The 138501-nt window shown below is 40.3% G+C and overlaps 3 protein-coding genes across 9 annotated transcripts; 1 reads left to right on the forward strand and 2 right to left on the reverse strand.

Moving 5' to 3' along the window:
* Positions 1-16951: 16951 nt before the first annotated feature.
* Positions 16952-38746, forward strand: RNF146 (ring finger protein 146). 4 transcript variants are annotated; one of them, XM_070417644.1, is made up of 4 exons: positions 17472-18082; positions 18329-19217; positions 33327-33432; positions 36765-38746. In XM_070417644.1, coding segments are annotated over exons 3-4 (1083 nt in total). In that variant the 5' UTR covers positions 17472-18082; positions 18329-19217; positions 33327-33430; the 3' UTR covers positions 37846-38746. The 4 variants fall into 4 exon arrangements, with proteins under 4 accessions (XP_070273746.1, XP_070273748.1, XP_070273745.1 ...); XM_070417645.1 differs by lacking the exons at positions 17472-18082; positions 18329-19217 and adding an exon at positions 16952-17035; XM_070417647.1 differs by lacking the exons at positions 17472-18082; positions 18329-19217 and adding an exon at positions 16952-17035 and having other exon boundaries at positions 33332-33432.
* A 612-nt stretch (positions 38747-39358) lies between these two features.
* ECHDC1 (ethylmalonyl-CoA decarboxylase 1) lies at positions 39359-54966 on the reverse strand. 4 transcript variants are annotated; one of them, XM_070417639.1, is made up of 7 exons: positions 54916-54966; positions 53879-53968; positions 50634-50855; positions 49625-49767; positions 48304-48356; positions 44774-44854; positions 39359-40718 (listed from the first exon to the last, which is right to left on the reverse strand). In XM_070417639.1, exons 2-7 carry the CDS (start codon positions 53892-53894, stop codon positions 40310-40312), a joined length of 924 nt encoding a protein of 307 aa, XP_070273740.1. In that variant the 5' UTR covers positions 53895-53968; positions 54916-54966; the 3' UTR covers positions 39359-40309. The 4 variants fall into 4 exon arrangements, with proteins under 4 accessions (XP_070273740.1, XP_070273742.1, XP_070273741.1 ...); XM_070417641.1 differs by lacking the exon at positions 54916-54966 and adding an exon at positions 54496-54889; XM_070417640.1 differs by lacking the exon at positions 53879-53968 and having other exon boundaries at positions 54916-54955.
* A 50839-nt stretch (positions 54967-105805) lies between these two features.
* KIAA0408 (KIAA0408 ortholog) lies at positions 105806-121695 on the reverse strand. Its single transcript, XM_070417649.1, has 5 exons — positions 121561-121695; positions 117751-118113; positions 117585-117664; positions 113998-115333; positions 105806-109201 (listed from the first exon to the last, which is right to left on the reverse strand). Exons 1-5 carry the CDS (start codon positions 121693-121695, stop codon positions 109028-109030), a joined length of 2088 nt encoding a protein of 695 aa, XP_070273750.1. The 3' UTR covers positions 105806-109027.
* Positions 121696-138501: the final 16806 nt, after the last annotated feature.

The following is a 138501-nucleotide window of genomic DNA, read 5'->3' on the forward strand; positions in this document are numbered from 1 at the left end:
TACTATTCTAAAAAAAAAACTGAGTTAGATATAAATTGTGTTGTCACGACACAAGGGACATAGCAACCAGATGTGGAAAGGGAAGAAGGGAAGATAATTAAATATGCAAAAACTGTACCACACCTAAAGGTAAAGGACTGGCAGAAAGGTATCAACAGAAATGCAGAAACATCCCACAGAAGTAATGGAAAACTGACACAGTCTCATATTGTAACACAATTACAGAAAGAGATCCATACACCAAGAAAACATGCAAACTGTATAAAGACAGACCAATGCACAAACCAAGGCAGGAAGGATGGACATATACGTAAGTAGGACTCAAGAGGCATGGAGGGTGCAAGGGGTCAGGTCTTTAAATGTTGCAGGAGTAGTTTTGGTGGTGTGATTTGAAGGGACCTATCCACCTTCAGGAATAGAGAGACAAGGGAAACTGACAAGAACTATCCTTTAAGAAAAAATCAAGTCCAAGATTCAGAATATCTGTTTTCTATTATTCACTGCTGTGTAAGAATGACTCCAAAACAAAAAGACTTAAAACAGTGACCATTTTTTTATATGTCAACATTTTGAGAGTCTTCTAGAAAATTGGACATAGGCAGCTGGGCTAGTGTTTTGTTCCACAGGGTACTGACTCGCTGATTTTTGCCTGGTGTGTGGGCTGGGCTGAAAGATCTAAGATGCCTTCACTCTTGTGAATGACACTTCGCCGCAGTCGACTGGAAGTCTGGGCTCAGCTGGACCCCTCTGTCTCTCCTCCAGGTAGCCTCAGGCCTTTCCACGTGGTCTCTCCAGCAGTGTAGTCTGACTTCTTACTTTGTGGCTTGCAGCTTCGGAAGACCAAAGCAGAAGATGTTAATCTCATAAAAACAAGGTCTAGAAGCGCCAGAGTCTCTTTCATGACGTCCTATTACTCAAAACAGCCTTGTGCCAGCCCAGATTCAAAAAGAGGGCACATAGACCACACCTCCTGCGAGGAGGAGTGTCAACGCATTTGTAACTGTCATTTATCTGCCAAACCATTCAAGCCAAACAGCAACTGCACTCACTCCAGGATGCAGCAACTCTGTCATGATGAAGCCCTTCCTCCCGGTATGGATTCAGGAAGAGCGACATCTAGTTCTTGTTCCTGACCTCCTTGGGCGTTCATTTGTTCTTTCGTCATCAAGTATTATGTTGGCTGTACGTTTTTATAGATTTCCTTTTTCAGGTGGAGGGAGTACTCTTGTGTTCTTTCTTTCCTGAGCATTTTCATCAGAAATAGATGTCGGATTTTGTCATGCGCTTTTTCTGTGTTTATTTAGATAAGTTTTCAATATGACTTTTTCTATTTTAGCTCGTAATATACTGAACACATGGATTTATTTTCTGTAAACCAGCCATATATTCTTAGGATAAAACCCCACTTGGTTATGAGATTTTACCCATTGCACATATTTGGGGGCTCAATTTGCTGAAGTTATTTTGGAATGTTTGTATAAATACTTAGGAGGACTGTTGATCAGTAGTTGTTCTTATTTGGGTTTTTTGTTATTGTTGTTGTTTTTGGAATGTCTTTACCTGAAATCAATTTTAAAAAATTTAAAAAAAAAATGAAACAACTTGACACATCAGATTTTATAAATGAGTTACCAGATATTTAAAGCAGTAGTTCTTAAAGTCTGGCAAGCTGAACAAAAACATCTAGGAGCCCACCCAGAGTTACCTCATTCGAATAAAATACATTGCTACAACCCAGACACTTCCAAGTGATTTAGAAACTCTGTGTCAGAAACAGGCATGAAGCACCATCTATGAGAATACAAAATGCCCCTGGTGTTCTTATCATTTAGAAAATCATAAGGATTTTAGAAAGTTTTGCCTTATATCTGTGTGATTAAAGAAGTATTTGCTCTAGCTGCTTTGGCTTAGTGGATAGAGCTTTGGCCTGTGGACTGAAGGGTTCCAGGTTCAATTCCCAGGTTGCAGACTTGATCTCCCAGTAGGGGGCGTGCAGAAGGCAGCCCATAAATAATTCTCTCTCATCATTGATGTTTCTAGCTTTCTCCCTCTCTCTTCCTCTCTGAAATCAATAAAAATATATATTTTAAAAAGAGGCATTTTAAAGAAGTCTAACACAAAACAAGGGAGTATCTTCTCCAAAGATAAATTTTTGACCCCAGAACTCAGAAACCTCAGTCCTGATTATGTCTGCATCCACCTATTTGTTCCTACCAGGTGGCAATAGAAGCGGAAAGGAGAACCCCCACATCACTTTCACTCATGTGCTTCTCTTTGCCTCAGAGACTCAGAGTGCTTTGATTTGAGGCAATAAAAAGCAAAGACGAAAGCCAGGACAGTCACTTGACCTCAATAACCACATCCCAGGTGTGATCTGATCATAGCCCCACCTTGTGGATAGATCCAGCCTCTTAAGAGAAAAGTAGACCAAAAGGATTAATGCTGTTGGTAAAATCAATTTAGGATTCTAGCCCGGTAGATAGATGCACCAGGTAACAGGAAATTTGGAGAAAAAGCATATTTACATAAAGATGCAGTCATGAGTAGGACTTGTATGACTTAGGGTTCTTTAGGTGCAAGAAACAAAACTCAGCCCAGTCTAACAAGCACAGAGGAATATATTGGAGGATTGAAGAATCTGAGACAAAGTCAGTCTTGGAAAAGTATCCAAAGTATCTATGGGGAAAATGGAAACAAATGGATAGTCACAGCCAGATGGGATGGACCGGCTCCAACTGCTTTTTCCACCTTTCTCCGCATTCCACATGAGCTTCAAATTCCAAGGAGAGGGAAACATCTGATTGGGATAGCTCGGGTCACATGCCTGTTCCTTGGCCGGGGGAAATGGAGACATCTTGATTGATAGTTGCATGGTTGTGAAGGAGTCGTTTTCCCCATATAAGTTCAGGGCTCCATTTCAAAAGGAAAGGAAATGGCTTTTTGGCAGGCATAAACAACAGATGTCCGCTGCACGACTGAATAGCCCAGGTTTTGGGAAATGTACCAGTGAAGAACAACATTGTGACTGCCAGTTCAACCTTGGTGCAAGACCATGATTTCTTTTTAATATGTAAAAGAAAGGATATCTCAAGATTTAACATTCTAGGAAGTGGTTGGTGCCACAGCAGGAAACGAGGTGGGCCTCTGTCTGGGAGAGGAAGGGTCTTCTGCAGTCTCTGGGGATGGAGGCATTATGCTGTCACCAAGACATTCTTCTGGAAGTGCGCCTGCCTGTGGTAGCTGTCGTGAATCTCTGTTTGTTCTGTGTGCCGCAACAGCAACAATAATGAAGAAAGATAAGCTATTTTCAGGGGCCTCCAGTATCCATGACAGTGGTGGTGAAATCCTCCCTTGTCAAGAAAGATACCTCCGAGTGAGTGGTGGCTAACAAGCGCATGGCAAACACGGAAGACAAAACAAACAAAACCACCCTGCCCTCTTCAACCACAAAACAAAATTCCCAGTCGTTTGGACTGCAGGAGAGTTTTCTTTGCCTAAGATCAGGATGGGGTTTCCTCAATGGTGACCAATAGAGGGTGTGTGACCAGCAGAGTAACACTCAAGGGAGTGAGCTGCAACAGCATGGGACAGAAGCAAGATGAAGATGTTGGAATGAGAGAAACTGCTTAATCCAAAGCAAGCATATGTACCCTACACCTTTGGTGAAAATCCATGTAGCCATTATTGCATAATAAGGTAACATGAAAGAAGACAAAGAGGAAAACAGAAACACACACATATACAACATATAAATGTGAACATTTATGTGTTTGTGTACATATATAATAAACATGGTATATATTTTGCTTGAGAAAAATAGTCGCTACTAATACTTTCAACAGTTTTTCATTCCCCTTTTAATTTAAGGTACTTTTGTTGTATAGAAGCTTGCTATTTTTGTGGCATCAAACATTGTGCCTTTCCTCTGTGATTCCTTCTATTTCTTTTATGCTTAGAAAGTACTTCCCTGAAAATGACCAGTAGTATGGTGTCTCTAATTCACTTTAAAGGACTTTGGCATAGACAGTGTGCTATTATATATATATGCTATTTGGCTTAAGCAGTGCATGCTATGTGATCGTTTGTCCTAATGAGGATTTCCCAACCAAAGGGCAGCAGTTAGCATCAATCAGAAAGGCCATACTCCAAAGACTAGGAGCGCATCAGCTAATTAATCTCTGATCACCACCAAGACTTTTGCTAATTAAAATATGAATAGTAGAAAGAGTCTTTGTTGGTGAGATGGGTTCTTATTGGTAAAATTAATGGCATTTGAGTTATGTGCATCAAATAAAAAAATCAAAACCTTTATACCCTTTCTTGAACAATACATGAATTTTTTAAATATATTTTTATTGATTCCAGAGAGAAAGGGAGAGGGAGAGAGAGAGAAAGAAATCAATGATGAGAAAGAATCATTGATTGGCTGCCTCATGCATGAGTCCACAACCTGGGCATGTGCCCTGACCGGGAATCTAACTGTGACCTCTTGGTTCATAAGTTGATGTTCAACCACTGAGCCATGCCAGCTGTGCAGTATATAAGAATTTAAGGAGCCTGTTATCTTGTTTGCTTAAGGATGGCACCAAGACTTGATCCTTAATGGTGTATTTTTCCTACTTTGCAATGAAAACTTGATAAATGGCTGCATGTGTATAAGAATTTGGTCTGACTATTGCTTTCTTTATAACCTGATGGAGAGGTTGTGAGAAGTAGTTAATATTCACCCACCTCTAGCTATTAGAAGCTATTATTGATTAATAAAAATAACTTAAGACGTGCTCAAGGTCAATTGCCTTAGGCCAATTCATAAGAACCAGTTAAGTATCCAACCATGTTCTCTTCTCATTTATTTCATGGTTTTATCTTTTCTATCTAACTCATGATCCATCTGGAGTTTTTAATCTCAAATGACTACAGGAGTGGAGCTGTTCACATAAATGCGTGAGGCAAGCTGGCACAAAGCAAGAGGTAGAAAGAACTGTGCCAAACTGCAGAGCACCAGGGGGCCACCACTCCTCTGCTCATGCCAAACACTGCCATCTGGGAGTGTGGGTCCAGTGTTGTTCTATCTTCTGAGTTACTTTTTCCCTCATGCTTTTTTTTTAACATTTATATTTTGATTAAAAAAATATTCTGATTTTTAAAATACCAGTATATATTTGTGGCCCAATTATGGTACAGGGTGGCCAGTTTGCAATCTTTGCTTTATAGTATAAGAAGCACATGAAATATATTCTTTTCTCCAGGTAAGAATATATTTTCCCCAAAATTCTTTGTTGAAAATATAACCTTTCTTGTTAAGAGCGTATTCTTTCTTCATCAAACATTGTATTATTGTTTGCTAGCAGCTGTCTATTATTTCCTGCATATTTGGGTACATTTAAGAATAACTTGTCCATCTCCAACAACATCCTTTCAGAATTTTATTTGATATTTGAATTTCAAATTAAGTTGTTATTAACTCAAATTTTTTAAAAATATTAAGCAAATAAATAATATTTTAAATAGTTAATAAAAATAATATTTCATTTTTGTACTTTATTTTGTATCTAAATACTTGACTTAAGTTTTTTCTAGTTCTGAGAATTTTAAAATTTATTCTTGTGGGGCTTCTAAATGTATAATTAAATAACTGGGCGTCATTTTCTGGACTACGAAACATAATATATAACATGGAGAGTTTGTATTTATTGAAAGCTTAAAAGGGCTCCACAGTAAAACAATTGAGCCTTGGGACTATTTTTTAAAATCAATTCCATGATTACCGGAAATCTGTTTTGTGATTCTAGTCATTTTTATTTTTCTAAAAAGTTATTTTATTTAAGACTTTTATTGCTACCAGCTATGTGATTATATAGTATGAGCATTAGGCAATAAAGACATACAAGGCCCCTCTTCTGAATCAACTCACATTCTCACGAGCAAAGACAAATAATAAACCAGGAAATAAAAATTTTAAATATCAAGAAAAGAAAAATGCTCTGGTGAAATTAAGAGTGTGATATGATAGGGCATAGCAAAGCTGAGGGATGGTGGGGAATCACAAGTAGCCAGAAAAATACCTCTTCCAGGAAATGACATTTAAGCTGAGAAAGAACCACCAAAGATCCAGGGAAAGAGCTTTGTCTTAGTCCATTTGGGCTGCTATAACAATATACCACAGACCGGGTAGCTTATAATCAACAGAGGTCTGTCCTCACGGTTCTGGAGGCCGGAAGCCAGTGGTCAAGGTGAGCATAGTTGGGAAAGACCCCTTTTCCAGGTGGCAGAATTTTCTGCTTTCATGTCCTAATCTCCCCCGCAAAGGCCCACCTACTAATACCATCACCTTTGAATTCAGGATTTCAGCATGAATTGGTGGTGTTGGGGAAAACAAACATTCAGAACATAGCAAGACTCCTTGTAGAAGGCACAGTGAGACCAATGAATAGGAAAAATTTCTTTGTGTACGAAGAAGATTGGTATGTTCCAAGTTACTCATGTGACTGGAATTTTCAAATTTATTAATAAAGCTTTTCCTAGTAATGTTAACTTCTTCCATATCTATGGCTGTTTTTCTTTCTCATTCTTAATAATGCTTATTTGTATTTTACATCTCTTCATAATAAAATTTGCCCAAGATTTATCTGTTTTACTGTGCACTTATTTTTTAAATCAAGCAAAACTTTTGGCTCATCAATTCTACTTTGATTTTTCTATTTAGGATTTTATTCCTGTATTCCTTTGTCCTATTTTAAATTTTTTTAAAAATCTTTATTGTTGAAAGTATTACATAAGTCCTCTTTTTCCCCCATTCTTTATTTTTAGTAATAAAGTATAAGACTATGAAATGTTCTCTGATGTAAGTTTTACATTAAAAAAATCCTAATACATTGTATTCTTTTTTTAAGGTTGTCTCAAATTATAATATTGATTTTCTTGTTGGTACAGGATGTAGATCCTTTTGAACTTTAAAAGGTAGGCAATTTTTTCCCATTTAATACTTTGTTTTAATATCCATTTTAATTACATTGTTATAAAAAAAATGACCCAGGAACTCATGATTTGAGAAATTTATTGAAATATACTTTGTAGTCTAAGTACACAAGTTTCTTCTTTTTCCTCTTTGTCTATTTGGCAATTATTACATGGGCACCTGAAAAAAAAGTATATTCTTCTCCTATAGATATAAAATTCATTGTATATCTATTAATTCAACCTTAAAATATCATGCAATTTCTTCTTGTCATTGCCTTTTTCATCTATGTACTTGAACAAAGGTTGAGAGGTGTTTCAGTTGTGCAAAGCAGGGTGTGTGTGATTTTTTTTATATTTTGTCTTATATTTCTGACAGTTTAGTAGGACAAGTGTGAGTGCCAGAAATATGGAAGTTTGTAGCTAGAGTTTAGGGCTGTTGGGTGCTAGTATGTTTGTTGCCAGTAGGATCTGTATCATGTATCATGGTTTTTCTTGTTGCAAATACTACAGGAAAAGTTAACTCAAACTGACTTAAACGATAAGGGACTATATAAGCTCATAAAATTGAGAAATTCAGGGAAAAGGCAGTCATTGAGTGTGCTTCAGCAGGCCTCTGCCTATCTCTCAGTCCCACTGTCCTCCATCAGTATTTTTCCACGTGGTAACAATGTGGTGGAGGCAACTCAATGTGTGACACTTCCACTTGATGTCATTCAAAGGACAAGAGGGACTGTATCCCACACTCTGCAGCAGTCTCAGGATGTCACATGATAGCAGTCTCTTAGGTCAAATGTCACCTTAGAGTCATTGTCCCGGAGTTGGTATGTGCTCATTGACTTAGCCAGGCAGCTGAAGCTAACAGGAGGCTTGTTTGCTCCAGTGATGGAGGAAGCCAAGGTTCCCCACCTGCTGCTGCCGGTCTCTGAGCTGCACTCTAAGAAACAATGTTGCAATTATAGAAGCTAAACAAACCCCAGAAACCTGCTTTCAGCCAGTGAGGCCTCAGAGCTGGAGCTGCAACATTGTTTCAATTATAGAAGCCAAATAAACCCCAGATACCTGCTTTCAGCAGCCGAGGCCTCAAGCTGGAGCCGGCCTCAGAGCTAAAGCCGGCTCTCAGCTCCAGTGACAGCCATAGAAGGTAAATAAATCCCAGAATTAAAAAAAAAAGAAAAAAAAGAGAGGTTGGGAGCTTCAGTCACCCACCAGCCTGAAAATGGCCCTCAGCCCCTCACCCAGACTGGCCAGGCACCCCGGTGGGGACCCCCACCTGAAGGGGGTGTGACCAGCTGCAAACAGCCATCATCCCCTCACCCAGGCTGGCCAGGCACCCAAGCAGGACCCCCACCCTGATCCGGGACACCCTTCAGGGCAAACCAGCCTGCCCCCACCCATGCCCCAGGCCTCTATCCTATATAGTAAAAGGGTAATATGCAAACTGACCCTAACAGCAGAACGACTGGGAATGACTGGTCACTATGACACACACTGACCACCAGGGGGCAGAAGCTCAATGCAGGAGCTGCCCTCTGGTGGTCAGGGCACTCTCACATGGGGAGCTCTGCTCAGCCACAAGCCAGGCTGATGGCTGCCAGTACAGCGGTGGTGGTGGCAGCCTCTCCTGCCTCCTCAGCAGCGCTAAGGATGTCCAACTGCAGTTTAGGCCTGCTCCCCGCTGGCAAATGGACATTCCCCGAGGGCTGCCGGGCTGCCAGAGGGATGTCTGATTGCCATCTTAGGCCCAATCCCCCGGGGAGCAGGCCTAAACCAGCAGGTGGTCATCCCCTGAGAGGTCCCAGACTGCGAGAGGGCACAGGCCGGGCTGAGGGACCCCCCGGCCCCGAGTGCACAAATTTTTGTGCACCAAGCCTCTAGTCTATATTATAAAAGGCCAGTGGCCATAATGCCGTAATGCTGTAACGACCAAACGACCGGTCACCATGAAGTGCATGGAGCACCTCTTGGTCCCTCCCCCATGGCCCACAGGCTCCGATCGCAACAAGGCTAGCAGCCCGCGAGCGGTGAAGCAGTGGGTGTGTTGGCGAGGCGAGGCCCACCTGGGTGGGCAGGGCCGTGTGATTTTGCAGGCTGGGCAGCTAGTAAACAAATAAAAAGTGAGAAGGAGGAGGTGATTCTTTTTTTGTTCCTAGCTCTGGCAGTGACAGGGGTAGGTGACTGCTGGTGGCCATGAGGTCCTGGATTCCTGTGGCCTCTGTGAGCAAATGGTCTCCTGACTTCCTCTTATGGTAGTTCAAACAGAAGTGCTTCAGCCGCCTGTGAGTCGGCTTCTGGGAAACCCAGTAAACCCCTGGTTCCTCCAGCCTTAGGAGAGCTAGTGATTCTGCACTTACTGATATCAGGGTATCCTTATTGTCCCTTTTTGGGCTCCTCCAGTGTATAATACTTTTGCAACCAAATCACTGCTTTACGTTCCCTTTGTTTGAAATACTTAAGGTGGTTTCTGTCTTCTAAACATGTCACTGACTGATACACTGCTGTGAAAAATATTTCAAGTTTCTAGGTTATAATGGTATTAAACTGGGATAATTAATATGCACATAATTCCATAAATAAATATTTGCAAGTCCAAATACGTGTGATTATAAAACCACTTAACATTGATTTGCTAAATCCTAATCATTTTGAGGAAAATGTAATATCGAAAACTTATTTGCTGCCTGTATGACTTTAAACTTTTTCCTTTATGTATAGGGTGCACTGTTTAAGTGTTATTTTTATTAAAGTAATAAAAATAACAAACAAATCATTGTTATAAAGTAGAGCATTTATTCTTATCTTTCAATATTATGCTCAATAAGAGCTCATATAATGAAACAAGCATGGACTTTGAAGATAATATAGTAGATACTATGATCAATATACGACATCTGAAAATCAGACATAAAACCGGGGTTAGGAAATGCATGCTTGACTCTACTGTAAAATTTGACTCAGTGACCGTATTGTGTTGGGCTATTTCCCCAGACATACTAGTACAATTCTCATAATTCAACTGTAACTTCTGGGGCCACCATAGGAATACTGAGAGCTAGCCAAAGATCGAGCATTAATTAACACAATAGGTAAAGGAAAAAACACTAGGAAAATTGTCTACTATACTGTTGTTTACAAAGGAATTCTACCAGAAAAGTATATATTATTTGATTACTGTAAGTGGAACAGTATCAAATGGTAGGATAGAGACCAAGCTATGTATCAGCTCTTTAGAGCAGAATCTTCAACTGAAATGGAAAAGTTTGCTTTCCAAATCTCCCCTTGGCTTTATTTCCATTCATCTGCTAGCTATAATGATGGGTACATTCCTCAAGCTGGTTTGTTCTGTTTCCAGACATATGAGAAAGTTGTGTCCACAGTTATCAGATGATTGTTGGCATGTGGGAAGAAATCTAGCTTAGGGTTGGTACACAAGATAGCCTCAGACCAATGTTTTTAAACTTTTTGGTCTTGGGACTCCTTTAAACTCTTAAAAATTATAGAAGAGTCCAAAGAACTGTTGTTTATATGTGTTAATCTATCAATATTTACCAAATTAGAGACAAAAACAGAAAACTGTTTAAAATATTTATTCATTTAAAAATATGAAGCCCATTAAGTGTTAACGTAAGTATTTTCTGAAAAATAACTATATTTTCCAGAACAAAGTTAACTTGGTGAGAAGGGTGGCATTATTTTGTGTTTTGTAAAACTCTTTAATGCCTGGCTTAAGTGATAGAGGCACATTCTAATATCTGCATCTATATTCAATCTGTTGCTACATCATACATCACATAATAGTAGCCTCTGGAAAACTCGACTGTACACTAGAGAGAGACGGTGAGTGAGTGAGTGAGCGAGTGAGTGAGTGAGTGAGTGAACAAAGCAGCAAGAGTCGTGGTATTATTATTAAATAATCTTTTAAATGTTTTTTTATGAATTTCAGAGAGAAAAGGAGAGGGAGAGAGAGACAGAAACATCAATGATAAGAGAGAATCATTGATCTGTTGCCTCCTGCAGGCCCCACACCAGGGATCAAGCCTGCAACCTGCCCTGACCAGGAATCGAACCATGACCTCCTGGTTCATAGGTCGATGCTCAACCACTGAGCCACGTGGGCCAGGCTTGAAATAATTCTTACCTCTGAGTCCCTCTGACAGGATCTCAAGAACCCCAGGGAACAGCAGAAAGCAATTTGAAAACCTCTGCCCTAGACTAATTACACCAGTGGTTTTCAATACAGTTTCCACTATAGAACATATAGTTTTCTCATGTGTGTTTTCATAGATGTCTTTAGATATTAGGGAAACAAAAAGAATATATTTATCATTACGTTACGTGAGGTCCGGGCTGCCTGTCACTACTTGAACCAATTAAGCAGAGACAGGGTTGAATCATATATGAGTGTTTATTCCAATACTGCCGGCATATGGGAGAGCAGCAGGTCACCCACAAAAATCTGCTCTGCCTCTCCCCATAAGCCAGCCACTTATATTGGGTAGAAAGACAAAGATTACATGGGAAGGTAGGAATCACAGGCATGGGAAAGTAGGCATGGCGTCATCATTACAGGTCACAAGTAATGGGCTGGGGAGTGGGGGCGCAGAGTGCGGGTGCCTCCGGGCATCCCTGGGACCAGATTACAGGCACGAGGACTGGGGGTTGTAAAGAGCATGTGCCTCCAGGACTAGATTGTTTCAGCCACGAGGCTGTAAATCGTTCCATGCTGATAGGCAGTTCTCGGAAAAGGAGGATGGACTGCATTCCTATGTTAGCTCCCACGTCCCAGGGTGTACAACTCCCAGCCAGGTTATAATGTGCTTTCTCTAATCAGAACAGGACCATCATGGTTAACAGAGCACGATTAATATTTCTTATAATTGTAGTTGGTCCCCAATATTCTATTTCTGCCCCTAACAATTAAGCAAAATAAATAACAACAAACATTTTGGGGTGTTGAGAGTTATTAAGAGGTATACAGGGCGTCTGGAGGAGATGTGTGGTATTCAAGACAGCATTTTATATGCTTGTGGGAAACAGACATTGGTTTAGGAATAATGAGCAGTTCCTAGCAGTTTGTTGCAACTCCTTTATCTTTGATTCAGTGAAGCAAAATAAAATGTCAGTGACTGTAACATTATTACAGAGGTACCTTAAATCTGTTAGGATTGACTCATTTCTTTAAGTGAATCATTTGGAAGTTTGGGCATTTTAACAATTGTTGGAAATTAATTTCTTTTTAAAAACTTCTGACAATGTTGAGAGTGCTGTCCTGTAATATTCACAGATAGAAACTCATCACTATCTTTCAGAGAAAAAGTAAAGCAAGGGGATAAGAAATATAGGTGATGGGAAATACGATTTAAAATAGGGTGGCAAGCAGAAGACTGACTGAAAAAAAAAAATGGCAGTTGAGCACAGAAGGAGGGAGGAAGCCATTCTGGGAAAGAGGGTTCGAAGCAGAGAGAAAAGCAGCACTAGAGACTGTGGGTGAGAGCTTGTGTAGCGCCTTCTTGGAACACGAAGCTGAGAGTGCAGTTTGCGGGGTCAGAGAGGTAAGGAGGGGAGTCTTAGAGTCAACCGGGGCTTTGGCTTTCCCTTTGTTTTGGGAAACCATGGGACACTTTGAGCAGAGGGGTGGTATGATCTGACTTCCTTTTTAAGAAGTTTACTTTGCTGTCTGTGTTGGGAATAGACTCAAAGAAAAGCAAGGACAGAAGCAAGAAAATCTGTCCCTGGGCTAAGGCAATAATCCAAAAGAGATGCTGTAGGTTGTAGCAGGGGTGGTAAGCAGTTAGATTCTGGGCATGTTTTGATTATTGGAAAAAATGGATGTGGGACATAAAAGGGAGGAAGTAAAGATGGGTTAGGACAAGGAAGGATGGAGCTAATTCATTGAAATGACTAAGATTATGGGTGTGGCTGAGAGAGGATTAGAAACCTGGATGGTGCTTTATTGGGATTCCTGTTGATTAATTAATTCCTTGCTTGCAGGTGGATAGACAGAGAAATAGACAGGATATAAGTTATAATACAGGAATGGGCAAAAGTAGGTTTACAATTATGTATATATGAAATATGTTTGTTCTAGGGTTGTTTTTTATATAATTACTAGAGGCCCAGTGCACAAAAATTTGTGCACTCAGGGGGCGGGGGAGGGGGTCCCCCAGCCCGGCCTGTGCCCTCTCACAGTCTGGGACTCCTCGGGAGATAACGACCTGCTGGCTTAGGCCTGCTCCCGGGTGGCAGAGGGCAGGCCCAATCCCTAAGTGCAGCCCTGGTCAGGCTCAGAGCAGGGCCGACTGGGGAGTTGGGGCGCCGCCCCCTGTCATGCACAGAGCAGGGCGGATAGGGAGGTTGCGATGCCACCCTCACTCATGCTCAGGGTAGGGCCGATTGGGGGGTTGGGCACCGCCCCCTGTCACACTCAAGGCAGGGTCGATGGGGAGGTTGCGGCGCTGCCCCCTGTCACTCACAGAGCAGGGCCGCTGCCCCCTGTCACTCACAGAGCAGGGCCCATCAGGGGGGTTGGGGCTCCGTACCCTGTCACACACAGAGCAGGGTCAATCAGGGGGTTGGGGAGCTCCCCCCTGTCACGCACAGAGCAGGGCCGATCAGGGGGTTGAGGAGCTCCCCCCTGTCACTCACAGAGTAGGGCTGATAGGGGAGTTGGGGCACCACCCTCTATCACCCACAGAGCAGGGCCGATCAGGGGGTTGGGGCGCCACCACTGTCACACTCAGGGCAGGGCCGATGGAGAGGTTATGGCTCTACCCTGTCACACACAGAGCAGGGCCCGTGGGGGGTGGGGGGGGTTGGGGCGCCGCACCCTGTCACACACAGAGCAGGGCCGATCAGGGGATTAGGGAGCTCCCCCCTGTCAAACACAGAGCAGGGCTGATCAGGGAGTTGGGGTGCCTCCCCCTGTCACGAACAGAGCAGGGCGGATAGGGAGGTTGTGGCCCCACCCCCTGTCACACACAGAGCTGCAGGGCGATCAGGGGTTTTGGGCGCTGCCCCCTGTCACGCTGATCCCGGTGCCAGGAGCCTCGCTGCTCCGCTGATCCTGGTGCCGGGAGGCATATTACCCTTTTACTATATAGAATAGAGGCCTGGTGCACGGGTGGGGGCTGGCTGGTTTGCCCTGAAGGGTGTCCTGGATCAGGGTGGGGGTCCCCACTGGGGTGCCTGGCCAGTCTGGGTGAGGGGCTGAGGGCTGTTTTCCGGCTGGGGAGTGACTAAAGCTTCCAACCGCTCCTTGTTTTCTTTTCTTTTTTTTTTTTTATTCTGGGCCAGCTTTAGCTCTGAGGCCTCACTGCTGAAAACATCGATACAATGTTTCGGTCCGCCTGGCTTTCAGTCCGGCTGGTTTCTGGAGTTTTGTTTAGCTTCTTATTTGCAACATAGTACATAGTTGCTTAGAGTTGCAGCTGAGAGGCCGGCAAGTGAGGCAGGGAGTCCGCAGCAAGCAAGCCTCATGCTCATTTCAGTGCCTGGCTGCCGGCCGCCATCTTGGCTGACAGTTAATTTGCATATACTCACTGATTAGCCAATGAAAAGGGTAGCGGTCGTTCGCTAATTACCATGTTTCTCTTTTATTAGTGTAGATTGTACTATTTATTTGTATTACAACTATAAACCTACTTTTTCCCACCCTGTTCCTAGAGGAATTGAAGAACTTTGGATATCTTTTCCTAAATTAAAAGTGTTTATGAATCAGGAAACATACTTGCATTCTGATTCTGGTTCTGTTAGGGCCACCGAAGAAGGAACACATGAGGCCAAAAAGGGTAAAGAATTATTAATTTATGAGGTCATCTGGAAAACCAAATGGGCTGAGCCCCAAAATGGCACCAGCACCCAGTGACAGGGAGTCGGAGATTTTAAAGGACTCGAGGAGGGCTTTTTCTGGACAGAGAATTCTCTGGGCGGGTCCTGCGGGAAAAGATAATGGTCTTAACAAATGGAATATGGTCTTAACAAGTGGAATGTGATTTAAGAGAAAGGGAATGTCAGTTATGAAGTGGTCTAAAGGTCAGTTCCGGGGGGGGGGGGGGGGGGGGGTATCGATTCAATTATTTGATCAGACCTAACAGGTTCTATCTTCAACAAAAAAGTCTTTAAGCAAGTCATTTAACTGTTATATCTATTTCTTAATCACAAAATGAAGAAATGGATTAGGTCAGTGGTTCTCAACCTGTGGGTTGCGACCCCTTTGGGGGTCGAACGACCCTTTCACAGGGGTCACCTAAGACCATCCGAAAACACATATATTATTACATATTGTTTTTGTGATTAATCACTATGCTTTAATTATGTTCAATTTGTAACAATGAAATTGGGGGTCACCATAACATGAATCGCGGCATTAGGAAGGTTGAGAACCACGGGACTAGGTGAACTCTGAGTTGCTGTATGGATTCAAAATGTAGCCGTGCCTGTAAAATGGGAATAACAATAATCCCTCCATCAGAGTTTATTATGAGCTAACTAGAGGCCCAGTGTACAAAATCCATGCACTCAGAGCAGGGGGACGGGGTGGGGGTGGGGGGCGTGCGTTCAGCCCAGCCTGCGCCCAGCCCAGCCTGCGCCCTCTTGCAGTCCAGGAGCCCTCGGGGGATGTCTGACTGATGGCTTAGGCCCACTCCCTCTCAGTTGGAAATCCTAAGCGCTGCCTCGGAGGCAGGAGAGGCTCCTGCCACTGCTGCTGTGCTCACCAGCCATGAGCCTGGCTTCTGGCTGAGCGGTGCTCCCCCTGTGGGAGTGTACTGACCACCAGGGGGCAGCTCCTGCATTGAGCATCTGCCCCCTGGTGGTCAGTGCATGTCATAGCGACTAGTTGTTCTGCCACTCAGTCGATTTGCATATTAGCCTTTTGTTATATAGGATATATGTAAAGGGCTTAGAACAAAGTCTTGCACATTGTTATTTAAGAGTAGTATTATCTTTTCAAGATGGAATCAAATTTTTGCTATTATGTGTTCCTGGGATATGTAGAGCAGAGGGCATAAAACTGGATGGTTAAGGAGATACAACTCAATATTGCTACATTTAAAGAAGTTATAAAAATATTGCGTTTTCTTACAAGAGTAAGCAAAATGGTACTACTCTTCAAGAATTGGTTATATATTGATATATAAGAACCTTGAGTACATTAATTGCAGAGGAATAGAAAAAAATGTACACATGTGTGTATATATAAGGACACTGAAAATTTCTAACCCTGAATAAACAGTTAATGAGATCTCACATGCAACAGCATTGCAAGTAAGAAGATACTGGCATGGAATGCTTGTCTTCTAAAAGACAAAAAGCATGCTCTCCCACCCTCTTCATTTTACTCCGCATTAAGACAGTACCATCAGTTCCATAAAAGATAAAGGGAGATGCTAAAATGGAATGAGGCTATTGTCAAAATGTTGTTTAAAACCACAAGCAGGCAACAAAATAAACCATTTGCTTAGTTTTAGAGTCTTATGCTAAGTAATCTCTTCCTCCAGCTTCCCCTGCCCTAGTCTAAGAAAAATGGGTCCAAAAAGAAAGATCCATTTTCCCCCGATTAAATTGCTCAACCTTTCCAAAAATGAATAAATTGGAACGGACCTAGAGGACCTTTTTTTTTTTTGAGCCGAGAACAAGCAGTATTGTGGCAAGGGCTCTTCTCCCCCGCATCCGAGGGCTTCTTCTGGGTCTGGAAGCAGGGCTTCTAGGCAGCACCACCTGCTGGTCCTGTGCGTGTCCTACTGCCTCGTCCCCAAAGATCCCTCCGCGGGACCTGCACTCCTCCCGAGCCTTCTGCATCCAACTGCAAAGAAAGCAAAATAAAAAGGCAGCGAGAAGGCCCCAGGACGTGAAATCGCAGCCCCGCCAAGGCAGGAGAAGGCAGACAGCCAGCCGCGCGCTTGCAGGGACCCGGGACCTAGGGCGGGAGGGGCGCGCGGCGCTGCTTCCGGCGCGCAAGCCCCGCCCCCCGCGACGCGACGGGCGGTCACATGACTGCCGCGCGCGTTCCCGGCCGCTGCGGGCTCCGCTCGGGCCGAAGAGAAAAGACGGCGAGGTGGCCGCGGCCGTGGCCGGAGAGGTGGGAATCGGGGCCAAGTCCTCGCGGGGGGCGGGAGGGGAGCCGGCCACCGCGGGGTCCTCGCCTGGGAGAGGGGGGCCGGGCTGCGGCGTCCCCTCCGGCCGCGACACGCTCGGGGCCGGCCCTGCGCTGCGGGCCTGGGAGGGCCGGCGGCGGGGTCAGGGGCCGGTGCGTAGCGGGGGACGCCCTTGGGCCGCGGCGGCCGCCCTGTCCACCGCGAGGCGGGGTCGCTGGGCCGATCTGCCCCGGGGCCGCCCCCGCCGCGGCTGCTGTCGCAGGCGAGCAGACTGTGACGGGCGCTGCGTGGCCGGCCCCGCCGCAGCCCCTGTCCCGGCGACGGCCCGCAGCCGGCCGCGGTCGGGGTGCGAGAGGTGGAGCCGCGGCCATTACTGCGCAGCCTCTTCCGCCGGGGTCCCCGTCGCTGCCTTCGGCGGCCGCCAGGTCCCTCTCCCCTCCCCTCGGCGGGGGTGGCAGGCCCCCACCACCCGGGGTCCTTCCGACCTCGGGACTTCGGGGCGGCGGTGGCTTGGGGGTAGCCCGCTCCCCGGTTTCCCGTGCGGAGGCCTCTACCCGGGGCTGGGGTCAGATCGCACCCGGGGTGTCCGGCCCCTGCATTCTGTCCTTTGCTAGGGTGTCTCTGGCCGCTGCTTTCTCTCCCTTCCCTGCCCGGGATCCCCCTCCCCGCTCGGTGTCTGGGTCCTGCCTACCGCGGAGAGGAGTCCCCCCGCCCGATCCCATGTAAACCAAGCGCTGCATCTGCCAAGCGGTTTTGATGATGATCGCAGCACCGGAACCAGGAGGACATCTCTCAGCACCGGTGGAGCCTCCGCAAACCCTCAGTGCATCGTAGAAGCGGAGGCTGTCGCTTTGTTCTCCCGGGTGCCGGGTGCGGAGCGCCCCCCGCCCCCCATCCCGCATCCCGCCTGGAAGAGTGCGGGCCCCCCATTGTCGCTGTTTATCTTCCAGAGGTGCCTGCGGACGGGCTGCACCATTGCTTTGAGTTTGCACACACATTCTGGCCACGGGATCCTCTTCCCTCCCCCCTCGGTATCCGTTTCCGTAGATGTTTTTATTTCTTTTCCCTAGCTGGCATTTTAGTGAGCATTATTGAGCAAGTTTTCAGAAGCCCGTACGTTTTGTTTACGTAATGTTTTTGTAATACTGACCCCGGAATGGAGGGGAGAAGAAAGCCAAGAAGTGTTAGAAAACTGTGTGTCTCTTTGCGTGATGGACATTTCAGTTGCTCCCCCCCCCCCCCCCCCCCCAATCCCGATGTGTTTACTTTTTAAAGAGGATGCGAAAGTATAAACTGGCATTGAAAAGTAGAATATCATTACAGAATTTGGAAGACTTAAGACTCTTTTTAGAAGTGAGTCTATATTTAGATTTTTTTTTAGAGACGTGGTATGTAAGGCACATGAAGAAAACGACCCGCACAAATAGGGTTCATGATGCTGGTTTTGGTGTTTTTATGACCAGCAAATGTTTGTGATGAGTACCTGGGTGTTCTTAAAACACATGGAAATAGGTCAAGTAAATCTCATTCTAAAGAGAGAGCGTGAACGTCACTCTAGATAGAAACAGGTTTGGGATGTGTTTGTTTTAGCCTTGTCTCTCTGAAATTTGAGCATTTTGTTAAGCCCAATCTTTGATTTAGAATTTATGTTTCAAAGGGACCACTAAATTGTGGCCAAAATGAAAACAATGGTAAACCGTTGCAGGTTTTGTTACTTACTGATTGTTAAAATCTTGGTAGTAGTATAACCATCAGGAAAATTATATTTCTAAAGAGCTGGTCATTAGACGAGAAGAAGGAATAAAGAAATGGAGACATGTTTCAACTGGTAAAATATTTTGTCAGTGTCCACCAACTTGAATTGTCAGAAGAATGGCGCAGGTATTTTTTAATGATTCAAAAATGATTTCCTAACTCGTTAGAAAAAAAATGATAGTATTAAATCTTTTCTTTTCATGATAGTGACCTGTTTAGATAATATTATGTATTAGCCATTTACTAGCATGAAGCACCTGACATGCTGTCAGTTGGATATTTCAGTGCTTTCTTTCCTCCCGTGTAGTAACAAAGGTCCTGAACCTTTTCCATTCTCTTGCCTGGCTTCTGATTGTGCCTAAGGAACCTGAATTTGCGAAACAACAGGCTGAATTAAGAACAATCTCTTGGGTATGAAAACCATCTTGTTAACATTCTGCTGCAACCACGTGTGCTTATTTATGGACTATTTAGTTCCTGGCTTATTACCTTTTCGGTTAATTAAAACAAAACCTGCTGTTAAGTGAATGTTAACTAAAGTGTTTAGAATTACAGAAGTATAGAGTAGGGTGAAATAACCAAGACATGGGAGTTATGACATGACTAAGGTCGCACAGATCATTAGTGGCAGAGCCTTTCTTATTTAAAAAATAATTGTAGGCTATGAAGTTCCTGTTTGATATGATTAAAAGACAATATTTGTTCACATTTACATTTCATGTTTTGTTAAAATGCAGAGCCAACCGCATTTTGGAGTGGAAATGTAAAGGTTTAATGCTTGAGTATGACGATTGTGAAGGCTATAGGTAGCCATCCAGTCATGTTTTTTAAAGGAAGTGCTATACAATAAGGGAAATAATTCTTTAAAATAAAGTATTAGACCCCCATGTAGTGGAAAAGAGTTTTCAAGTTTCTCGGTATGACCTGTGCTTTCTGTAAGTTGAGTTTTAATGGGGGGTGAGAGAGAAAGCTAAAAATGGAAACATTAGGGCATTTGGTGACATCTCAGTTTGGGACTCTTAAGAAATCCAAAGATGTATATGGTAAATTACAGCCCATTTCTAGTCCTCCTTTTACTGGTCCTTGCTTTTTTTTTTTAGTTTGTATAACAAAAATTGGAAGGTTTGAAGTATTTTTCTTTTCTGTCTTTGATAGATTTTATATAAAATATTTTCCTGTTTTATATATTTTGAATAAACAAAGAGTAAAAACTATTAAACATTAGAAAATGTTTAATTAGAAAATACAGGAATTCTTCAAGTCTATAATTTGATATTTTAACTGTTACTAGTGTATGCTTATCTTTTTCTTTGGTTCTTTAAAAAGGTATTCATTTGAATCTACTATCTGAAAAATAAACTTGTTTTTTTTTTGTTTTCACCTTATGACTCACTTGAAAAGTGGAATTATAATACTAGGTATTTTCAGAAAAAATAACAATATATGTAAATAATAGGAGTGTGAATTTGTTGAGTGGCCATAAGATATAAATAACATAATATTACTTCTTTTTTCAGTTATACTTATTTAATTAGTTGAGTGGGTGAATTATGTCAAGTCACTGATGATTTCTAAACTCCTTCATATATATTTTCAATATAGTTTCTCACTTTTCTTTTCCCCTCCAGAATTGTTAAGGGAGGGAAATATCTTAATTTAGTTTTAAGTCTTTTCTCTTATGCTTTTTATGTTATCTTTCTAGAGAAGGAATATTAATGTATTAACTAATTGATAATTGCATGTTAAGATTTTGTGTAAAGTTTACTATAGTGACTCACAAACTGTATTGAGTTTGGTGTATAATTTACAAATCACCCATTGCAGCAGGACTTACTAGTATGTATGTTTGAATTACTTATGCTTGCCAAATTATTTCAGGCCTGTAGTTAGAATTACACTACACTATTTTTGGATTTTGGGTTGAAAGTAAAAGCCTCTCCCTCTCCCCATTTAAGAAAAAAAATCTTTGATTTCAAATGTAGATGATTTGAAATTTGAGTTCAAATTTAGATGATTTCTAAATGTTAACATTCCATGCCCTATTTTGTACCCGTTTGCAGAGGTTAGAGTTAATGGGTCAGTTTGGCAGAATTGGGACCACCTAAATCTCTCAATTTTTTATCTCAATAGAATATGCAAATTTTCTTTTTATCTGTGCCAGCATGAATGAGCAAAAAGTAACATGGAGTTCATTTTCTGTATTTAGAGAGTCTTGTAGTAAATAGCCAGTTGTGTGTTAAAAAATAATTGTTAACGTACAAAACATTCTAAACCTGAACTGTCCAGTATGGTAGCCACTAGCCACATGGAACTATTGAGCACTTGATCTGTGGCTGGCTAGTCTGAATGGAGTTGTGCTATGTAAGTTTAAAAAACACACTGGATTTGAAAGAGTATATACACACACATATATGAATGTAAAATTCCACTTTAATAATTTCTTTATACTGAATATATGTGGAAATGGTAATGTTTTGAATATTTTAGGCTAAATAAAATATACTTTTAAATTAATTTTTCTATTTTTTTAATCCTTAATATGGCTAATAGAAAAATTTGAATTTTTAGGCCTTTTCTCTGAAATACAGTACATTGAAGAAAAAATTTTTTTTAAGATACTTGAGTTTGAATCCCATCACCCAGTATTGATTATCAAATCCTTGTGAAATTGGGTTTCATCATTTCTAATTGGGTATAGTCATATCTCCCAGGGTTGTTTTGAGCATCCAATGATGTGGGTCTAATAGTGCTTCCAAACTTTAATATGCATATGAATCACCTGGATCCATACTTTTCATTTGTAAGGTACCCAGGTAATACTGATACTGGTTGGGGATCACAGTTTGCATAGCTAATATCTGGATTACTATATGGGTTTTTGTTCATTTTCCTTCCCCCAGTTGTTACTGTCCATTTAGAGTCTACTGTGAAAATTATCCATAGGATATAAAAATTGGAAAAGTTACTGTAGCTTGCAAGATTTATTAAAATTGGTTTTATTCATGGATTTTTATCTGCATTCTGGAGAATTCATTGTCAGTATCTTTTGATAAGCACAAAACTGGCTATTTTGAGGGGTGATACTGAAGCAAGATAATCAGGCTGTACAGTAAACTAGATGAGATGATACATACCTAGACTAGGGAATTAGCTATGGCAAGAGAGTAGAGATAGATTACAAAGGAGTTAGGTGTAAAAGTTGACCAAATTTGGTGTGGTTGGTTGGAGTGTGGGTGAGAAAAAGAATTTTTCGTTTTCTCCATTAGCACTCATTGGTTAAGGCATGGAAGCTGAGATGTCACATTGTTAAGATTTACACAGGGATAGGAGTTTGTGGCATATGTATAGATGGGAGACAGATAGGAGGAAACCAAGGGTACTGTTAAGTTAAAATGCTTGGGCTCCAGATTCGACAGGAAAGAAAATGAGAATGGGAATTGGATAAAGGAAAGGTGATGGTTAAGAGACTGGAAGTCCCTGTGAAAGTAATGAGCAGGTGTGGGAATGAGTAAGTGAGCAGGAAGGACCAGAGTTTGTGGTCTGAGAATGAGGCAGCAGTTTTAGGTGGCATCTGATTCCAAATGTGGCCATCATATTTTGTTTCTGGAGGAAGGGGGTGAAGTCCTTTGAATTTAGGATTTTAGGAACTAAAAACTGAGGACACTGTTTCTCATTGTGTTTGAAGCATTACTTGCATCAGTAGCAACTTGAAGTGAGATTCTGGGGTTTCATCCATGTCTATTGGCCTAGAATCTCGAGGATTAGGGCCAGAGAATGCATATTTTTAACAAGCAGCCTCAGTGTGGCAAGTTTAAAAACCTCTGAGTTAGGTGTCGGATGATTCATTCTCAGGGATATTTAAATAGATTCACAGTGATGTGTCAGGAGTTAAGCTTGAAGAGGATAACCAATAGTAATGCTGTTTGAATAGTAGAATGTTTCCTCCTGTCTTGTGTGTGAAAATGGGCAGTTTCTCTTTTGAGTAGGCTGCAGGAGGGACGTGAATGGAGTCTTCTGTGTGCCCTTGAAGTGTAGGCAACTTGAAGCTGTAGATGGTAAAGAAAAAGGATGGGGTGGAGGGAGAATCAGGACTGTAGTCATATCATGTAAAGACTAAGTTCTAAAGTCAAAGTAAAACAGAAATGTTATTTAGAAACCCTTTTTAGTCAGTTACTTTAGAAAATTCTCTAGTTTTGAAACATTGTTTTGTTAAATTGGTGGGATAAGCTGACTTGTATTTTAAGGACATTTATCATGTTTAAAACATTTGTCTTTTAAACACTAAAATACCAGATTTTGAAGTGAGATAGTTCTATGTCATGATGCTTGGTGAAGTGGAAGGAGGAAATATTAAATGTGAAGAAAGGGACTGATGACTGAGGTGATGTTTGGTTAGTGCTTCTGGATTGTCTGGACAAGAGGCACCTTGAGAAGGTTGGCTTAATGGTTGTAAACCTGGACATGCATATAAATAGCAGGAGGTGTTACTGTGATGAGCTTGTTTTTGCATACACTACTTCCTTGAAGAAGGTAATGGCTATAGAATACATTTTCTTTTTTTTTTTTTTTTTTTTTTTTTGTGGTTTGACGATACTTATTTCTTTTCTTTTTTTTTTTTTTTTTTTTTTTTTTTTTTTTTTTTTTTTATTTTCCTCTTAAAGTATTACAAAGGGTATTACATAAGTATCCTTTTTCCCCCCCCCCCGCCCTTGACAAACCACTACCCTCCCTTACCCCCCAGTGTCTTATGTCCATTAGTTATGCTTATATGCATGCATACAAGTCCTTCGGTTGATCTCTTACTCCCCTCCCTCCTGCCCCCCAACTCTCTCTGGCCTTCCCACTGCAGTTTGACAATCAGTTTGAGGCAGCTCTGCCTCTGTATCTATTATTGTTCAAAAGTTTGTAATGGTCTTTATTATCCATGAATGAGTGAGATCATGTGGTATTTTTCCTTCATTGACTGGCTTGTTTCACTTAGCATAATGCTCTCCAGTTCCATCCATGATGTTGCAAATGGTAGGAGTTCCTTCTTTTTAACAGCAGCATAGTATTCCATCGTGTAGATGTACCACAGTTTTCTAATCCATTCATCTACTGATGGGCACTTAGGCTGTTTCCAGATCTTAGCTATGGTGAATTGTGCTGCTATGAACATCTGGGTGCATATATCCTTTCTGATAGGTGTTTCTGGTTTCTTGGGATATATTCCTAGTAGTGGGATCACAGGGTCAAATGGGAGTTCCATTTCCAATTTTTTGAGGAACCTCCATACTGCCTTCCATAGTGGCTGCACCAGTCTGCATTCCCACCAGCAGTGCACAAGTGTTCCTTTTTCTCCACATCCTCTCCAGCACTTGTCGTTTGTTGATTTGTTGATGATGGCCATTCTGACAGGTGTGAGATGGTACCTCATTGTTGTTTTGATTTGCATCTCTCGGATGATTAGTGACTTTGAGCATGTTTTCATATGTCTCTTGGCTTTCTGAATGTCCTCTTTTGAAAGGTGTCTATTTAGATCCTTTGCCCATTTTTTGATTGGATTGTTTATCTTCTTTTTGTTAAGTTGTATGAGTTCCCTATAAATTTTGGAGATTAAGCCCTTATCCGATATGACGTTGGCAAATATGTTTTCCCACGAGGTGGGTTTTCTTGTTGTTTTGTTGATGGTTTCTTTTGCTGTGCAGAAGCTTTTTATTTTGATGTAGTCCCATTTGTTCAGTTTCTCTTTAGTTTCAACTGCCCTAGGAGCTGTATCAGTGAAGAAATTGTTTTGGCATATGTCTGAGATTTTGTTGCCTTTGTATTCTTCTAGAATTTTTATGGTTTCCTGTCGTACATTTAAGTCCTTTATCCATTTTGAGTTTATTCTTGTGTATGGTGTAAGTTGGTGGTCTAGTTTCATTTTCTTGCATATGTCTGTCCAATTTTCCCAACACCATTTATTGAAGAGACTATCTTGGCTCCATTGTATGTTCATGCCTCCTTTGTCAAAAATTAATTGAGCATATTGGTTCGGGCTAATTTCTGGACTCTCTATTCTATTCCACTGATCTATATGTCTGTTCTTGTGCCAGTACCAGGCAGTTTTGAGAACAGTGGCTTTGTAATACAGCTTGATATCTGGCATTGAGATCCCACCTACTTTGTTCTTTCTCAGGATCGTTGCAGCTATTCGGGGTCTTTTTTTATTCCAGATGAATTTTTGGAGAGTTCGTTCTAGATCTTTGAAGAAGGCCATTGGTATTTTAATGGGAAGTGCGTTGAATGTATAGATTGCTTTGGGTAGTATGGACATTTTAATGATGTTGATTCTACCAATCCAAGAACATGGTATGTTCTTCCATCTGTTTATGTCTTCCTCTATCTCTTTTTTCAACGTCCTGTAGTTTTCTGAGTAGAGGTCTTTAACCTCTTTAGTTAAGTTTATTCCTAGGTATCTTAATTTTTTTGGTGCGATGGTAAATGGGATTGTTTTTCTGATCTCCCTTTCTGAAAGTTCACTGTTGGTGTATAGAAATGCCTCAGATTTCTTGGGGTTAATTTTGTATCCTGCTACATTGCCAAATTCATGTATTAAGTCTAGTAGCTTTTTGATGGAGTCTCTAGGGTTTTGTATGTATAATATCATGTCATCTGCAAATAAGGACAGTTTTACTTCCTCTTTTCCAATTTGGATGCCTTTTATTCCTTCTTCTTGCCTAATTGCAATGGCTAATACTTCCAGTACTATGTTGAACAGGAGTGGTGAGAGTGGGCATCCCTGTCTTGTTCCTGTTCTTAGGGGAAATGGTTTTAGTTTTTGTCCATTGAGTATGATGTTGGCAGTGGGCCTGTCATATATGGCTTTTATTATGTTGAGGTATGATCCTTCTATTCCCACCTTTCTGAGAGTTTTTATCAAAAATGGGTGTTGGATTTTGTCGAATGCTTTTTCTGCATCAATTGATATGACCATGTGGTTTTTTTCTTTCAATTTGTTTATGTGATGTATCACATTTATTGATTTACGGATGTTGTACCATCCTTGCATCTCTGGGATGAATCCTACTTGGTCATGGTGTATGATCCTTCTGATGTACTGCTGGATCCGATTTGCTAAGATTTTGTTGAGGATTTTGGCATCTATGTTCATGAGGGATATTGGCCTGTAATTCTCTTTCATTGTGATGTCTTTACCTGGTTTGGGTATTAGGGTGATGCTGGCTTCATAGAATGAGCTTGGAAGCGTTCCTTCCTCTTGAATTTTTTGTAGTAGTCTGAGGAGGGTAGGTTTTAGTTCTTCCTTGAATGTTTGGTAGAACTCCCCTGTGAAGCCGTCTGGCCCTGGGCTTTTGTTTGCTGGAAGCTTTCTGATGACTGCTTCAATTTCTTCCATAGTTATTGGCCTATTGAGGTTTTTAGATTCTTCCTGATTGAGTTTTGGAATGTTGTATTTTTCTAGGAATTTGTCCATTTCCTCCAGGTTGTCCAGTTTGTTGGAGTAGAGTTGCTCGTAGTATTGTTTAACAATCATTTGTATTTCTGTGGGGTCTGTTGTTATTTCGCCTCTATCATTTCTGATTTGGTTTATTTGGGACCTCTCTCTTTGCTTCTTGGTGAGCCTGGCTAGGGGTTTGTCAATCTTGTTTATCCTTTCAAAGAACCAGCTCTTGGTTTCATTGATTTTCTGTATTGTTTTTTTGGTCTCTATTTCATTGATTTCTGCTCTAATCTTTATTATCTCCTTCCTTCTGCTCACTCTGGGGTTTTCTTGTTGCTCTCTTTCTAATTCTTTGAGTTGTAGAGTTAGATGATTGACTACCATTTTTTCTTGTTTTTTGAGATAGGCCTGTAGAGCTATAAACTTCCCTCTCAGGACTGCTTTCATTGTGTCCCAGAGGTTTTGGATTGTTGTGTTTTCATTGTCATTAGTGTCCAGGATGTTTTTAATTTCTTCTTTGATGTCATCGGTAACCCAATCAATATTTAATAACATGCTATTCAGCTTCCAAGTGTTTGAGTATTTTGGGTTGTTTTTATTGTAGTTTATTTCTAACATTATGCCATCGTGGTCTGCGAAGAAGCTTTTTATGATTTCAATCTTCTTGAATTTGTGGAGACTTTGCTTGTGACCCAATATGTGGTCTATTTTTGAATATGTCCCATGAGCACCTGAGAGGAATGTATATTCCGCAGCTGTGGGGTGAAGTGTTCTGAAGATGTCAATTAAGTCCATCTGATCTAGTGAGTCATTTAGGATTGCTGTTTCTTTGCTGAGTTTTTGTCTAGCGGATTTATCCAGTGATGTCAGTGGTGTATTAAAGTCCCCTACTATGATTGTATTGTTGTCGATCTCTCCCCTGATATCTTCCAGAAGTTTTCTTATGTATGTGGGTGCTCCTGCATTGGGTGCATATATGTTTACCAGGGTTATATCTTCTTGTTGTATTGATCCCTTTAGTATTATGAAGTGGCCTTCCTTATCTCTGGTTATGGCCTTCACTTTGAGATGTACTTTGTCAGATATAAGTATTGCTACCCCAGCTTTCTTTTCCTTTCCATTTGCGTGAAAGATATTTTTCCATCCCTTCACTTTCAGTCTGTGTGAGTCCCTTCTAATGAGGTGGGTCTCTTGTAGACAGCAGATGTATGGGTCATGTTTTTTTATCCATTCAGCCACTCGATGTCTTTTGGTTGGAGCATTTAGTCCATTTACATTTAAAGTTATTATTGAAAGGTATTTGTTTGTAGCCATTTCTTTTTGTGTGTGTGTGTGTGGCTGTTTTCTTTCTGAGCTTGATATTTCTTCTTTTTACACCAGTCCCTTTAGCATTTCTTGCATGGCTGGCTTGGTGGTGATAAACTCCCTTAGCCCTTTTTTGTCTGTGAAGCTTCTTATTTCCCCTTCAATTTTGAATGATAGCCTTGCTGGATAGAGTATTCTTGGATTCAGTCCTTTGCTTTGCATCACTTTGTAGATTTCCGTCCATTCTTTTCTGGCCTGATGTGTTTCTGTTGAGAAATCATTTGATAATCTAATGGGAGATCCCTTGTATGTTACTTTCCGTCTCTCTCTTGCAGCCTGTAAGATTCTCTCTTTATCCTGAACATTTGCCATGGTAATTATGATGTGTCTTGGTGTGGGTCTTTTCGGGTTCACCTTGTTTGGGACTCTCTGGGCTTGTGTGACTTTTTTCTTCCCCACCTCAGGGAAGTTTTCTGATATTATTTCTTCGAATAGGTTTTCTAATCCATGTTCATCTTTCTGTTGTTCTGGCACCCCTATTATTCGTATGTTGTTTCGTTTCATGTTGTCCCAAAGCTCCCTTAGGCTCTCCTCCTGTCTTTTAATTTTTTTCTCCATTTGCCGTACAGTTTGAGTGTGTTTTGCTTCCTTGTCTTCTAATTCACTAATTCGGTCCTCCGCTTCTCCCAGTCTACTGTTGATACTTTCAATGGAGTTTTTTATTGAAGCTATGTCACTCTTCATTTCTTCTTGGGACTTACTTAAGTTGTTGATTTTTTCATCTGTTTCTTCTAGCTTCTTGCATAAGTAGTTGAGTTTTTCATCTGTTTCTTCTTGCTTCTTGAACATGTGGTGCATGTACTCTAGGAACCTTATTCTGAATTCTTTTTCCGTCATGTTGCATATCTCTGTCTCACTTAGCTGCTTTTCTGGCGAGTCCTCCTTTTCTTTCCTTTGGGGGTTTCTTTGCCTACCCATGTTTGATCTCGCTGACATATGTAGATGTTGAGGTGTTCAGTGGCTGCTCCCTGGGTGGCAGGGGCTCCTTGGGTTGTGGTTGCTGCTCAGACGGTTGCGGTAGCAGCTGCTTTCCAGTTGGCAGCAGCTCCTCTGGTGGGTGTTGTTCACAGCTGTGTTGGCTCTTCTGGCTGGTGGGGGGAGGCTTCACGTACAGTTGCTGTTCCACAGACAGAGGGTGTGGTGATCAGGAGGCTGTGGTGATCAGGAGGCTGCGGTGATCAGGGGGCTGCTGTTGCTTGGATCTGCTGCGTTGATTTAAAGGCACAAAATACAACAGAGCAAGGCACAACGTACCAGGCACTGAACACAAGTATATTCACAATATTAATAACTCCAAATAAAGGTGACCAACCGAATTAAGAGAATTAGGGGATAAGGGAGAAAGAAGAGAAGAAGATAAAAGAGAGAACAGAAAAGAAAAATAAGAAAAAAACAAACAAAAAAGGAGTGCAAAAATAGAATTGGGAAAAAAGAGGGGGGAAAAAAGAGAGCGAAAAAAGAGAATGAAGTAGAAGTGGGGAAGAGACTCCCCGTATGAGGAGCAAACTCCAATAGAACTGCCACTAATCTCAACAAATTCCAGCAACAGATCCCTGGAGATGAATGCAAACTACAAACCACCAATAATATCCAGAGGGGTAAGGGAAAACAGAAGCACAAAAATAGCTGGGGTGGGGTGGGGGAGGGAAGGGAAAAACCAGCAGAAAAAAAAAAGAAAAAGAAAAAGAAAAAGAAAAACAACCTCACAACCAGTCCTAAAAAAGAAGAAAAAACACAAAACAAAACAAACAAACAAATTTAAAAAAAAAAAAAAAAGCCCAATATATTCAACAATCAAGAAAACAATAGAAAGATAAGAGAGAAAAAAAAATGGTTGGAAAGTGAAGAAGGATAAAGAATAGGTGTATAAGGATTTAGAGCAGTAGATTGGAAATAGGATATATAAGTAGGGTGGAATTAGACAGGGGGTAAAAAGAGGGAATTGGGAAGGTCTGGAGCAGGAATAGGGTAAGAGAAACAGGACACCAAAAGGGGAAAAGTAAGGAAGAGGGTTTTAGCAAAGAGGTGGAATTGAGATAGGGAAAATTAATGCTAAAGGAACGATGAAAATAGAATGGAGAACACTAATCCCAAAAGAAAATAAAGAGAAAATAAAATGGCACTTTAAAAAATGGTAAAATGGTAGGAGTAATAATACTGGTTAAAAATAAAAATGTGGTAATTGAAAGGGTAAAATCAGGTGATGGAAAAAGAAGAAAAAGAGAAAAAAAAATTGGTTTCTTAGTAAAAAGGTGAAAAAATTAAAAAGAAAAAGAAAAAGAAAAAATTTGCAGTAGTGATGGTCTTTCGGTTCTTCTACTCTTCAGCCTGGTTCGCCTTGGTCCTGCCAGGTATTTAGGAGAGTGTTGCCTGCATTACACTGTTCCTCCGTGTTGTAAATCACAGTCCTGATTTTAAAGCAGGCCGTATTTGTGATCCAGTCTGCCTTAATTTGTATTCCCCTAAGAGTCAGTTTGTGGCTCAACCTCTGGGTGGCAGTGTTTTTGGGTTGGCCTCTGAGGCTATACAGCTTCTCTATCCTTTTTTAATCCTTACCCTGCTCTGTGTTGTTGGTGGGACTGAAAATCCCTCTATAGGCCAGACCCTGGTAACTCCCAGGGACTAATCAGCTTGTTTTAGTCCTTTATCTCATACAGGGTGGAATCTGGGTGTGGCTGTGCTCCTTGCCTGGGGGGTTGGGGGGAGGAATTCCACCCTCTGGAGGAATGGCTGCCCCAGTCCTGGGCCCAGGGGGGTCTCAGCACTCAATTCGCTGCCACCTCCTCCGGCTCCCCCTCTTTCCTCAGCCTCTCCCCAGATTCCCCTCGTCTGCACCTTCACCCTCTCTTCAGCACAGGTGAGTGTCTGTATCCGAACTGTCCTATGAGCAGGGTTCAGTGAAAACAAAGAAACAGACAAACGCCGGCCGGCCGCGGAAACGCTCCTCTTACCGGTCTGGGAAACGCTCCTCTTACCAGCACTGCATGGTCTGGGAAACGCTCCTCTCTTATGGGCACTGCACGGTCTGATCAGTTCCTCAGGATGCCCCCTTTAGTCTCAGTTCTCCGCAATCACAAAATCCAAATCTCAAATCTCCTGGCGCCAGCAAACCCGCGGAACTCCTTACCCTGGTCAGGGTCTGTGTCTGTCCCAAGAGACGCGGCTGTCTGCCATGCGGTCTCCCTCCGACCCTCTGGGCTCAGGTCTGGCAAACTTTCCTGCCCAGATCCCTGGTTTTTAACCTTTCCAGGGGAGGTCTGCCCTTCCAGGCTGCAAGCCGTCTCACCAGCTGAGTAAATTTGCCAATTCGGGGTGGGTGTTATTAGTTTCAGCTGCTTACTCCGTTTGCTCCGGGACAAGACCTGGGACGCGTCTGCCTATATCGCCGCCATCTTCCACTTTCCTCTAGAATACATTTTCATCATCTTAAACAGAAACTCTACCCTTCTTTCTGGCCCCTGGTAATTGCTAATCTACTTTCTGTCTCTGAATTTGCCTATTTTTAATATTTCATATAAGTAGATCATACATTTGTCCTTTTGTGTCTGGCCTGTTTCACTTAGCATAATGTTTTCAAGGCTCATCAATGTTGTAGCATTGGTCAGAACCTTATTTCTTTCTATAGTTGAATAATACTCCATTGTATTGATATGCCATATTGTTTATCCATTCTTCTGTTATTGGGCACTTGTGTTGTGCCCACCATTTTGGTTTTTGGTGTTTTGTTTTGTTTTTTGTTTTTACTTTTGTGAATAGTTCTGCAGTGAACATTGATGTGCAAGTATCTGAGTCCCTGTTTTTAGTTCCTTTGGATATATACCTAGGAGTGGAATTGCATGGCAATCTTATGTTTAACTTTTTTGAGGAACCACCAAACTTTTCCACAGTGGCTGTATTATTTTTCATTCCCATCAACAGTGTACGAGGGTTCCAATTTCTCCATCCTCACCAATGCTTGTTACATATGTTTTTTTGTTTAAATTGTAGCCATCCAAGTAGATGTGGAATGGCATATAATTATGATTTTCATTTCTATTTCTAATGACTAATAATGTTGAGCACCTTTTCCTGTACTTATTGGCCATTTATAAATCTTTGAAAAGAGTCTTTCTTTTGCCTATTTTTAAATTATTGGGGGGTGGGGGGAGTCTTTTTGTTGTTAAGTTGTAGAAGTTCTTTGTATATTCTGGAGATTAAGCCCTTTTCAGAGAGGTGATTGATAAAAATTGTCTCCCATTCTCTAAATTGTCATTTTACTTGTTTGACAATGTCTTTTGATGCCCCAAAGTTTTAATTCTGATGAAGTCCAATTTATCTATTTTTAATTTTGTTACTCATGCTTTTGGTGTCGTAGAGAGGAATCCATTGCCAAATCCAAGATTATGGAGATTTACCCCGATGTTTTCTAAGAGTTGTGTAGTTTTACCTCTTATATTAGGGTTATTGATCCATTTTGAGTTAATTTTGTATATGGTGTGAAGTGGGGGTCTGATTTAATTTTTTTGCATGTGGAAATTCAGTTGTTGAAGAGACTATTTTTTTTTTTCCCCATTGAATGGACTTGGCACCCTTTTTGAAAATCAATTGGCCATAGATATATGGGTTTATTTCTGGACTCTTTTATTGCATTTGTCTATTGTTAGGCCAATACCCACATTGTCTTGATTACTGTAGCTTTGTAGTAAGTTTTGAAATCCAGAAATGTGAGTTCTCCAGCTTTGTTCTTCTTTTTCAAGATTGTTTTGGTAATTAGGGCCCTCATAATTCCATTTGAATTTAAGGATTGCCTTTTCCATTTCTGCAGAAAAGGTTGTTGAAATTTTTATAAGAATTATGTTGAATCTGTACATCATTTTGTGTAGAGTTGTCATCCAATTCATCTGTAGTGTGGTCTTCCAATTCATGAATACAGGTTGTCCATTTATTTAGCTTTTTAATTTCTCCCAGCAGTGTTTTATAGTTTTCTTTGTATAAGTCTTTCATCTCCTTGGTGAAGTGGATTCCTCAGTATTTCATTCTTTTAGATACTACTGTAAATAGAATTGCTTTCTTGAATTCCTTTTTGGATTGTTGATTGCTAGATATAGAAACAAAACTGGCTTTTTTGTGCTCTGAACTTGCAACCTGCTGCTGTATTTGTTTACTAGCTCTAGTAGCTTTCTTGTGTATTCTTTGAGATTTTCAATATAGAGAACAGAAATAGTTTTACTATCTCTGCAAATAAGGGAAATTAACTTCTTTATTAGCAATTTGTATGCCTTTTAATGTCTTTTCAATTCTAGTATAATGTTGAATAGCAGTGGTAAAAGCAGGCATCATTGTCTTGAAATTTTTCCACCTGTAAGATAAAATTTGCCACTGAAGTATGTTAAATGAAAGGATCATGCAAAATTTAATAAATTTGGTGATCTTGCTCTTCTAGCCGGTTTGGCTCAGTGGATAGAACGTCGGCCTGTGGACTGAAGGGTCCCAGGTTCGATTCCGGCCAAGGGCATGTACCTTGGTTGCGGGCACATCCCCAGTGGGGGATGTGCAGGAGGTAGCCGATTGATGATTCTCACTCATCACTGATGTTTCTATCTCTCTCTCTCTCTCTCTCTCTCTCTCTCTCTCTCTCTCCCTCCCTCTTCCTTCCTCTCTGAAATCAATAAAGAAATGTTTTTTTTTTTTTAAATTTTGGTGATCTTAATTAGTCTGTAGAGAACTTGATGTTTAAAATTTTTCTTTTGCAGCACAGGATGAACCAGCCTTGAAGAGAAAATATTACAAACTGGCTAATGGATGTGAAAATGATGTTTTATTTTTGTGACCAGCATCTGTGAGATCTGTAATAGAAATGTAAGTATGGCATCATTGTTTTTCCAAAGCTACAGTAAATTAAGTGTACTGGTGTAAAATGCAATGAATCAAATATCTATCATTTCCAGTTAATATAATAATGAGCGTTTTGTATTGATTTTTTAGATGTTTTATTGAGTTAGCAATCTTATTTACATTAAATTATTGCTAATGTAGATTTCCCAAAATCTCATAGAGGAAAGTCTTCCTAAAAAAGTGAAACTGAAGACAGAATTTGCTCTTAGAAGGCTAAAAAACTATAAAGAGCTACAGTTTCTTCTAGGTTCTTCTTTCTTTTTACATAGCAACTTGTTTACTTAAATAACCAAGTTAGGTACACAGTATCAGCTTTTATAAATAAGAGGGACTTACTGGGTTATAAAACACTAGTTATTAAAAACTTGTTTCACTGAACTGAATTTTTAATTATTGTGCATTATTGCATTTTAATTCAGAGAGAATTCACTGGAATCCCCAGTTTGTTATTTTCTATCATTTAGTCTTTTCCAATATGATGCCTTGATTATGTATACTCATTAAAAGTGTGACCATATCATTCTTAGTGTTGAGAATTTCATAAAAAGTGAAACCAACTCTAGCTGGTTTGGCTCAGTGGATAGAGCGTCTGGACTGAAGGGTTTTGGGTTCAATTCTGGTCAAGGACATGAGCCCAGGTTGTGGGCTTGATCCCCAGTTGGGGGCGTGCGGGAGGCAGCCGATCAATGACTCTCTCTCATCATTGATGTTTCTTTCTCTCCCTCTCCGTTCTCTAAAATCTCTCTCTATATATGTATATATTGAAACCAGTAAGCATTTTTCTTTACAATTAGGGCAAATATATATTTTATTTAATTCTATTCATTTATTTAATTCTATTCCACATTCATATATTATCTGTCTATATATTTTTAATCCTGTAGCTCAGATAGTCTAGGTCAGTGGTCGGTAAACTGCGGCTCATGAGCCACATGCGGCTCTTTGGCCCCTTGAGTGTGGCTCTTCCACAAAATACCACATGCGGGCACGCACGCACGTACAGTGCGATTGAAACTTCATGGCCCATATGCAGAAGTCGGTTTTCAGAAAGGAGATAGACGAAACAAATATACTAGACAAGTGTGGATGGGAGAGTTGGAAGGGGTCGACCTCAGTGAACGTACCTCAATCAGATTGAGGACGTTTTTAGCAAAGGCCAGCTTAGGAGTACCCTAATTAAGTTAATAACAATGTACCTACCTATATAGTTTAAGTTTAAAAAATTTGGCTCTCAAAAGAAATTTCAGTCGTTGTACTGTTGATATTTGGCTCTGTTGACTATTGAGTTTGCCGACCACTGGTCTAGGTGCCAGCTGTCAAGGAATTAGACTATGTCAAGGTTTCAAAGTCATCTGACCTACTTGTCATCTGAATTACTTTCAGCCATTTTTTTGTTTCTCTACTTCATATTGGCTAGTGTATCTAGAAGGCTGATCTAGGGGAACTTACATGTGAGATGAGGTGGGGGCCAGACCATAGAGGGCATAGAGATCCTTGTCTTTATTGTAAAATCAACAAGGGATATGGTTTCACAAATTAAAAGGCATATACAATAATTAAACAGTTTACTTGGTGGCTAGGGAAGTGTAGAGATGGATAGTAGATGATTCAGGAAATATTTAGGAGATAAAATTGATAAGACTTATGTTTTGGATGGGAGAAGGATAAGAGAAGGGCAGTTTCAGTTCTGGATTTCTAGCTTGAAAAAGCAGATGGTTAGCTGTGTCACGGGGGTGGAGGGGCTTTTAAGGAGTAAATAAGGAGGAAGCAGATCTTGAATAGTTTTTGTGCCTTCAAGGCATCCACGAAGAGATCTAAAATAGGCGATTAGGGCTAGGGCTGAAAAGAGATCTGGGCTGGTGATGTCAATTGTGAATCATTTGTATACAGGTAACAGTTGAAGCCCTGAGAATAGATGAGGTCATCTTGAAAGAGTACAGCAAGAAGAGCACATAGCTTAGAAAAAGGTCACAACAAAAAGCGGTTATTAAGAGTTGTTTCACAGAGAGGGAATGCAGTTTAACCAGTGTTTTCAGATTTACTGCAGGGATAAGGAACTTCTGGGATTTCAGTTTTAGTCTTAATTTCATATGGTATACTTGTCAAGTACCAAAAGTGTATTGTCATATGGTACTATTTGCAAAATTGACACTTAGTAACTAAAAGGTTACAACACCATCACTTTCTGTGATCATCATCTGAATTACTTTCAGCCATTTGGTTTCTCTACTTTCCAGACTGATTGTCAAAGTCAGTGTAGAGTGGACTGTGCATTTTAAAATCTCTGCACGTAGTTCTATCTTACAAGGTCTGTGACTGAATAGAAATGGTATATTTATTTAAAACCAATCTATACCTTACTTGTATTTTTTTACTTTTGACTTAACATTTGTATGCCTTATTCCCCCGCCCCACACACCCAAGTAAAAATCAATGAGATACAAATCAAAAAGGTTTTCTATACAAGTTAGAGTTTTTTCCTGTATTTTCACTCTTGTATCCCTATTCATTGTCTAGTATGTGGTTTACATATAATAGGTGTTTAACCCTTTGCGGTCGTATTAAATTTGGACATGGGTGTCATACTGGTCGGAATTAATTTCCATTGAAAGAGCAGTGATACTTAACATGCAAGATTATGAAGGATAAACAAGATTTATTCATTCTTTTTTGGAACTACGTCACTACTAGGAGAATCACTACAAACGTTACCACTTTCTACGTCAGAGTCAGTATTCAAGGTGCCAAAATAAACTCTTCATCGTTACTTTCAGATTCGCAGTACACTTCTTTTGGTAACTTTCTTTTTGCCATTTTGGAGTATTATTTTGAAATATCTTAACAAACGAGAATGCCTAATTACAGTTAAACGTAACTTGTAAAGCTTTATTTGAAATTCTGCGAAGTATCTCCGAAGCTTGTTGATTTCTTCACTCTCAAAAGGCGACTGACTCGCCATGGTGTTTTGCATGGCGAGTGTGGAACGACCGCGTTTGTTTATATTGAGTTTCGATATCTCTGATTTGTCGGGGCAGTGTTTTGGTTCGTGACAAGGTCGCTTAGACACTTAAGAGCTTTCAGAGAAATTGTGAACTGATACATGAATGAATAGAGTTAAGATTCGTACGGTTCCTTGCTGTGGTGGGCTGAGAGCAGACATACGACCGGAACAGTAAAAAAGCTTTGGTGGCTGAGAGTAGACAAACGACCGCAAAGGGTTAATAAGTTTTTTCTGAATTATTGATTTAAGAGTTAAAACCTGATTTTAATATATGTATTTTCTTTCGTTTTCTTAGGATGGCTGGCTGTGGTGAAATTGATCACTCAGTAAACATGCTTCCTACGAACAGGAAAGCGAATGAATCCTGTGCTAATACTGCACCTTCTCTAACTGTCCCTGAATGTGCCATTTGTCTGCAAACATGTGTTCACCCAGTCAGTCTGCCTTGTAAGCATGTTTTCTGCTATCTATGTGTAAAGGGAGCTTCATGGCTTGGAAAGCGATGTGCCCTCTGTCGACAAGAAATTCCCGAGGATTTCCTTGACAAGCCAACCTTATTGTCACCAGAAGAACTCAAGGCAGCAAGTAGAGGAAATGGTGAATACGCATGGTATTATGAAGGAAGAAACGGGTGGTGGCAGTATGATGAACGCACGAGTAGGGAGCTGGAAGATGCTTTTTCCAAAGGTAAAAAGAGCACTGAAATGTTAATTGCCGGGTTTCTGTATGTTGCTGATCTTGAAAATATGGTTCAATATAGGCGAAATGAACATGGACGTCGCAGGAAGATGAAGCGGGACATAATAGATATACCAAAGAAGGGAGTAGCCGGACTTAGGCTGGACTGTGATGCTAATACCGTAAACCTAGCAAGAGAGAGCTCTGCCGATGGAGCGGACAGTGTATCAGCACAGAGTGGAGCTTCAGTTCAGCCTCTAGTGTCTTCGTCTGTGAGGCCCCTGACGTCAGTAGATGGTCAGTTAACGAGCCCTGTGACACCATCCCCTGATGCAAGCACTTCTCTGGAAGACTCTTTTGCTCATTTACAACTCGGTGGAGACAGCCTGGCTGAAAGGAGTCATAGGGGGGAAGGAGAAGAAGATCGTGAATTACCATCCTCAGGCAGGGTACCGGCACCAGACACCTCCATTGAAGAAACTGAATCAGATGCCAGTAGTGATAGTGAGGATGTGTCAGCGCTTGTTGCACAACACTCCTTGACCCAACAGAGACTTTTGGTTCCTAATGCAAACCAGACAGTACCTGATCAATCAGATCGATCAATAACTGATGGATCACTAGCAGGGGGTGGAACAGTGAGTGCCAGTGTCAGATCTAGAAGGCCTGATGGACAGTGCACAGTAACTGAAGTTTAAATAAAAGTCTTCAGCTCCATGCTCAAGGTTAAAATGGTATCTGTAAATTTCTGCCCACATAACATTATACTCATCCCTAGTAGTACATTTTTGGGAGTTGGGGTGGGAAGGGGTATAGGAAGAATAGACCTATAATTAAAACGTCCAGTCTAACATGTCTCTGTTGAGAAATTTATTTAAGGAACTTGGGTGTTAATAGTTGAAAGCTGTTTAGTAATAACCCAGTTTTCTTGAAGTCTGTTTATTTTATAGTTTTAAAAAATTCCGTTCTTTTGGCCGGCGTGTATGTATTTGTGCATTAATGGTCCCATCTGACTTTTGCATTTTGTCTTACTTTCCTGCATGGATTGACATAAAGCCATTACTAAAATTTGGCACCTATGAGATGTCTGGTATCAGTTTTAACAGGAAGCTTAATTAATGTGAGAATACATGTGAATTTGGGGTTTTAAAATAGACAAAAACTATTTAATAGTAAAGTTACTGAAATGGAAATGTAAAGAAAACACCTAATTTATGTTTCATAATCTTGTCTGTAACATATTCACGGCGTTCCCATAGACTTTGCTGTCTAGTCCTTGTAGTTTGAAGTTTCTCTTGATCGTTTTCTTTTTGGTTACAAAATTTATAATTTAATAAATACTAGAATTTATCAAAAATCATTTGTCTCTTGCTTGAGTCTGGAAAGAGGATGTTAACATTTTGACATTTGTAACCAAAAGTCTATCAAAACGTGGTTTCAATTACTGGTATTCACTTAAAGGAGTCACCTGCTCAGAAAAGTCTGATTTTTTTTTTCATAGAGAGTATTTAAACAGAATCTGCAGGGAATGTGCATGGAATAAATACATATGGAAATAGACCTAAAGCCTGTGAGACAAATTTCTTCAATAACTGGTAGTAGAGACCATATGTATTTTAGATTTTTCTTGCCAGTCTTCATTAGTGGTCTGATACTCATCTGAATTAAATGGTAGGCTTACCAGTATTGGTAGACACAAACTACTTTTACACAAAATGTTGTAGAACCTGTGACTAGGTAGGAAATACTGGGTTCACTTGGTAATCCAGAGTTTGGTTCTGCAAAAAAGTAATGTAAGTTTATCTTACTACATTTTCCTCGCTCAAAACAGTAGGATCATGTTGATGAAGCATGTGTAAGTTATTTTAAATAATTTTAAAATGTGAATTGAATTTTACAAATAGCAAATAAAAACTGTCACTACTTTGAAATAATCTTTTACCTCTTACAATGTTAGAATTAGGACTACTTCAATTTAATATGTTTTTTAAAGTCTGCTAGTGAGATAATCATGACTTTTGAGTTGTGTACTTTTATTAAATTTAGTTATAAAAGAAGAAAGGCTACTTTGCCAGAAAAAAATAGAAATCTTATGTAAAACGCAAATGTAGGTTACAAAATGCTTCTGAGTCCTTTGAAGTCTTAGGCGGTTTTGATCTAAAGTTAGATTTATGACATAAACGAGTAAATTCCAGGGCACACAAATTTCATTAAGTATTTTATTTTTGTAAATTATTTCCAGGTAAGACAGAATAAAGACTTATGAAAAATAACACCATGAATAGGTTTTGTGTAGTTTTTCCTTTTAAAAACTGGTCGTTGTTTATAGGCTAAGAACCATTAAGGGAACTGGGAAATTGGTAATAATTTTTAAGCCGAAAGTATGCAGGTTTACTTGGTAAATACCCAAATACAGTAGTTTCCTCCCCCATCTGTGCTTTCACTTTCTGAGTTTTCAGCTATCCAGTTAACTGCAGTCTGAAAATATTAAATGGAAAATTCCAGAAATAAACCATATGTTTTAAATTGCACGCTGTTCTTGGTGCGATGAAGTCTCACACTGTCCTGATCATCCTGCCCAATTTGAATCCTTTTGTCCAGCATATCTGCACTGTATGCTCCACCTGCCTGTTGGTCTCTTAGTAGCCATCTCAGTTATCAGAATCACAGGATCCCAGTGCTGGTGTTCAAGAAAACCTTATTTTACTTAATAATGGCCCCAAAGTGCCAGAACAGTGATGCTGGCAATTTGGATATGCCAAAGAGAGGCAATGAAGTGCTTCGCATAGTGCAAAGGTGAGTATTGTACAATAAAATATTCTGAAAAAGAGACCACATTCACATAACTTTTATTATAGTATATTATTGTTATTTATTAGTTATTGTGCCTAATTTATAAATTAAATTTTATCACAGGTATGTAAGCATCACAGGATTCAGTACTATCCAGTGTCAGGCATCCACTGGGGGTCAAGGAACGTATTTCCTGCAGGTAAGGGGGGACTACAGTATACTGAAAGCCATGCCAATGAGTTTAGGTATTCCAAAAATGATTAAAAACAAACCCAAATACTAGTGATACCCTTCAAAGTAACTGACATGTTTGATATTTAACTTTTCTACACCTTAAATTGGAGTTGTAGTACACCTATTTAAAAGCAACTATTTACAAAATTTTCCTCTCCTAGCAATAGCCTCCAAATTTGCCGGTCCACCCCAAAGTGTTCCTACAAGATCTCTTTCGGTCTGTAACGCCTCCTGGAAACAAAGCTCTTTGCCTGAAGAAACAGTTTTTTTCAAAGCTCTGATTACTTCCGGTGGCCCTTTGATAAACTGATTCAGCCATTCTTGTGCCTCTTTTAGACACTCGGTTTCATCTGAAGACTGCAAGACCTCATCGACCATTCCCAGGTTTAAAGCTAGTTTTGAGTCCAGTTTGAGGGCCCCACTTAACACTTTGAGAGCTTGTTTACTGCCAATTATTTCAGCCAGTCGGGTAGCCCCGCCCCAGCTTGGTATTATACCCATCTCCTTGTGAACAAATCTGATCTCACTCTCTCTAGTCATTAATCTGCAAAAGAGAAAAAAAAACTTAATTGTAATTATGTATACTTTAATCATAAAGTACCGCCTATTCATGATCTGATCTGAAATCTCCATATCTCTTTATAGATGTATTAAAAACAATGTTCAAAACATCTGGCTAAGTATAGAATTCAATTTATACACAGTAGTTAACACTTCCCTTTGAAAACTGTCAACATTTTTGTTGTGCTTGCTTATCGTTTACTTTGCAAATAAGAATCTAATGTTTATGTTAAGTTCTAAAAGCCCAAAGTGTATCAGTAAAGTGGTAGCCTAATGAGAAAACCTAGGTTAAGTGAAAATATGGGAGTTGGAAATGTTAGGTGGATACCATGGGTAAAAAATGCATGGTTCGGGTCAATAGTCCTTAGGAAAAGAAAATTGTTTAACCCAGCATCTATCCAGTCTCCCAGCAAATATGTCCTAAGCACTACTAATGCCAGTTTACATTCCTGTTAGAGAAAGGCAATGAATGATATGTCAGCAGTGATAAGTGCTATGAAGGAAAATAAAATGGGCCTTGGCCGGTGTGGCTTGGTTGGAGCATCTTCTTGTACATCAAAAGGTGGCAGGTTCAATTCCCGGTCAGGGCACACACCCAGGTTGTGATTTCCATTGCTAGTCGGATGTGTACAGGAGGCAACCAATTGGTGGTTCTCACATCAATGTTTCTCTCGCTTCCTTTAAAATAAAATTTAAAAGGAAAACAATAAAATGGGGCAAGAGACTAGAGAATAAAGATATGTGTGTTGGGGATGTGCTAGTTTAGATGGAAAAGGCCTCTGAATATTTGAGCAGCTACACTAGTGAGTAAGCAATGAAAAAATCTGCAGGGCAAGTGTTCCAGGAAGAGGGCTTGCAAGTGCAAAGCCCTTGAAGTAGAACTTCGTATCTCTAGAATAGGCTGCTGTAGTTGGAATGGAGTAAACAGAGTAATGGGAGCAGAAATCGGAGAAGTAGGCTTAGAGGCCTTAGATGGGAATTGAGGTTTTTAAGTGTGAAGCTATTTAGAGGTTACTCAAGAGAGAAGAATCTGAGGGTTATCCTGGTTGCTGTGTTAAGACTTTATTTAGCAGACAATAGCACACTATTTGTCTCTGGAACTTTTTAAAAACTTTTTTTAAAACTATGTTTTTATTTATTTCAGAGAGGGAGACAGACACATCAGTGATGAGAAAAAATCATTGATGAGCTGCCCCCTGCATGCCCCCTACTGGGGTCGAGCCTACAACCCAGACATGTGCCCTGACTGAGAACTGAACTGTGACCTCCTGGTTCATGGGTTGACACTTAACCACTGAGCCACACCAGCCGGGCTGTCGATGGAATTTCATGTCAATAATCCTCAGGACAACCATATGTGGTATAGAAATATCCTCATCTTACACAGGGAAACTGAGGTAATGAAATAAATACCTCACTCAAGGTCTCCAGTGCAGCTAGATCACAGAATTGAAACCCAGGTAGGTTTAACTTCATGTGCTCTGAACCTCACACACAATAGTTAGTTAGACAGGAATGGAAGCAGGGATACCAGTAAGAAAGTTGACGGCAGCTTGGGTGAGACTGAGAGCAATGGCTTCCTGTAGCAGGAATTCATTTTCCCCAAATCTTGGGATTTTTATAAATAAGGTGATTAATAAGCAAAGTGGAACCATAAAGGAGAGTTAACACAAAGAAATTAGCATAGCAAAAGGCTTCATATTTGCCAATTAAATATTTGTGCATTATTAATAGACTTTTAGGGAATGGTGCCTATGAGTTTTATATGGAGGCTTCAATTAGAAGCTTTCACTATGTTAAAACCTTAATTTGGACCAAAGGTCACGTCTGAATTTTAATTTTTTAAAAAGTATTGTTTTAAATACTCATTACCAAAAAAGACTACAAGTTAGTTTTCTAAAATGTTCAATGCAGAGCTGCACCAACAATAGCAGACTCTTAGTCTTTGGTCCTTTAATCATAAGAAATATTCCAGTAGAGAATTCTCACAAAAGCCTATTTATTAAACCACTGGGAAAGAGAACTTACTCTTCAGAGCTGTGAATTCCTACAAGGGTAAATTTTCCTTAATTATGAACAATTGCTTTTAGAGGCAAATAGCCATGAAAATAGTTTTCAATACATAATTTTTAAATTGGAAGAAAGAACAAGTGTCCTAAGAATCTGAACCTAGCCCCAAATTTGAGAGAAGTACTGCAGAAAACAATGTCAAAAATGAAGAGAGCAGAATATAAATTACAGAAATAATGCTAAATAGTCTTAGAGACAGGAATATTGTTAACATTGAACACAATCCATAAAATAGCTTTTCACAGAAATAAACAATATATCACAGTTCTAAATTACAACTGGAATTGAAACAAATGTTGGCTCAGAGCTATTCCTACAATACAGAAAAGGATTATGTCAAGAATACATTTAGAACCAGCTAAACATAAAAGTTTGTTAAAGCCCTCGATGCTGGGATAATGAAGATGAACTTATGACAACAAAAGTTATCTAAACAACAACAAAAGTTATTTATATTTGGAATTCTTTGCTTCTAAAGAAGAATTTTTATCATCATCTTTATACCATGTGTTTTTTTTTCCCTTTGCCACATTTACAAGGTGATGTATGCCTTCCTGAACTATATTTTATAACTCTAACAAACCTTGCGGTAATCTTTGTAAAAATACCTGTTATGATTAAACTCTGACCTCCACTCATTACATATCATATACCTACAGTATGTTTCTATACTGATACACATTTAATACATGCTAGTTCATATGACCAAAAAATATATTAATGACAAGAGAACACAGATAGTTTAACAATGAGAGAAATATGTACCCTTTCACAAAACTCTTTAGTAATCTAAAAATTAATATAACCATACTTTATGAAGAAAATGTCCAATCAGTAAGATATATCCAAAGATAGAACTGCTTCCTGATAGACCTTACAGGATTACTAGAGTTTATGTTCAGTTACCTGATACCACCTGTAATGTCATTTATTTGCAAAGAATATTAATCTATATAGAAAACTGGAAGACCTAAATCTTGAAATTCTGAAGACTTACTGGAGACTCAATTTATAAAACCATATCAAACTCCCTTCTTTTGGCAAGTAAAAATATTATAAGTATCTTCTGTTTATTAATGTAATTATTATTGGCAATGTTTAAAATTTCCTGTGACACCTTGGAGGAGGGGAAATGAGGAAAGTAATCAAATGTGGATACACCCATCGTTACTGTATGGATCTTAGTCAAATAAATAAAAGTGGCAAACTGGGACTGAAACTAAGTTTCTGTCTCTAATGCTCCAGCTTTTTACTGCTTTTTCCATTTTATTTCCAAGTATGTTATATTTACACTACCGTTTGCACTCTATAGAGGCTCAAATGTATAAATCTGTACAGATCAAAGAACATTTGTACTGGTTCTCCTTGTAGCTAAGCTAATAGGTCTTAGGAATGGTAACTGAGAACACAGTTTTAGGCACATGTAAAGCATTAGGTTCTATGATGCCATCCCTATAAAGCATAGTTATCCAATACTAAGAAAAATTCTAGGGGTTGAAGAGTTATTGGTCCCAAATAACTTGATTCCCTAATCAACCCAGTCACTATAAATCACAGTAAAGATAAATGTATAGCTGTAGCTTTGAAGTACAGAAAACTTATTTTTATTGGTTAAGAGGATGACTACAGCAGTCTTTCTCCATTCCTTTTTTTTTTCTTTTCTTTGTATTACTCTTTTGAATCTTAAAGTTTCATATATTTCTTTGGCTTCCTTTCTCAGGGATTTTGCTGAAATGGATTTGATTTACTTAAAATCAACTTGTTTCATTAACTTTTTGAATGCATGGTAATAAAGTAATAGTAGAGCTCAACTGACTAAAATTATCTACTTTAATGATTAACAAAAATAAATATTCACTAATGGATTTTCCTATTTAAGAGTACATGAATATTTATATTCAGGCGAAAAATAAATGTGAGCATATGTTAATTATATCTGTGCAAGCAGGAATGCCATTTTCATCCTACCTGAAATCGCATGCCGTAGTAACCTCTGCTCCTCCACCCAATGCCCAACCTTGAACCAGTGCGACACTTATTAAAGGAAGTCTGTATATTGAAGGAAAAATGTATGTTAACATTTTAAATTTCAATATTAATCTACAAACATTATTGAAAACTTGAGATGCAATAGAAACAAAATTATTGAACTCTGTTTATAATAAATAATAAACAAATCTCAAAGGATACTCTGTGCATTATGAGGAGCAAATCAGTATAATACTGAAGATATTTATACAATTCATACAAAATGCCATATACGTTTATCAAAATACCTCTCTGAATCATTGTTTATTTTAAAACCAGAGTCAGATTCTAACTTTACTCCAAAAAAAATTGGATGATTTTGGACAATATACAGCTCCTGGCACTTCTCAACTACTTACTGGCAATCAGGAATAATTCCCTGTGATATTGCCGTATTTCGTTTTTATTGGTAACAGGTTATAGATGGAAAAGTTAGGACTGTAGCCAAAGGGAGGAAATGTGGTACAGAAGAATGAGCTCCAAAACTGTAGTTATAAAGGTTCCTGTCTTTTCACTACTCACTGAGATGATCCAGAGACAAGTCCTGTATAAAGAAATGGTTCTGTAGTACCAGTAAAAACAAATCTCTTCCTGTTTGCAAAGACTCACTTTGCAGTGCAAGACTGTATCAGCATAAAAGGTAAATCTAAAATGTTTTGAAAGTACGGATTTTTTTGTAGGTTCTAATTGAAATGCATAGCTGTAAAGTACAGTAACTGAAAATTTCTTAATACATTTCTCTCAATTAAAAATAATTATTGAAGCCCTAGCCAGTTTGTCTCAGTGGATAGAGCACTGGCCTGCATACTCGTTGAAGGGTCCCAGGTTCAATTCTGGTCCAGGGCACATGCAGACTCAATCCCCAGTAGTGGGCGTGCAGGAGGCAGCTGATCAATGATTCTCTCTCATTGATGTTTCTATCTCTCTCCTTTCTCCCTTCCTCTCTGAAATCAATACAGTAATATTATTTTTTTAAAAAAAACTTTAAGAAACAAAGCCAAATATAATAGAGGTGAACAGGAGCCAATACAATGGAAAAAGTATTTTAGAATAGTAATGTTATGATTCCAGTGTTCTTCTTAGACTCTCACATACAAAGAACAACAAAAGTACAGTGTTGTCCAATTCATTAATATACTAAATAAATGGGAATTTCCTTAGTTTTTATAGTTTTTAAGTTGTTTCCAGTTGGAATATAGAAGTAGAAAGCTCATCAGTCCAAAAATATCATTGTTTATAATCCCAAATGCAAAGTGAATCCATCTTCCTCACCAACCTGAGTTCTTTTTCTCCAGTCGGTAGCTCTTTTTCTCTCCTCAGGATATGGACCACTTCATTATATGTTCTACTAATTTTGTTTAGGTAATCTTTATGTGTCCTCTCCTGATCATGTCTTTACTCTGCTCTGATATCAGTATTTTAACTTTCCCATGTCTACACCTAAATATATACAGCTAGTAATATAATCTCTTTATGGGAAAGTACTATATTTTAAATTCTTTTTATCTCTCATGTCTCTTATTTTTTATATGTATATATATATATATATTTTTTTTATTATTGGTTAAGATATTACACGTGTCCTTATACCCACGTTACCCTCTACCCTTCCCCCACTCATGCCTTCACTCCCCCCACCCCCCTTGTCCGTGTCCATTGGTTAGACCTATATGCTTGCATGTAAGTCCTTTGGTTGACCTTTCCCCCTCACCCCCACCCTCCCCTACCTTCCCTCCAAGGCCCGACAGTCCAATCAATGCCTCTCCGTCTCTGGATCAGTCCCTGTTGATCAGTTTATGATGTTCATTATATTCCACAAATGAGTGAGATCATGTGGTATTTATCCTTCTCTGACTGGCTTATTTCACTTAGCATAATGCTCTCTAGTTCCATCCTTACTGTGGCAAATGGTAAGAGTTCCTTTTTCTTCTTCCTCTTCTTAAAGAATACCTTTCAGCATTTCATATAATGCTGGTTTGGTGGTGATGAACTCCTTTAGCTTTTTCTTATCTGTGAAGCTCTTTATCTGACCTTCAATTCTGAATGATAGCTTTGCTGGATAAAGTAATCTTGGTTGTAGGTTCTTGGTATTCATCACTTTGAATATTTCTTGTCACTCTCTTCTGGCCTGCAAAGTTTCTGTTGAGAAATCAGCTGACAGTCATATGGGTACTCCCTTATAGATAACTGACTTTTTTTCTCTTGCTGCTTTTAAGATTCTCTTTGTCTTTTGCTCTTGGCATTTTAATTATGATGTGTCTTGGTGTGGTCCTCTTTGGATACCTTTTGTTTGGGGTTCTCTGCGCTTCCTGGACTTGGAAGTCTATTTCTTTCACCAGGTAGGGGAAGTTTTCTGCCATTATTTCTTCAAATAGGTTTTCAGTATCTTGCTCTCTCTCTTCTTCTGGTACCCCTATAATACGGATATTGGTACGCTTGAAGTTGTCCCAGAGGCCCCTTACACTATCTTCGTATTTTTGGATTCTTTTTTCATTTTGCTTTTCTGGTTGGGTGTTTTTTGCTTCTTCGTATTTCAAATCTTTGACTTGATTCTTGCAATCCTCTGGTATGCTGTTGGGAGTCTGTATAATATTCTTTATTTCAGTCAGTGTATGCTTAATTTCTAGTTGGTCCTTTACCACAACATCGAGGGTCTCACTAGATTTCTTGAGGATCTCACTACATTTATCGGCGGTTTCCATAAAATTCTTGAAAAATCTTAGAAACGTGGTTTTGAACTCTATATCCAGTCGTTTGCTGTCCTCCATTTCTGTCATTTGTGACCTGTTTCTTTGTCTTCGCATTTTGTCTGCTTCCCTGTGTTGGTAGAGTGGTTTTGTGTGCTAGGTGTCCTACAGGGCCCAGTGGCTCAGCCTCCCCAGTTACCTGAGGTGGACACTCTTGGTGCACCCCCTTGTGGGCTTTGTGCACAGTCTTGTTGTAGTTATGCCTTGTTTTAGGTGTCACTGGGAGGAATTGACCTCCAGGCCAATTGGCAGTGATAATCAGCTGTGTCTGCAGTGGGAGAACTTCTGTGCTGAAGACACCCTTCTGGGGCAAGACTTGCTTCAGTGGGGCTTTGGTGCTCACTGAGTCTGCCCCCTGAGTGTGTTCCTTATGAATCTGAGGAGTTGTAATCTGGGTGGTCCCACTCTGACCACTGGGTACACTGGCTCTTGGATCTAAGGAGGTGCTAATTAAGCCTCTTCCTGAGGTTACCCAGCAGGAGCTACAAAGAGATATGCAGATTCCCCTTCCTTTTTTGGGGGTTTGAAGGCATAAGGCTTCTTCATCTGGGCTGTATATTTCACTAACATTTAATTAAATGACTCTCCTTGATGGCACAAATAGTTCATCATTAGAATAAATATATTTTGAAAATCAGCTATTTTTTACTGGTACAACACAGAATAATAAAAACCTATTTTTGTTTTATTAGAAATCATATTCGAAAAAGAAAAATACATTACCTCATCAATCTTGTTAAGGTGTTTTGCATGAACATACATAAGGCCACTCCATCCTTTAAATAAAAATAACCATAAACACAAAGGTATAATGCAAATGTGTAAGAATTAAACAAACAAACAAACATATTTTCAGGGTTTAGAAAGAAATAAAAACAATATTACACCTAACTTTTTTTAAAAAATGGTTTTCAATTGCTGTCTGAAATGAAAATAATGCAGTTTTGGATTTTATTGATGTTCTAGGACTCCTGGGGCTCAGCTTTGAATGAGGCATTAGCAAAGACTTAGAGGTGAGAGTTAAATCACATACCCCTGACAAGTATCAAATATGGAGTATTGGGTTCTACTCGAGTAATATGGGAGGAAGAGACATAACATACCCCATCCATTATCCCAAATTCAGATCCTCTAAAACAGCGGTTCTCAACCTGTGGGTCGCGACCCCTTTGGGGGTCAAACGACCCTTTCACAGGGGTCGCCTAAGACCATTGGAAAACATATATAATTACATATTGTTTTTGTGATTAATCACTATGCTTTAATTATGTTCAATTTGTAACAATGAAAATACATCCTGCATATCAGATATTTACATTATGATTCATAACAGTAGCAACATTACAGTTATAAAGTGCAACGAAAATAATTTTATGGTTGGGGGTCACCACAACATGAAGAACTGTATTAAAGGGTCGCAGCATTAGGAAGGTTGAGAACCACTGCTCTAAAAGTATACAGCCTACATTTACAATTTAATGGCAACAAATACATTTTTTTCCTTTTTCATTTCTCTCATGTTTTGTTTTTATTTGTGTTTTTGTTGTTATTGTTGTTTGGGGCCTAGGGGATGTGTGGAAGCCTGAATTCAAGAAAAAGAAGTTCCTTGGAGGACTGATAATGGAAGATGATTAGGATTCTTTTTCTATCGGAATAATAATTCAAAGCAAAACTTCAAATTGTTATCATTTGTTGAAGCTTGCTATGTACCAAAGTACCAAAGCTGTTATATTCTATATAGTATACCTCATATAAATTCCTTATCAGGAGATGCTAAGGGGCTGCCACTTAAAATTCAAGTTCTTGCTGTATTCAATAATGTACTTTGGTTATTGCTAATCTCCTCATTCTTCCTCCCGTCCCCCGCCCCCCAATACTTCACACTATTGCAACCTGATCTTGAAGAAGCAAAACAAAAACTCTGATCCTTGGAAAGCTATTAAAGAGCTGCTGTCGTCATAACCATATAAGTAAAATATAAATAGCTCAGCCATAGCTGTCTGGTAAACATGTAGAGCCCAGTATGCAATTCATATATACTTGCCTCTGGAGTTCCTAGGGCTTTCACAGCATTCAGATCAGATCCTGAGGAGAATGTATTTTTTGCCCCACGAACAATGAGACCTTTCCCCTCTGTCCAATTTTCCAATTCGGTCACTTTTTCCAAAAGTTGTAGCATCATAACACCTGCCAGAGAGGGGAGGGGGAATCATAAACAGCTAAGATACTAGAGAAACAGAAATAATTTAGAAGGCATAAGGCTTCAAACAAGACTCTTATGTCACATATTATACAAATATTTACTGAATGTCAAATACATATTGTGTTGGTACTATAACGTACATACAGAAGAGGTATACATAACAGTCCCTGGTTTAAAAGCTTAGTGATCTTTTGCATAACATCATGGTAGCACAATTCGAATTTGAGCTTTGGCCAAAAATTACAAATTAACATGTATCATGAACCTTCAGGTCTCTTAAATATAAAATTTTTATATTCCAAGAGTGCTGCCTAGCAAATAGAAGGTATTTACCAGTATCCGAGTTAGGAAATGAGAAACAAATAGATAGGCAAGTGCAGTGTTTTCATTGATTGAAATTACATGTTTAAAATCTGTCTTATTTCAATTCACAAAAAGGAAAATTTAAGCTAAATAGTAATTTCTTTTTTCATTTATAGGTTTTTCTCTTTAGTTGTTAAAAATCTTTGAAACCACCTTTCCTTTGTCTCCCAGTAACATTAGCTGAACACAAACAAATGAAGTTAGTAAGCAGTTAATAAATTTCAATGGAAAAAATAATCAAGATTAATTTGATATTTTCCTTTTCATCAGCATCTGTATTCCCAGGTTTTTAAAAAAGAAAACCATTAAAACTTCCACCATGAGTAAAAATGTTCCCGGTGCATATGATAGTTTTGCTTTGTTTCCATGTTCTACAAAGGGTACCATGACTTTCACGAATTATGTCACCAAAGTAAGGATAAGAGTCATGTAATAGCAGGTTAGAACTGGTGTCACTTTTTAACAAGCCTAAGAAAGCTCTCTTTACCTGAGAAGGCATTCCTTTTACTGGGATTGTTCAGAGTAAGAATGCCAATGCCATTGTCTTCCTTCTGAAGGTCAATGGATCCACCAGGAAACTGCTGAAGTTTTTTTTTTACTTCCTCCTCATGGAAGCCATGAGATGTATTATAAAGTGACACTCCCGTCTGATGGAGCAATTTTGTCCTTAGAGACATAGATGATGTCTTCAAAAGACTTGCTGCCATTTCTGGAAAAGAGACATAAGCATACAACAGTGCAGATGAACAGACACTGTGGTACTAGTTTTTTGTTAATAGGCCTTTCTGTTTAATTGGGAGGACTTCCCCACTTCTAAAAGCACTTTTTGAAGAAAAATGGTCAGTATGGAATTGCTTTCCTTTCCCCTCTTTCTCAAACCACATAATTCACAAAGTATATTATTTCAGTATATCAGAGATATGATGACATAGTTACAGTGCATTTACTAGGATCTAATACACTAGGAAAGTTTAGAAGAATGTTGCTGTTCGGTATTTAGCATCATCTCCTGACTCCAGGTAGTTTTTCTCATGACAGTTGTTCTTTTTCCAACTCTTTAACTTTTCCAAAATTTAAGAAGAAATTCAATCCAAATGTCCACTTAGAAATAGTCTTAATGCAAAAATGTTTTAAGAACAATCCTGTTCTCTAACAGAAATTTTATTCTTAGCGTTATCCTTACTTTATGTAATGTTTTCATAGAAAAAGCTGGAAGGGGTCCTGAGGAAAATGGGGAAAGAAATAGGGATGTATGTGTCTGTGGTTCCTGTATTCCCCAGGGTTTTGTCACTCTTCTCTTCTCTTGGGTAATCCCAACTCTGCCCACAGGCTTTTCTTATGTAAGCATTGTTGTTGACATAAAACATTCTAGTACATTCAGAAAAGTACACAGCTTAATGAGCTACATTTAAGTAAAGAACAGCACTGAACACATTTAAGCCAATAATAGCACTCAGTAGATAACATGAATCTCAGGTTTGTTATGCCACCTTTCAATCACCACTCCAAATAAGAATAACAACTATCTTGACTTCTAATATCCAAGATTGTTGGCCTGCTTTGAACTTTATATAAATTAAATAATATGGTATATTCTTTTTTTTTTAAATATATTTTATTGATTTTTTACAGAGAGGAAGGGAGAGAGATAGAGTTAGAAACATCGATGAGAGAGAAACATCGATCAGCTGCCTCCTGCACATCCCCCACTGGGGATGTGCCCGCAACCCAGGTACATGCCTTGACCGGAATCGAACCTGGGACCTTTCAGTCCGCAGGCCGACGCTCTATCCACTGAGCCAAACCGGTTTCGGCAAGGGTGGCTATTTTTAAAAAATAAATTTGCCTATATTCTGTTTGGGGAAAAGAACAAAGAATTAAATAAGAAAATAATGAAGTATGATTCATAAAATCATTAGCATTTTAAATTATTATTGTGATATAATGGAATTAATAAATAGTACATCTTCTCTTTCACGAATTATGTCACCAAAGTAAGGATAAGAGTCATGTAATTACCCTCTTTCCAATCCAATAATACAAAGACAACTGGTACAGATGCCATCAGATCTATTTCTCTTTATCCTTAAATCATTATAATTTAAAAGATTTATGTAACTAATATTATACCTCATCAGACATCTTTGATATGCTGATTTTCCCAAGGAAACATAAATACTTCCTGTAGTCTTCTCTCTATTAATTCCACATGTTCTCTCTTCTCTCCCCCGCCCCCAATTCCTGCCTCTTCCACTAACTCTCGCTTCTTTTCTCTCCTCATATTCCCTTGTCTGTACCACAAAATAGTACCATGAAAACTCAAGAGACCTGCCTACCAGGTTGCTGACCTCTGTTTGGAAATCCAAATTCTAGAAATCTCATCATAGCCAATATGTACAATTTCACAGCAATTCTAATTTCAGAGACAAAGACTTCAGTGCTGAGGAGATGACAAGGTGTTAGCTACTATTAAGCTACAATGGTACCTGAAAGTACAAGTGAAGGAACAAGGGTTGAGATTCAAGTTTTGCATAAACATGCAGTTGAGCATCAGCATTGTGGGCTAGTTCTAGAATCGTAAAACAATGAACAGGTTCTAGGGCATTTACAACTCGATACACTTTCTTCAGGGCAAAGTGAAAGTTTAACACTTGCCATGCAGAATGCTTTGCTTTCGGGCCTCATGCAGATTCGGTTCAGCAGAATGAGCTTAAACCACACCACAGGGAAAGGGAAGGAGAAGGGAGCCCACAGACATCTGAGATCAAAGGTGTCACTTTCTTCCTTTTTCACAGTGCTGCACAGGTGACAAGAGTTCCCCTCTCTGCACAGGGAATAAGCTAGCTGTTCTCTTAAAACCCATTTTACACATCCTGAAATTTAATAAACCAAAAAATTAACACAAATGCCTACTCAACAAGAAAACAATTAGCCTAAGGTAGGTAGTAAACCAAAAAAAATCAGAAGTTGTGTTTCAGTCAATATATGATGTGTTTTCAAGTCCGGATTTGGTGTTAGGCTGTCATTCTATATTGTACCATGCAAGTTTCATTACATGCCACACACACCCTTTTCATCACACAGCCAAATTAACCTGCTTCAGTTTCTCAAATCCTTTAGGTTTTCTCTTCACTCCAAGCCTCTGTCAATGTGATTCTTACCTGTTACACTGTTCTCTTCCTCAGAGTAACTCCAGATCACCTCCTTTAAGACTCTAGGCTACATCAAGTACTCTAAATGTCTGTTTTCATTTATATTCTTTATGACTACTCACTCACTCTCCCATAATTAACCAAATCTTCCCATTAGGAAGTCATTTGCATGTTTAGAACCGTGCTTGACAAAATGGTATCTGTCAATAATACTTTGGCATACAAGGCTTAAGAATCCATAACGCCATAGGAGGCTTAAAAATGTGTCCACAAAAGCTCTAGCCGGTTTGGCTCAGTGGACAGAGCGCCAGCCTGCAAACTGAAGGGTCCTGGACCCGATTCCGGTGAAAGGCATATACCTCGGTTACAGGCTCAATCCCCTTGCAGGAGGCAATCAATTGTTGTGTCTCTCTCACATCGATGTTTCTCTTGTCTGTCCCCCTCCCTTTCACTTTCTCTAAAAATCAATGGAAAAATATCCTCGCGTGAGGATTAACAAAAACAAACAAACCACAAAAACAAAAAAATCTGTCCACCAACCAACTCTCCATCTACCCTGTTTATTATTCGCACCACTCACCCTGCTGGGACTCCATTCCTCTTTGCAAGCCGGTTTCTCCTATGGGAACGATGGTCACTGCCTGTGCTCCACCTGACTGTATGCACTCAGCTTTCAAGTCAGACAAGAAAAACGTCAACAAAAGGTCAGCTGCTTGATCTGGTGACTATGTTCCTTCCTCCTCCAGCAGATGTCACAATTTATAACTTTCCCCCAAAACTTATTTCTTCCAAGAGAGTTACAGGTCTCCACAGATCATATCCATTGACCTCGATCCCTCTAGCAGCTAGAGCATGAGCTGGTCAACAGCAGGCTCTCAGATGTGGAAGTGAGGGACAAGGGGGGGGTCCATGGAGATTTCCTCTCAAAGCCCTTATCAGTCTTTTCAGCGTGTAAGTCATTTAGGTCACCTGTGGTTCTGATCCCCTGCATGTGTGACCGTGTGTGTAGCGATAAAAGGATTATTGAAGCTCAAAAATATTCTACAACACATTCCAAACATAAGGTGCACAGCTTTGGTCGTTCTTATGATTGGAAACCTGGCTGCACGCAGCACGTTATGTAGTTTCAGTGAAGCGAGATAATTGAACAGCGAGGCAGTGAGAAGGGCACTCGTCCAGGTCCTTGGGGAACCTTACCTGGCCGGGACTGCACACCAGCAAACAAAGGCAGAGCTCCCTGCCATCCCGACGTTCCCTGCCGCCAAATCCCCGCACGCCGAGCCAACCCGGGGCCTTCCCGACCTACACAAGGCTGCCGGTGTGGCCCCAGCCAACCCGATGTTTCCTCTCTCTCACTTTTTCTTTGTTCTTTGTCCTGTAAAAGCTTTGGGCCCTCCACCCCACTGTGCGATCCTCGGACACACTACGCTTCGTGACCGTCTGAAAAGAGAAACATCTGTTTGCATCAGCTGGATGTCCTTTCGTTGTTCATCATAACACTACTCGGCCCAGGGCCTGGGAGGTATTCCTAGTTTAAATCCGTGCGCTGAAATAATGCCTCCCGATTCAGCTATTTCCCCACGTTCTCAAGCAAGTTTTTCCCTCCGGCTCTCTCACCTGGCAAAGTCCGGCGGCGGCGCTGGGCACTGCGTCCGCCCGCCCAGCAGAGGGCAGTGGACCGCGCGGCGGTCCCGCGGGTACCGCGCCGCCGGGGCCTGGCGGGTCGCGGAATGCAATTCGTGTACATAAACGCTGAAGTCCATTACACAGCCACATGCTAGGGCTCATTCCTAGCCGATACCTAAAATGCAGCCCTTACGGCCAACTCTTGGAAGGCGCCTGGCGCTGACTTTCCCTCCCGCTCCCCCTCGCCCCTCTTCCGCTTTCACGCGCCCCTCTTCCGCTCCCACGTGCCCCTCTTCCGCTTTCACGCGCCCCTCTTCCGCTTTCACGCGCCCCTCTTCCGCCCTTCAGCACCCGCCCTCCGCCGCCGCAAGGCCACCTGCGCCCTTCCTGGTGTCCTCAGCGAACCGGGCCGGGGACTCCGATTGTACGTGCTTCCCGTTCTCGGCTCTGCGACAGAGGGTTAAGCTGGTGCAGGAGAGGAGCTGCCAATCCCCGTTTATTTTCGGATTCCGACGTTGACTTCGGAAACAGGCAACTGAGAAAGGCTGGGGCCAGCTCGCGTGGCCAAGCGAGAAGACCCACAGTGTCCCTGATGGCAGTGAACCTGCGTAGCTGATATGAGCACCCAGAAGAGAATTGCCTGTGCCCTGAAGTGTGGAGGCAGAAAGCGGGGAGAGCCCTGGCTGGTTTGGCTCAGAGGGTAGAGCCTTGGCCTGCGGACTGAAGGATCCCTGGTGGGAGTCCCGTCAAGGGCACATGCCCCGGTTGCGGGCTCCATCCCCAGTAGGGGGCGTGCAGAAGGAAGCCAATCAGTGATGCGCTCTCATCATTGATGTTTCTATCTCACCCTCTCTCTTCCTCTCTGAAATCAATAAAAATATATTTTAAAAAAAGAAAGAAAGCTGGGAGAGCCCTTGCACATGGGGTTGCATTAATGTCACCACTAGCTATGAATTTCTATCAGGGACTAGATTGCCTGCCTTTGCAGTATTGTGTAAACCTTTCAGAATTTTGCCACAACATTAGGACAAGGAGGAACAACCCTTAAAATCTGGGGATAAAATTGCCCACTATCCATGCAGAACTGAGGCACCAGAATAGAAGTGAAAATGATTGAAAGAAAAGAACATCACATTGCTTGTGTGAACAAAAAGGGGCCACATGCTAACCTAACTCAAAGAATGCCTGCTGATGGCCTTGCAAGCTCAAGAGACCTAAAGTAACCAACCACAACGGGTGGTCTGAAATTAAAACCTCATTAAAAAGCAATTTATAGTGGGTAGTCATGTCCTAGGCCAGTATCTTCCCTGACAAAGATCAACTTTGATCTTTACTTGAGCCTATTGTCCTTTTGCATCTAAGATAACATATCTGTGGAATGTCAGGGTTACTTGTAACCTAACCTTTTCCTCCCGGGCCCCTCAGACACAACGAATGGCACCAGGGCAAAGATCACAAATTCCCTCATTGTTAGTTATCTTGTTAATTGCTGACTGTTAACTATTCTGTACCCACCTATATAAAGAAGTATGTGTAGATCATTTTACTTTTTATCCAATCCCAGAGGTTTCCCCACTTTACTTCCTCCCACCTCCCTAATCTATCACCAATGTATTTCATGGAACCCACTGACATCTCCTTTGATTGTAATGTACAAAACAAGGTGAAAAACCACCATTCTCCGCAACATTATCCCAATATGTAGAGATTCTGCTGCCCAGCAATTGTCGAGAGTTTGGCTCAAATAAACTCATATAAGTGAGACCTCTTACACGAGAGACCTTGACTGCATTGTGAAAAGCCCATTTATTAATGCAATTAAAGCATGCTTCTTTATTGAAAAAGCAAAGCAAGCAAATCTATCTTATTTCATCCAGCTTGGAGGGCAGATGGGCTTTCCCGGCAAATCCGGAAAAGCCAATGTCTGGAGCAGGTTCCAGGAGTAATATACCCTCCTGCCTATAGGTTTCAAAGATTCTTTTGCCGAAGATCTGGGTATAGATTAAGTCTCAAGTTCTCTTTGTTGTGGTCTTCCCAGAATTCTGGCAACTTTATCTTGCCAAGCCCCAAGACTGCTGACTTCTCCATTAGGGAGTAAAAACTGTCATTTTTTCCTTTTCCCTTTCCCCCTCCCTTTCTTCATCCTCTCCTTAGCGAGGTCTTTAACTATTTGCTCTCAAAGTCCGTCGCTGGGAGAGATAGTGGCTCGTTATTCAGCTGCAAATTACTCGCACTGGTTGGCCTTGTTTTAATTTTCCTGTCTTCCTTTCCCCCTATTCCTCCTGCTCTGGAATCCTGTAACAAGACGGATTGAAATGAAGTGAAGATCAAAGTTTGGGAAATCTGGAACTTGAGAAATGATGAGGCCAGGCTTTCTGATGATTATATATATATATATATATATATATATATATATATATATACACACACACACGCAGGGGATAAAAGAAAAAGATAATTATCAACCTCGTATTAAAGTTACGAAAGAAGATGATGTGGGAGCGATGTTTTGTAACAACTGGGAGATGCTGCAATAAAGATTTGGAAAGAATAACATAATATTTTCAAAATTATGTCTCATCTTCAAAATTATTTTGATATTTGACACAGAGATATAATTTGTCTTATTTTTTGTTATCCACAACCTCAGTCTTTCTGATTCCCACAGAAGGAACTCACCCAAGAATAAGCTCTTCTTTAGTGTTAGCCATTATTTTAAGATTTGCTTATCTGAATGACAACTTTTAGAATTTTATAGTCAGCTCCCATTCAATAGAATTAGACTCACATAAGGAATGAAGTTGTGCCTGACTACTCATCCAGTAAGCACTGTTTCCATAAAGCATTTGTTCAAATATGAAAATAATAGGCTTAATCTTTCATCTATGAAAGCATGCTGGGAAGCAGTCTTTAAATTTTGAACTCTACCTATCAGCAATCTAATTATTTCAGAATTACCAGTTAAGCAATCAATTCCTAAACTGCATTTCAATGTGACTTCAGGACAGGGTGCCCTGTCCTATGACACCGATGATCTAGCAGGGAATAAGGTTTCCATGAGGAGGTGGAGGTGACAAACATTGAACAAATAGTCACAAATGTGATTTCTGTTGAGAAAGAAGAAATGGAGATTTTTTTTTGTTCTACATAACTTTTTAGTTTATTCGAATTGGCCAGAAATAAGTGAACAGAAAGATTAGGATGACAAAACAAATTACTTTCCTGTCAACATCTACCTGAATTCCAAATGAACAAACATCACAGTTTTACTTAATGATTTATAAATATAATAAAAAATGTTCATTGAGCACCTACTATGTATCCAAATGGTTAACATGCATGAACTCTAATTGGTGGTAGTACAAAGTGGGCATTGCTGTTTTCTGTGCAAATGAGTTTAAGGCCTCACTCCCCCACCTCCAACCAGCTTTCCACCCCTGAGTCTCTACCAAATAGAAATCCTGTGGCAAACTCAAGGCAGGTACTATTAACTTCATTTTATAGATGAGGAAACAAGTCAATTGAATAAATTACCAAAGCCTCACAGCTTATAAATACAAAATATAGCATCTGAACCGAAAGATTGTAGGGATTTTTTTTTCTTTACCATGCTTCAATAATGGTTACTTTTCTTCTTTGTATCTATACTGATTACTCAGCCATATTAAAAAAGAAAATCCCTTCTCCATTGGGTTTCTTATATCATATTTAGAGCTTACTCCACTTTTTTCTTTATTCGGATTTATGTCTGAGTATTCTAAGACTGCCAGCGAACATTTCTGACTGTGTGGCTATATAGCCTGGCTCTGTGGTCGGCAAACTGCGGCTCGCAAGCCACATGCGGCTCTTTGGCCCCTTGAGAGTGGCTCTTCCTAAGCCTTAGGAGTACCCTAATTAAGTTAATAACAATGTACCTACCTATATAGTGTAAGTTTAAAAAATTTGGCTCTCAAAAGAAATTTCAGTCGTTGTACTGTTGATATTTGGCTCTGTTGACAAATGAGTTTGCCGACCACTGGCTGATACAGAGGAGGGAGGAGAGGGTTCAAAGCTGATATTCCCACTACTAGGTTAGACAGTCCTAATTCTTGTTTTATATTCCTGTGCAGGTCCTGGGCCAATTTGTCCTCAAACACTGTCTTGGTCTGCTCTGTTTTGCAAAAGGATGAATCCCCATGCCAGTTGGTTTATTGACAATGACAATGACAATGACTGGAGAGAAATGAAGAGTGGAAGGAAGACGCAAGCCCTGGCTTCTGTCCATCTCCTTGCCGTAATTGGTGCCGTAATTGGTGTCGTAATTGGTGTCGTAATTGGCAGCAGTTTTCTGATGTGGCTCCAGTTTCTGCCAGATGACCCTAACCCTTGTGCTCCGATAATGTTACTTCTGCCTTTTGCTTTTTGACTGAGATGGGGAAGGTAATTAGCAACTACTGTTGCTGATCCCTGGGTCTTCTTACCTGTCCTCTCTCTGTTGGGCTTGTGTGTTTGTTTTTTAACCATTGCTCTGCAGAAAGTCCTGCTGTTTTAAATACTCAGATGTGCAACGAACAGACTGTAGAACCTCGGCGGGAAGGCAGGGGAGGGTGGTGGGAAGAGATCCAACCAGTGAACTTGTTTGCCTATATGCATCAACCATGGACACAGACAATGGGGTGAGGAGGACTTGGAGTGTGGGGTGGGGACAGGACGGAAGAGGTCAATGGGGGAAAAATGGGACTTATGTAATACTTTCAACAATAAAGATTTAAAAATAAATACTCAGATGTTTTTTGTTTTTCTGATCAAATCTTTTAATACACCCCAAATACTTAAGATTTCATTATAAAGATCAGCATACTTGTGAATATCTGTTTAACAAATGTCTTCTTGGCCAAATTCTTCATTTCATAAGGGCAGAGATCAGGCCTGTCTGTCTCACCTGGGTATTGGGTAGTGATTGCCAGATAAGAGGTGCTTGAAAGGATGAATGGATGAATAAGACACGCAAAACAGTTTTTCTCTCCTCAAACCATCTATCCCCTCCTCACTTCTTATTGTTGTCCTGGAATAATGAGGTAAAATAGCAGCAGAAAAAGCAAAGTTGTTCTTGTTCTGTATATCCTCAGGTGGTTCAGGCACCAAGAATAGTCAAGTCACACACACACACACACAAGCAGGTAACATCTGTTCAAATAAAGTAGAAGTGGGATATTTGAATGTACAAAAGAAAACACTTCATGAAACTAACCGGAGAAGCTGGCAGTGGGGGTGCTAAGCCTGGTGTGGCCTTTTAGAACCAAAGGAAAACCAAGTGAGCACTGAACAAGTTTTATTTTAACTTGAAAGTTGTTCTTTCCTGTCTTTTTTTTTTTTTTTCTGTCAAATGACTCAGCATTTTGAAAAGCATGAATATTTACTTTAATTCGGTAGGAAAGAGGGAATAATTAACTTTGACGTTTCACAAATCCTGAAAGATATATTATTTTTTCTTAAATTGATTTCAGAGAGAGGAAGCGAGAGGGAGAGAGAGACAGAAACATCAATGCCTAGAGAGAACCATTGATCGGCTGCCTCCTGCACGCCCCCTACTGGGGACTGAGCCCACAACGCAAACATGTGCCCTGACTGGGAATCAAACTGTGGCCTCCTGGTTCATGGCTCCGACGCTCAACCATTGAGCCACACTGGCCAGGCAAAGATATATTGGTTTTTAACCGTGCTCGCTCCAGAAGTCACAGTTTGGACAGCCCCTGCAGACTTTTCAGAACTGTTTCATCATGAAAGGGTTCACTGTGTATCTTCCTGGCATTCCTGGATGAACTTCTGTTCTTATGGCGATAACAGGAGGAAACTATGGTTGAGGAAAAGGATGGAGTTGTCAATTCAGTCTTTTGTTGCCATGATTGTGAGAAAGTAACTCATTTCCTGCATAAAAAAGAAAGTGAAGAAGTACTCAAACGAGGCAAAAATCACCTCATCAGCATCAAAAAGCTATGAGCTGAAAATAATTACTTTGTGTAAAGAAATTGCACAACGTTAAATATTCCTCTGGAATCCAAATTCTCTTATGTCAGTAACATATCTGAAGTGCTATTCTAGGGTTTCTTACGATCCACTTAGGATAAGGGACAGAGAAATTCCAGCTGTTGTTTTAATTTAAAATATCCACACAAAATTAAAATAAGTGAGCAGCATACAGCCCAGAGAATAGCATGTCCTAGTGTGTAGCTACTGTGGTATCAATTAGAACGGGAGATATGAATCCATCGAGGGCTGTAAACAAGAAATTCTCTCATAGCACATTTTGTAGTATACAGCAGTATGGTTCAGGTGGAGAACTGGAAATATAGCTCTGTAGCTGAGGTGGGAAGAATGACAGAAACCTCCATGCCTACTAAGCTGCCTGCATTTCTCTTTTCTTCCTTATTACAATTGTTGAGCATTTTAGAGTCTGCAAGATTGAACTATTAACTCTATTCTGTCTCTCCCTGCACCCACCCCTTCGCCATGTAATGGACATGTCCTTTCTCTGAAGCAGAGTGTGCTTCCAGCTTCTACTTTGGCCTATGGAATGTAGGTAGATGGAAGGCAGGCAGGAAGCTGAAATGCACTTGAGGATGTGGACTTGACCTCTTGCATCTCCGAATGTCTGCTTTTATGATGGGGAGACATTCTTCTGAGCAGCTGCTGCCTCTTTTGCCTGGACACCAGAAGGAACGCACAGGGCAGAGCCGCACCATCTGACCAATGGGTCCTGGAGTGAAATCCATGCTGGTTGATTTCATGTCACTGAGATTTTGTGGTTCAGTTTTGGGGCAGTGATGTTACAATGGTTAGCTGACACATAAGGAATCAATACATAACACGTCTTTTTGCTGTCTAATTGCAGAATCAGTTTAAAGGGGAGGGAGAGGAATTGGGCAAGCAGAGAGCACATGCCATCTTTATTATAAAAATCCTTCTTTAGAGGATTAGGCTTAGGTGTGTTCACCTAAGCAGATCCCAAAGGCAGGGGCATGAAAGGAGGTGAGCTGTGCATAGCTGGTTCCCACTCTCAGGTGCACCTATAAGATTGTTTCCATCTCTAAAACCGACTAATCAATTAATCAGGGTTCTATGAGGGTTAAATTAAAATGTAAATAAAGAACCAATATAGGCCCTAGCCGGATTGGCTCAGTGGATAGTGCGCCGGCCTGCAGACCAAAGGGTCCCAGGTTCAATTCCAGTCAAGGGCATGTACCTCGGTTACAGAGAACTTATTCAAATTTAAAATTTTTTTGAGCTGATTGTACTTTTGATTTCAAACACTTTTAGGTAGTTATAAATCAAAATAATATGTAGGCAACTAAACAACACTGCTGTATTTCAATTTTCAATGCTTCTCTCTCTCTCTTTTTCTCTCTCTCGGTGGATTTTAAAAATAAATGTTGAGGATTGACACAAGAGAAAGTATACAAAAGCTCAGCACAGGGCCTAGGTGAAATAGTTACTCAACAGCTAGGTGGAAGGAAGAAAGGAAGGCGGGAGGGAGGGAAGAAGAAGTGGAGGAAGAAAAAAAAAGAATAAATTCAAGAACTGTTACTTGGCCGGGTGATATAAACGTGAAAGGTGGGTATAGGCTACCTATTCTGAGAAAACAAAGAGACAACCAGTCCCACTTGCCTTAGATCATGGAACCATGAGCAAGGCCAGGGCATCGCCCCTGTGATGGGGGCGTGGGAGCAATCAGCATGAGTCCACCCACAGGATCATCTGTGTGAAGGTGATAAAAATGAAACTTCTGAGTCCTTCTCCACTTGTCATTTCCAAATTATTCATGACCCAAAAAACAATGATGTGAGGAAACACTAAGATGACTTCAAAACTTTATAACCCAAAATGCTTTAGAGGTGAAGCAATAGCCACAGGATGAAAATGTCAACCCGTCATCAACATGTACTCGGGAAGCCCTTTACTAGGGTGAGGCAATTCCTAAGATGTGAGGAAAATACGTGTTTTTGTTCTATAACTCATTTTGTTACCTTTAATGGATGGAGCTCCTTTTTTTTTTCTTTTGCACACACTCCTCTCTGGAAGGTCTGCAGCACCCGAAGCATTGGAAAAGGGAAAGGCAAAACCTTCATTCCTCAGGAGCAGCAACATTTGCTGCTTGCAGGGAACTGCTTCTCTGATCTTCCCATATTTAGTAAAGCAGAGAGTAACAGAGTGAGAGGCATTAATAACACTGGCAGGTTTATATAGCAGCTCCTAAAGGTAAAAAAGGAGGAAACAGTTGAATACAGTGTGCATTTTAGCCAGATCAAAAGAAACGTTTTATTTGAACTATTTAGGCAGTATTTTCTTTTGAAATGTACTCCTGACAGTAGCAAATATTAATTTCCAGTGTGTGGGAGTTGTGATTTCATCTGTCTCTGCTCTGTGTGGCTTGGGTTCATTGTGATGTCCTCTAATGGCCTAGAATTATGGGGTAAATATATATATACTAGAGGCCCGATGTATGAAATTTGTGCAAGAGTAGGCCTTCCTTCCCCTGGCTGCTGGCACTGGCTTCCCTCTGGCACCCAGGACCCAGGCTTCCCTCTCAGCCCCAGCTTCGTCCAGAAGGTTGTCCAGGAGGATGTCCAGTCTAATTAGCATATTACACTTTATTATTATAGATTGTGCTGGTCTCCTGAGCACAGTAGGTGGAGGGCGATATGCTCTGCTTTATTTCAGTGAAGACTTCCACTTCCTCTTGTGTGCGGAGGAAGCCTTGAAGCCATCATACAGAATATCCAGGAGGGGATCAGAAGCAAACTAAAATGAGTTTATCCATAGCCCACAGCCAACTCACTCAGCCATATCATTGCAGTGCATATCTAATGCATTTTATATTCTTTAAAAAATATAATTTTGTATTGATTTCAAAGAGGGAGAGGAAAAGATAGAAACATCAATGATGAGAGAGAATCATCGATTGGCCCCCACTGGGGATAACCTGGGCATGTGCTCTGACAGGGAATCAAACCGTGACCTCCTGGTTCATAGGTCGATGCTCAACCACTGAGCCACACTGGCTGAGCCATTTTATATTCTTATCCAGCTTTTTCCTAGTTCTTGGTACAAGATCTAGTCTATTAATATTGCTACGAAGGAATCAAAACTCCATGTAATTCAGTAAATCTTTTGCTGAAAAGATTTGTTCTCTGGGTGTAAGTCGGCACAGTCCATTCTGATGATTATCTCTAAACTGGCCAAGTGGAGGTCCGGTTTTTATGGTTGAGAGCCAGCAAGTCTCTCGGAGCCAGAACATCAGCTGCTGGAGTCAGCGAAGCTAGTTCCTAGAACTCTTACACAAATATGCCGCTTACCCACAGGTTACATATTAGTTAACAATTCATCTTTAACAAAAACACTTTTAACAGAAACAATATTAAAAGAATAGATGGGTGGGTTACAGAAGTAGTGAGATTTCCTGGCAGCACTAGCCTTGCATGTATGATGTTTCCTTTTGGTTAATTATAAATTATTCATTCAAATTGCTGCTTAATTGACAGTGTGCTATTTACAAGACTCATGATGGTGGTGGTGCTTATGCTGCACCTTATACCACTTAGGATTCTTTTCTCTTCTTTAAAAATATTTTTTTATTGATTTCAGAGAGGAAGGGAGAGGGAGAGAGAGAAAAAAACATCAATGATGAGAGAGAATCATTGATCAGCTGCCTCCTGCATGCCCCCTGCTGGGGATCGAGCCCACAACCCAGGCATGTGCCCTTACCTATAATCAAACCCGGGACTCTTCAGTCCGAAGGCCGGAGCTCTATCCACTGAGCCAAACCAGCTAGGGCCCACTTGGATTCTTGTTCTCCAAAGTCATAGTACATATTTGCCACCAGCATATTGGGATTTCTATTTATCCAAATCCTTTTCAACACTTTATTATCAAATTCCAACTTTTGTTTTATCCCACACATGGGAAAATATAAGCATCTTTGGTATGTTTATAGCTCATTCTTTACCTCTCTGTGAACTGTCTGTTCATGTTCTTTCTCTACTTCCTATTTTTTTTCCCTTTTATTGATTTGTAGGAAACACTATATTCTGGGCATTAACCATTTATAAATTATGTATTGTCTGGAGCTCAGCTGAACTAGGAGAGTGAGCTGAGCTGTCAGGTGCCAGAGTAATCGATTGAAACAAGTCCAAATGGAAAGGGCCAGGCCTTTAATGACTTACTTCCATGGGGTAAGCAAGAGGCTAAAACCTGAAAAAGTGCTGACTCCCTGCGGCCCTCCATTTTCTCCTCAGCAGGAAGGTGCCCTGGTCCAGGGTCAGGTGGATCAGCCTAGACACAGGAGGCTGCGGGGGTGGAGTATATTTTTCTGTGGAGGGAGCCCTCAATGAAAGGCTCCATCCATTTTATGAGCCTGGGGATGGGGAGAGGGTGAAGGGGAGGGGCTAGGAATGAAAAGTACTGAGTCAGAGTGAGAAAAACTTCAAGGCTTCCTCCTCCTCTACCAGATAAGGTCTTAGCAGAGAGAGATCTAGGAAGGAAGGGAAATATGCACAGAACACCATCTGCCACGGGGCCTGCGTCCCTGACTGCAACTCCCTTCACAGGCTGCCATGCAACAAATCTGGTGAGAGAAGGTGGCCTGTTTTCTCCAGGTGACCTGTGGGTAAAGCCTTTGTAATGGCCTGTGTCAGGCCTGAAAAATCCCACATAGGATTTTTAAAAATTCTTTATTGTTTAAAGTATTACATGAGTCTTCTTTTTTCCCCCATGGACTTCTCCCTCACCCTCCTCTCCCCCCCAGCACATGCCCTCACCCCCTACTGTCTGTGTCCATTGGTTTTGCTCATATGCATACAAGTCCTTTGGTTGCTCTCTTACTCCCTCACCCCTCACCTTCCCTCATAGGTTGTACAGTCTGTTCAATGCTTATATGTCTCTGGTTCTACTTTTGTATGTATTTTTTATTGATTTCAGAGAGGAAGAGAGAGAGAGAGAAAGAAATATCAATGATGAAAATAATTTATCGGCTGCCTTCTGCACACCCCCTACTGGGAGTTGAGCCCACAACCCAGGCATATGCCCTGACAGGGAATCAAACCGTGACCTCCTGGTTCATAGGTCGATGCTGAGCCACATCAGCCAAGCCCACATAGGATTTTAACAAGGAGCAGGGCCTTTCTTAAGCTGCAAATGTCTTCTCCCTGCATGTGGTTTATTATTTTAAATTCTCAAATAAGGTACACTTTTTAATTTATTCTTTTCTGTCCCCAAATCATAAAGTGGTCTCTTACCATTTCTAAAAGTCATATGCTTTTGTTTATCATATTTAGGACTTTATTTAGGACTTATCTGATATTGAGTTTTGTGTATTTTTGGTTGTTCTGAAATGTTTTTATTTATTCATTTCTTGAATAATAGCTTATCTGTGTATATAATTACAGGATAGTATTAGTCTGTCTCAGCAATTCGAAAAACTTCTGGTTTACATTGTTGAGACTGAGAAGTCTGCATTGAGCCTAATTGTTATTTCTTTGTAGGTAACCTTTTCCCTCTGGTATTATTGTCGGAACTAGCTAGCTGATATGAGTAATAGGAAGAGAACAAAGGGGAGGCCAGACATTTTCAACATAGTCATCTGGGCAGTTTCACCGGGAAGCTCCAGGTTTACACTCCCCAGGAAACCACTGGTCCATTCCCTGCAGATCACTGGGGGGAGGGGTCCAGCAAAGAGGTAGATGGGCACGTGTGCAGTGAGGTCAGGATGACATAAGGAGGTGCTTGCCTGTCAGTCTAGCCTGGGGAACCATGGATTGGCTATGAGGGTGAAACCACTGCAAGCACGAAAAATCTTGGAGAGGTAAAAAATCCCCCCAAAATATTTCCCTCGCTCTTGTCCCCATTTTCTGTCTTGCTCAGTGTCCCACACTCATTCTTGTGCTTGCCTGTCCTCTCACCATAACCATGTGGCCTGAAGCAGCTGCATGGCCCATGGCCATACAGAACCCCATACACAATGGACTACAGTTGGGAACACAAGCTAAGATAGTCTGATGCTCGAATGGACTTCAATATGGAGCAGAATCCGTGGGCAGTGGCCTTAATTCTCTTTCTGCTGAAGACAAGATTGGGCTTCTTCCATGGCGAGACAGACAGAGATGGGACCTTGGAGGCCAACCCTCTTAATTTTACATCATCAATAAAGCTTTCCATGATACCCCATCATCTGTGAGGCCTCAGGAAATTCTCTTCCTCACAGCATCGTAAGAACTCCACTTCCACAGACAATATGACTACTTTAAGATCATCTCTTTGTCTTTGCTTTATTTTTACTATGATATGTTAAGGAAGAATTTTTTTATTATAATGATTTGTCTTTCATCAACTATAAAAATGTGCCAACTATTATCTCTTTAAATATTGCCTTTTTCTATTTGCTTCTTTCTTCTAGAACATCAATATACATATACGTATAAATGTATGTATATGTATATACACATATGCACATATAACTACATGTATGTTTTGACATTCTATTCTTCATTATCTTAATATCTCTCTATTTGTTTAGCTCTGTTTGCTATTTTTTCAAAAATTAAGTCAGATCTAGCTTCCAGTTTCTCATTTTTTCTTGTAAGCTATGTTTAGTCTTGTATTTGGGCCATATTGAATGTTTAACTTCAATGTTTACATGTTTTCTGCAACTTCTATTTGTTTATTTTTCAAATCTGCCCATATTCAAAAGCATAGTATCTTGTTAATTGCTTAGTTTTTATTTCTTTTCACTTTCTCAAGCATCTGAATGTTTTAACTTTGTGAGTTTTGTAATTTGTGAGGTGTGAGGTCATGTTTGGCGTGACTTTTTATCTGCTTGACTTCTGGACTTCTGAGAGCTTGGCTTAAACGTATGCCCTTCAGGGAAAATGTTTTGCCAGACACCAAGGCTCTGCCAATGAGGGCCATTGCATGTATATTTCTCAACTTGCTACCTCCCATGCCATGCAGGTGGTTTAAATTAAATCCCCAAGACTGCCTAAATTATGCCTGTGTTTACAAATTCTCAATGAAGACTTTTTCTTCACTCATAGCTCAAGTTAAGCCAGACACATTATCTGGTTGTATTTTAGGAAAAGCTTATGCCTCGTCTTCCTCTGTTGCTAGTAGGAGTTGAGTCCTTGTAACATCCCAAGAAAAAGAATTTCTGAGACTTGCACAGGAGGAGATAAAGAAAGCTTTATTTCTGTGGAGTTACATCCCTGGGTTTCCAAGTTTCATTTCCCTTAGTCCAGTCACAGAAGAAGTATAATTGGGGGTTCAGTAGAGCTAAAATCAGAGCCAGTATTCGGAGTTTCCTTTCCATGTTGGAGCCAGATCCAGTACAGCATCAGGCTAGTTGTAGTCCATTAGTCCATTGTGTGTGGGTCCACATGGCTGTGGCCACACGGGAGAATGCCAGGATGCTAAACGTGAGCCATGAGCCAAGTATGCCAAGAGGAACCAAGAGAGTGAACTTCTTTGTGCTCGCAGTGGCCATGTCCGTTCTGGCCAACAATGTCTGTTTCCAGGTGTGACTGATAGGCAAGTACCTTCCCTATATCATCCCAACTTTAGTGGGCATGCATCTATCCTCCTTGTGTTGGATCCCTCCCCGTGTTTTGCTGGGAACATGCTTATAATGTCTGGCCTTCCCTTTGCTCCTTCCCTTCTATTAATAACTAGCTAATTACAAGGGTATCAGTTGTATGGATTTTTGCCCATTTATCCTTTGACAGAAGGCATAGCCCTTCAAAGTTCATAGTTTTGTGCAGGTGTGGAAGGGCATGACTGCAGGGCAACTCTACACCTGGAATGGCCCCAATGCCTTCTTTCTTTTTTCTGTCTTGTCCTTCAAACACAGATCTAGATAACCCAAACCGGAAATACTCTGAAGGCTTCTTTAACTCACCATTGTAAAGCACTCAGAAGAGTAACCAGCAGATAGAAAGCATTATATATAACAGCATGTTAAATAAATAAATAAATAATGTCACACAGAAAATGGTTAATGGGACTTAGAGAGACTGTGGCATTTTGTTAGGGTTGGAGATAAGTAGACAGATCATGTGGTAGTTCTTTCTACCCAACTTCAAACATTTGAAAGGTGAAGAAGTTGAAATAGATTTGCTCTATGTGACCTAATAGAATTAATGTTGACCCATCAATAAGTTAGCAGCCATTGTTTTCTGGTAGTATAAAATATAAAGAACTGAAATACTCTCATTTTAGTTATTTATTTACAAACTTTGATGGTGACATACGTAAAATTTTACCCAGTTTTTAAAAGTTTAACATTAAATTATAAAACTTTAAAAATAATATTGAAAGTTTTCTTAACAAGATTGTTGGCTTCACAATGTTTCATAATGTAGAAATGGTATGATTTACAGGGTGGAGCAAAAGTAGGCTTGCAGTTGTGAGTACATGAAACAAAGTTTATTCTTGTGTTATTATTTGTTAATGATTATACTATTTTCCATATGAACAACTATAAACTTACTTTGCCACACCCTGTATTTAAGTATTCTATGGTTGTAGAGTTAACTTTTGCTCTTAAGAAGAGTACTGTGAAAAACATCCATATAATTTTTTAAAAAGATCTCTGATAAATTCCTTAGATAATTGCTAGAAGTGGCAAAAAGTCATGAATAAGTTTTGAAGGCATTTGATATTTATTTTCAACTTGTTTTCTGGAAAGGTTAGACCAATTTACCCTTCCACCAGCAGTACATGATCATGTTTGTCTCATTTCTGTAATTTATTTTTTGGGTATACTTACGACAATTTTTAAAACAGGAACTCATGTTTGCAATCTCTAACACTTAGAATACAGGTGTTGCCCATAACATATATACTAGATTTGCCTTGTAACACAGATACTTAGATGCCAAATTGACTGTTTCCGTTGAATGGCCCTTTTGTTTCTTTGGCCTAAAGGAGACCATCTGGGATCTGCTTGAAAGCTGTGTTATTTTAGACGCCAACTGCTACTTCTTTTGCAACAATAGACATAGAATCTAAAAGTAAATACATTTCAGATTCATTTTCATATGACATTTTATCTTCCTAAAATAGCATGAAGTCCTTTATATCTAAGAAATGGTGCCTATTAAAGATCAAATACTATATTCTTTAGAATGATTTAATTAATTTATTTTTTTTACTTTTTAAAATTTGAAGGTTTTGGCATCAGAATTTAAATTTTACTCAATACAAAAATGATATGGTTATGGGTAGTAGAAAAAAACTTGAAACTGTATTTGCTAATGTATTTCAGAAAGTTACTTAAGTAAATCAGTGACCCAGTATATTTGTTGCTATTCCACACCAAGATATACTGTGCAAACTTTCCCTGGGCAGAATTGTGGTCTGTGATCAATTAGCTCATTAGATCAAAAGTGAGTTTTCTGCTGGCATGAGTGAATCAACTTCATTCATTTATAACTTGAAGTAATTTTAAGCCAACTCCTTATGTTGCACAGAGTATCTTGGTTTTGTTAGTGTAGGGAGCTGGTTAGATATTGACAGAAGAGAAGGGAGACAGGCATCTAATTAAGCCGGATTAACTAGGAAGGGGCGCTTCATAGACATCCCAGGAGAAGCCACATCCTCCACCAAAGGTACATTAATCCTGAGCAGACAGGAAAGACCGGCTCCCAACCCTCCCCCCCCCCCCCCCCCCCCCCGTACCCCCCTACCTCGCACAACCTGCCCATTCTCCCAGGTTCCCTGGGGAGGGATATACAGCCTGGGGGGATTTCCTTTGCTGGGCACATGCACAGTAGAAGCCAGATGACAAGCAGAACTTTGAGGCATGCACAGAAGGAGGCAAAAATGGTGACCAAGTCTAGCCTGTGAAAATGGGGAAAGGATCAGATAGGATAAGGGCATGGAACCCCAGAAGACCCAGGAAAGGGACTGGATAGGGGGAGGGCCCAGCACAGCTACAGGAGGAATCAGGAAAGAGGTTGATAGTTTGAAAGACAACCTGCTTGTTCCTGAAACAAGAAAATATTTGTGGAATTAGCAAGAACTTTGGGGCAGCTGCTTTTAGAGCCTGCCCACTCTTTACATCCCCAACGGCATATTATTTCTTTTCACCCCAATAAGTTTTTCCACTGCATTTAAGCTTCTCCCACGCATGTGTCCCTGAACTTCTTTTCTCACGACATGACAAGAGCCCACTTTCTCTGGCAACCTTTTAAGAATCTCTTTTTAGAGCGAATGAAAGTCTTCTTCCTCTGTGAAGGCACCAGGAGTCAGTCTTTAGACAGAGGAGTTGTTCTAAGCCTTCCTGTTGTCCCTGAAAGAACATTGCATAGGCAGGCAATGGCCTCCTAAGGCAAGTAAGGCTGGCTTTGATCTCAACGCCTCTGGCTTCATGGCTATATCAGATCTGGACAAATATGCAACTGGAACTCGTTTGCTTTTACAGCTAAACTCAGCATTCAATCTGATGAAACACCAGGTGTTTGTTGTTGTTTTTTTTACTGCAGACATCATTTATATTTTAGAAATGCTTCTTTTGAGATCTTTAAAAATTGAATTTCATGGAAGAAAATATAACTTGAGAGAAGCCATACCTCTAGGGAAAAATGTATCTGTGCTATCTGCACTTAAATTAATCACCAACTGTTTTTGTCCAGGTGAACATAGCGACTTATATTTTAAAAAGACAGCAAGATACAAACAAAATGTAACTTTGAACATTAATACCTACTTTGAAAATTAATTAAGTGAAATATTATCCTTTATGATCTTTCAGAAATGCCAGCCTGAAGTTTAAGGTCCTTTGTTGGTTTGCCTTCAAGGCTTTAGCCCGTGTTACAGGATGTGGAACTGGGGCTCTTACCCTTTGTGCTGTGCGGCTGTCCACTCCCCCTCCAGCTGCCTGGCTTACAACGACTGGCGATTCTTTGTTCTGTACTATACGTCTCAGGGAAACCCTCTCCTTTTAAAGTTGTATTGCAGCCCTAACCTAGCCGGTTTGGCTCAGTGGATGGAGTGTTGGCCTGCGTACTGAAGGGTCCCAGGTTCGATTCTGGTCAGGGGCATGTACCTTGGTTGCGGGTGCATCCCCAGTGGAGGGTGTGCAGGAGGCAGCTGATCGATGTTTCTCTCTCATTGATGTTTCTGACTCTCTATGCCTCTCCCTTCCTATCTGTAAAAATATCAATAAAATGTATTAAAAAAATAAAGTTGTATTGCAATTTATAAATATAAATCTATACATAGACAAATTATTGTGAAACTACAAAACACCAAAGATTAAAAAAAACAAACAAAACTGTTTACAATTAGCCAAAGAGGAACAGACACTTGCAGATGCTCACAAAGACTCATTATCAGAATCACACAAAACCCTGAGGTGTCTTCCACATGAGGAAGCCCCAGACTTCCAGAACCCCATGCCCAGGATCTTTCACCTCACCAGTATGTGCTTAGTTTTCGAGTGTTGATGATACTGATGTAATTAGCCTAGTTATTAATAACAGGAAAGGAACACGGGGGAAGTCAGCCCTTATAGGCATGTCACTTGGAAAGCTACAACTTCACACTCCTCAGGGGTCCCACCAAGGGATGTAAACACATGCCCAGCAAAGTTGGAGTGACATGGGGAAGGTGCTTCTTGTCAGTCACACCCGAGAACAAAGGTCACGCGGCTAGAATGGGCCAGGCCACTGCAAGGGCGTGGAATTTGGGACGCTGAATCCCCTGAACAAAATAATTTGCTCCCCTGGTTCCTCTTGGTGCCTTGGGACTCTTGTGGCTTGGGGCACACTCTCCTTCATTCTCTTGTGTGGCCCATGGCCATGTGGAGCCCACATATAATGGACTAATGGACTGAGCTAGCCTAATGCTCTACTGGACCCAGCACCAACATGGAAAGGAAACTCGGACACTGGCTCTGATGTTAGCTTTACTGAAACCCCAGCTACACTTCCCTGACTGAACTGAGGGGAATGGGACTTGGGAAACACAGGGATGTCATTCCACAGAAACAAAAATCACTCATCCTCCCAGGTGAGTCTCAGAAAATTCTTTTTCTTGAGATATTGTGAGGACTCCATCCCAATACCCAGTGGGGAAGGGGCCACTCCACTTAGTCCCATAACATTGAGAATGGGCCAAGTTAGCCCAGGAGAGCCATTTTAAATGTCTTTCATTCTTCAGTGCAATTCAGTTTATAAACTGCAGACTATTTACTATGAGCAATCTGCATGGAACAGATATACCAGGCTAAAAGCATCCTTAGCTCTGTAATCAGTACATGAACCTCCTGCATGATACTCACGTATTTCTTAGTTAATTTCACCAGTCAACAGTTGCAAGGAGTTCTGCTCAGGGTTAAATTTGCCTCTGGTGTCCATCTGAAGAGAGGAACGGGTTACAGACCCATTGTTATTTGTTCTGCTCCAAACTCCAAAAAAATAACAACAACAATAAGCTTACAACAGACTTTTCATCAGCAACATTGAAATCTAGAAGAGATCACCATTGAGAAAAAATAACTCTGAACTTAGAATTGCCTGTTTAGCCAAACCTTTTAAGAATGAGGGGAAAATAAAAATACCATTTACAAGTAAAAAACTGAGTTTACTACTGACCTACTGCCCAGCATAAAGCAGCATTTACGGATGTGCTTCAGAGGAAGTAAGATAGTTTGGGATGCAAAAAGATTGCTGAACAAACAAAATGGTAAATTTCATTGTGCTTTTATGTGAAAGTTATATGAATTAAGATGACTTTTTAAAAAGCAAAGAAGAGAAGCAAGTCCGACAGAAAGATGGGCAAACACTGCTCTAGCGCGCTTCCCTTCCAAAAAGTTAGATGGAGATAATCAGGACCACGTGGATCCAGAAGAGCTAAGCCTACGATTCGGTGGCAGGAAATGGCAGGGGTCTGGCAGGCATTTCAGAGGAGCTTCAGGATGCTTGGTTACACTGGAGCTTGGGCTCCGTGGTGCGGCCACAATGAGACTAGCGGGGCATGAAGGGTCACTGTGACTTGGGGTCTGGTCAGCTATGTTAAGCAGGGTGAATTTTCTGCTTTTTTATATGCCATCACTGTTTCTAATATTCACTCCTATAATTGTGCCTCCACTACATTATGATCTTTTGCACACTTCTCTTTCCTATTATGGTGTGAAACCCTCTATAAAAATATCTCATTTGATTTTGTATGATCAACTACTTAGCAGTTCCTGGTACGTAGTCATTGCTAAAAGCATGCTATTAAATGACTAAATATTAAACATGATGTTCCTTGGCTGCCCCAGATAGATTTAAGTACTTTGCTGTTTGTGGTCCCGCATACTCTGTACATACCTCTAATTGGACATGAACTTGTTTCGGTTAGACTACCACCCTCAGAAGATAAGATTAATCTTTTGAGCTCCCATTTCTGTCACAAGACACTTCATAAAAGTTAGTTTGGTAAACGAATAGAAGGATGCATGTGTTAGTAGATGAAACCAAACTCCATGACGGGCTGAGTTATGTGACAAACAGTCCTCCAGGAGGGGAGACCGTGGTGCACCGGAATTTACTGACACCAGTTCAGAGATTCAGCTGACAAATACGAAGGGATTCTGTGAGCTGGTTGATAGCCCATTGGTATCCGGACATTGACCGTGATAGAAGCAATGTTCACCATGGAAATCAGCAAATGCTATAACAAGGGTGTTTTTGTTTTCCCCAGAAAGCCATGGAAAATATTCAGACCCCTTATCCTTAGGTCAGATGTTTTCACGTGTCAGATCTTGGAAGGAAGAAAGAAAGGATTTGTGAATAGGCATGGCAGGATCCAGTTTCTCCACAGCTATTTCAATACAGACCCAAATCCCTCCCTAGACAATCACCTCCCTCACTCCTTTCCGCCACGCCCAGGCTGCGAGGGCACTGATTCTAATGCTTGGCAAACTGCATTAGCCACGCTAGATGCCTACCAACAGATGACTGATTTTCTCACATGGAGGAATGGACCAGAAAAAAATAATTTGTTCGGCCAGATGTTTGTGGTTCCTTGCAAGTTACATTACTTGCTATTTTTTGCCAGTCTGTACTTCATTTTTCATATTTGAAACTCAGTTTCTGAATAAAGTCATGATCTAATGCTCATAGTATGGGCTCAGGATAAATTTGGCTGTACACAGCAAAGGAACTGACTTAGGTTTAAGATTTAGAAAAAGAAAAAATTGTAAGGCAATGTAAATGGAAGCCCTAAAATAAATAAGAAGAAAATGGTATTAGCAGTTTTAGTGTGAAAATACAAATGAATTTAGCCAAGTTGGCCAAATATACCATGGTGAGGATGACAAGGTATCTAGGTCATTAAATCCTCCACTCAGTAAACAATATTGCCACAACTACTGTATGCCAGGCCCTGTGCTAAATGCATGGGTTTCACTGGTATGCAAATTAGTCATGTTCCATCTCTCCATGAAGCTTACAGTCCAGTGGGGGTTCTGACAAGGAAACAGACAATTATGATAAACAGAGGTGTAGTTAGGTGTCCTTTTCTACAGACATAGCTTTTAGGAACCTTTACTTCCTACTGTTGGGCCTGGCTCCCAGGAAAAGGTGACTTGTGGATCTGCCAATCACTCCAGAAGGTGCTGAAAGTATCAAGGTTACTGAGAATGCATGAAGCAAAGAGGCAGATAAGCAGACATGATACACTGATCGGGGTGAAGCAGCCAGCGTGAAAGTGGAGAGCTCCTGCATAGCATTGTCACTCCTGATGCACCCAGAAGGATCTAGTCATTAGCCACACTCAAGGACAGCGTCACTCAGGACTGACTTCTGGAGCCCCTTTTCCGAAGCAGGAAGCCTCACAAGCTTGTAGAGTCCACAGAGCCCTCTCCTTCATATCGGTTGCATTCTTCAGACCAGCTCAGTTCATTCAGTCAATTCTCGTCTTGCACACTACTGAGATTCACACCAAAAAAATGGATACTTGAGGAGAAGAAAATAATAAAGATAACCTTGTGTGAAACACAGGATTCTTCCCATGGACCCTGGGGTGTGAAAACTTTGAATCTTCTGTAAATTGCCTGTGCTGTCAAGGGTGGGGAACATCCAGCCCATGGGCCATATAAGGCCCTCGAAATCATTTGGTTAACTGAATGTTTGACCAAATATAGCAGGCTAATTTTTAAGCTGGTAATTTTTTATGGGCCCCGAATGATGTCATAAATATCCAAGTGTCTTGGCAGGAGAAAAGTGCCCCACCCCTGCATAGTGCAGTGGGCTGTCTAATCACCAGTCAGCTAGCATCCAACTCCTTCTTCTGTGATGTGCTAATGGTCAGAAAAATCCCCCTGACAATCAGGGATAGTGTGAAAGTTTATCCCTTCTTTCTTTCAGAGCTCCTTACCTTCCAATACTATCCTATATAATAAAAGCCTAATATGTGAAATATTTGGTCGACCAGTTGGCTGTTCAACCAATCAAAGTGTAATATGCTAATGATATGTTAAGGCTGCTCAACCGCTTGCTATGACATGCATTGACCACCAAGGGGAAGACGCTTGACCGGTAGGTTAGCTTGCTGCTGGGGTCTGGCCGATGGGGACTGAGTGAGACGGGCTGGACATGCCTTGGAGCCCTCCCGCGGCCTCTCTCTGGCTGGCCAACCTCCCGCGTCCCTCCCCAACCTCAATCGTGCACTGGTGGGGTCTCTCAACCTGGTCTGTGCCCTCTCACAATCTGGAACCCCTCGGGGGATGCCAGAGAGCTGGTTTCAGCCCAATCCCGCAGGCCAGGCCAAGGGACCCCTCTAGTGCATGAATTTGTGCACCAGGCCTCTAGTTTCTTATATTTTCCCCATAGAAGTTGGGTTCTATTTTCTCCATTGGAACTGTCCTTGCTAATTACTAAATTTGCTTTGGGTGCAACTTTCCCCAAGGCTCCATTAACAGCCTTTTTCAAAGAAATGCCATCATTTTCTTAGGTAGTTTTAACTATTACTTTAGTTTTAATATTTATAGATTATTGATAGGTACTCTCACTTCTTTACCTATAGTTCAGACATCTCGCATTAGCACTAAAAAACCAATTACATAAGTCTGATTGTCTACTCTCCCTAACATTTAAATTCAGTATGTCCAGGTGAAATTACATCTAGCCTTGAAAATTCACTTCTGTTGTTGCTATCATTGTCTGTGGTCAGCCAATGCCTTTGAATATCTGTTGAAATAGTCAGATATTAGATCTAACTGTGGGGTTAGATGTACACTGTGACATTTCATTGGGTCTCCAAGGTCTCTCCATTGCCCTCAGGATAATATATAATTTCCTTATCACAGTCCTTGATCATTGGTCCTTACTAGTCTATATAACTTGTCACATCAGACCTGTTACCAAATAGTAAGGAGCTAGTATCTTGCAAATAATGCTCACATTTTAAACAACATTTCAAGGCACATGACTCAAAGGCAATCACCTTTTCAACCTTTTTACATTTATTAAATTAAATGCAAACAGTTGCCTTGATTTGTTAGCATGTCCTATTCCTCGGGTACAGCTTAGCTATGATTTGACAAAAAACTGTGAAATGACCATGTTTCCAAGTATGTTTTATATCACATATGATAGTTTTGGATTTATGGGATTTTCTATGCTCATTCACTGGTTATAAATATATCTTAAAGGGACTTTTAAGAGTGAATTAGCGCTCTCCCTGTTGTTCAGTAGGTAATCAGAGAGTTTGAGAGTATAATTGTCGTGAAGACTCAGACAAACTCTTGCTTCCTGGATGGACTTGATGTTTATTACAACATCAACTCGGCCTGTCTTGCTCTGACTTGCATCAAGAAGAGAGGTAACAGCGGGAGTTAGCAGGAATCTCTTCTAACTGCTTTCTCCACACACTGCCCAAATGGTCACCACTGTGTCCCTACAGATCTGAGCATATCTGTTTGGGCAACCAACATCCCCTTCATAGTCTCTCTTCTCCCAGACAAAGCGGAATGTCAGGCAGACTCGTATGAAGAACACATTTTATGAAATGCTGAGTGAACAGCTTTTGAAAGGGATTCTCACTTAATAAGGTGATTAAGCAATAAGAAATTGGCTTCCTGGAGTTCTTGGCCAGAAACCAGAATAGCAGTAACTTTGCAGGGAAAGCTTCTGAGAATTTTCCCAGCAGAGATGCAAACCCACGCTCATTCTTCCTATTGCACAGCTATACATCAGGGCTGTGCAAGTCTGAGAAACCCTGGCCGCAGTCCCATTTGTGCACTGATAAAGAGCAGGTTCCCAGCAGAATGGTGACCCAATTCTCCAGGCTCCACTGCTTGGCACCCTCCTCCAAACCAGTTCTTTTGTGAAGCTCTTTGGAACCAAACAAAATAATGGGTACAACCTAGTAACAGTTATTATTCTACTGGGTACAGAAATTAAAGGGGAAGAGAGATTTCTTGTAACAAAGTCTAAGGCTACTAAGAAAGGAGGAGTAGATGGGGAACTAACATTTCCTGATGCCGCATCTGTCCTTCAGTGCACTAGGAGTTTGACAGGTTACCACGTTAAATCTTCAGAAAGACATTTTCCATGCAAAATGGTTTCCTATTTCTAAGATGACGAAACCGGTTCGTAGAAGTGGTCACTTTTCTTATTGCACAGAGCTAGTAAGGAGCAAACTTCGGATTCAAAGCCAGAGATGCCTGATTTTAAAAATCATGCTCTTTCTACCATGTGCCTTTCTTACAAGATTTGTCCTGGTTTTGATTTTAGTTTCTTTCAAAAACTAAAAGTCTCACTTAAAATTAACCCACAAGGTTCATAAATTACCAATTACCTAGTAATTCCCTTCTGAGATAGATGAAAATTAATACAATAATATTTATAAGAGCTGCATGCTGGTGTCATCCATTGCATAAATTATTTAAAAACTTGAACATGCCAGTTTCTTAAGATGTTGAAGAAAGAGATATATGGCAGAACATATTCCTGACTTATTAGATATTTCCATTATGTAAAAACATAGTAACAACACTTTCCTTCTAATCTAATTCAACATCTCATACAGATTTTAAATATTCTGTTCTCCACTAGAACTAGTACAATAAGTGACCTCAAAATACCTTTCATGAAAAGAGGTCAGAGACAAGCCAAAAATTTTCTCTGAATGAGAACACACACTTTATAGGGCCAAGAAGTCGCCGGGCACTTTGACTGACTGAATGAGGAACTATAGTGGGCTAGAGGGCATCACGCATTTTTGCAATGCTGCAGCGATGTCCAGGTCTAAGAATGTGATGTGTTGGCATCATCACACAGGCAGGAACCCTTCACGTACAGACTCATTGGCAGGACAAGTGTGCACCTCATTGCAGTGACTGCGTGCTAGCAAGCTCGGTGGACATTTCACAGGAGGACAGACACCCCATTCACCAGCCCATTTCACAGCTCACAGACAACCCATTCACCAGCCTGTGTCCAAAGCCCATAATTCCTTTGAGTGGTTCACTGCCAAGGCCACACCTGTGTAATGTCAAGAATGATCTCTGTGGCCCTAGCTGGTTTGCTCAGTGGATAGAGCTGTCGGTCTGTGTACAGAAGGGTCCCAGGTTTGATTCCGGCCAAGGGCACATGCTTGGGTTGCAGGTTCGATCCCCAGTAGGGCATGCAGGAGGCAGCTAATCAATGATTCTCTTATCATTAGTATTTCTATCTCTCTCTCCCTCTCCCTTCCTCTCTGAAATCAATAAAGAAATATATTAAAGCCCTAACTGGTTTGGCTCAATGGATAGAGCATATTCAAGGGTCCCAGTTTGATTCCTGTCAAGGCCATGTACCTTGGTTGTGGGCACATCCCCAGTAGGGGGTGTGTAGGAGGCAGCTGATCGATGTTTCTCTCTCATGGATGTTTCTAACTCTCTATCCCTCTCCCTTCCTCTCTGTAAAAAATCAATAAAATATATATATAAAAAAGAATGATCTGTGTGAATATGTAAATTCCATCAAATATGTAGCTTTTCGTAGAACATTCAAGGCATTCGTTTACCTTCCCATTCATAGATCACAAAAAGTTTTTTGGTTTTTTTCTCATTTGGATGCCTGGAATCATTTAAATATGATCCAATTCTTATCCAGAAAGCAAATCACTCCTTCCTTACAAAGTTCTAATTACCAGCATGATATCGCTGCCTGGATATATATAACAGGCATATCGATTATCCTGCTCCCTCCCTCAAACAAGGCAGATGACAAACTCGACCCCTTCTTTCCAGTGGAAGCTTGTGTTTTGGTGTTTCCAGTTTATGGTTTATGAAAGGCCTAATCCAACACTGTTTTTCTGTTTTTCACTTTTGCAAAAACTGAGCCTCAGAGACATAAGAGCTGTCTAAGATATTTTAGCTGGGCTGGGCCACCCTGAGAGGCCCACGCTTCTGTGGGAACACCCAGCACATGGTTTCTGACACAGCTTCCTACTCAGGCCAGATAGCTTACTAAACGTGTGGCTTCTCTCAGCCCCACCACTGCAAAAGTCACCTTGAGTTATGTAACTATCAACCTCAGAAACCTTTATCCATGGTACAGACTGGTGATTTTTAGCTGGCAACCCACCGGGTAACCTGTGTTGTCATTGTAACCTGATATTACCATTATTAACATTAGCATCACAATATTTTATAGCTAGAAGGAAGCCTCAGGATCATCAAAGTTTCTCTCCTTTATATTAGACTAGGGCACTCTGCAAAGTTGCTGTCGCTCGGCAGCTCCTGTGTTGAGCATCTGCCCCCCTGGTGGTCTTTGCATGTCATAGCTACCAGCCGGCCTGGTTGGCTGGTTGGCCGGTCGCTTAGGCCCGTGGTAGGCAAACTGCGGCTCATGAGCCACATGCGGCTCTTTGGCCCCTTGAGTGTGGCTCTTCCTAAGCCTTAGACGTACCCTAATTAAGTTAATAACAATGTACCTACCTATATAGTTTAAGTTTAAAAAATTTGGCTCTCAAAAGAAATTTCAGTCTTTGTACTGTTGATATTTGGCTCTGTTGACTAATGAGTTTGCCGACCACTGGCTTAGGCTTTTATATACACTGAGTGGTCAAATTATTATGACCGGCCAGATTATTATAACCACCCCATCAGTACTTCATTGACACTTACAAAAAAACTGAATATTGAAAACTTCCTAAGCAAATTCTCTCAAGGTTTTATTATTATTATTATTTGCATAACTAATTCATTACATTGTACTGATGGGGTGGTCATAATAATCTGGCCACTCAGTGTATATAGAAAGGAGGAATCAGAGGCCAGGCCAGCTGTTGGTGGAGATAGAAGGCTATCCCATGAACCAAGGTGAAGTTGTAGGGTTTTATACAGAACAGGTACATGCAATTCTTAGATATATGATTCAGAGTGCTAGGTGAGGAATGATCAAAGACAGGGAGAGATGGTCTGCACCATAAAACTGCATGAAAAGTAAGAATTGTCACATGCCAGAAGGCAGCTCACAGAGTTGCTGTGCAAAAGGGTTGTTGTTTTTCAGAGGAAGGACTTTCCCGCCGGGACCTGGCTGGCTGGTTATACCTGGCAAACTAAGACTCCCAGGCCTTCTTTCTGGCACTGATATGAGTTTTTCCTAAGTTTGATCTAGGAACTCTTCTTCTGGACCCCAGATAATTTCCATGAAAAAAAATGACAGTACACATATGTCTATGAATATTCTATACATCCCCAGTGGCTAAAAGTTTCTAGCTCTTATTTTCTAAAAAGTCTTGCCCCCTTCCCTTTCTTTAGCTCTTTAATTTTATTCTCCTGCTTTCTTCCTCTATTTGTTTGGTTATTTCTTTATTATTACATTCATTCATTTTGCATTTATTAAATATGTGCCTTATATGATGCACATTCCACATCCTGGATTAGATACAATGATGGATATTTCCCTATTCTGAAGGATTTCACAGTCTCCTGTGCCAGATAGGTATGTAAACAGATGAATTTCCATACCAGGATTTCACAAAAATTACAGAACTACTGTTGGAGCGCAGGAGAGACTATTGCCAACTATGCTTGGGGACATCTGACACAGAACTTGAAGAACGAGAGAACTTGGCCAGGCAGAAAGAAGAAAAATTCTTCCTTGCAAGTAATAGCATGTACAAATCACAAAGTTATAAAAGGGCCCCTTGATGTTTGGGAAATGATAAGCTGTTTCGTGTGGGCAGAATAAAGAGATACTTCTGATGTAACATCACCAGGACTTTTTTGGATGGATGTTGGAAAAAAGAAGCTCCAAACTTTCTGTCTTAGAAAATAGAATAAATAGTGCATGTTGTAGATACATTTGCAAGCAAGTCCAGGAATATAGCATAGAGCTCAGTTTGGAACATTTGAGAATGTATGAAATCTAGAGGTCATTTGTAGGCCATTTATTATTATGCCTTTTCAATCGTATAAAAACAGTTTTCACAAAAACAGGTGGTCTTGCTTTGTTCTCAATAACCAGGAGATAAAAGAATAGATAAATACAGTGGATGATACTAATAAAAAAAAAGACTTTATTTCCAACTAGTGATAATAATACTGGAAAGCTGGGCCACAGTTCTACTGCACTTAGTTCATTAACCCAGGACCTCATTAGAAGGGTGGTCCAGATTTCCAGTATTATCAATTTTTTAATGAATTAAAACAGTTACACACATAACTTGTAATACTTGTTATTAAAATGACTTGAAATAGCATGAATGCAGATGAATAGCACCTGCACAAAGTTGAAGCACACATATAAAAAATAAATTAGATCTTGATAGTGGAAATAAAGCGAAATAAAGCCTTTATACAAAAAAAAGTTGACTGATTTACATCAGTGAGTAATTTGGTTTTCTGCTTATTTGGCTCAAATGTCTATTGTTCTTTGGATGTATCTGCATAATCTATTACAAAGTATTATGAACCATTGGGTTAGAACAATATAATATATGTTCTTTTTTCTAAAAAGTTTATTTTTAAATGATTTCAAATTTATAGACAAGTTGTAAGAAAAATTTGAATAACTTATGTTACCACAGTATAGTCATCAAATTCAGTAAGTTTAGCATTGATACAATAGTTTTTTCAAATCTACAATCTATATTACAATTTTGTTAATTTTCTCATAATGTTCATGTAGTATTTTTGCCTTCAGTACAAGTCCCGTCTAGAACTATACATTGATGAAAGTTTTCTTGTCCCTGTATACTGTCATCTGGAATAGTTCTCCAGTCAATGACATTGAGATTTTGAACAATACAGGCAAGTTATTTCATAGAACATTCCTACATATTTATTTTTCTGATGTTTCCTTGTGGTTAGATGTAGGTAAGAATGCTACAAAAACAGTGTTGTTCCTTTCTAGAGTGTCATATGTGGAGGCACGTGATATCCATCTATGCCCTCCTTGGTGATATTAATTTTGATCACTGTTCAATGTATTGTCTGGTTTCTTACTATATAATTACTAATTTTCCCATTGAAACTATTCAACAATCTTTGGGGAGACACTTTGAAACCATGAAAACACTCTGCACTTTGTCAAATTTAATTCCTACACCCTGCCTTCATATCCACCCATTGATTATTGCCTAAAGCAATATTTACTATCATGGAGGCAAAATAATGATTTCACAACTCCAGTACTCCTTCCACGTCCATCAGTTGTCGTTCTACTCTAAGGAAGAGCCATTTCCTCTCCTCCACTTATCCATCTCCATTGTGGATCCATGGATTCCTATTTTATTTGAACATATTTCTGTTCTCATAACTAAAATGCCTCAGATTGCCAAGGGGGAGACACTTCAGGCTGGCTTCTCTGTTTTTTAGTTATGCCTCCATTGTTTTTGGTTTGGGTTTTTTGGTGAGCACTTCCTTAATTTCTGCTACAATATTGGGTTCCAGGCTCATCTTGCACGTTCTTTGTCCCAACCCTGAAATCAGTCATCTCATTTTATCAGCTTTATGAAGCCATTTAAAGGATTTCACTTTTTAACATTTAAAACATAACGCATTATTCTGGCATTTTGGATATATTTCTCATTATTGCTTGCTGTGATAATGAGGAAATATTAAAATATTCTCATTTTATCAAACGAGCAGCTCATTTGTAACGTTTTAATTTTATTTATGTATTTTGGTTTATAAATTGTTAATCACATTTCTGTGGATTAAAATAATCAACACTAAGAGATCGCTAATAGAACTTGTAAATTAGAGAGTGCTATGCTGGATCGAATATTTTCCTTGGCCTCTAGGGTGTGTTAACAAGGACTGAGGTGTTAATCACACAATTACGTATTGCCGAAGTGATGGGAGCAACTGTAAGATCTATATTTGTCTGCCTGACATCTGCTGAGCATTAGCTCAGCACACCAGTCAGTTCTGGTGATACAAGTCTTTGCATTCTGTTACAACAGTCAGCAGTAAAAATTTGCTTTTATCACTGATTTTTAAGTAATTTTAAGTAGCACTTGTTACTTTTCTTAATATGATCTTTTTATTGCATGACCCAATAATGATTTTTGCTTTTCAAAATGAAATACTGTATATTCATTGATCAAAAATATCTCACTTAAGTTACATCAGAATACAATGATGGGGTAAGCTTGGGAATAATAATAACCATTTCATAGGATTATTTTGAAGTTTGAGATAAACTAATGAAACTGCTTTTAATATTTTGAAGTGCTAAATATGTTACTGTTATTAATGTTAACATTACAGGTTTATCTTCATTATGTCTGGATGGTCAGTTAATAACTTTGGAATCAATGTGTTTAAACAAATATATATATATACTAGAGGCCCGGTGCACAAAAATTTGTGCACTGGGGCGGGGGGGTCCCCCAGCCCGGCCTGTGCCCTCTTGCAGTCTGGGACCCTTCGGGAGATAACGACCTGCTGGCTTAGGCCTGCTTCCGGGTGGCAGAGGGCAGGCCCAGTCCCTAGGTGCAGCCCCTGGTCAGGCTCAGAGCAGGGCCAATTGGGGAGTTGGGGCACCGCCCCATCATGCACAGAGCAGGGTGGATCGGGAGGTTGCGATGCCACCCTCAGTCATGCTCAGGGTAGGGCCGATTGGGGGGTTGGGGCACTGCCCCCTGTCATCCCCTGTCACACTCAAGGCAGGGTCGATGGGGAGGTTTTGGTGCCACCCCCTGTCACTCACAGAGCAGGGCCCATCAGGGGGGTTGGGGCACCACCCTCTATCACCCACAAAGCAGGGCCGATCAGGGGGTTGGGGCGCCGCCACTGTCACACTCAGGGCAGGGCTGATGGAGAGGTTATGGCTCTACCCTGTCACACACAGAGCAGGGCCCGTGAGGGGCGGTTGGGGCACCGCACCCTGTCACACATAGAGCAGGGCCAATCAGGGGGTTGGTGCTCTGCACCCTGTCACACACAGAGTCACAGGGCAATCAGAGGTTTGGGGAGCTCCCCCCTATCAGGCACAGAGCAGGGCAGATAGGGAGGTTGTGGCCCCACCCCCTGTCACACACAGAGCCGCAGGGCAATCAGGGGGTTTGGGCACTGCCCCCTGTCACGCTGATCCCGGTGCCGGGAGGCATATTACCCTTTTACTATATAGGATAGAGGCCTGGTGCACGGGTGGGGGCCGGCTGGTTTGCCCTGAAGGGTGTCCTGGATCAGGGTGGGGGTCCCCACTGGGGTGCCTGGCCAGTCTGGATGAGGGGCTGAGGGCCGTTTTCTGGAAGCGAGTGACTAAAAGCTTCCAACCGCTCCTTGTTTTCTTTTTTTTTTTTTATTCTGGGCCAGCTTTAGCTCTGAGGCCTCGCCGCTGAAAACATCGATACAACGTTGCGGTCTGGGGCTGACTGAAAGCCGGTTTCTGTTTAGCTTCTTATTTGCAACATAGTACATAGTTTCTTAGAGTTGTAGCTCAGAGGCCGGAAAGTGAGGCGGGGAACGTTGCAGTCTGCAGTCCCTGGAGTAAGCAAGCCTCATGTTTGCTTCCAGCTGCCTGGCTGCCGGCCGCCATCTTGGCTGACAGTTAATTTTCATAAGGATATGCTGATTAGCCAATGGGAAGGGTAGCGGTGGTACGCCAATTACCATGTTTCTCTTTTATTAGTGTAGATATATATGGCTAATATGCAAAGTGTCCCTTCAGGAGTTCAACCAGGAGACCGGGAGTTCGACTGCTCGCTATGATATGTGCTGACCACCAGGGGGCGGCACGGAACAAAGGAAGGCCAGCAGCCGGCAGCTGGCAGCCGAAGGAAGGCCCTGGTCAGCAGCTGGAAAGCCCTGATCATCCCTCATCACTGGCCAGGCCTAGGGACCCTACCTGTGCATGAATATCATGCACCCGGCCTCTAATAGTAAATAAATGAAAATCATAATGAAACACCTCTACTAAGAATTTTGTTCCATCAAACACTATCAAAATACGTTTATAAATGTACATTTATTCTGAACAATCCTATAAATTTCCACTTATTCCCATTTCACAAATGAGAAAAATGAGTAATGGAAATGTTAAATAATGTGCCCATGGTTTTTAAGTGACGAAGCTGGTATCTGAACTAGACTTCTGTCTTCAATGTTAACTTTGTTATGTGTCTTGCTCACTTTCATTCCCACCCGGAAGAAAGCTGAGACATTGGAAGAAGAAAGAATTTCTCGTGAGCTATAATAAACTGTGCGTGGGACTGGGACTGCTCATTGGTGAGCTTTATTGTGAGCAACTGAAAATATCATCAGAGACAATCACCATGAAAGGGGAAAGGCCAAGGAGAGCCTGGACACAAAACTCTGCTTTCTGTTTTTTTAGGTGGTGGACTGCACCCAGAAGAACCGAGAGACAATGCTCTGTAACAGATTGTTCTTAAAAGATCAGTAAAGAATGCAGTCCCTTGTTTTTTTAATTTTGCATATTAAAACAAAACATATATACCAACCAACAACAAAACCTGGAACCAAACCGTTATCAGTTACTCTGGAAACAAAAAAAGTTGAATTACCTGAAATCTAAGACACATGGTTCTTATTAAAGTGATAAATAACAGCCCAGCCGGTGTGGTTCAGTGGTTGAGCATTGACCTATGAACCAGGAGGTCACAGTTCGATTCCTGGTCAGGGCACATGCTTGGGTTGTGATCAAAGGTTCTCTTTCATCACTGATGTTTTTATCTCTCTGTCCCTCTCCCTTCCTCTCCGAAATCAATAAAAAAAAAAAAAATATATATATATATATATATATATTTTTTTTTTTTTTTAAAAATAGAGTGAATAACAGGAGAAGATTAATAGCTTATTTAGAATTTGCTTACTATCCCATACCATGTTGAGTTAAAGCTCACAAGAGAGACAACATACATGGTTGTGGTTGGATTTGCTCTACTTGCTTTTGTTCATTTTTATTTCTTAGGCTTAAAATGTTAATGTACTGATTATATCCACTGGGTTTGCTTCATGGCAAACCATATCACTAGTTAGCACCATAAAGCAACAAACATTTGTTTGGGCTTATGCCATTTTGTTTGTGCCCCATTGGTCTGCAGGTCTTCGAGGTCTGCAGACAGCCCAGGTTGGCTGGGGTTTGGTCTGGGAGGTCTCAGCTGTCTCTGCTCTATGTGACCTGCCATCCTTGACCTGAATAGCCTTGTGTGCTTGTTCTCATAGCCAAGCTCCAAGGTGCAAGTGCTTGTGAAGCTTCTGCTGCTCGTGTCTCCTTTGCTAATGCCCAAATCAAAGGTGGAAAACTAGATCCCTCCATTTGATGGGAAGATCTGTAAAGTTATATTGCAATGACATGGGTTCAGGAAGAGAAATAATCTGTGGCCATTTTTTAAACCATCACATTGACCTACATTTCAATATAAATAATGTAAATTATAAATAAATTATTAATTATAAATACTTATTCTTTTACATAAATACAGATAATAGTGGATATATAGGGAGCAAGCCTATATAATAAAGCCTAATATGCAAACATTGGAACGACCAGTGGAACAAATGGTCCCTATGATGCTCACTGACCACCAGGGGGGCAGACGCTCAACGTAGGAGCTGCCCCCTGGTGGTCAGTGCGTTCCCACAGAGGGAGCGCTGCTCAGCCAGAAGCCAGGCTTACAGCTGGCAAGTGCAGTGGCAGTGGCGAGAACCTCTCTCACCTCTGTGGAAATAAGAAACTGCGAGCCAAGTGGTAAGGAGCAGCAAGCAGGCGGGAGCAAGCGGGCAGTAAGGAGCAAGGGGTCCCAAACTGCAAGAGGGATGTCCGACTGCCGGCTTAGCCCTGCTCCCCTAAGCCGGCAGTCAGACATCCCTTGAGGGGGCCTGGACAGCAAGAGGGTGCAGACTGGGCTGAGGGGTCCCCCCCTCCCCCAGTGTATGGATTTCATGCACTGGGCCTCTAGTAAAAAATAAAAGACTGGAATAAAGCTTTAATCAAATCCATTATGGTGAGTGAAATTTCCTGGGAAATATAGAAAAAGTACATAAAAGGGGGATATCTGTAATACTTTCAACAATAAAGATAAATTTTTTAAAAAGTATAAAAAGAAGAGAACTGAAAACCATGGGCCATCTACATTTAAAGGAAGATCAGAGGAAGGGAAAAACATAATCTTTCAAGAAGAAGGGCAATGTCAGTGTTTTAATGACTTATGCTACAAAGAGGGGAGTATAATTTGAAAACTTTCCAAATTACTTCCAACAAGGAAATTACTGAGGGCCCTGGGGAGGAATAAGTTTGTAGAGTTCCTATGGGTACATGCCAGAATGCTGTGCATCGAGGAACAGCTGTGAGGCAAACAAAGCCATAGAAATCACGGAAAGAGAAAAGGGAGATGACTTGGGGCATGGGGCATGGGGCATGTTGAGTTGGGGACATGTTTTAAAGAGAACATATTTAAAGACTCACATGAAAATGATTGTAGAGAGGGGAAAATTTAGAATACAGAAACATGACGGAGGACTTTGGAGATAGCATCTAGGGCACAGGAGATGGAGGAAGGAGTCAAGGCTGGGTGGCTTGGCGTGAGTGTGGAAAGAAAGGTGATCCTGTTCTGGCAGAATAGCCTCTTTTTTTTTTTTTTAATTAAAAATGAGGTGAGGTAAACTGCTGGAAACAGGAGGGGCTATGATGTAGAGGGTCTGGGAAAAGTGGAGGACTGAACCGTCCATAGGGCAGTGGAAGAGGGATGACTCGGGAAAACCAAAGGAGTGCCAGGCACTGAGGCCCAGGTAAATTTGAGGGTTGCCCTTTGTGGAGACACAGCAACTTCAGAGGTGTAGGATTTCTTCCGGGTTTCTCCGTAGTCCCAATAGATACGAGCAAAGAAACCATCGGACTGATCTAAATCTGATTTTTTTCCCAGGTGAATGACATGGCTAGGCACAAATACTTCCCTCTCCTCCTAATACTACTATTTAATTCATAGAAGAAATTCCAAAATTTAGAAAACAGAGATTGTTTATGTTATTGTTCATCACGTAAACAATCACATCAGTAGCTCCTCAGTATAATTATCTTTGCCTTTTTAATACATACATGTTTTCACTGTTTATTTAATGAATATCAATGAATCAATGAGGTATATTTCTTCAACTTAAAAATAATATTTTACAATGATAAAATTATATCCCAGGCATGTGGAAAATTCAGATTTAAAATACTTTACTGAAAATGTTTGGCAGTTGCCCTGAAACATGACCTCCTTTTGATAATGTGCACATTGACATATTGTCTCAATCTTATATCTTTCCTGTAGCTGGTTTAATAATTGTCAAGTAGCTTTTGCCCAAATATAATTTTGTAAATGCTTTTAGTATAGTTTTCCAATTGCTCAGTTTGGATTGGATTTAAAAAATAAATATTCTCCATATTCAAAGGCTACTAAGTACTCATACAAACATCAACTCTTTCAGAAATGTTTAATCAGAATAGTTATTTTTACATTATATCATAAAAAGAGTCAAAAGATTAGAAGGTTTCTCCTCCTCCTCCTCCTCCTCCTCCTCCTCCTCCTCCTCCTCCTCCACCTCCTCCTCCTTCTTCTTCATTGTGATCTAAGTAGAATAAAAAGGCCAGTGAACTTTTGTTGAATAATGAAAAAAGACAAATACCAGCATATATGTGCATATCTGTCCTCCAGAACAAAGAATAAATAATAAAGGACAGGCTAACTTTGATTACTAAAGACTGTAACATAAACCTAAAGATATAAAAAAAAAAATCAGGGAGGAGCTTTGCCCTGTCTTTCTCTAAGTTAACATCCATTTGAACCCTGATACCAACAGTAATGTTTGTGTTACATTTAACCCTAATTTGGATGAGGTTCCTAATCGGATTCTTTCCCTCAATCTTTTCTCTGCCTTCCGGGAGCTACACATCACATTTTACAGCGCGGGCAGAGGAGTCCTGTACCTTAGGAGTATCTTACCAATTGGGGTATCCTTTTGTCTCCCGCTTGGACAAACAACATTCTCTTATAACAGATGGTCCGTTACTCAGTGTCAACAGCTTTTCTCTCTCTCTCTCTGCCACCCCTTTGGCTGCTTGGCTTCCTGGCCTCTGATCGGCCTGTTAACAGTTCCTGACTGTCACCACTGGGCCCTGAGCCTGATGCCTTTGCCTTTAGTGGCCCTGGTCACCTCTGTGAGGTGTTGGTGCACTCTCACATGGGCTTTCCTTTGAAGTGCCTCATTAGCACTTTCTTAAGGACTGTGTGTGTGCGTGTGCGTGTGTGTGTGTGTGTGTGTGTGTGTGCGTGTTTGCCTTCAGATGAAAACATAATTGTGTCCTGGATACAATCCTGGTATTTTAATGCTCAGGAAATACTTCTCCCATGAGGGCTTGTGTGCATGTGGTTTTTATTGGGTGAAAGGCAGCAGGAGGAGACAGAAAGCAAGCAGACTTACTGTCTCTTTTCTCCTGTTACCACTTTACCTTCTCCCCACTCAGTGCTAATCTCGCTCTGCTCTGAGGCCCAAGGTGCACTGACCCTCACTCTCCCCACTCCCCCTGCTGTTCCATGAGGTACCTGCCCCACAGGTACCTCAACACCTTTCTCCCAAACAGCTCACTGCTCCTGGGAAGAAAATTCACCTCCCTGTCCCTGTGATCAAACCCCAGGCCCCAGCCCACACATATATCCTACATGTTCTAAATCCCTGGGTTACTTCCACACTCTAATTAATTCAGATTAAAAAGAGAGAGATTTAAGCCTTTCAAGTTAGAATCATTAGCCAGATAATTCATAGCAGTGCTATATGTAAAGGTGGACCTACTATCTGATAGACGCTCAGTCACTTACATTGACTTCAGTTTCAGGGTTTCAGGGAACTCTGAAGTCCTTGGTTTCACAAGCTGCTCATTGACTTCTATATGAAATACAGTTGTGTGTGAGGTAGTTTGGGGCCTGTCCCTTTGCTCCTGTGAAGTTAATTTAGAAGGACATTCTTCCCAGTATTTCAGGTTTCTGTGAGGAAGAAGGTTTCTGGGTCTGGTGTTCTGGGAACTCTGAGATCATGCCATGCGACGCAGGCTCTTCCCACTCACAGCGCCAGTATTGACTCAGAGCCCTCCCTGCCTCCATCCACGCAGTCTAATGATCAGGCTCATAGCAACTCCATAGGGAGGGATAAATCAGGGCAGAGCGTAGCCAAAGGTGGGCTTGACTGAACCTAGGCCGCCGGAACCTGAGCCAGGTTCTTAACCTCTCGCTCTGGCTCCTGGTATGTTCTCATATCTGTTCAGGGAAAGAACTGAAGGACCAGTGATCGCTAAGATTGCTCTATCATTTCCCCTGCCTCAGAAATAAAATGAAAAGGGGCATTATCCCAAATTAGATTTAGGCTGCTCAGTGTCTAGTATTATCTGAAACATGTGAAGTAAATGCATGCTATATGATTTTTTAAATTTCAATAATGTCTTATTTAACTCAGTACATACAAAACATTATGTCAATATACAACCAATAAAGATTATTCATGAGCTACACATTCATTTTTTTTTTGGTAGCAAGTCTTCAAACTGTATATTTTATATTCATAACACATCATTAATGATTTTGTCAAAATAAAAGCAAGAAAAATAAAGTTAATGGAAAGGTATGGTTATTTACTAATTATGTTTGTCTTTTATTTTATGACTCAGCATATCACCAGTCTATAAACAGAATACCAAATGTGAAACAGACTTTCAAGTCATATAAACAAACCATAGTTTTGCACAGATTTTGCAATTTTGTTGTTATGAAGGTATGTGACATATAAACATGGGCCTCCATTTGTGCTTTTGCCCCAAGCCCCACCAATGTTAGGAATGGAGCTGGTTACTTCCCACCATATGACAGGTACAGTGGCGGGGAGAGTCCACAGGCAGCCACAGACACCCTCTGAGATAGTACTGACCACTGAGCTTTCCTAAATATCTTCCCACATCCCCCCTAGTCTCCTCAGCCTTTTCTTTTTTTCTCTTTTTAAAAAAATATATTTTCATTGATTTCAGAGAGAAAGGGAGAGGAGGAGAGAGATAGAAACATCAATGATGATCAGCTGCTTTCTGCACGCCCCACACTGGGGATCCAGCCCACAACCCGGGCATTGAACCATGATCTCCTGGTTCATAGGTCGATGCTCAACCACTGAGCCATGCCGGCTGAAAGCCTTTCCTTTTCAATGAAATAAATATTTGTTGACTAAATAAATTAATGTGGCGTTTTTACTTCTGCAGTCTACGTGCATAATCTAGCCGGTGTCTAACACATTCTGTGAGGTCGGTAATAACAGATAGGGAAACGGGTTGAGGAAGTTTAAAGTAATGACACCAAAATTTAAATTAGTCACCCGGGGCTTCTCATTTTAAGTTCTTGCTCTTTCCCCTTCATTTTGTTGCTTCATTTGGGGTCTGATTTGGACCAGGAGAAATGGGAGTTAGAAAAGCATGCTAAGTGTAGCAAATAGTATGAACAAAGGAACAGAAAACAGCTGTTCGGTTTGACTAAAGCTCACTGTCCATGCTCAGGAAAAATGGAAAATGTGAACAGGGCTGTGTGGAAGAAGCCTTGCGTGTTAGGTTGGGATTGTGCATTTTACTCGGGTGATTTTGCACTCTATTTTTTTAGAAAAAGTAATTGAAGTAAAGAAATCTTATTTTTATAAGCTGATGAGTGGGAGCAGGAGGGGAGATAAGAGTACACCTTGCACTTTCTAATAATAAGCTGCTGTGGCCTACACCTTCCTCTCATTCCTCGGTGGGGGCAGGAAGCAGCTAATCCTGACCAGCTGGTTCCTGGGTGTGTAACAGTCATGAGGGTGGCGGGTTAGAGGGGTGGGTGGATCTGCTCCCACACTACCACCATTTTCTAGCCAAATGCTCAAGTGAGGATGAATTTGCCACTTTGTGTGTGTGTGTGTATACAAAGGACAAGGGATTTTTTTTTTCAGTTGATATATAGGGGTGGGCAAAAGCAGGTTTACAGTTGTGATTACTCAAAACACAGTTTATTCTTGTATTGTTATTTATTAACTAGAGGCCTGGTGCATGACATTCATGCATGGGGTGGGGGAGGGGGAGGGGTCCCTCAGCCCAGCCTGCACCCTTTCGCAATCCAGGACCACTGGCTCCTAACCAATTATCTGCCTGCCTGATCACCCCTAACCACTCTGCCTACCTGCCTCATTGCCCCTAACCACTCGCCTGCCTGCCTGATCACCCCTAACTGCTTGCCTGCCTGCCTGATCACCACTAACCACTCTGCCTTGACCCCCCCACCACCACGGCTTCATCTGGAAGGACGTCTGAAAGTTCGTTTGGCTGTCCAGTCTAATTAGCATATTATGCTTTTATTATTATAGATTATTATAGATTATTCTATTATTTTCCATATGAACAACTGTAAAGTTACTTTTGCCAACCCCTGTATAATACTTTTATGGACTTGTTGTTTTCAAGGCAAAGGAGAATTTGTGTTTACATTAAAAAAAAGGCCAAAACCGGTTTGGCTCAGTGGATTGAGCGTCGGCCTGCGGACTGAAGGGTCCCAGGTTTGATTCCGGTCAAGGGCATGTACCTGGGCTGCGGGCACATCCGCAGTAGGAGATGTGCAGGAGGCAGCTGATCAATGTTTCTCTCTCATCAATGTTTCTAACTCTCTATCTCCCTCCCTTCCTCTCTGTAAAAAATCAATAAAATATATTTTTAAAAAAAAGTCAACATAGCAGTCAGAGCAACACCTTTAAAACATTGTAAGATCATGTCATTCCTTGATTTAAAGCCCTGCTGGGGCTTTCTGTTTTACTTGGAGGACTAAAAACATAGGTCTTCACACACCACAGAGGTCCTTACACCACCTGGCTCCTCATTACCCTTCAGTGTTTTCTATTGCTCTCTATCTTGCTCGCTCACTCCTATCTAGCCACGTTAGCTCCTTTTCTGTGCCTGCAATAGAGTTCACACACCGCGGCCTCAGGACATTGGCACTTCTTATTCCCTCTTCCTAGAACACACTTTCCTTCAGATACCTATACAGTTCATCCCTTCGAATTCTATGCTCCTTGCTCAAATATCATCTTATCAATGACACCTGCCTAGTCACACTATTTAAATAGAATCCCTACTCCAGCACACCCTATCCTCTTTCTGTTTCATTTTCCAACGTACTAGCTATCATCATGTAGCATCCTATATCTATTACTAATATATCTACTGAGGGAAGGGATTTGATCAGTTTAGCTCATGGCTGGGCTTGTCAAGACCTACAACAGTGCCCAGCCCATAAAGGTGCTCAATAAGTATTTTTTAAATGAAATAAATGATGCCATTTATTCTCTGATAATTGTGCAGAGCGTTTGGGGGATCTTTAGGGTTTGTTAAAGAAACTACTACTCTTCTTATGGATTTCTATGAATCTAGAGTAATTCCTTCATCCCTCTGAAAATTTTGAATTACTGTGTAGAGACTTTCCTTTTACAAGAATGGCACTTCAACAGGATTGTAGTCAGACTGAATCAAGATGACCTATTTCTTCTAGGTCTTAGAATGGAACTTGCCAAAGCCTGGGACCTTGAGAAACTCCATGTGCTGGCTGGGATGTGGGCAGCATCTGTGGTCAGAAATATAATTACTCAAACCATCTAATCTGCCATCTCTAATTTTATTTTATATGCTTGTATTTAACGTGTGCTATTAGAATGGTGTTTTATGCTCACAGACTGATAACTCTGGAAATGCTTCAAAGATATGTGCATGCATTTTTCTCTGTAATCAATTTTTAAAACTTGAGGGTGAAGGACCAAGTTTCTATGATGTCTAAATTGGTGGTGCACAGAGGCTCAATAAATATAGCTTGACTTGGTGCAGTGGTGACTGCCTTTTAATTAAATGAGTCAAATAATGCCAGAGAAATTATAGTCTTATCCATGGGTGTTAATTATAGCAAGCTTTTCAAGATCCATATAAGAACAAATAACTTCTGCATGCCCTTAAAATTTCAAGAAATTTAAAATCAGAGAGTGGAAGGAAAGGAATTAGTGAAAAGATCATTTTCTATTAGAGTGTTTCAACGTTTATTGCCAATATTTAAGTGTTGAGAACATTTTTACAATGCTAATTAGTCTTATTGACAGTGGTGTGACTTGCTTCCACATGTTGTTATAAAAGTATTCGGTCTAGTATTCATAAGAACAATTGTAGTGAATCCTTCAAACCCATAGATTCTTGTGATTCTTCACCCACAGAGAATTTTAGAAGAGGGGCAAAGTTCTGTTGGAGAAAGTACAAGTGGTGTAGGCCTTTATTTTGTTGCTTCAGCAAGCTAGAAAGCTGACTATTTCAGCTCTGACCTTGAAAAGAAAGACAAAGAAACAATGTTTCTAATCCTAGATCTGAATTTATTGGTATGTCTTTTTTTTTTTATTTTTTATCCTCACCTGAGGATATTTTCCCATTGATTTTTAGGGAGAGTGGAGTGGAAGAGAAAGGGAAAGACAGAGAGAAACATCCATGTGAGATAAACACATTAATTGGTTGCCTCCTGCACAAGCCCCAACCAGGGTCTGGGCTGGGGAGGAGCCTGCAACCAAGGTACCTGCTCTTGACCGGAATTGAACCTAGGACCCTTTGGTCCACAGGCCAATGCTCTATCCACTGAGCCAAACCCTCTGGGGCTGAATTTGTTGGTTTGTCTTAAAGTCTCACCCCATAGACTCCAAACCAGTTGTCACTGTTATGCTACTCACTTCCTCTTTGCTGTTTCTTCCCAGTTTCTTGGGAATCTCAGGGATTTCTAGAAACAACACTGTGCCTCGGAAAATGTTTAAAGTCCTTGAAAACGAAAACTATTCATTCAAGATGATAATGACCCAAATTTCTTATCCAGAATATGATTCCTAGAATTTTTGGGCAATGTAACAGAGAAGCAGTTGACATAAGTGGATATTCTTTAGCTACTATCAAATAGAATTAGAGCACCTCTGACGGGATTTTGATAATTCAATGATACCTATCCCATTTTTGCCAAGGTTACCGGTATGAGCATTATTCTGTCATAGTATGGCAGTGCAGAGTTCCTATAAGTAATATACAAAAAAATGAAGAGCACTTCTGACTTGAGTAACTTATTGAATCCTAGTATAATTTTCTTCAAAGACATACAAGACTCCCTTGTTCCAAAATTTTTATTAGTTAACCATTGGTTTACTGCATAAAGTATAAACACTTAGCCTATCATTCCAACCTCACCCGAAGCTTCCCCTTAAGGCACACTGGTCAACTCTCTGTCCTCCAAATTCCAATGGAGGCCTTAAGAAGCCCCAGGGCCATGCCTTAGCCAACAAACTTGTCTTACACTTAATGTGACCTGTGTGCCTAGGTCTCCTAGTCAAATCCAACCTCTGTCATGAATGCTCCCCTGGTCAGGCCATGCTCCACTTCTGACCTTCTAGACATTTAATTGCCTAGAATAGTCAGAATCATGAATTCGATGTCAGACCTTACCTTTTACTAGATGTGAAAGCTTGGACAAGGGCCTGTCTACCTAAATCCCAATTTCTCTATCTGTGGAATGGTGGTAATAATACCAAATTCAGAGTTGTTGTAAAGGTTAAACTTTGTAAATTCCGAATAGCTATAGAAATACAGGGTATATCATTTTAATTTTTGTTCAATTCCATGTAGTGTTTATATTAGTTACCATTTTACGTGCAACTATATTATTTCTCCATCCTGAAATCATTGAGTGCTGTGTAGTTGTTATACAGGGTGAGGCAAAAGAAGGACCATAGTGTGAATACCTGAAACACAGAGTTTATTCTTGGATTCTTATTTATTAATTATTGCATTATTTTCCATATATGCAACTATAAACCTACTTTTGATCAACCCTACTTCGTCTCCTCATTATGCCTGGACAAGTATTCTTTCTATTCTATACAAACAGAAACATTTGTCAGTCAATAGACTGCATTTGATACAGTGATGAAATGCTTCTAGAGGATCTCACATTTTGTTATAGTAATAAGTTTAGTTAGTATAAGATAGTATAATCAAATTTCATTTCTTTATTAGAGTGAATTTTAAACTTTACTTAGAAGAGGAACTTAATTTGTGTGTGTGTGTGAGACCCTGATAAGTAACTTGTAACACCCTGCGTGTTAACTCCTGAAAAACAACTTGTAACTCCTGACCAACAACTCCCTGTATGTGCATCCCTGATAAGTACCTTATAACCCCCTGCGTGTGTATCCTGATAAGCCCAGAAGGCCACCAGAGCACACTGATATGAGACACTGAGGAAGCCCACCCATGGGGCATAAAAGAAGGACCCTCACAGCAGCAGTCAGACGCTTGTCTGCCCTCCACAGACAGGACGCTCTCCTCCCCTCTGGAAACTGCTAAACTACCATTCCTGCTCTGCCTGAGTCCAAACTGCTAGAGGCCTCTCTTCAAGTCAAGAAACCGAGCTCCTTGCCATGGCGTATTTTGACGACCTCTGTGTGTCTCCTCTGTCAGCGAGTGTCTCGGGTGGCCTGCCAAGGACTGAAACCCATCAGCTCTCTGGTAAATAAACCTGTGTGATTTCTTGCATTGTTTATCTCCTGTGTCTTCTCTCTTCTTAGTTTTTGCTTAAGTTCGGCCATATTAATTAATAGTAAGTACCCTTTGACGTCTGTATTGGTATATCCAAATGAGGTGCTCTGGGTCACCTGTGCATACGTTCCATAGATAATTGGGACACATTTGATATCTTATTTATTGGTTAGTAATATGTGAAGCTAGTATTTAATTTTGTTGTTAATTGCAGTGGATTTGAGGTAATTAAAAATAATCATGTGACAAAGATGATCATGCTTTGTATATTAATATAAAAATTATATACCCCCACTTTTTGTCTCTCTGTCAGAAAACAAGTGCCAAATTGGATCAAACATTGCCAGTTATCCACTATCTTAACCTGAAAAGTTAGTGAAGCGGAATTTTGGACTGGAACCCGGATTCTTTGTCCCCCGGAGTCGAAGAATGAATCTACGGACAGAGGGTAGTATAGCAAAGGTGGAGATTTATTGAAGAACAAATACAAACTCCCACATGGGGAGAGGTAAAGAGTCCCATAGAACGGACTCCCAAATGGGGAGGGGGAAAGGGTCCCACCGACTTCCTGTTTCCATAGTTTATAGAGGCTGCAGTTCCTGAGTCCTGATATCCACTTTGATTGGTCAATATTCCCTTTCGAATTGGTTACTATAGTGACTCCTGAGGCCCTACTCCCTCATTGTCCTTCCATTCCTTCTGGGTTTTCTTCCTCCTTCATTTTATAAATATAGACCTTTTTTGGCTACTTCCAGTTCCCTTGTCTTATGGAAATGTAGCTGCACCTGGCTTCCTTGTGTTATGTAGATGTATCTTCTCCCAGCCTGTAGGCCTGTGTCTTTTCCCATGGACCCCAATTCTAAAAATCCCCTAAGCCTGCCTATATTCCCCTAAAATTCCTGTTTCATTAGGACCCAGCCTGAGTCTCTGACTGCAAGGTGAGTTGTAATTCAACCTGTTGGGGGTTGGCTGTGAATCAGAACACAGTGGTTTTAGTTAGAGCTTTCAAGCAGCTGACACAAGTGAACAAGATAGACGTAGGATGGGGAAAGAGAAAAGATGCTTTGTTTTAGGGACCTATTTTTTTTATCCACTGATCGCAGGCATCGGTGGCTGCCTCAGAAACTCAGGTCAGTGGAGTCTCTAGGGTTTACTTCCATAGCTCTCCAAGAGTAAACATGACAGGTTGGAACAGAGCAAGAAAAAATATATAACACAGCCAAACATAGTATTTGAAAATCCATTCTTTGGTTATTAATATGAGGTTATGCAATCTGTTTCTCTATATGAGTATAAAATTATTACAAGTGTTCATTAAGGTTTCAAAGCATAATTGAAGGCAACCTGATTCACCTAGTATTTCTCCTCTCATCTTTGATAGCTGCTGTTGGGTTGTTAGTGATGGCTTGTACTTCCAATGAGGGCAAAGAGGGTAGGGCTCTCCTTGAAAAGAGAGAAAGATGGATAACAGGGTTGTTCTTTATCATGACTCCCAGTGGTTTTGAATTCTTTTAATTGCAATAAAAAAAAGAAATCATTAAAGTCAATTTAAAAATCTTAGGCATTGTACAACTGCTTGAAGAACAAGAGGAGGAAAACTGTGATAAAACATTGTGTTATTTTAAAAAGTAACTTTTAGTGATTCAACAACATCTATTAAAAGCTTTAAAATGTTCATTTTTATTTACCCAGAAATCTATACCTAATAATATTTTAAAAGAATATAGCAAATCTGAGCCAGTAAAAGCTTTATTCACCAAGATATTACCAATTGTATAAAATGAACCATAATGCAAACATTAAAACACTGACATTAAAAGTGATATTTAGCCCTAGCTGGTTGGGCTCAGTGGATAGAGCATTGGCTTGTGGACGGAACGGTCCCAGGTTCAATTCTGGTCAAGGGCACAAGTCAGACATAAAATAATGTTTATTTGTATGATAAAAACAAACAAAATAACATATAAAGTATTAGAAAAATACATCAAAATGCTAATGGGATTATATTCAGGTATAGGTATCAAATCTTCTTAACTTTTTGGTAAGGGAAAAATACAATTTAAAATAATAAAAGTGCTTTCTTTATCACCTTTTGGGTTGGAAAAAACATTATGAACTAAATTTCTTCAATAATTTCAGATTTTGCAAACTGAGCTTTATTATGATTATGAAGATAATTTTTTTATAATTGCTTTCTATTTTCCTAATTGATAGTTTCTTTGTCTTTTTGTTAGCAATCAGTTGATACCTACTTTATTAGTTTAATCTACTGTAAGCTCTAGACTTCTCCCTGCTCTAAATTCTTTTGACTTGGAAAAGTCACAAGAAAAAAAAAAAAAAAGCCGAAACCGGTTTGGCTCAGTGGATAGAGCGTCGGCCTGCGGACTGAAAGGTCCCAGGTTCGATTCCGGTCAAGGGCATGTACCTGGGTTGCGGGCACATCCCCCGTAGGAGATGTGCAGGAGGCAGCTGATCGATGTTTCTCTCATCGATGTTTCTAACTCTCTATCTCTCTCCCTTCCTCTCTGTAAAAAATCAATAAAATATATTTAAAAAAAAAAAGTCACAAGAATTCTTTTAACTTGGAATAGTGACAGAATTTCTTTTGACTCATTTTATTCTGAGCTGCATGTTGTAGGATTTCATGCCTGGAAAATACATGTCAGTACCATCTTGCTACAACCAGGAGCTCCTCTAGTATCCCATGGAGATAAACTTAAAATCTTCTCTGCTTTCCAAAGCAACCAATTTATTATTAGTTCTGGTTAGCCCTTTCTTTTGTCACCAGAAAGGAACTGGGACCGAGGTGGGTCTGCCCTGGCATCTAGAATGGGTTCTTGACTTTGTACAGGAAAGATTTCACAACACGAGTTCAGGTGATTTTGAGAGTATGTTTACTAAAGCTGGGGATAGTGAAATAAAGGAAGGGTTTCATGGAAGAGGCAAGATCATAGCAACAGGAGTGAGCCTAGGCAAGGCCATCTTGGCCCTTTAGAAAGAAAGTCACAAAGGTGGAAGTGAGCCATTTGGACTTCATGAACTCAAGGAACAAATTACAGAGGAGGGCCCTTGGAGACAGGTTCAAGGGGTTAGCCCAGGACCAGCTGCCACTGCCTGCTGCTCCTCTGGTTACAAGTCTCCTGGAGCCTTTAGACTAAGCTTAGGAGAAAGAAAGCAAAGATATATGTCTGAGGAAATATAATCTCTTATTTTATTTTTTTGGGGGGCGGGGGATGGAATGGTGGATGGATTGAATACTTTTGTGGAGACTTATTTCTTGCTTTTCTCTGTCATACAAACAAGTTAACATCCTCAGTATAATTTGGGTGAGTATTTGTGTGTGGGGCAACCAAACCTCTTTATTCTTTTCTCTAGCAGTTTGAAATTTCTGCCAATTTAAAAGCTTATAAATCCTTTTAGTTAATTTACTGAAAGCTCTCAGTAAATGATCTTACTACATATTGAGATGACTTTATTTTGCTTCAAAATATTGGAATAAACAATAGAAGATAGTTGCCCATAAGAACTATCTTCTATCATTTTTTCCTATTATTTAAGGAATTTGTTCTAAAGAAGCATTTTGCTTTTTTCCACTTGCCTTTGTATCATCCTCTGCTGTGTGGTCTGGGCTGGGAAACTACAGATTATATTTCCTAGGCTCTGTTGACACTGCAGATCAGAATGACACAGGAAGAGAAAGGTTTCTAGCTTCTGGCTCCTGCCCTTTGAAAACTGCTGGTAGTTTTGCCATGGTAATGAGGTGAGGTCATTCCAGACTCTACAGTACAAACAGAAGCAGCGATGGTCCTTCCTTAGCATTCCAGTTCCGCCCTGACAGCTTCCAGCCGCAGAGCACCAAACGTGTGCTCCCCAGCCAGGAGCATTAGCAACACCGGAACTCTGGGAATTCTCTCCTTTTCCTTCTTGTGCCTATAGCCCCCATCGCATTTTGTTCTTCCAGATATTCTGGTACCTGTGTTATCAATTTCTTGTTATGTGTTTAGATTCCTACTGTTATTTCTGTTCTCTTGATTGGAGCCTTCCTGATAAAGTACTGATAAGAAGCCACTAGACATCCTCTGCTACACACAGAGCCTCTGTCTTTGACACCAGAAGGCAGGGGCACCTCAACATTTATACTCCTTTTGGAAGTCACATGGTTTCACAAAAATGATGAAGTATATTCATGCTTCTGAGACGACAATGCAGTGGGGTGCCATACTATAAACTCAGCACAGCTTTTTTGGAAAGTAAATTTCACTTGAAGATTGTATTTTGAAAGACAATGTATTTTTATTCTTAAAAGATTTGGGGCAGATAATTTTACTAGTAAATTCTACCAAACACCTAAGAAAAAATTAACACCAATCCTGCACAAACTCTTAAAAACAAACAAAAAACAGGAGGAGGAGAACACTTTACATTTCAGTCTGTGAGGCCAATATTAGCCTCATATCAAAGAAAAAAAAATCTTGGTCATGCTCCCTGCTGTTGTTATGGTCAGTTATGTTTGGGGTTTAAAAAGAAACTGGCAGGGGGAGAAGACATGCTTCCTGAATGATGCGCCATAGTTCTCACCTGCCTGAAGGGTGTCCTGAAATGACTGGTTGAGAGATGAATGCTACCCTTGCTCTTTATTTTTAATTGAAATACTAACAATTTTATTAAATATTTATGTTTATTCATGAATTTTATAAGGATACTTTATTTACTTATTTTTGTTGTTAATCCTCTCCTGAGGGTATTTTTCCAATGACTCTCTTTTTAGGGAGGGGAGGGATAAAGAGAGAAACATCGATGTAAAAGAGAGACATGGATTGGTTACCTCCCGCACTCTTCCTGGCCAGGGCCAGGGATTGAGCCTGTAACCCAGGTAAGTGCCCTTGACCAAATCGAACCTGGGACCCGTCAGTCTGCGGGCTGACATTCTGTCCACTGAGCCAAACCCGGCTAGGGCTGTAAGGATAATTTATAGTAAAATAACCAGCAAATGAGTTTAAAAAGATACAAGCTGTACTTTTAATAAATGGAAAAACACACACTGGTGCGTGCAGGAAAACAGGGTTACAGTGCTGATATTAGGGAAGATCTCCTCTCAAAGCCTTGGTCTTCCTTTTCTTTGTGTATTAATGGGCTGGAAAGAAATGCTGAATTTTATTGAAAATTAGCAGAATTAATTAATTAATTATTTTTTTAATCCTCACCCAAGGATATTTTTCCATGGATTTTTAGAAAGAGTGGAAGAGAGAAGGAAAAACAGAGAAATATCAGTGTATGAGAGAGAGAGGGACATCAATTGCTTGCCTCCTGCACGAGGCCTGACCAGGGCCCTGGCCTGGAAGAAGCCTGCAACGAGGTACGTGCTCTTGACTGGAATGGAACCTGGGGCCCTTTGGTCTGCAAGCCGATGCTCTATCCACGAGCAAAACCTGCTAGAGCAGAAATAATTATTTAGATGCCTATCTTTTTAGATATATATGCAAAGAATTAGAAAATTAGTTTGAAAACTTGCTCTTTGACATATATGTGCTGGCTTAGGCAGAGATAAATGAAGAACAGATTTTCAATATAATGGAATTACTCTTTTCAGAGAGTTGAAATGTGTTATAACAATGATTAAAACATGGGTTAAAATGATAAATCATTGCTTTGCCTAAGGATAAACAGTTCTCAAAGGTGGTTTATTCAGCAAAAAACAGTTTATGGGTGAATTCTTTATGAGTGAAGTTGTGAGAGCTTTTGCTGGGGGTGTTAAGATTGCAGCAGAAATAGTGTGAGAATTGTGAAGAGCTGACTTTATTGACAAAGGAATTTTGGAAACTTTAATTCAATTGTATATGATAAAAGTTAGTCCACATATATGTTTTTCTCCCTTTGAACAGGCCCTTCAACTATTTTTCCCTTAAGACAATAAAAGAGGCAGCCTTAAAATATTTCATATGACATGAGTCACTTGATTTTTCAATTAAAAGATGCCCAACAAAATTTCTTCCAATGCTCTGGTATTTTGCCTTATGGATTGGATTATGCTTATAAAGTTTGCAAAACAGTAAAAACAGAATTACAATTCCATGCACAGTTTTAAGTGGATTCACATTCTCAAAATATGGTGACACTATGACAAGAGAAGAACTATACAAAGTAAATTCAGGTTGGCTCAATTTTGTGAAATAAGTACATTCAGCCAAGCTGTGATTAAATAAGGAAGCAGAGAGGGAAACTTGTTTTGCTTTTCTGGATAGCACGATTAAAACATTTTAAAATTTTGTTAATTTATTCAACAAGTATTTATTGAGCCTACTATCTGCCAACACTTTTTTAAGTACTTGGCATAATCAGTGAACAAGACAAAAATCCCTACTTAAAGACTGTAAAAATTTTCAAGTTAAACCTCCCCCAAATTTGAAGAATTTTAAACCCTATCCAAGACCTTTGGATAGCTATTTATTTTCTCTGCTCTTAGAGAACTTACTGGAAACATTCAAGAAACACTAATCTAGATGCTTTCTTATTTCTATACGTATGTAGGTAGTTCATTTGAGGACTAGAAGGCTGCTTGAATGAGTGTGGGAAAAGTCTGATGGAATTGGGTAACCTTGAAGGATATCTGTGTGACATAGATCAGTCTGGGGGAAACTCCTGATCCCATGACAAAACAGAACAAACCTGGGTCCAGAAATTTCATGTTCTCAAACCCTGGTCTTTTCCACCAGACAGCAGTGGATCAACACTGAATATTCTTACTCTTGGGTATCTATGCTCACCCACTTCATGTATACAAGTTTGCGATATTCTAGATTATCCTAAAAATGGTCTTACCATTTGATTATGTGCCTGTTTTTTAAAAAACTTTTATCAGAGAGAAATATTACTTTTCATTTCTGGGGTGTCTAATTTTGCTCTTATTGTCTATTATATGAAGGTATAGATGGCTTACTTTATGGATTCGATTATCTGGATAAAATTTTAGATTCTGGTGATAGTTACAAGAAAATAACAATAACAGGAGCTGAAAAGAGTATCAGTCTTCACCTCATCATCTTTGCCTTTATCTTTTTCAGTCCCTTAAAGTTTGGTCCCCTGATGATCTCCTATCAATTCTAGTTCCTACAGATATCCCAAATGAGAGTTCAAGCTGCACCGACCCTCCCTTATTTCAGCTTTGTGGTGATTACACTTCTAGTTGCCTATATGTGGGTCCTTCACTGGCTACCCAAATCTTCTTGGCTCCCAACATCCATAAAGATTTTTTGTGCTGGTGAAGACCCCTCCATTCTCAGTTCTGATGGAAATTTCCCTCCCTACCAATAGCTGCATCTCCTAACTTTCTTTCATGCTGGTTTCCAGGACTGGGCTTCTAGATCTAGCATCTTACTCTTGCCAATTTCTTTCCCTGGACACTTCATTCCTACCCTGGTCCTGGACCTACCATCTGGTCTCAGCTCCTTTATGAAGAATCACCTTGAAGATGACCACCTGCCTGAGTTCTGAACACGGTCCATCCTGGAGTCTTTGATGTTGTGCTTTTCCAAGGCTCTTTGCCTGGGAAAGCCTAGTATTTGTATTTGTTGAGTTGAATTCATTCAGGGCTGGTTCCCTGGGCTACACCACCACCAGCTTCCTTTTTAAAGAGGTGATGTGCCTGGTCTCAACTTCTCTCTCCTTGCCAGGAATTTCCTAGGAAAAATCTATTATCCCCAGTCATCTATCTTCTGAATCTTAACATACAGAGACTATTGCCCCTTTCACTCCTACTGGTAACTTCCTTTAAAAATAGAGTAAATAGTCCTATGGCTATCATTGAAAATTAACTATTTCACTCCAGATATCATTAACTCAGAACATAATTTACTGAGCTAATTGTAACACAGAACTTCTTGCAAAGATTGAAATGAAGAAAAAACAACAACAACACACACATATTTTAGGAGATGCTAGGTTGAATTGCATACATTTTGAGTTCAGACTTTATAAAAACTTTCAGCTTTAATGATAATCAGTGTAGAAAAGAAGAAAAACAAAAATATTCTCACTGTATTTAGATGCCACAGCAGGTGTTTCCACACCTATCCTATCTGGTAGCTTTCAATGACTGAAGGAGATCTCAATATCAAATAGTGGTTTGTCACAAATGTGCCTCAACTAATTTTTAAAAATATTTGTAGGGAATCAGATTCTCTTTTCTTAGGTCCAGATGTGTTTTCAGAATGACATGGAATATGGCTAAATCCTCTATGTAGAAGATAATCATGTTTTGTGCATGATAATTTGGCCATCTTTATTGCAAAAACAAAGAAAAGCTATAGATAATTTTTGATAAAGTGAATTATGCAAATACCCTTTATATTTTATATTTGGCTTTGACATAAGGTTTATAGAGAACTTGTGCAAGTGTTATACACATGCACACACAGGCACAAACACACACACACAAACTAAAGGATTCTTTTCTGCCGCATTCTTACTCCTTTCTGAGATAACCCATAATTTCAGTAATCCTCAGTTGAAATAATTAAGATTTCCTCTCCAAAGCCTGCTAGGGAAAACTTCAATGATACAAGTGTTTCTAACCAAATATTTCGAAAATGTTTACAAATCCCTTAAATCACGCAATGATGGCATAATGAAGGGTATGGTGTTGGGAAGAAAATGCCCATCTGAAATAAAAACTACTGGTTAAAAATCACAATACATCAAAAATATTTTTCAAGGGTAATTTCCTTAATAAGTTTTTCCATTAAAATTTACAAAATACTCTAAAAGAGAAAGCAGAGCATTCATATAATCTTTGTTTTAGTTTCTTCATCTTTACAACCAAGGAGTTGTACTAGATGCTAAGTTTTTTCAGCTCTAATGTTTTATGATTTTAGCCAACGTGTTAAATTGTGTTCCACTATTTAAATCGTTAATAGAAAACATGGCTTAAAATTATAAAGCCTAATATATAACACTTTTAATTTCTAGATAACAAAGGCAAGTCCCAAGGAAGTAATGCGGCTACCCATCCATTTGGGTATCAATGCCATTTCTTCCATATCTTCCTAATCATCAAATAATTTTGATTTTTTATTTGTTTTGTTTTATTAAAAACTCCATATTCCCACTCCCCACATCTGGAAAATCTGCTTTAGTAATTATGGGGTGAGGTCAGAAATCTAATTTTGTAAGAGATCCTCAATATTCTGACTTGAACGTAAAGGCCAGAGCCACAGATCCACAGCAAACTACCTGGGATACAGTGATGCAGAGGCACAGGTATGTCGTACAGTTCTTGGGCAGGCTCTCCGATGTTACACAGCAGCATCTTCCTAACAGGTCCATCATTTTATGCTACCACCTCCCTAGTGTTTTCTTCCTTCTGTGTGAAATACATATTATATGAATGACATCACCTGTGTCTAGGTTATTTTTCTCTGATAGCCCTCCTAGGGAAAAGGATATTCCTGAAAGAAACAAGAAGGAAAAGAGTGGATCGATACCATCTGCTCCAACCTCACATTCTAGAAGTTTAACTCCGCTCAACTCCTAGAAACTCCCTTATTGGAAAGTATAAATCTGTCCAACACCATGCAACAGTCTTGAGCCTGTTAAGGCAGTCTGGGATTTGGAAATTATTTACTTGGTGTATTATGAAGTGAATTTTTCTAAATTGCTAGAAAATACCATAAGGAGAAGGCTCTTTGGATACTTTTGTCATAAGAATTTTTTGACCTTTTTGGTAGTCAAAGAAAAGCTTAAATAGACTTAATATCTAATAATACAGTTGGTTGTATACAGACACAATGGAGAGCAAAATTGCTTCTAAGAGATTCCATGCACCTCAACATTCATATATCTGTCAGTTTCCAACATAGATTTTATGTGTCCACTGTATGCAAATTGTGGCCAAAAAATGTTTCCACCCCTTATGCTACCCATGGGTTCCAAAGTTTAGTTTAAGGCTTTTTATGTAGCACACTATAAGAAATACATTACAATTCAGCCCTCGATAAAACATCATTCCTTATCTTCCTTGTTCACAAAGAAGTAAATTAATATTTTATCTACTAATTTTAGGAAAAAATAAATGACTTACCTCTAAAGATGAGCGACTCCAAATAAAGTAGCTGAACTAAAGCTTACTACAATTTTAATAAAGGGTAGAATTCAACATAATTTCATTTCTTTTTATATCCTATTTAAAGGATGTTTGTTATTGAATTTGACAAAATAATTCATTTTTAAGTCATGTTGTTTATAAGGCAGTCTCATGATACTAGCTCTGAGGATCAAGTATATATTTAAAGCCATAATAGACTACCAAATGACATATAAAAGCTTTTGTGAACATTTTATGTTTGCTTCAGAAGGCTGATCTGTTAAACCTGTGACAATTTTATTTATTTAAAAGAGTAAAACAGGAGATCAGTGGTATTATCCTTATATGGGTTAAGAAACTATTTATGAGTTGCACATAGAAATCTACCAATGTTAGATATGTGTATAATTCTTATTTTTCAATGTAGTTGGGCCAAGGAAATTGTCAGTTAATATATGTACTTCATATGCTGTAAGTGGATACCTAGGAAAAGGTATACAAAATATAAATAGTACTGTATATTTTCAAAAAAGTTAAATAAACACAAAGAATATATAGGTATACATGTTATAATTTCAAAGTCAACGCTAACACATAAGTTCTCTTATCTAAATACACACTAGGATACTTCCTATTTCAACACATGCACCTACAAACACACGGCCATGCACATAACCCTGCTTTCTGCCACTTGCAAGAAAGTTGGTATATACAATATAGTACACTGTTTCAACTTAAATCATATTGGAAAATTAATGAGGATGGCATTAAAAAATTCTGATCTAAGAAATCAACATGTAGGAAGATAATTATTCCATAGATTAAAAACACTGAAGACTGATGAGAAGTTACGATTTAAATTGTCCCAGAAATCTTGAAAGATAACGAAGAGACAGGATTGCCTGTAAACACTTAGAATTATCTGTTTGGCAACTGGGATTTTTGAAATCTAGCAATTCAGGCCAGAGACTCAGACCATCGGTGCTTCAGATCGCAGAGAAATGGTATAGCTTTGGGCAGTTCTCCTCAAGGCGGGGGGCGCCGATGGGGATCTCGACGCCCATCTGGATGGGAGACGGCGATTTGCCGGTCTAGCTGGACGGGAAAATCCTTTTCCATGCGAGCATTTCACTGCCATGGATTCCTACAACATCAAAGAAAACAATCACCTCACAATCCCAGCACTAACATTGGGCTTGATATTTTATGAATCCCAACAATGGGATTGATGTATTAGCATATTTATAAGCAAGAAAGAGCATCAAAAACTAATGGCGATTAATATTTGTGATCTTGAATGTTTTAATCAAAGTAATTCACTTATAATAAGAAATATGACATTTAATAATCTCTTCACATTGACAAATGTTAACACAACCGATCTCTTTTTAGATCTAAAGTTCAGTATTTAGAAGTTCATGTTAGGTAACTTTGATATAATGGAACTGCAGATGTTTCTTGGTGGAATTTCATAATGTTTCAGTGTTATTTGAAAACAAGATAATTTATAGAAGAAACTTCATTTTTCTCAAGTTACTGACATTTTTAGAGGCCATAAGCAAAAAGCACACAAACCATCAAGTGATTTACCTGGTGCTTTCTTTCTTCTCCACTAAGAGCCACTGTTACAAGTTCTCAAAAATTTCAAAATTGCCGAAACCGGTTTGGCTCAGTGGATAGAGCGTCGGCCTGCGGACTGAGAGGTCCCAGGTTCGATTCCGGTCAAGGGCACAGCGGGCACATCCCCAGTAGGAGATGTGCAGGAGGCAGCTGATCGATGTTTCTCTCTCATCGATGTTTCTAACTCTCCCTTCCTCTCTGTAAAAAGTCAATAAAATATATTTAAAAAAAAAATTTCAAAATTGCTAATTGTTACTATCAATATTGGGCATCATTTGATGACAATATTTTTCCTTTCCTCCCCTTCCCTTTCTTTCACTTCTTCCTTCTTTGCTTTATTTTAATGGAAGAAAAGCATTCTCAGACCCTTGCAATTAAAAAGAAAATTAAAAAGCTTATGTGACCCATTTTATAACTTAGGTTGTTACTGACCTTTTTAACAAAGCCTTTGCTCTTTTATCTGGGATAGGCAGTGAGGATGGCCTCAATTTCTACGACAGTAACCTGCATTTTCTTTTTCTTTCATTGGAATTTATTTTTTTGGAAAGAAGAGGGATCCTAAGGATCCACAGTAGAGGACTCCTCCCAAGCCTCCAATCAATGCAAAAATGGTAAATAGTAATAGTTCTTGTTAGCTAATGAGAATTTGGCTGGTTATTGTATACACTATGGGCCTGTGCCCTCTCACAGTCTGGGAGCCATCGGGGGAAGTCCTACTTAGCACTGCCCCCCCCCCCCCCCATGAGAGTACACTGACCACCAGGGGGCAGCTTCTGCATTGAACATCTGACTCCTGGTGGTCAGTGCGCATCATAGCAACCAGTCGTTCCACCGTCGGGCTGAAACCAGCTCTCCGACATCTCCCGAGGTGTCCCAGATTGCGAGAGGGCGCAGGTCAGGCCGAGGGACCCCACTGGTGCACGATCAGGGCCGGAGAGGGATGTGGGAGGTTGGCCAGTTGGGGAGGGACTGCGGGAGGGCTCCAGGGTGTGTCCAGCCTGTCTTGCTCAGTCCTATTGGCTGGACCCCAGCAGCAAGCTAACCTACTGGTTGGAGCATCTGCCCCTGGTGGTCAGTGCACATCGTAATGAGCGGTTGAGCAGCCTTAGCATGTCATTAGCATATTATGGTTTGATTGGCTGAACGGCCGACTGGATGACCGGACACATAGCATATTGGGCTTTTATTATATAGGACTAGAGGTCCAGTGCATGAAATCGTGCAGGGGTCAGGTCCCTAGGCCTAGCTTGCAATTAGGACCATCTTCCGCCCGCTTGCCAGTCCCCAGTCCCACCCTGCCGCCGCCACCCATCCAGGTTCTGGGTGGTTCCTTGTTCGCCATCTGGTAATCAGAGCCTGTGGGCCGGGGGGAGGGACCAATAGGTCGGTCATTCCACCTGCTCGCCAGTCCCCAGTCCTTCCCCACCGCCACCCACCCCAGTTTCCTGTTTGCCATCAGGCTATCGGAGCCTGTGGGCCTGGCAGGGAGGGACCAAGAGGTAGTCAATGCACCTCATAGCAGCTGGTCAAGTGGTCGTTCTGGTCATTATGCCGTTATGGTCGCTGGGCTTTTATTATATAGGATGTTTCCATTTCCCACCTGAAGCTACAGGTCCTTACAAGTATTTATGGGCTCACCTAAAAAAGATACAGCCCGGCAAGCATGGCTCAGTGGTTGAGTGTTGACCTATGAACCAGGAGGTAAAGATTCAATTCCTGGTCAGGACACATGCCTGGGTTGCAGGCTTGATCCCCGGTGTGGGGCATGAAGAAGGCAGCTGATCAGTGATTCTCTCTCATCATTGATGTTTCTATCTCTCTCTCCCTCTCCTTCTCCCTTCCTCTCTGAAATCAATAAAAATATATTAAAAAATGAATTAAAAAAAGAAAGATACATATGTGCACCCCATGTTCATTGTAGAGTTATTTATAATAGCCAAACTATAGAAGCAACACAACAGACAAGTAGGTAAAAAGGCTGTGGTACATATACACAATGCAATATTATTCAGCCATAAAAAAGAATGAAATCTTACCATTTGTATGGATAAACCTAGAGTACTCTAAGTGAAATAAGTCAGTTGGTGAAAGACAAATACCATATTATTTAACTTACATGTGGGATCTAAAGAATAAACTAAATGAACAAACAAAACAGAAACAGACTCAAAGATACAAAGAAGAGACTGATGATTGCCTGAGGGGATGGGATTGGGGAACTGGGTGAAAAAAGGTGAAGAGATTGAGAAATTCAAATTAATAGTTACAAAACAGTCATGGGGATGTAAAATACAGCATTGGAAAAAAAGTTAATAACATTGTAATAACTATGCCAAAGCCGGTTTGGCTCAGTGGATAGAGCGTCGGCCTGCGGACTAGAGGGTCCCAGGTTTGATTCCGGTCAAGGGCATGTACCTTGGTTGCGGGCACATCCCCAGTGGGGGGTGTGCAGGAGGCAGCTGATCGATGTTTCTCTCTCATCGATGTTTCTAACTCTCTATCCCTCTCTCTTCCTCTCTGTAAAAAATCAATAAAATATATTAAAAAAAAAATAACATTGTAATAACTATGTATGGTGCCAGATGGGTACTAGAAATATTAAGGGGAACACTTTGTAAAAGTATATGATTGTCTAACCAGTATGCTGCACATTGGAAACTAATACAAAGTAATATTGAATGTAAACTGTAAATGAAAAAAAAAATTTTTAATGTAAGAAAAAACAAAGATACAAAAGCAGGATAATCATTTGTACATTGTGCAAACCTGTACAAGGTCTCTGATAAAATGAATGAAAACTGATATTTTTGTAGGGTTTGAAAGCCACCTAAAATATATTTTTTTACACAAGAAGGAAGTAACCTGCATAGCTTAGAACTATGCTGCCTATATACTGCATTATGTAAAACAAGAACTTTTAAAGCATTAGCTAATTATAATAATATGTCACCTTGTAAGCTTTTGTAAATTATGCATACAAGGGGACTATTGGATAACTCTTCTTGGTAAATACCAATCTCTTCTTCCACATCTTTTTCACCTATAACTAATGAAGATTATATATACTCTTGAAAACTGTCTGGAACAAAAAAAGAATACCATTTATTCAAATACTTTTTTCTGGGGGGGGGGGGGGGGGGGGCAACTTCCATGCTAAGAATTTATACAAATAAGAATGACCTTAACATTTTTTAAGTTATAATGTCATTTTTTATTTCAATGTACTGCCTGCTAGCTCCACAAATAAGAGAACTTTATAAGATGCTACTTTAAATATGTTTTGCTCATATTCTCATTTAGGAGATTAATCCCATGAGAAAAAACATGAATCAAATGCTGGGAATGACTGAACCATTCATTGTTAACACTTGGAGTGCGGGAAACGAGTTAAGTCGGCTCGCGTGAATTGCGCGTACTCCGCGGGAGCCGTCTTTAACTCGGTTCATATAGATTTGTGGTGGAGTGCGGGAAACGTGTAAACTCGGGCCGATTGTAACTGCGAATTACCAAATATTTGTTTGTTTGCCGTTCACAAAGATACCTACCTGCGTATTCGAACCGTTTCATACCCATTGGGGTAATAGGTATCATAAAAATCCCTGATTTTGCGCGGGAAACCTAAATAATTGCCCGCGCCATCTTATATTTTGGCGGGAAATTCACCCGACACCGTACTGTTAATAACTAAAAAGCACAAGCTATTTTAAAAATATTTCCCACATACTTTAAAAGAATGAAATTCTATAAATCAACAAATGCATACTCATAGTACCTTTTCAAAAAAACTTAAAACAAACATTTGCACTTCTGGATGTTCTTAAGCCTATTCTATATATATAAATGGCTAATATGCAGTGTCCCTTCCGGAATTGGACCAGGAGACCAGGAGTTCGATCGCTCGCTATGACCACCAGGGGGTGGTGCGAATCATGGAGGGTGACCATGGTGGCAGGGTGCTGAGGGAGGGAGGGAAGGAGGAGGCAGAGAGACAGGGAACCTGATTGGCCCTGATCACCAGCCAGGCTAGGGACCCTATCTGTGCATGAATTTCGTGCACCAGGCCTCTAGTTTATTATATTTGTTAGCCCATTTCAGAATTTTAAAAAGTTATAATGTGCTAACCCCAGTTTTGAAACTACATTTTGAAAAGTTCATTTGAGTTACAATTAAGGTTCATAGTTATTAACAAGTGAAGGATCAAAAAGTTAAGATGCCAAAACATACACCCGCATTCTGTTTATATGAATGCAAGGGACTGAGCCCTGAGCCATGGCTAAATACGAATGCAGTTCTACCAAAGTATGATCATTGCTTTCTCACCTCTGTTATCTTTTTCCAGTCCACTCCTTGCTTCACTTGTTGTGCCCTACACAGAGCTGTTTTTCCTTGAAGCTCTTGTTCAATTTGGAGCATTTCTAAATGCTGACTTAATGTGGCCCCAACACTGACATCAGAATTACATTTGGTCCAATTATCCTGGCAGCATTTAGAATTTTGCAATACAGGCCCTGTTGATGTCTCATAGGTTTTCAGCAGCTTTTCCACAACACCGTAATTCGACCTAGGATCAGCTGATCTTGGTCGGCCAGACAAATTGCCAGGTCTCCAGTCATGCTCGTGGAGCATATTCCGATAACTACTGGGAGTTACGTGCTCCTGTGTTTGTCTGACTGGGCCTGTTGTGGATTTTTTGGTGGGATTATCAGGCACATTTTCTCTAGGCACAGGCACGTGGGCACTGGTTTTCAGAATACCAGACACACTGTCATTTTCTGGTATGTTGCCTATACGAGTAATTAAGGTATCACAGGGCTTAAGATCTTGAGACGATTCTGAGTAGCTTTGGTTTTGCTGTACTGCACGACAATTCCTATCTGTTCTGAACATGGTTCTATTAAATTCATCAGTCTTTGCCGCCAGCGTTTCATTCCTAGTAGTTTTTTCAAAGCCACAACTGAAACTTCTAAGCGGGCCACTGCTCTGTGTCACCAAGGAACTATAGTCATTGCCTACATGAAGGTCCGAGTGAAAGTTAGCAGGATGATCTGGGGTCATCTTTTCATATTTTGACCTATTGGGAGTAGAACAGGTTTTCTCAAACCACAAGGCAGAAGGGCTATTTTTTGTGCCTATCACTGTGTCATAAGACCACATGCCACATCCAACATCTTCACTACACGGAGGCTGGTTATCCATTTTGGCTTCAGATGCTAAAGAAGAAAACATGATACCATCTTTCAAAGTCTTCCCTTCATTAAGACACAGTGTAGGCATCTCATTATGCCTCAGGGAGACATGAGGACTGCAGTTCCTTTCACTTTGACCCTCTTGGACCACCTGGCTATCGTGGCCTAAACTTCCCTTCAAACTTTCATGGGCTTGTTCAGGATACACACTGGGAAAACTTCGAGATGTACTTCTTGGAGGAGGAACTGGTGGAGTTTCATTTCTTTGTATTGGATCAATTGTATCAATTCCACATGTTTTCATAAAATTGCTTTGGAGCATGTCAGTATAACTCAGATTCTTTCTATTTTTCTGTTTTTCTTTTTCTAAACTGATTGGAAGAATGCACTGGCCATTGTTGATCCCGTGGTCTCCAGGGGACATGTTCATTATATGTGGCATTTCCTGGAGAGAAGAATCTGACTTCATCCTAAACAGTGATAAAGTATGATATAACAGTGAAAACTTTATTTAGGATAAGCTCAAAACAAAAATAAACATGGCTTAAGCAATGGATTTCTGCTATAGGAAAAGGAGTCACAACTTCCTGAAGCATCGTTTTTTACATAAATCGTCTAGTCAAAGCCTCTAAGTCTTTTTTACTGTAGGACAAAGCCCACCTCTCAGTGCTGCACTCAAGGCTCTGCTTACTCTGACCCAAACTATCCTTGCAACCTTGTCTCTCATTTTTTTCTATTTCCTAAAACTTCACCTATACTCAGACTCTTGAGTATTCCCATTTCTACAGGTTTTCTCTAGGTATTTCCTTACCTCCGCTCTGCCTGCTGAATTCCTATGCATTATGTCACCTGAGCCCTTGAATTTGAAGTAATATTCTAAGTAGTGTGACAGAAATCTGAATAAAAGCGCAGCAAGACCTGGGTAATACCAAATGGAAGCTGTCATTTGGGCTTGAAATAAAAATAAGAATTTTTGGGGTGAATAAAGGGCAGGTCGGAAAGTGAGCTGCAGTAAAAGCAGTGTGGCTACTCAAAAAACAGTGAGTACTTTGGTGTGGATGGATTATAAAGCTGAGTGGGGAGAATGATGGAAAATAATTGAGAAACATTAGGTAATGGTAATGTTTTTGAATTACATGTTAAGGATTTTGAAATTTTCCCTAAATGCCATGAAGTAATAAGGAGAATTTTATACTGATTTTAAAAGAAAATTGGCAAGTAAGTCTTTTTGGAGTTCATCAAAATAAAAGCCTACATATAGCAACATTGGGATTCAAAAATTAAAGTTAACCACATTGACAAAATATAAATCATATTTATAACTCTTCAACTTATAAAATATTGTCTGCTAGCTCACAATAAAGTACAGATAAATACTAATTAACAGAGAGTAGTAGACAAAAGCTAAATGGGCAAGTAGAGAGCAAAATTATGGATAAAACAAGGTTGAAGAAAATATATTGTAAGTCTGTACAAAAATTCTCTCTGAGCTTCCTAAGAGCTCAAGAGAAATAAGGGTACACACATTGCTATAGCTTTTTTGTTGTTGTTGTTAATCCTCACCTGAGGATATTTTTCCATTGATTTTTAGAGAGAGTGGAATGGAGGGGGAGAAATAGAGAGAAACATCAATATGAATTGGTTGCCTCCTGTACAGACCTGACCAGGGCCGGGGATCAAGCCTGCAACCAAGGTATGTGCTTTTGACCAGCATCGAACCTGGGACCCTTCATCCACGGGCCAACACTCTATCCACTGAGCCAAACTGACTAGGGCCATTGCTATAGCTTTCTAAGAGAATTATCTTGCCTCACCTGGAGATAAATGTTGATCCTAGGTCAACCCATCTTTACCTAACTTGTAGAAAATTCCAATTTATTTTTTAATTTGGCTAAAACTTGCTTTTACAATTATAGAGGTATTTCTGAATTGAAACACTATTTTTATAGCACTGTATAAATGTGTGTGCATATTTTTAGTATGTTCTGAAAATTATGTGCGCTTCCATTAAACACATAATAAACTAGAGGCCTGGTTCACAAATTCGTGCGCAGTGGGGACCCTCAGCCTGGCTGGTGATCAAGGCCTATCGGGGGGCCAGCCGGCTGGGGTGAGGTGCTGCAGGAGGTTGGCTGTGGGAGTGCACTTCACCGCCAGGGGGCAGCTCCTGCGTTGAGTGTCTGCCCCCTGGTGGTCAGTGTGCATCATAGCGACTGGTCAACCAGTCGTTAGGTCATAACTGTTGCTTAGGCTTTTATATATACAGATATAGAGAAATAAATGACCCTTAGGTATAAAACATTTTAGTGCAACATCATTATGTAATTAAGACACAATACTGTTAAATCTGACATAGTTTAAGATGTATTTAACTGGATTAGCCCAGTTGTATACTCTCCCATTGGCTAAATATTCAAAATGAGGGGAAAAAAAATAACTTCTTTAGAAGACACTTGGTACTTTATGATGGATGGCATCCCTTAACTAAACACCAAAAGAGTAAAGTATTCCTAATAGTCAAATTACAAAGAGAATTAGAAGACCTGTTTTAAGAATTACCAAACAGGGAAATATTCAGTTAAAGATGTTATCACTTATCTAAGACAAAAGATTTTAATAGATCATTGCTAATTATCACTAACAGTGTACAGAATTCACTGATCGGAAGCAGTATTTTTCTTGACTTCCCAACATAAAATAATCATAGATGTCCCAGCCTACCTTCTATGGTTAGACCGCTTTCGGATTTCCTCTTGGAAGCTGCATAATTCTTCACTGACTTTGGCAAGTTCTTCAAGAGCCTTTATGTATATAAGCAATAGCATGTTAGCACTTTGAAATGTAAATAATCCTTTAGAAACAGTTCTAGGCCAGTCATGTTACTTACTGTGTTGAGGGCGCCAGAACAGCTTTTGCTCGCTTCCTCAGAAGTCCTCAGGTCAGACCAGGCCTCACATTCCTTTTGCCTGTCTGTGGCCAGGGGATCCATAAACCCTACCTTTAATTTTTTGGTTGCTTTTTGTTCCTTACACACTTGATTTCCTTCACTGAGTAAGCTCTGCTCCGTTTTATTGTCTTTTTCCAGACCATCCCTGTGATTCATCCCTGTAAATTCGCATGGTCCTGAATTGGGGCAATTTGGAGAAGATTCCACCACTTTCTCTTGCATGGCTTTCTCACGATCAAGATCAATGACCTTGGCACGTTCACTCATGTTGATTTTCCTCCGAAGCTGTACTTCATGGCAAAGCTATAAGGAAAACAAAGGCAAGACTTTTTTCCCTCCTTAATTTACTTTGTCATATTTTTTAAGCTAAGCACACTATTTTGAGTTGTCTTTGCTATATGACTATATACCACCCATGGTATTAATGCTTATGCCTCTGAATAGTGCTTCTAAACTCTTAATTAGCCTGGCTGGTGTTGCTCAGTGGTTGAGCGTCGACCTATGAACCAAGAGGTCACTGGTTTGATTCCCCGTCAGGGCACATACCGGGGTTGCAGGCTCAATCCCCATTAGGGGGCGTGCAGAAGGCAGCTGATCAATGATTTTCTCTCATCATTGATGTTTCTATCTCTCTCTCTCCCTCTCCCTTCATCTCTGAAATCAATAATTATATATATATATATATATATATATATATATATATATATATAACAAAAATAAAATAAAATCTGAATTAGCTGGAAAACTTTGATAAACCATAAAGACTACTTTTCATGGGCCAATGCACAAATGATAATTTCTGTTTTTCTGATTAGAAAGCAACTCAGTCAAAATTAAATCAAACTGTATCTACATATAGATACTATACTACAGAAGCATTGTCACAATAGTGGAATGACCTGAATCATTTACTGGTCATGCTCTTTCATTGCTTTCAGAGAGAAGCAAGACTTTAACTAACATTAAAGTCATGCTTTTAAATACATGATCCCCCTTGTATACTGACCTTTAACTGTGTAAATAGTTGACAATCTCATAGAGTCAGTTTATTCTATCCCCTAAGTAGACATTTTACAATCAAAGGATGTTTCCACTGGTAGCTATATTGGTGAGGGCTAGTTAATATTGAGTTTTTTTAAAATGCCAGGTTATAAACATTAAAAAAAGTTTTTAATCCTGATTAAAACAAATGTGAACCTGTCCTAGATGATATAAAAGAACTCTAAGGCTTTGATCGTCTACTAATCTGTTAAGTGGACCCAAATTATTTCTTTTTTAAAAAATTCTCACTTGAGGATGTTTTCATTGATTTTTAGAGAGAAAGGGAGAGAGAGAGAAGAAGAGGGAAAATCATCAGTGTGAGAGAGAAACAGATCGGTTGCCTTCCAAATGCATCCTGACTAGGAATCAAACCCTCAACCTAGGTATGTGACCTGACTGGGAATCGAACCCACCATCTTTTTGGTGTACAGGACAATGCTTCAACTAACCAAGCCACCCGGACTGGGCCCCCATGTTGTTTCCTGTTGAGAACTTAGTTTAACCTGCAGGCACTCATTCAGCTCACCTCTGAATAAAGGAAATAAGTGGCTTTCTCTTCTGGCTTGAGTTCTGGGAAAGCTTGTCAAATTTCAAAGGAGGCGATCAAATAACCATTAAAACAAATGACTACATTTTACAGCCACCACCTATATTGCACTACATCTATTATTTAAGGAATAACAGATTTATTGCTGCTTAATATTTACCTGAATCTCAGATGAGAGGACACTATATATAGTTGACGCCTGAAGGTTATACAGTGCATTTATTTCCCTAGATATTTATAAATCTACTAGAGGCCCGGTGCACGAAATTCATGCACTGGGGGGGGGGGGGGGGGGGGGGGAGGGGAGTGGTCTCTCAGCCCAGCTTGTGCCCTCTCGCAGTCTAGGAGTCCTCGGGGGATGTCTGACTGATGGCTTAAGGGCCTAAGCCAGCAGTTTGGACATCCTTAGCACTGCCGCAGAGGTGGGAGAAGCTCCCACCAGAGCCGCTGAGCTCACCAGCTGTGAGCCCAGCTTCTGTCTGAGCGGCGCTCCCACTGACCTCCGGGGGGCAGCTCCTGCATTGAGCGTCTGCCCCCTGGTGGTCAGTGTGCGCCATAGTGATTGGTTGTTCTGCCGTCAGGCCAAAACCAGCTCTCTGACATCCCCCAAGGAGTCCCGGATTGTGAGAGGGCGCAGGCCAAGCCAAGGGACTCCACTGGTGCACAATCGGGGCCTGGGAGGGACTGTGGGAGGGCTCGAGGGCATGTCTGACCTGTCTCACTCACTCCTGATTGGCCGGACCCCAGCAGCAAGCTAATATACCAGTTGGAGTGTCTGCCCCCTGGTGGTCAGTGCATGTCATAGCGTGCAGTTGAGCGGCCTTAGCATATCATTAGCATATTATGCTTTGATTGGTTAAACAGTCTCTAATTATACACTACATGCCTGCCTTCTAACATCTACCTTCGAGGAATAGTTTAATAGCTACACTTTTAAAAATGCTTTCTTGTAGCATGACAATTTGTATTTTATTCACAAGCAATTACATGGCTGTTAATATAAAAATATTTTCACTACAAACACATAAAACACCAGCTTTTATTGTCTCTGAATAAAGGCCAAGGAATCTATGAAAATAATTGCTTTGGCAATGTGCACCAAATCATGTAAGTCAAGACCATCGATGTTACCAGAAGAAAGCAAGATAAGTATGAATACTTTTTGGTTGTAACAAGCTTAAATACACATCAATGTAAATGCTTAAAGGGAATATTCTGGGCTCAACATGCTGAGGGAAGGTTAACAGGGGAATAAATGACTATCAGATTCACAGCATGTCATTTTTCATTGCCATGGTAAATGGGGCATACCCTACCAGAGTAAGTATCATGTCCATTGCCATTTTCTGTTTGAGATATGGCACTCTTTCTGAATTTACTGAATTATCTAATATGTAATTTCCTTTAATAGACATTATTCATAAATCGTCACAGGAAAGATCTGCATTTTAATGCTCAATTGTAATTTAGCTAATTTGTTTTACCAATTATGTATTTCTTACATTTTCCTCCTGAACTCAGTATTTGAAAATCATGAAAAATACATACCTTACTTTTGATACCAAGACACTCTAGTCAGAAAATAATAAAATGATACACTTTAGAGCAGTGGTTCTCAACCTTCCTAATGCCGCGACCCTTTAATACAGTTCCTCATGTTGTGGTGACCCCTAACCATAAAATTATTTTCGTTGCTACTTCATAACTGTAATTTTGCTACTGTTATGAATCGTAATGTAAATATCTGATGTGCAGGATGTATTTTCATTGTTACAAATTGAACATAATTAAAGCATAGTGATTAATCACAAAAACAATATGTAATTATATATGTGTTTTCCGATGGTCTTAGGCGACCCCTGTGAGAGGGTCGCTCAACCCCCAAAAGGGCGACCCACCGGTTGAGAACCGCTGCTTTAGAGTGACATTTCAAGTTCTTAATTTTCATGTCAGGCTATAAAATAAGCCTAGAACGTCTGATACCATTGGGTAAGGTTACACTATTTTTGGTGTAGTAAATGTCACTGAGACAAGCATCTCTTACGTGGGATTCAGAAAATAAAAATAGTTTGTAATATTAAAAAACAAAACAAAACACCTTCAACAGCATTTTCATTCTGAGTTTTAAGTTTCAAATGTATTCAAAACAAATCAACTTGTACCTCTTCTATCTTCTTCTGCATGATCTTCCATTGGGTTTCCCATTCCTTCCTTTCATTGTCAAACTGGTCCAGTAACTCCATCTTTTCCTTGTGCCAGGCAGTCCCTGTGTTCTCCCACTGCTTGTGCAGGTCCATGGCAACCACGTGAGTGTGAGTGAAGCGGTGTGTCTGCTCGTCTCTGCCTTCTCTTAACTGTTTCTTGGAAGCTTAGAGTTGTTTTATTTGAAGCAGTCTCACTTGCCTTTAAAATAAAGCCTAATATAAACACAAGAAGAGAGAGTTCCAAACCCATCTGCTTTCTGGCAACATTTTATCACTTCGTCAAGAGCCATCGACATAAATTATAGGAAAATTGGACTTAGAAGAAAAGAGATGGCAATCTACTTAAGAAGAAACAAACACAGTCAAAAAAATAAGTATTGTCTAAAGTTTCTTCTACCCCTTCCTAAGACTAGACAGCAAAATTATAGTGGACAAGATGGTTAAATGTATATGTGAGATATAAGGGTTCCTTTAACTAACTGCCTAATCCAAACATAGAATTTTTCATGACTGTCTAAGAGTGGAAGCCTAAAACTCAATTGCATGGGCACATCTACACAACCGTGGTAGATTCGGCTGTAATGGAATTACTCCTTCTGTTTGGATTATACAACTAGATTATATATTTCTGTGACTTGAAGTCCTGAGGAAGTGCTGACCTAGAGTCTCAATTTTATATTCAGAGTTCAAGCCCATCCCAGATGTGATTACTGCATTAATAAGACCCCAAAGTTGGTAAGTCAATCTAGGACTGGTATATTAGCAAGAAACCAAACTAAATCACACAAAAAATATGTTCATTATTTTACTTCAAGAAAAACGTAAAAGCAGCAAAACTATTCTGAGCGCCAAATGGTAAAATGTATCCATGCTCTCTTTTCCTTTTAGTAGATTACAAATCAGAACCTTTTCTGGATACTAAATACAGAGAGTTAAAGAAAACATTTTGCGCAGCTTGCAGGGAAACCCTCAATCACATTAAATAGCACCTAAAATAATTAGATTTCTAACATTTAGGGCATGTGTATTTAGGGTTTAAACATGTAATTTAAATATCAGATTAGGCCCAGCCAGCAATGTTTGGTGGTTATGCACTGACCTATGAACCAGGAGGTCAAGACTGGATTCCCGTCAGGGCACATACCCAGATTTCGCCGCTCGATCCCCAGTGTGGGGCATGCAAGAGGCAGCCGATCAATGATTCTCTCTCATAATTGATGTTTCTTTCTCTCTCTCTCCCTCTCTGAATTCAATAAAAATGTTTTTTAAAATACCAGATTAATAACTCTGTTACAAGTCATCTAAAATTTCTGAGATTTAGTTTATTTCCATTAAAATGGGGCTAATCACAGGGTTGTTCTAAAGATTAAATGACATAGGAAATGCATAGTAGTTTGAGAAATTTAAAAAATTTTCCTTATTTTTTTGCTTTAAAAATCTTGCTCTGGCTTTCTCTGAAAAATTTTTTATTAATGAAGTCATATAATACATGTTTAATGGGTAGAGAAGTATGTTTAAAATGTTTGAATTTCAGTCTAAGAAAATCGTGCCTATAAGAAACCTAACTCTTCAGGTTTCTAGGCCTTGACCAACATGTCTTACCTTAGCATGTGGCACTTTATGCTAATGATAAGCAATATTCCCAAGAGTTAATAGCTGCCTGGGTGCTGGAATTGTGGGCTGAAGCCAACATACCTATGCAGCATGTGCATTTCATTGAACAGAAGACGGCTGCATATCATAGCGCAAATATAAGATAAACGTTGAAGCCTAATTTAAATTTTTGTCAAACTGTTCTGAACATGCATATCTGAGTGGTAAACTGTTCCAAGCATGTATTGTCTGAGTTACTATCTTACAATGAACTATAATAGACTAATAAGGATAAAAACGTTAGTGCTACACACAGCACTCCACCTTCGAAAACACCCTAATAATATTGGGATCTGTATTATTATTTTTTTCTCAAACAATTTGCTACAGATACTTGGATCATTTTTACCTATTTCTGTGGCACATTACCCTGACTAATGTACTGATGAAAAAGAAGTAACTTCATATTTAACTATTAAAGATTTATCCAATTAGCCATGCTTTTCTTCTAACCTCATTTTCCACCCTCTGACATCCTTCCTTCCCTTTTCCACCCTCTACACCTATAAGCCAAGGACCATAAGTATCTGCCATAGCAAATATAAGTTGACCCCAACCAAATACATCAATGAAGACCTAATAAAATGAAGACAGTCAAGAATATATAGAATTTTGGTTTCTGTTTTGGTGAATCTGTCACTGGTTTTGATCACGTGGTAATCTTTTAGGTTCATTTAAGCTATGCACAGGATATGCAGACAGTGATTATTTTCAGAGTCTAGCAGACCGCCTGAAAGCTGTATGTAATCAACTGTGAGCTTAAACTATCTTGCTTACTAGCAGGTATTTAACATTGGGAGTTCTTAGGAAGCGTGGAGTGGCTTAAGACATTAAGAGAGCGTTGTACATTTAACCCAAATCATAGGAAGGGGGCAAACTAATTTCAAACCACCTGGAAAAGATGTGTTATGATAGTCTGTATTTCATCATGGTGATCTTTAAACACTGGGATTGTTCAGAAGTCACCATAAAGTTGCTCCTACAATTATATGGCAAGTGGCTTCAATTTTTCTTTCTATTCCCAACTCTCCTTGAACCACTTGCAGACCAGGGTTAAAAGGTGACACACCCTTTTCTCTTTCACCTAACTGAAGATCATCCAGGCAAATGCTAAGTCAGGTTGCTGCTGGTAAGAGGCCAACACATGAACCTAGATGCATGTTTCCAAAGCAGACATAATTCTGCACTCCATCGCAAAGAGCCAAACTCATCACTGACTATGGAGAAGGGCCAGTCTACAAAGCTTCCCAGAGCCAGAACAATTCTTAACGCCAGGAAATGTAATGGTTATGGAGCAAAAACAAGCCTTAGAAAGAAAATTCCTATAGAGCAGTATCTGCGCCAATTCTGGGGGGAGGATTTATCTTGCCCTCTTAGCATCTGTCTTATAAATGTCAAATGTAATATGGTCGAACATAGTGCTATCAGCTCTAAAAATAAAGTGTGGGGCATAGAGTTTTGAGGATCAAGTGAGCAAGAGAGAGAAAAAAAAGCGTTAGGATCATAGCAGGTGAGTGATAAATGCCTGTTTCTTGGTTTCTTCTTTCTGTCCCTTTCTCCCTCAGTCTTTTTCTTGTCTTCCCTCCCTTGCTCTTTTCTTCCCTTCATCTATCCCTCTCTCTGTTTTTCCCCCTAAAATAAAATTGATGGGTTTGAATCTTTATTTAATTAGATAATTGATAGAAGCAAGTCTAATGTGTGAACTCTCGTATTTTCAATAATTTCCTGTGAACTCAGTAGTTTTATAGTATTTCAAGGATTCATGGAAGGTTAAAAGTTTAGGAAAAAATTTTATTAGTAAATATTTGAATAAACAAATCTTCTATAAAGCTGCTTTTGTTATTATTCTCCTTAAATATATATTTCATAAAAATCCAACTAATGAGGCAACTTTGTAGGAACATAATGTTCTATAATGAGAAGTTATGGGATAGAGTGGTTCACCAGATTCAAACACTCAATTTCAGTGTTCAACTGAGGCCAATATAAAAGTTCTCTTTGTCCCTTATTGTCACTCTTTTTCGCCCACGGATATTGGCATCTATGTGGGAGAGAAGGAAGGATTTCTGCTATGTGTACCCCTCCTTATTTCATTTCATTCCTCCCAGAATTTCATTCAGAATAAAAATTTATTAGGGCAAATGTACAAGAGTAGAGTGAGCTGCACTACTTAGTCATGCACAGGCTCTTCCCCCAACCACGCTAAGACAGCATTACATAATCCATTCAAGCTACACCCCCTCCCCAAGGCTGCAAGCCAGAGTTGCAGAGCTGTGCGTGGGTTGCATAAGTAGGGTGATGGGAGGGAAATAGTTCTGTTAACCTTCCGGCCCTGTGCTAAGACTCACACAGGAATCTCACGGTAAATCATTTTCATTTCCTAAATTAGCCTCAACTGGCCATGGTACCACTTCTTTGTCTGAGGGCAGCTCCATCCCTGCTCCTCCTGGTCATCACTACCATTTCGGCTTCCCCAGTGGAAACTGGACGTTAGCCAAGCAAATGAAACAGTGTTAGAGAACTTGACTCCAATGCTCCTCTCTCCTGAGATTTTCGTTCGGAGTATTTGTTCCTTGCTCTCCTATTTCCTCTTTCTAAACATGTTACTTTTCATATCGTGGATGATGTTTTCATTGTAGGAGCTTACAAATTCCAATAGGAATACCACACACAGTAGGTACCGTCAATCTCACAATTCCTACAATCATTTGCACGGGGGGTTGCTCAGTCTCCTCTTAGCTTTGAGGGATGAGAAATTCCCTCATCAACACCCATCAGAGTAATGCACCACTTACCTTGAAGATTCTCTAGCCCTATATCTCCAGGCCATTATAAATCATTTGCGTCATTTCAGCTAACTAACAGACCTTGTTCCTCCCCGATTGTTCACTGGCAAATGCATCTTTCCAAAGACAGCCACGATTTGATTTTGTTACAGGGCAAAGGGGAATAATTTTTCTTGCTGTTTCAACATGTTCCTTGTGTTCCAATAAGGTCAAAGAGATACTACCACATGCAATTCTGAAGTAATCAATTTTGCCTTCTCATTTTATGATCTTTCTCCTTCCTTGTTTTCTCTCCAGTTATATACTCAAACTACAAAACATCCAAGATATAGGTGTACTGAATTTACATCTCTCATAAAATAAAGCTTTGAAAGAAACTGTTGGCTTAGTTGGGTACACAAATATCTAAAATTAACCTGCTTAAACAGAACATGTGGTGGTAAAGTTCCTACCTAACCACAGATTAACCCCTTATGCATGGCACATTCTTCAACTCGAATTACAGAAGCACTTATCATGCAATGAGCAAACCATCATCTCGGATGAAACTACATTTATTTATTATGTTTCATTGCAATTTGTGAGCTTTACTTGGCAAATGGTAAAAAAAAAATCTTCACCCTACTGAAAATAGCATGCTAGTAAATAAAGGCAGTGAGCTCCGTGGTAGGCAAGGTGCTATTCGAAGTACTGAGAGGCAGTGTTTGAAAAACAGTGTCTGAGAGCGGATGGCACTGTCAGTCCAGAGTTGGGAAATCCGCTCAGAGCAGCTGAAGCCTCTGTTACCCGGGAGTCAGTAAAATCCGTTATGAACCCCGCCCCGCTGTCTTTACGGCCAGACACAGACACTGAAACAGGCAGATGTGGAAATCAGCCTCCACGCACACAGTATCCATAGTTTCAAACGTGTCAACATAGCTTCACACAGACCCTTCACATTTTGCCAGAATTAGTCACTGGCTTTCAAACTGCCGGAAAGACACATACCTTCTCGCTCTGGGGAGAAATCCTATGGATGTTCGGCCACTGGCCTCTCTGGCAGTGGAAGGATAGCTAGTTGTTTTAGAGAGGAACGTCTCCGCTTGGTGAAGCTTGCTTCTTTGCAAAGGAAGTCCAACCATTCAACAGAGCGGTACTGACAAGTCCCTCTGAAACCTTCAGCACTTTCACAAATCAAAAAGCTGCTCCGCTCAGTCTCACAGCAGCAGCCTGGACTCCTGTGACGTCAGTGACTGGGGGGGGCGGGGCGGGGGTAGAGGGGCTGGCCTCTGGGCCACCTCTTCCAACCAGAGCTCTGTAACTTTAGAGCAGCTCCTTCTCTGGGTAAACAACTCCAGGTCCAGGACATTTTTAGCTTTTATAATGGAGCTCAATATTTTCAAACTTGCCCAAAGAGCTGGTGGTAATTTCACACGATGACAATGGCCAATTTTAGATTCCTTTTATTTGGAAGATTCAACTCTTTTTTTAATAAGCAAGAATTATCTCCTTGCATGCCTCTCTCTTCCCCCTGTTCAGCTAGCATCAGAATGTGGATGTGGCAGAACATGTGTAGCAACGAGACACACGCATGATCTCAAGAGATTTTTGAAAATGCATCGAATTTATATCTTTAAATAAAGTAGAAACGGGACACGTTTAAAGACCCACGTCCCAGCTCCTTGTGACTCTATGAGAGCGTGCTGCCTGTGTCTACAGCGATAGTGCTGGCTTTCTGCTAGAGGAAATCAGAGCCCCTGGGAAAAGATGATACTTATTCCTGGAGGAAAAGAGCCAATGAGATACCCACGTGCTGTTTTCAACTGCCGTGTGCTGCAGCCCAGGGCTATGGCGAGGCTCCCTAAACCGTGACCAAACGGATCTGCCCTGGAAATTTTAGGAAACCTTGCTTCCCAGCAACATTCCCAGGTTGTGTGAGAACTCGTGTGTCCACGCATCTGCTCCTATTTGGTTAAACTGACTTAAGGAAAGTGTCTAGACTCTAGACCAATCTGGTGTCCCATTTAGCAAATAAGCTAGATAACGGTTTCAGTAATAAGGCCTTATCCTCGAGTCTGTGTGGTTCTTTACTTTCTCATGATTTTTGCCTGCTTCCAGGTAAATATTTGCTGGAGAACTAAAAAAGTTTAATAATAGCAACCTGCTTATAGTAGGTCTTTAGCATTTGGAGGACAATTGAATGAAATCATGCTCTGTGTTTTGAAAGCCTGGTATAATCTCAAAAGCAATAACAGCAATAATAGTTCTAATAGTGACTACCCATGGAGAGACCGCTGTTGGCAAGGCTCTGTGCTAAGTACTTTGAATTTATCTTTCTTATCTACCGCTCCACAGCTTGGAGAGGTAAGGAGTCTTGCCTAAATTCATAGAAACATGCTTATGCGAAAGAGAGGGGCTTGGAACCAGTTTCTCCAACAGGAGATCCTGGAATTCTGTCACGGAGATCTTGGTTTCACCACTTATCTGTGTGAAATGTGAGTTTCAGCTTCTTCCATGAAGGGATAATCATATGTCCTTTATGAGTTTGTTGCAAAAGTATGAGAGATACTTACAGTGTGAGGCATACAAGAAATGTCAGCTCATTTCTGCCTACATGCTTATGAGCACAGGAGGAAGATCTTGGGGTGTGTGTGTGTGTGTGTGTGTGTGTGTTGCCCCAAGGCAGCATCTATACAGAATTATCTAGTAACATTATTCCCGCTTACCCACTCCAAGCCTCTTAATTTCCATGTGTCCTTTGTAAATCAAATTAAGAATATTTTCTGAATCTGATTAGAAAACCTGAAACACTAATTCGAAAGAATATATGCACCCTTATGCTCATTGCAGCATTATTTACAATAGCCAAGATTTAGAAGCAGCCCAAATGTCTATCAGTAGATGAGTGGATAAAAAAGCTGAGGTACATTTACACAATGGAATACTACTTGGCTGTAAAAAAAAAAAAAAAAAAGAAGGAAATCTTACCCTTTGCAACAGCATGGATGGACCTGGAGAGTATTATGCTAAGTGAAATAAGCCAGTGAGAGAAAGACAAATACCATATGATTTCACTCATATGTGGAATCTAATGAACAAAATGAACTAACAAGCAAAAGAGACAGTATCATAGATAGAGATCAGACTGTCCAGGAGGGAGCTGGCTAGGGGGGGTGGAGGGATAGAGAAAAAAAGAGAGAGAGAGAGAGAACTCATGGATACAGACATTAGTGTAGTGATGGTGGGAGGTTAGATTTCTGGCTTTGTAAAATCAGGGAGGTGGGGTGGGAGGAGTTGGGGGAGGAGGGGATGGGGGGATAAATGATGATGGCTGGAGACTTGACTTGGGGTAGTGAACGCACAATATAGCATACAGATGATGTGTTGTAGAATTGTGTACCTGAAACCTGTATAATTTTGTTAACTAATTCACCCCAATAAATTCAATAGAAAGAGAATTTCAGATATGTGGTTAAGTTATAGAAGAAATTACGTTGCCTATACACTCCATACTATCACTCAATAGTACCTATGTCAATGCTCCTTCTCATGGATGTACTAGTAATTATTTATTGCAGGTGCTTCATCTGCTTCTTGTCATGGTAAAGCTGAACTTAAATTACATGTACAATAATAAACTAAGGAAAGACTTTGACAACAATTTCACGCCAAGTCCATCACTTCTTATAGTATCAACCAACCCTCTGTTATAACTTTCCGTGTGTATTAGCTAAAATCTCCATGCTATGCTTCATACTCAAAAGAAACAAATAACACAGTTAGGTGATAGCATACATAGGCAATACATATTCAGCACAGGTTTCTTTTTAACCTTTCCACTAAAAACTTTGTTTGAAGAAAACTTTGCTGTAAGGAAAAGTTTCTGCTGCCATGTTCATGAAATTGCTGGGTTTAAAGACTGATGCTGGTGCCCTCAGCCCTGCAGTGCTACTCAGACATTCTGAAGTGCTGGACACTTTCAAGCTGGTGACCGAATGGTTGAAAACCGTTTGGGAAAAAATGCAATTTGTTGTATAAGCCAGGCTAACTTTAAACCATTTAAATATTTAAACCTTCAAATATAAAATTGATCCAAATCATTGCTCTAGGTATTGCAGAGAATCTGGAGAAATCATTCATATCAAATAGACTACTCCTATTTCGATTCCTTACAAATATTTAAGAAGTATGTGTAGTACTTAATGTAAAGTAAATGTAGAAACCGAAGCTGCTGTTGAGACACAAACAAGAAAATCCTAGAAAGGATTTGAAGAGATTGATATGAGTGTGATAGAAAGCCACAGACTAGAACATTCCGGAAAGAGTGGCAGAGGAGCACTGAGCGCACCCATGTCGCTAGCAGGTGTTTCCAGACAGAACTTGACAGCCAGAAAGACCTCTGGAATCATCTAGTCAACCTTCTCGCTTTACAGCCGAGGAAAGCGGCCCTGATGTTGAGTCATTTGCTCAAGGTCAGAAAGCCATCTAGTAGCCACGCCGGGAACAGAACCCAGGTCTTCTCCTCCCCGGTGGATGCCTTGGCGTTTGCAATTCCAAGGCATTCAAGGGAAGGGAGCAGAAGCCAGGGAGAAGAGTTTGGGGGTGGGAGGTTGGTTTCTGGCTTTGTCAAATTTTAAATTCAGCTTTCCTATTAGTCCAAACGAGGAAGGCGGGACTCCAGCTCCCAAGTGTAACACAGGAGTCAGGGAGCAGAGTATTTATCTCGAGGACTACTTACTGAAAGAGGCTTGTGTCCTTAGATCATATAAATCCTAGGTCAAAACACAAGAACAAAAGGACTTTCACTCAGAGGTTGGAAAAAATCTGGGGATAAAAAAAAATAGTTTTGCCTTTGGCATGCCAGTCCACACTTACTTTCTAGGTTTTTGTCTGCAGGATGATCTTGAAGCATCACAAAGCAATTACTTGTTTAATCTTTTTATGATGACAACCCTAGCTGGGTGTGAGACTGGCTGGCTTCTGACTTCCTGCTTTCGTAGTTGTTCAGTCCCCTTTTCCTATACTTTTTAAACATGTTTAGCAGAAAAAGGACTATTGTATTTCTATTTTCACCAGCCAGGAGATAGAAAAAATAGAAAAGTGAGGACTTGGAAAAACTGGACTCATTTTTATGCACATTAAAATTTAGAGGCTGGTATACATGATGCACTTAAAATAATCCTTCCTTCTAGAACAGTGATGGCGAACCTATGACATGCGTGTCAGAGGTGACACGCGAACTCATTTTTTTGGTTGATTTTTCTTTGTTAAATGGCATTTAAATATATAAAATAAACATCAAAAATATGTCTTTGTTTTACTATGGTTGCAAATATCAAAAAATTTCTATATGTGACACGGCACCAGAGTTAAGTTAGGGTTTTTCAAAATGCTGACACGCCGAGCTCAAAAGGTTCGCCATCACTGTTCTAGAATCATGTTGTCCCTTTGCAACTTTCCAAGTACTTTAAGGCACATGGTCTCAGGTGTTTAGAACTCTCTAGAATCTTAAATTATCCTCCATATCTAAGGGGAGGTCTTTGGCACTGCAATGAACATTGCAGTTAATAAATATCTGTAAGCACCAACTCTGTGCCAGGTGTTGTTAGATCCTGAGGACTGGAAGAAGACAGGTCCTTGCCCTCAACAAGGTCGGTACACTCAGAAGATCCCTGAGTATGACCTGTAGTGTGACCGCCCACATCCTGGGTAGCTCACTGTCTTGAAATCAGTCCATAAACTAACGTGGAGAGCCTCCCCCGGTGGTCCCATAGCATTCCCCCAAGGGGGCCACCGTTTAGCATTCCTCCCAGCCTCTGCGGCACACCACAGTCCCTCGGAATTATTTTGAAAGTCACTGAAGCTGTTAACTTTCCCCCTGACTTTCTGAACGAGACCATCCAAGGGTGAGGACTGGGTTTCTTAGTCTCTATAAAGTTCCACACCTGATTCTGTCCAATTTGGTCCTGTGTCATTTTGAGTCCTAGAATGGCAGAGGGTGGACTCTGTGCTATAAAAAGTAGTATAAATTGGATCCTTTCAAGAATCTGGTTTGGGTTATGAAATCCTGAGAGTCACACACAGAGCAGTTGTTACCCATGGAAGCTACATATTTAGATGCTGTTTTTCAGCTAATGTGCTATTGTCCCAGTGCCAGGTGCTTTTCCCCGGGAATCATGAGATACTGGCTAAGGGCTGGTGACACGTCAACAGGTTTTCTTAGTCAAGCCAATCTGCCACGAGGCTATGTTCAGGAATTTCCAGATGACAGAAATATTCAAAAGAAACAGTTTCAAAACTGTGTTCTTTTTAAGAACTGATGTGTATTCTGAAGAAATAAAACATTTTAGAAATGTGGGCTATTTAAAACTAGAGTTTTTATAAAGGGTTTTCAAATGTGTTTTTAGCATCTCATTATATTATTTCCAGATGCTTGACTTGAGAGATGTGGACAATGTTGACAACAAAATGTAAATAATATGGGGACTGTTCTTCGGCTGCATTTTATTCTAGAAAAGAGCCTTGGGAATGCCTATCCACCACAAGGGGGCCACCCTGAGTCACGTCTCTCAGGAAGTTCTCCCAGTAAGCAGGAATAAGAGAGGCTATTTAGTGAGTATAAATGGAAGGACACAGGAATTAATCCCTATTCTCTTTCACTCCCCATCCCTAGGGAGTTGCTAGCCCAACTATATCTTCTACTAGAAATGTTCGATTATGCGCCATTAGGTGATAGCATTATATTTTCAGTAATCGTCTAATGAAATGCCATCGACAGAGGATGCAGTCACACCGTGGCACAGAAAAGAACAGCTAGCATACAGGAAGGACTGGGGAAAACATGTCAATACAGGTAAGCTTTCATTACAGCTCAGGAAAAGAATCTGTTCTATTCACGGGGCATGGAGTGGGGGCAGGGAGGGGAGATCAGAATGAAGAATCACATGAGTGGGTGCTGGGTTTTGAGGGTTTAATGTGGCATCACAATGTGAGAGGCTCAGGCAGAAGATCTGGAGATGAGGGTCCAGGAGGGAGGCTCAAAGTCACACCTCCATGTAGCCTGGGACCCACTCTGATCAGAGGACTTCAGAGCCCGCCAGGCCCATCTCCACACCTAGGGCTCTCAGTGCATCCGCATGAAGCTGCAAACACAATACCTTAACGGCTGTCCTGGCCCCTACACTATATTCTTTTGTTGTGGCTGTCATTGAAATATTTTGAACAGTAGGAGTCCTACAACCTCTTTCTTCCTTATCCAACACATTACATTCCCTCTAAAATGAGGAGCATGGCCAGGGACATACATTTCTCCTCCGGGAGGCTTTCTCACTTGACTTGTGAGGGCCAAAGCTGGGCATGCCCACTTTTTCTTCAATGATCTTTGGCCACTTCACTTGTGTTTTTTTCCACATAAGGAGTCTAAGCAGTTAGGGTAACGTTAACACTCTCCGTGCAGCGCCCCTTGGACCTCTGCTGATACACATTTCCTTTCAGGCAAAGGAGCTCAGATTCCTAGGAGTCACCTAAAAATCCAGAATAAATTAATTTTGCTGACATGTTAAACTCTCCATCTGACGTTCTAAATGACTGATGTAGGCTGACACGTAGGATGTTCTACTTAAAATGTCTAACTCTGGCCCGGCTGGTGTGACTCAGTGGTTAAACGCCGTCCCATGCACCAAGAGGTCCCTGGTTAGATTCCCAGTCAGGGCACATGCCTGGGTTTCAGGCTCGATCCCCAGTAGGAGGCAGCCGACCAACGTTCTCTCTCATGGATGTTTCTATCTCTCTCTCCCTTTCTCTTTCTCTAAAAAAAAAATATCAGTAAAAACATATTTAAAAAATAAAAAGTCTAACTCTGTTTTATCTGTCCAGGAGTCAACGATACAGAAGGAGTGGCATGAATTGTGCAAAAATTGCACATGTTCATGAAAAAAAAAAGGGGGGGGGGACTTCTAAACTAGACACTAAGCTGAGCTTTCTGATTTTAAGAAAGAAAAGACTCCATTCGGTATTGTTTTAAGCTCTTAAATTCTCTTCCTTTCTAAGTCATTTGAGACAAGTGGGAAATGGATGAGTTTCCCTCTGACCTTCATACCCTCTAAAGTTTCAAAGGCCTAGGCTAACACAGGTGCCTTCGACAGGAATTTAAAGCGCCGACTTGCTGACTTTGAAGCCACATGATGTTGGACAACCTCTGAAGGGTACGAATGTTGCCAGCCAGCCTTCAAAAATCACTTAAGACATTTTTTTTGTTAACGTAGATTCTATTACAGCTCAACTCCTAACACTAAGAAGAGACTACAGAAAAGCAACGTGCTCAGCATCGCTAACCCCCAGAGCTTCGTCAAGGAGTGTGCTGCGCAGAAGAGCTCCTGAAGCGGCAGCACCTTCCTGAAGACTCAGGCTCACTTTGCCATTTTGGGAAATGAGTCCGGGTTCTAAGCTTTTCTGAAACGTTCTCGTTTTTTTCAAGTGTGCAATCTTCCAATTCACTGTTTATCTAACAAACATTTTGTCATAAGAGAAAAACTTTTAATTAATTCATATATCTAAAAATGTGCCGATAATTTAAAAGACTCAAGAGAAAAGCAAAATAATATAAACTGGGCTTGAAACACCCTAAACAGGAATTCTGGTGTAGCCAACATTCAAAGAAACATTCTAACACACAAGTCAATAAAGTTACATGAATATTTTTGAAAAGGCTGAATAACTGCTAGAAACTACTGATATCCAGGGTGTCCCCAAAAATGTATACACACAATTTGAATAATTAAGAAGGCAGTGTTTATTAAAATACATTTCATTTTCAAAGTTGAACTATCAGCTGTTAAAGTGTATGTACATTTTTGGGGATACCCTGTATATTCTTATGTCATAAATTTTATAAGTTTATAAAATCATGCAATTTTATTTTCAAATGTTGGATTTTGATGGTACCCTATTGTGACAAATAGCTAATTGTGATTTAAAAAAACCTCAAACAACTATGAGCTAAAAAACCTTTTCTAATTCTCACAATGAAACTGAATAACCAGGAAATGTCAATACCTTCAAGCTTATTAAACATAAACCTGAGATATAAATGAGGCTCTTTAGCACAACACAGCCTGGTTTACACTGGACTGTGACAGGTGGAGATTTCCAAAGTCGCTCCTTACTTTTGAGAGGTGAGTGTTACACTTGCTGCTCCTATTCTCTGATCAAGGGAGGCTTTAAGTACCATACTTGAAAGTTGTTCCTGGTGGTGTTTTAACAACTACCCATAACTCCACAAGGACAGCTGCAGAGTTATTTTTAAACTGAACTGAATAGTTTAGAGTGAGTGAGCAGAGAAGGTGTGAACTGAAATGTATTACGTTACATGGAAAGGACCGTTAGAGATTCAGTGATTTTGCACACACTTTCAGAATGGCCAACGTTTAAAGTAGCTACCACCACGTCCTCCTCTCCCAACTGATCAACACAAGACTACTGAGAAATACTTAGTATGCTACCACATTTAATACAGTCACTACAAAGGATTTCCTGCCATGCCCAGGCCATAAAGCTTTCTTATTCTGTGTGCGTTTCCCTCTGAAATTCCACAAGGAGGCCGTCGAGAGTACCAGGACCTACTCAGGAAATGTAAGTTTCATCCAAATGTGTATGCAATCACTTCACCTTTAAAAGCTCAATCAAAATTACAAACAGAATAAAACTTTCATTAGACCTAACTGGTGTATAACTATGGTTTAAGCAGCAGTGTCTTCACAAATACTGTTTCTGAATTGTCCCAAATCCCAGGAGTTCAATGAACAGTCCACTTTTCTCACTTTCTGGTATTTTCCTCCACCACTTTTTTCTTCAATCCTCACACTCAATTAGGGTATCTGACCCAATGCATGACTTTACCAGATGAAAATGGGCTGTGGTTCTATAAGAATAGAGCAACAAACACTGCATGAGTGTTTGAGGTTAAGGCTGAGCTACCAAACTGACATTCTAAACTTCACTGGCAGCTGATTAAACAACCGTATCCCACTCCACCACGCAAACTGAAGTGAAGGTTGGGGGATGCAGGCCAATACACATTCCAGGCTCAGCACTGAGTTTCCCTTTGTTTTGTGAGTTTGAGTTAGTTATGCTTAAAAATAGTCAACTGCATTTTTTTTTTCTTAAATTAAGCCAAATTACAAAGACACTCCTTCCCACACCCAAGAATGTGCACACAAGGACATTTTCTACAATAAGGCTGGTTTGTTTGAATTTATTTTCAACGTGATGTTTAAATAGCACAGCTTCAGAGTGCAAATAGGGGAGGATTCTTTGTCTAAATCATTCAGGGATTTTGTTCTCCTGATGAACAAAGAAGCCTGGGTGTTCCTGTTTTAGAACTAGGTTTACACAATAAAGATACTGTCATAGAAGTGACAGGATGAAAGGGGAGAGGAAGAAGATACCGGGCATTCTTTCTGAGGTCCTGGGGACCGTCTTTGTTCACTTCTCTTCACAAGCCTGTGGCCAGTGATGCAGGGAAAAGACGCTCACTGGACCCCGGATATCTACAGAACAGCCTGACATTCCAGGGAGAGGAAGGCAAGGGACAAGGTCACTGCATGCTGCTGGCTGATTGCCAAGGCCATCTCCTAACAACTAACCCCCAGCAGGTGCAGTCCCCTCAGTCAGAAGCAGGTCTGAATGCCCTGACGCTGGTGCCTCACTCACTGTACACGTCGGTGTGGTAGAGGTGTGTGTACACACAGGCACAAACAGGAAGCCAGCTATGCAGTGGGTGGGGCAGAGTTGGAAAGGGCTTGCCTGGACTTTGACTATACAGAAAAACTGCCCCACTGACTTCAGAGTGACCCCAACCGCCAGAATCTGTGAGCAGCAGCCAAGTGAATCCTGTTTCTTCTCCCCAACATCTTACTAGGGTTCCCTACATAGAGGGCCTGGATAGAGGCTAAGATTCCCATGAAATTCTCCTAGAAAATCAGTACCTTAGGAGCACATAGGTAAGATTAATGCCCCCACTGCCCGGACGACCTAAAGCCCCCATAAGAGATCTGAAGATGAGGCTGGCGTTTCAGTTAGCCTAGACCTCCCTTGGCGAGCCAATCCTTCCTAATTCTGGTCACAAGATACTACTGAGGTATCTGCACTATCCCTGCATGTATTTATGGCATCATCTTATCCAAGAATGCCTAAGAATTTTGTTGTGTGTGATTTTTTTTTAGGAAAATCTAACATGCTATTAGGAATCCAATAAACAATAAATTATAACCACAGGCCTTATTTTGCAATTCAATACAGTACATGTTAGAATTAGCTGTTTGCGTGTCTGTCCTGCTCTTTCAACCAACTGAAGGCTCTAAAAGAGTGGAAACTGAATCTCACTTTCCTCTGTACTGAGCAGAGCAGATACTTCAAAATGTTTGCTCCATCCTCCCATCTCTTGTGTATGCTCTTTATCTGGATTTGGAGGGCAGAGTCAGTGGGCATCCATCATTCCAGGTGGATTTGTGGGATATCATATCCTCATTTTTAACAAACAAGAGGAGCTTTGTGGCAGAGATGGCTTAATGACAAAGAGGTGCATTGGTAAGGTGTGTGTGTTGGGGGGGGGGGGTCATTTTGAGGCTTTCATTCAGTGTGCACATGCACCTCCATCTCCGTGTGTGCACGTGTGACTTTGTACACACACAATATTCATCTTGGTTCTCTTTTCTGTCATATATTATTCCTACTTGTCTTCTCTGATTTAGTTGGTTTAGTTTGACTACAGATTTTCATATTCACCAACCAATCTGAGAGTATTTCCAAATATGTGTCTTCATCGAGCATTGTGACTTCCGAATAGTCAGTGGTACAGGTGCAGCCCACCTTTCCACTGGGTAAATGCACAACGAGATGGACTGGTAAGGCCTGTGGGTACATGGAGCCAATTCAGATAGGAGGGGAAAGGGGCTTAGGTTCAACATAGAAAGTTTATGTCTAGAGAGTAATGCCTACTGGAACTATATACTACTGGTTGTGGTTTGTGGTTTAATAAAATTCTAGAGAATGACTGTATAGTTCCTATTCAAAACATTTCACATATTATAATTCTAGCATATTTCCTGCTCCGGAAGCAGTTCTGTGTAACAATCTATTACAGAGGACAGGACTTCAAGCAACAAATTTGATTAGCAACATATGGCTCAAAGTATAATAGTTTGGTTGAAAGATGGCCAATTGCAGTAGGATGGGAATAATTATTTTCTCAATGAACTGAGACCTAATCCACACGTATGTTTCAAAACACATCTTTTTTTAACAGAACACCATCAACATTGCAAATAATTACTTAGTTTCTATGAGGGCCCCATTTCGTTCATTCACCAAAATTTTCATATGTATCATTGGATATCAAAATTATCCTGTTAGTCTGATGTAACTAGCAAAGCCTACGCATTTTTTGGAAATGTAACCAACTTGTGAGTGAATGTCTAGCTTT

Source organism: Myotis yumanensis, unplaced genomic scaffold (genome assembly GCF_028538775.1).
Source record: "Myotis yumanensis isolate MYYU_CA2020_CCGP unplaced genomic scaffold, mMyoYum1.0.hap1 SCAF_6, whole genome shotgun sequence".
Taxonomy (NCBI): domain Eukaryota; kingdom Metazoa; phylum Chordata; class Mammalia; order Chiroptera; family Vespertilionidae; genus Myotis; species Myotis yumanensis.

Bases quoted from the DNA above. Each gene is read 5' to 3' on its own strand.
- ECHDC1 (XM_070417639.1), bottom strand. The intron at 48,357-49,624 runs GCAAGTATATAT...TTTTATTTAAAG, and splicing joins AAGCCCTAGGAACTCCAGAG to GATGGAGTGGCCTTATGTAT. The intron at 40,719-44,773 runs GTAGGATGAAAA...TCTCTTTTGCAG, and splicing joins ACTACGGCATGCGATTTCAG to ATTAATGACTAGAGAGAGTG.
- KIAA0408 (XM_070417649.1), bottom strand. From the start codon at position 121,695: ATGGACCTGCACAAGCAGTGGGAGAACACAGGGACTGCCTGGCACAAG. The intron at 118,114-121,560 runs GTACAAGTTGAT...TTTTCCTTATAG, and splicing joins TGCAGAAGAAGATAGAAGAG to CTTTGCCATGAAGTACAGCT. The intron at 117,665-117,750 runs GTAAGTAACATG...ATATACATAAAG, and splicing joins GTTCTGGCGCCCTCAACACA to GCTCTTGAAGAACTTGCCAA.